The sequence below is a fragment of the Camelus ferus genome, chromosome 30, assembly GCF_009834535.1.
Source record: "Camelus ferus isolate YT-003-E chromosome 30, BCGSAC_Cfer_1.0, whole genome shotgun sequence".
Lineage (NCBI taxonomy): Eukaryota > Metazoa > Chordata > Mammalia > Artiodactyla > Camelidae > Camelus > Camelus ferus.
This window is the reverse complement of record NC_045725.1, coordinates 11,065,070-11,209,248: the sequence shown is the minus strand read 5'-3', so window position 1 is coordinate 11,209,248 and position 144,179 is coordinate 11,065,070. Positions and strand designations below refer to the sequence as shown.

Genomic DNA, 144,179 nt, shown 5'->3' with positions numbered 1-144,179 from the left:
GTACAACTGTGGGAGATACAGGGACTCTGATACTGCAGCTAGTGGGGAAAAAAATGATAAAACTGCAATGTAAGAAAACTTAGAAATATCTATCATATCTCTCTGAAATAGATAAACATTTGCCCTTTACCTCAGAAATATTAATTCTAGGAGTCTATCAGTCAATGGCAAAAATGCAAAACAATAAGTAAGCTGTTCATGAGAGTATTCATTGTAGCATGTCATTAAGTGTAAGAAACTGAAAACAAGTCTCTTGCCCATTATAAGGCATTAGGTGAATAAACTATGGGAAAACTACCTGATAAATTAATAAGAAATAAAGATTCAATATCTCCAGGATTTATTACTTAAAGGTTTAAAACAAACATTTATCCAATAAAGACATACAAATGGCCAATAGGCACACAAAAATGCTCAATATCATTAATTTTCAGATAAATGCAAATCAAAACTACAATGAGGTATCGCCTCAAACCAGTTAGAATGGGCATCATTAAAAAGTTCATGCACGATAACTGTTGGAGGAAAGGGAACCCTCCTACACCACTGGTGCAAATGTGGTTTGGTGCAGCCACTATGGAGGACAGTATGTAGATTCCTCAAAAAACTGAAAATAGATTTACCATCCAACAATGCCACTCCTGGGCATATACCTGGATGAAGCTCTAATTCAGAAAGATACATGCACTCCAGTGTTTACAGCAGCACTGTTTAACAATAGCCAACACATGGAAACAACCTAAATGTCCATCAACAGATGACTAGGTAAAGAAGTTGCGGTATGTGTATACAATGGAATAATACTCAGTCTTAAAATAATGAAATAACGCTATTTGCAGCAACATGGATGGACCTGGAGATCATCATACTTAGTGAAGTAAGCTATAAAGAGAAAGAAAAATACCATATAATATCACTTATTTGTGGAATCTATAAAAAGGACTCAGATTAACTTATTTACAAAACAAAAACAGACTCATAGACATAGAAAACAAACTTACAGTTACCAGGGGGAAAATGGGTGGGAAAGGATAAACTGAGAGTTCAAGATTTGCAGATACTGACTACTACGTATAAAACAGATAAATGGCAAGTTTCCATTGTAGAGCACAGGGAACTATATTCAATACCTTGCAATAATCTATAATGAAAAAGAATATGAAATGTATGTCATGTACATGTATGGCTGAAACATTATGCTGTACACCAGAAACTGACACCACATTGTAAATTGGTTATACGTCAAAAACAAAAAAAATAAAAAGGATAAGAAACAGGTATAGTATTTTTTAAGTAAATTTTTGAAAAGGAAGATAAAGAAATATGTTTATAGTAAGCCACTCTTTTCCTATAAAATATTGGTGTTAATAATGTGAACATACATTTTCACTTATATTTTCAAGATGTAATGTGGAACAATAAAGCAAAATAAAACACTAATCAAATGATTACTTTATACAAGGAAAGAGGGAAATAAGGGAGGAGATGGGAATAGTAATGAAATTTCAATGAATATACCTGCTTTTACGATCTTGATTTTGAAATCATAAAAATTCAATCAAAAGGAACAATACTTAGATACTGAAAATAAACTAAAACCAATAGACTTGATTATATGTCATATACCAAGGGAGTGGTATAACCCTCGAGAGAAGCTCATTACTTCAACTGACTTTAAACAGAGGATTTACACTATGTTTCCCTTAATAGGAAATTACTCTAACCCAAGTTAAAAGGAAGACATCCAAACTGTGATCAAGTCCTAAATGCAGGCACCCGTTTACAGGAACTGCAAGGGACAGAGAAACAGGGTAAGTAACATCACAAAGTAGCAGCCAGAAAATTTAGATAAAACTGAATGCTGTGTTCTGCCATTCACAGGGTAAACAATGTGGCTTTACTGATATATCAAATGACATTGGGGGGAAAAAGGAGGAAGGATTATTACTGAATTAAAGATATTTAAGGGATGTTGTTCAGATGCTGATTTGCCTAAACCAGCTCCAAAAATTTATCTTTGCAACAGCTGGAAAAATTTAAATATAGACAGGGTATTCTATGACATCAAAGAATTTTTTATTGTTTTGTCAAGTGTGATATGCCTTAGTGGTTATTTTTTTAAACATTCATGGATATGCACAATAGAATTATATAATAAACTATTTACAAGTAAAATAACATGATATGATGTCTGAGGCTTACTTTAAAGTGCTGCAGAATTATTGAAAAAAAGCTACTTAGGGAAGATAAAATAAGATTGGCAAAATATTGTTCACCATTAAAGTTGGGTGATGGGTATGTGGAGATCCATTATAATATGCTGTATGCTGAATTAGAATCCCCAAGTAATAGTAATGCCCAGTCAACTGTGTTTTTAACACTCTCTTTGAGCACTTTTGATGTTCATCTAGGGTTAGGAAATATTTTTACCTAGCCACAGAAAATATGTTTAGGGAATCTTTATGCATCCAAGTCAAATACCTACAATTCCGTTGTTTTGCTAATAGATGTCACTGTTCCTTACTACTGTCTACTTTGCTTCCAAGTGGTATATATTTTTATCTTCTTTTCTTCCCTCTCCCACTATCTTCTTTTATTTTCAATAATGTAGGATAACTTTGTAAAATTTATAATCACTCAAAATTCGGCACAAAATACTGATTTATGACGTGAAAGTTGCCACGTTTGCCCTTCCGTGGTACCCTCCTTTCTGTACACCCAAGGAGACTCTGCCAGAAATAACTATTCTTACCTCTTTAATATGTATCTTTCTGGATTGTTTGTTTACTACCGTATCTTTACAGGTTAGAATGTAGATTGAGTTCATTCTTTTTAAGGACTGTATTAACATTTTGTAACATAGATGAAATGCTTATTTATTCATTCCCTAATAATGGACATTTAGGTATTTAGGTATGTCTGTGTTTGTTTTTCTTATAATAGACAATGCTATCATTAAAATACTAGTAAACATTGATTTACATTCTCTTCCTGAAGTTTTGGTAAGACAGATTCCTCAAAAACTAGATTGCTAGGTAAAGTGTATGTATGGTTTTATATTTTATAGATACTGCCTAAATGCCCTTCCAAACTTTGTGCCTATTTATAGTCATCATATAATAATAATAATTATTATTATTACTATATAATATAATATAACATAATATGTCTCAATGTCTCAGTCTACTGTGTTTTGTGGGGAAAGGGGTCTTTTTGGTTTATTTACTGAAATTGATCATTTTTGCATGTAACTATTAGCCATTTGTTTTTTTTCATATGCGAATTGCTTTCCTCATTTTTCTACCAGGTTGATTATATTTCTTATTTGTGGGCTCTTTCTATATTTATGGTAGCCATTTGGTTCTTATGTGACCACTTCTTTATGTATCTTTTACCACAGAAATAAGTTCTTTCATTTCAATGTTATAAATTCTTTATATGTGTTTTTTTTTAATTTTTTATTGATTTATAATCATTTTACAATGTTGTGTCAAATTCCAGTGTAGAGCACAACTTTTCAGTCATACATGAACATATGTATATTTATTGTCACATTTTTTTCTCTGTGAGCTACCATAAGATCTTGTGTGTATTTTCCTGTGCTGTACAGTATAATCCTGTTTATCTTTTCTACAATTTTGAAATCCCATCTATCCCTTCCCACCCTCTGCCCCCTTGGCAACCATAAGTTTGTATTCTATGTCTATGAGTCTATTTCTGTTTTGTATTTATGCTTCGTATTTTTTGTTTTTGTTTTTTTCTTTTTTAGATTCCACATATGAGCGATCTCATATGGTATTTTTCTTTCTCTTCCTGGCTTACTTCACTTAGAATGACATGCTCCAGGAACATCCATGTTGCTGCAAATGGTGTTATGTTCTCAGTTTTTATGGCTGAGTAGTATTCCATTGTATAAATATACCACATCTTCTTTATCCAGTCATCCGTTGATGGACATTTAGGCTGCTTCCATGTCTTGGCTATTGTAAACAGCGCTGCTCTGAACATTGGGATGCAGGTATCATCCTGAAGTAGGGTTCCTTCTGGGTACAAGCCCAGGAGTGGGATTCCTGGGTTATATGTGTATTTTTAAAATAGTAAGAACAAATAATTGTTGTGCTTCAGAAACTGGCTATAACAGCAGTTTGGATGATGAAATTCCAAAATTGTTTGAAATGCTTCATTGGAAAAAGTCCAAGCCACTCCAAGTGAATGTTTTGCAAGGCAATATTCTTTTAGATATACAGATTGTGGTAAGTTTTAAAAAATATACTGTTTAATTACTTACACATTATATAATATATATTTATTATTTGTCACAATTTTTCTTGATATATAGTTGCAATACAACATTATGTTACAGGTGTGCAACATAATGACTCAACATTTGTATGTACTGGGAAATGACCACCACAATAACTCTAGTTAACATCCATCACAGCACAGTTACACATTTTTCTCTTGTGAGGAGAATTTTTGATCTACTCTTTCAACAGCATCAGTATATAGCATGGTGTTACTCACTATAGTCACCATGCTGTATATTACATCCCTATGATTTATTTATATTATAACTGGAAGTTTGTACCTTTTGACCTCCTTCACCCATTTGACTTAACCTCCACCCCCCAACCTCTGGCAATCACAAATCTGTTGTCTGTATCTGTGAGTTTGGTATTTTTTAGATCTGACTATGTAAGTGAGATCATATGGTATATTTTTAACACATTTAGTTATTGTTAAAATGTTAAAAAATTTAATTTATCAACTCCATAAGGAGGTAAGTATCTCACTTTTAGTGGGCTTCAGGAAAAAGATAAACTTAAGTCTTAGTCGACTGAAAATAAATCTCTAAGCCACAAAGCAATGGCATATTTGAACCATAAAGGATTCACATAGATTCCCTAAAAGCACTTTAAATTTATATTATTTACAACCTCATAATTTTCATTACTTGGCATAAAAATTATTCGTTGTTGAAGAAACTTCATGGAACGCTGATAATGTGAGGAATGGGAATGTGTATTACAAAGACCTCTTACACAACCACAAAAATCATAGCATCTCAGACCCAGAGTCTCTGTCCAATTATTATTTCAGTTAAAATATGAAACTATGAATAAAAATCAACTTCTCTTGTCTTAACTTTTTGATAGGAGGTCAGCACTCATGAAGTTTAAGTTTGTTTTTTTTAAAAGGCAGCATACCATTGAAAAGCCACCTGTTTAGACTGTGTCAGATAATGGGTCTAGGGACACCACCAAGACAGGCTATGTGCCATCAGAGCAATCAGATTTGACGGTAAGATAGATACGTAAGAACTTAATTAAAATTTAAAATTTAGTTTTGAGAGCCACAAAACCTTCGGAGGTAATAGAAAGGATTATTTTCTCAGTGACTTCCCAACGGGTCACTTGAGAATAAATCCAATAGATTAGGTGAAAGGAGTGAGGAAAAGGAAGAAGGATTCAGAATAGAAGAACAGTATATTCTCTGACAAAGAAATGTGAGACAACATGGTATGTCTGAAGAGCAAGTTATTTGGCCAGGGTGACATAAACTTACTTCTGGTGGAGTGATACGAGGCTGAGTGTTTTCACATACTGGGTTCTTGGGACCTTATTCTGAATCGGCGATTTGCAAAACCACCAAGGCTCATGGAAATGCCTCAGAGCTCCCTTGACAGTGTTGAGGAAGCATGAGAGGGCGATTGTTGCTAAGGCTCTGTGTCCTATTCTATACATAAAAGTCCAGCATAAGAGATCATTTGAAGCAATGAATACTAAAGAATTGAAAAAACACAAGGTTTATAAAATCAGGAGTCAAAAAAGGCACAATACTCTAGACATGGGTTCAACTTCAAGGATTAAAAGAAAAGGACTGAACAACCAGGTGTTTTGCTGATGTCCAAGATGGCGTAACAATAACAAACAATAACAGATTTATTCTCAGGCCTTAAAAAAACAGTGGACAAAACATACGAAACAATGGTTTTTAAGACACTGGGACACCAGGCAGTGAAGTAGAATGATCACTCACAGAATGGAAGCAAACCATGTGAACCTTGTAATTGCTCCAGCTCACTTTGTTAAGAGAATTTCAGGCCTTCAGCATGAGGGCAAGACCAGAGGAACACACAGGACTCTCTGAATTGCAGAGAAAAAGCCAAGAGTCCTGGGAGACAAAGATAAGCGTTTACAGGGCAGAGTATCAGAAAGTAGACCTGAAAAGAGACAGAAATCCAGGGGTATTCAGAGGGATCCATTGAGTATCTGGCACAATACTGATCGGCACACGGCTGTGAGGAAACTACCCAAGGCTGAGGGAAGAGCAACCTGAAGGAATTAGAAGGAACAGTGTCTGACATGCACAGAGTGAAGAATAGTTTCCCAGTAGCCAGAAAGGAAAACCTCATAATTCATGAGGGGTTGGCAAGAGTACCCGAAGGCCTGCCTCGTTAGAGGAGAAATAATTAGACCAAGGCTAAACACTGCTTTGGTCCTGCCTGACAAATCTCAAAAGGGACATTCAAGTAGAGACACTGAATAAAAGCAAAGACTGCTTCTTTGAAATGATAAATGAAATTAATAAATTTTTAGCCTGACCAATAAGGAAAAACAAAAAGAGAGGGAAGACACAAAACACTAAAATCAGGAATGAGAGAGGTGATACCACTATAGATTATACAGAAATTAAAAATATTTATAAAAAACACATGTAACACAAGGCAAATAAATGAGGCCATTTAGATTAAATGAAGAAATTTCTAGAAAGACACAAGCTACTAAAGCTTATTCAAAAAAAATAGCCTGAATATACTAAGGCTCTTTGTGCAATTGAATTCGTAGTTTTAAAAACTTTTCCACAAAGAAATTCCAGGCTCAGACATCTTCATTGATAAATTGCCCAAAACATTGAAGAAGGATATAATAGCATTCCCAAATTCTTCCAGAAAATTGATGGAGAGGTAATACTTCCCAATGTATTCTGAAGGCCAGAATTGCACAAAGACATTATAATAAAAATACATTACAGACAAATACCATGTATGAACTTGATGCAAAAATTCTAAGCTTAATTTTAGCAAATTGAATCCAAAAAGTACATAAGGAGGCTAGTAAGTAACAAGTGGGGTTTATGTCAGGGATGCAAGATGGTTATTTGAAAATCAATAAATGTTATTCACCATAATATCAAACTTAAAACTAGAAACTACATTATTTTCTCATTAGATATAGATAAAGAAAGCATTTGGTAAATTCAACATCTAGTCCCAATGAAAACTGTAGCAAACTAGAAGTAAAAAAAAAAAATCTCAACCTGATAAAGGGCATCAGTAAAAACATAAGGTTAACATTATAGTTAACGGTGAAAGACTAAATGCTTTACTTATCAAATAAGGAACAAGTCAAGGATGCTTTCTTTCTTCCCTTTTCTACTCAACATTTTCGTGGTGTGGGCAATAAGTAAGCCAAATGAATAAAATCATCCAAATTGAAAATAAATTTTAAAAAGACAAATGAACTTATTTATAAAACAGAAACAGACTCACAGCCATAGGCAACAAACTTATGGTTACCAGGGGGGAAGAGGGTGGAAAGGGATAAATTGGAAGTTTGAGATTTGCAGATACTGACTGGTATATATAAGTAGATACACAAGTTTATACTGTGTAGCACAAGGAACTATATTCAATATCTTGTAGTAGCTTATGGTGTAAAAGAATAAGAAAATGAATATATGTATATCTATGTATGACTGAAGCACCGTGCCGTACACCAGAAATTGACACAACACAGTGAACTTACTACACTTCAAAAAAAAAGTAAAAAAAAAAAAAATGAAGAAGTAAATTGTCTTTACTTGAAGATAACATGAACATCTATGTAAAATATTTGATGAATTCTACAAACAGGTACTACAACTGATAAATTTAGCAAGTCTGAGGTAACCAGGATAAAATACCAACATACAAAAATCAACTGTATTTCTATATAGTAATTCTACTCATGAGAAATTGAAATAAAAAATGCCATTTGCAAAGATATGTGCAAGACTGCACACTGAGTACTACCAAATATATCTGAGAAAAATTAAAGAAGATAAATGGAGAGATATGCTATGCCCATGGGTGTAAAGGCTCAATTTTGTTAGATGCTAATTTCTCCTAAATTAATCTATAGATTCAGTACAACCCCAATTAAAATATTGGCCTAACTTTTTTGAGGAGGGTATAAATTTGCAAACCAATTCTAAAATTCATATGTAAATGCAAAGACCTAGAATACCAACATAAATCTGGGGGAGGAAAGAGCAAATTTGAAAAACTAACACTCCCTAATTTTCACACTTACTCTAAAGCCACAATAATCAAGACCTATGGGTTGGGCTCAAGGTAAACAAATAAATCCAGAATACAGAATAAACTCTAGAAATAATCTCACACATACCACAAATAAGGGCAGCTAGCTTTCAACAAAAACACAAAGGCATTTCACTAAAGAAAGGATAATCTTTTCAACAAATTTGATGTCACCATTGAATAGCCATAAGCAAAAAGATAAAATTTTGATCCCACACATCACACAATATATAAAAATCAACTCAAACTGTGTTGTAAGCCTAAGTATAAAGCTATAAAACTTCTGGAAGAGAATATGGAAGACAGTCTTTGCAACCTTGGATTAGGCAAAGATTTTAAAATATACTAAAGCTATGATTTATAAAATAAACAATATATCAAACCTCATTAAAAGTAAAAGGGAAACAAACAAAACTTCTGGTCTTTCAGAAAACACTGTTAGATCACACGTAGTATTTTCAAATATATGATAAAAAATTTGTATCTAGAATATGTAAAACACTCCCTGAATGTATACAATCTGTAAACATTACTAATAAGCTGTGTTTTCTCTTTTTTTTTTTTTTTGTAGCATGGAAGGGATTTTGATGGAAGAATTATTTATATAGTATAGATCATATCTATTTCATATATATCTAAAATTTATATATGTAAAATTGAATGTCTAAGTACATAGTTTATTACATGTCAGTTATTCCTAAACAGAGTCTATAAAAAAGAGGAGACATCAGCTGTTCTTGTAATTTCTTTAATAGAAGGCTCAAAATAAATGACAAAATATGAACAATTTTAACCCTAAGAAGAATAATTATGACCATTAAACCCTTCACTCATATCAATTTGTCTCTCCCTCTCTCTTTCCCTCACTATATAGTTATGCTTCTAATATTCTAATTTATATATACATACACACTATGTATTTGTTTCTATTGCTTACTGCAAAATAAGGAAATTATCTAGAAATACAGTAATACATTATAGTAAATTGGTTAAATTTTACAAGAAACCCAATTATACCATGCTTTAAATTAAATATAATATACAATGTAATTTAAGAAAAAATTAATATTAAAGAAAATGTTAACCGAACCAAAAATGAGCACAAGTTTGATTTTTAAGTAAAAGTATTGATTAAAGATTTTAATCAGAAAAATGCATTAAGTTTAATTCAAAAATCATTGGAAGCTGCCTAGAAATAAATTAATTCACTTGAATATATCACTAAAGCTATTTTTTGATAAAATGAAGTGATAATTGAATTTTTCTTTTATAATCTGTGGCAGGGGAGATAGTAGCGCCACAATGTAATTACTTGTCTAGTTAAATACATCGTCCTTTTTTGTGGAGATAATTTGCTTTCGGATTCATGCTGAGAAGCAACCAGCTTCTCTTTATCATAGTATAATTTAACAAAATGTAGCGTTGCTTCTCCATCAAATTAAGGCAATTTGGAAAATTTAAGAGTCTCGGGGTCTTTGCTCTTCAATCATTTCCCATTGTTGCTTTCAGCTGAAATAAAAACTTTAAAAAAAAAAAAAAAACCTCTAAGGGCTTAATTTTCTTTTTATATAGCTAAGCCTAAGGAAATGCTGCCCTTAAAGATGGTAATGACTCAGAGACTCGCGCCCTGAAATCCTGAAATCGTCTTTACGTTACCTTTTCTGGGTCAATCCAGCCCCTCCCAGGCTCTCACTGGACACTTTACAGCTAGATTCGATGATCACAGCAAATAAAAAGTTAGGCTCAGCAGCACTAAGGCGTCTATGATACTGACGTCTATGGCGTCTCTTCCGTTCTCTCTCTGTCTCTGTCTCTCCCTCTCTCTCTCCTTTCTTCTTCTCTTCCTAACTTCCATGCGCATAAATGCACCAATCATGGCATCATTTGAAGGGGAGAACATATTTATTAGATATGAAGCCAATGAAGAGGTGTCCCTTCATCCAGTGATGAATAAATGTCTTTCTCACTAAGTCCCTGGTTAAGTGAGTGAAAATGCCTTTAATAAGGTGTGTATCAACATGAAGTGATGATACTTAAGTAATATTAAAAAGATTCTGTATGGCTGTTTGAAGACAATTGTAAAGATACCAGAGTAAGGAAGATAAATTGATATCGATTATAAAAATAATTTCAACATATTCTTTCTGAAGCATTTTTCAGATTATCACATTTGGATGATTATGGAAGCATGGAAAATCTCATTTATATTATTAATTTAAAGATGACAAAATTTTGAAATTTCTGTACATAAAAATGATCTCATCTGGCTAGAGTGGAACCATTACTGTAAGAAACCTGGTTTTTCTCTGTCTTTGGTATGTGCATATGTCTGTTACGTAGTGTTTTCATAGGAAATTTTTCACAACATATTATATGCAATTTATATTATATGAATTTTCATTTTTAAAAAGGTTAGGTAATCATTTTTAGAAATCCATATGTAATTGAGTTCATATTCATATGAACTAATTTAGTTCATATTTTAGTGTTCTGAATCTTTGTAGAATAAATCATTTTTCTTTATTATAAATTTTATGTAAATCTGATATATCTTATACAAATAATTCACTTTTTCTAGCTTTTTACTTATGGGAAATTTCAAAAATAAATAAAAATTGAGAAAACAATCTCCCATATAGCTAATACCCAAATATCATATTCATCACTTCGTTTCAACTCTACTTCCATCCACTTCCTATCTCCAAATGGATTATTTTGAAGTCAATTCCCAACATCAGATCATTTAATCTCTAAATATTTCACCATGATCCCTAAAAGGTAATGATTCAAACATAACACAGTTCCTGCAATATTTTACCCAGCACTTAAAAGTGTGTTACTACTGAGTCATGTAGATACAATGACTTATTTTAGCCATTTTAAAGCACTCCCAGGAAATCAACATACTACATTTACTAAATCCTCAATGATAATGTTTCCCAATCTTCATGCCAGTACAAACAAAGCTGCTGTGAAGGGTTGAAATCTTTCTATTCACCACAGATTGTCAAAGGTATCTCTGGACATCTTCCTGATTCACATGCCTACCAGTAGTGAATGAGAGAACCCATTCATCTTGACGTTTTCTGACAATGAGTGGCAGATGTTTTCACTCTGGAGGGTTGGAGGGATCTGAAATGGTATATATAGATTTCATTTGCACTTCCATTCTTCCTATTGAAATAAGCCACATTTTCCAATGGGTCGTGTTGATATTCTAATAAGTAAATTGTCTATTTATAATTCTTAATTTCCCCTTTGTGACATTTGTCTTTATCATCTTATTTATATCCTAGTTAAAAGCAGTGCAGTGATTCTCCCAGTTTGTGGCTCATCTCTTCACTCTGATGTTGTTTACTAACAACAACAACAAAAATTAACTTCAAATCTTTCAAACTTGCCCATACTTTTCCTTACAGTTGAATTTTTCCTTTACAACTTCTCTTTGATGTGTGAAATCTTTTCCTACCATAGTAACATAAAAAGATTACCTAATTAATTTTAAGTGTTTTTCTTTCAAAGTTATTAATTATATTTTCTAGAAATTTTGTCTTTATTTTTTGTATATTTTTGAAGTCAAGAGTTCAGTGTTTTTCCATACTGATAGCCCCAAATCCCTGTACCATTCTTTGCTCAGTTCCTTCTTTCTCTCTGATTTGTAATACTCTGTGTGTCATTTAACCATATTCGTGTGTGTGCATAGAACTGTCTGGAGTCTCTATTTCAGCCCATTGATATATGTATTGTGTCCCTACCTAAATTAACACAATAGTTAATTGGTGGTATTTTATAAAGTCTTGAACTTTGTAAGGCAAATCTTTCTATATCCCCCTTTCGCTTTTCCTTGAAAACTGTTTTACTCCTTAGTGCCCATCAAATTTTCATACACATTTTAGGATAAGTTTTTCAATTTCTAGGAAAAAAACTTTATTTTTATTTTGTTTACACATTTTTTAAACACTCCATAGTAACTACCATGTTGTAGGCATTGTTCTGGGTTCTAAGTGTTTTCCAATATTAACTTATATAATGTTTGAAGCAATCATAAGAAACAAAAAAAAAAAGAGAAAAAAATATTAACCCATATTCCCAAAGTCACACAGATAATAAACGTGATAATACAGAAGCTGAATCATAAACCCAGGCAGGCTAAATTTACCTTCTGTTTATAGATTAATTTGTATAATGTTGCCGTCCTTCTAACATGGAGGGGCATTTATCCAACATGGTAGCCACTAGGCATATGTGGCTGTTAAGCACTTGAAATGCAGCGAGTCTGAATTGAAATACGCTGCACATGTAAAAAAAAAACCAGTTTCAGATTTCAAAGAAATAGTTTTAAAAGTTTTCTAAAATATGTCACATACGTTTTACACTAACTACAGGTTGAAATTATAATATCATGAGTGTATTAAATTCAGTAAAATATTAAAATTTACCTGCTTCTTTTGCTTTTATAAAACGGTTATTTCCAGATTTAAAATTATATATGTGATGCTCATATTTTTATTGAATAGTACTTATATAGAGTATCCCCAATCATGAATATGGTACACATCTTCATTTATTTTGATTTCTATTACATCTTTTAATACTGCTTATAATTTTGTATACAATTTTGAACAATTATCATAAATTTATTTACAGGTATCATAGTGGATTTTGCTATTGTGAATAGTATTTTTCTTAAAATTAAACAGTTGAACTGATTTCATAGTTACTTTTAAAATATATATCCATCTAGAATTCAGTAATCTAGCTATGGACTGAAAAAAAGTGTGCAGAGAGTTATGTCTTACTTGGCAGCCTTAATGAGGACTCTTGCCCCAGATAGCAGCCTCTCAAGATAACTCTGTGAAAGATTGTTCCAAAGAGGTAAGGGAAGAGCCAACACATGAGTTTTTGCTGGGAAAAAAAAAAAATACATATATAGCTGAACATCAAAAGATTACTGCTAATTGCAAAAAATAAACATCTCAAGTTAATAATTTTAGTACTTTTCTGTGTATGGGAAGATGCAAGAGTCTGGGTTTATTGAAGTCAGTCCTTTGATATGCATCTTAGCTGTGTAGGGCCAGTATCCTGTTTTTCTCCATCCTGAATTCTCCTTAGGGTGACATTGGGGGCCACTGCAGTGGCTGATGGCTTAACAGTGGGCAACATTCATTGTTTACCAGAATGGCAAGCAAGAATTTTTTGTCTACATAGCTAAACTTTCTTAACAGTTCAGTTAGTAGTTTATTTTTGATTTCTTATTGAGAAAGATATATCATCTTTAATTAATAAAAATTACATTTGTTTGTTTATGGCAATAAGTTGTTTAGGGCCTGTGGTAAGAATAGAATGTAGACTGATTATGGCAGACATCCTACACTGCTGGTGAGAATGCAGTTTAGTGGAAATGTTTAGTAGAATGCAGCCACTGTGGAAAACAGTATGGAGATTCCTCAAAAGACTAGGAATAGACTTACCATATGACCTAGGAATCCTGCTCCTGGGCATATATCCAGAAGGAACCCTACTTCAAAAGACACCTGCACCCCAGTGTTCATAGCAGCACTATTTACAATAGCCAAGACATGGAGACAGCCTAAATGTCCATCAACAGATGACTGGATAAAGAAGATGTGGTATAATTATACAATGGAATACTATTCAGCCATAAAAACTGACAACATAACACCATTTGCAGCAACATGGATGTTCCTGGAGAATGTCATTCTAAGTGAAGTAAGCCAGAAAGAGAAAGAAAAATACCATATGTGATCACTCATATGTGGAATCTTAAAAAAAAAAAAAAAGAACATAAATACAAAACAGAAACAGACTCATAGACAGAATACAAACTTGTGGTTACTAAGGAGGGCAGGGTGAGAAGGGACAGACTGGGATTTCAAAATTTGTAGATACTGACAGGCATATGCAGGATAGATAAACAAGATTATACTGTATAGCACAGGGAAATATAATATATACAAGATCTTGTGGTAGCTCACAGCGAAAAAAATTGTGACAATGAATATATGTATAGCTGAAAAATTGTGCTCTACACTGGAATTTGACACATTGTAAAATGACTATAACTCAGTAAAAAAAGTTAAAAAATAAAAATTACACTTGTTTATTTGTTTATGACAATAAATTGTTTAGGGCCTGTAGTAAGAATAGAATGTAGACTGATTACGGCAGACATCCTTCTATTTATTTTGATGCTTCTAGTCATGTTTTATTATCCAGTATATTTGCTACAGATTTTTGGTTCATACTCATCAAAAAGTAAAGAAAGTTTCCTTACAGTATTGGTTTGGTAAAATATTTTATGTATGTTTATTATTATCAACTCATTTTTTTCATCTGTTGAACTTATACTACATTCTCTTGTTATTTGTTCATACTTTACACATTTTCTATATTTAAACTTCCTTTGCATTCTTATGATAAATATGTTCAAGGGTTTTAAAAAATATACTGCAAAATTTCTTTGTCTTTATACATATACATGCAAGCATTGTTTTTAAATTTTTGCATATATGTTTGCAAGTGAAACTTGTCTATACTTTTCTTATATTGCCATTTCCACCATGGTTCCTGCTTCTTAGAAATAAATGCTCAGGGTAAACATGCCTTGAGATTGTCAATGGACTTTTTTGAATACCACTTCAATTTATTTAAAGGTCATAATCCTCTTCTTCTTGTAAACAATTTTTTAGTTTATCATTTTCCCTAGAAAATATTATTTTATCTCAATTTTCAAATATGTTGACATAAAATTATGCATAGTATTTTCACAGTTTTCAAAAGCATTTCTTTTTGTCCTTATGTCTGCATTTCCCCCTCCTCATTTCTAATATTGTTAATTTGTGTCTTGTGTCCCTTTTTCTATGGATTGTGCTAGCATTTAGTCTATTTCAAGGCTTTTATAAGAACCATCATAAGATTCTCTCAGTCTTCTCAGTGTATATACATTTTTTTCCACAAAATATATAACAGTTACACTGTTACACACCTTACATTTTCATTTGCAATATATGTCTTGGGGATCTTTAAATGTCAATTTAACTCTATTACTATTACCCTAATTAAAGATTCACAGTGTATTATTTAATAAATGTATAGGAATAGACATTCTTGTTATTTACAAATTTTATTACATTGTATCTTCAAATATGTAGTCTATAATACTTTCTCATTCCAATTATTATACCTTCCATTTATTTTTGTTTTAGTTAAATTTTTTAACCCTTCACAAAGTGTCCCATAATCGGTAACATTGGATATCCTAGAATTGTTTCTTACTTTCACAGCCATCCTTCTAACATTTCCTCACTAAGTAATGTTTTGACATTTGGTATGTGACAAATCTAGTTTTGTAATAGAAAAGAACAAATCAGACTCCCTATTAGATCTGTTTCTTTGGCTTTAAACCTGTGCCCTGTTTTCTAGGCTTAGTCTTGCTAGCTCTGCACCTTTTGCAAAAGAATGTTGCCTTTAGACTGAAATATACAAGAGAGCCTATTCTCAAGGCTCTGACCTTTAAGGATATTAACACTTTAGCACTTATATAAAGATAACAAGTTGCAGAATGGAAAATAACATTTGTTTTGTTGGAGGTTTTACAAGGGCATCATGACCTGACCCACAGGGACAGCTGCAAGAACAAGGAATTCCTACAGCAAGAAGTTTGCAACAACCAACCACACCCCCTCCCCCTTTTTATTATGAAAGGAGCCTGAATTCTGACTTGAGTAGGATGGTTCTCCAAGACAGTCTGCCATCCTGTCTGTCTGCTGGTCTATATATATAGTATGTGTGTGTGTGTGTGAATATATATATATATTGTTGTGCAATAGATTCTAATGTAAAAGAGACTATTTGCTCTCTTGCCTCACCACAAAATGCTTTATTTTATTAACTCATCTGATTAAGCTGTACTAAGTTCATATAATGCATTAAAGTATTTCACTTTGTCTTTCTTATCTTCATCCCCTGAAGCATTAAGCATGATAACCATTAACCAAAACATGAGCCCCAAGAACGTGACCCATGATAACACCACTTGCATCATAGCTGTTTTCCAGGACTAAATGGTATCTGCAGATTAGTGTGATTTAGGAGCTTGTAACTCGGACCACCAGACTAACTGCACATGTATCACAGACCTCTTGCCTCCTGGGAAAAAGCCACAAGGAGATGGTTAACCCTGTCTCCCTTCTCCTCCGAGCATAAAAGAGACCTAAATTCTGTTCTGAACTAAGATGGCCCTTCAGAACATTAGTCCACCATCTTCTCAGTTCAGTTTGTTGGCTTTCTGAATAAAATCGCTATTCTTTGCCCCAACCCCTTATCTGTCAATTTATTGGCCCGTCATGTGGCAAGCAGTAAAGAGCTTGAATTCGGTAACACTAGAACTTTTCAATCTTACAACACTGAAACCCTATACTCTAAATATTAATTCCCATTCTCCTTTTCCTGCGGCCATTAGCAGTCACCTTTTTTACTTGCTGTTTCAACGATCTGGACTACTTAAGATGCTTTGCATTAGTGGAATCATATAGTATTTACCCTTTTGTGACTGGCTTATTTCAACCAGCATAATGTCCTCAGTGTTCATCCATGCTGTAACATGTGACAGAACTTCTTTCAAGGAAAGAAATTTCCACTGCATGTATGTACCACATTCTTAATATCAATTCATCTTTTGACAGATATTTGGGTTGCTTCCACTCTTAGATATTGTGAATAATGCTGCATCTTCAAGATGTATCTTCAAGATCCTGCCTTGAATTATTTTTAGATATGTATGCAGGTTTATTTTTAACAAACCTCTATACTGGTTTCCATAATGGCCACACCGCTCTATATTCCCACTAACAAGCATACCAGCAACTTCTAGTTAGGGCATAGCTGAAGGTTTTCCTCCAATATGCAGCTTTCCCACTCCTCTGCTTGACTTTGGCTTTGAATCTCTGCCAGATGCAAGTCATGGTAGCTGTTTACCTTGTTATAACAAGTTCTGAAGCCTTTTGTTTTCCCTCATTTGGGTGGTCTTCATTTATTTCCATGCTGAATTCAAACTCAGGTTGAACCCAAAGTCTGAGAAAAAGTTTGCTCCTTGATGAAAGACCAAATCAGTATACTTTTGTCCATAAATTCGTTGGATTTTTCTTTGCAACTTAATAAAGTTATCCTAACTTTAAACATAAACTTGAAAGAAAATGCAGAAACATTATGCAAAGAAAAAGATAATTTAAAAAGGAGGCATGCCTTACCAAATAATAAATTTAATTTTGAAAGTTACAATAATTCAAATGTCAGGGCATTGTTCTAGAATAGCTAGTTGAATCAATAGAATCAATAGAATAGAAAAGAGAGCCCTGAAATGTTATTAGTATATGTAAGACATTATTGTATGACCAAAAGATATTTCAAATAATGGCTAAAATGAGAGTTTCAGTTATTTGGGTTATATACATATATATATCCTCATATGAAAATTAATTATAGATTTGAATATGAAAGGTTATATGTAAGTAATATAAAAATAAAGCCTATAATCTAAAATAATGATACTGAGTTCTTGAACTTTTATATACCAACTTACTGAATCAAACATATAAAGCACTAACTTCTTGACAATAAAGGAAACACTGACAGTAGGGACAGACAAACATATTTCCCTCAGATTAAAAAAAGTTCAAGTAGATAAGCAAAAGTAGGAAAAGAGTACAAATAACATTAAGAATAATATTATTTAATCAGCAAAGAAAAAATTTTCCCTCTTTTCAAGTGTCCATGGCATTCTTAAAATAAACAAAAACAAAAACAGAATTAGATCACAAAAGAAAATTCAAAAAATTCCAAACAATAGAAATAACAAAGTGTAGTATGGTCTCTGGACCCCATGTATAAACTTATTAACTAAAAGCAAATAGAAACAACAACAATGACAATGACAAAAATTTCTAAAACTTTTGAGAATTTTATACCATACTTCTAAACATATCTTGGATTTAAAAAAAAAAAAAAACAGTTAACACCGCTATTAAGTGAAAGTACCATATATTATAACAAATGCATCTAGATTCAAATGATACTAGAAAGAAAATTTAATGTTAAGCATTTTTATAGTCAATGTAAGAAAATAAATGACTTAAGCATCCAGCATAATATGGTAGATAAAGAGCAATATATCCCAGTATCACAGTTAAGGACAGGAGAGATATAGAGCTCCCAACAGTGTGATCCTGCTATTCTTCTGTTGTTGTTGTTCTACTGTTCATTTTGTATTTTGCTGTAGATATACTGGCTTCTCTCCATTTTCCAGCCATGCCTCTTGGAATTACCTAAAATGTCCTCCATTCTCTTTCCATTTCTTAATATCATATCATCCTTCAACATCTAACTAAATCTGCCTTACTTTGTGAATTATTCTTTGATAATAATCAGGCTATTGTAAAAACAAATGCAGAATTTATTTACTTTTATATGTATTTTTATTGAAGTATAGTCAGTTAACAATGTGTGAATTTCTGGTGTAGAGCATAATGCTTCAGTCATACATGAACATACATATATTCATTTTCATAATTTTTTCACCATAAGTTACTACAAGATATTGAATATATTTCCCTGTGCTATACAGTATGAATTTGTTGTTTATCTATTTTATATATTAGTATCTGCAAATCTTGAACTCCCAATTTATCCCTTCCTACCTCCTTCCCCTGCCTGGAAACCGTAAGCTTGTTTTCTATGTCTGTGTGTTTATTTCTGTTTTATAAATAAGTTCATTTTTTGTTTGTTTGTTTTTTAGATTCCACATATAAGTGATATCATATGCCTTTTTTCTGGCTTGATAATTTTCTTTTGTATTAACTTGGTTTCTTTTTGGCTTTTGTGACTCTGTTGTATGCTTTTGATTTTGATTGGTAACCTCCTTTTCAAATATGTTAACCCATTACTATATCTGTTTGCTTTAGACTGGTCATGTAGGCTCAAATGCATCCTAAAAAGAATGAAGGAAAAAAGAGAAAAAAAAATCTGTATTTTCTTGTTAAAAGCTAAATGATTATTCTGAAAAGATGTGCTATACATGTGAGATATTATTAGTAACTCAAGGTTTTGAACATCAACAAAGTATATTCAGACTTCAGAGGCATCACTAACTCTTGCCTTTGGCACCATCTTACTTCATTTAAATTCTCTAAACTCTAGTGGTCTACAGGAATTTTAATGACATTTGATGTATTGTCATTTGATAAATTCTTTTGTTTCTCCACATGTATTGGAGTTGGGTGTCTGTTTGCTTTCTCAAAGAGGAAGGAGATTTTGATATTTTTGCTTTGGAAACCTAAAATTCTAGCTATAATTTTTATTAAGCAACCTGAGAGCATAATGTTCATGCTTTTAGAATCAAATTGAATCATTTTTACTGTATCAGCTGGAAAGTGTTTTCATGATCATTTTTTCTTGTTTAATTCCGGGAGAGATCTTGTGATGCTGCACAGTGACATGATAGCCACCAACTCAAGACTACAAACTAGACCTCCTGGATGCCGGTGCTTTGCCATTCCAATATAATGTGCTACTCTCTCTGTCCTTAAAACATTTTTTAACTAAATTGTGGTTGATTATAATCAGAATTGTCTGCCCCTCTTCCCTCGTCATCTAAAGCAATCTGTCCTTCAAGATTTAACTTTAGTCCCACCTACATGAAATTCCTCTCCCACTTCTGTAGAAACAGCTCAGTTTTAGCATTTGATTATGTTCTAGCTTGTTGAATGCATGTGACCACATCTCCTCCAGAAGAATTCAGATCCCTGGATAATAGAGGCAATAGATTTATGTCATACTGTATCTTTCATAATACATAGCATAATGTATAGGCCTAGAATAATTTCTATGTGAATACTTGCTAATAGTTGCTAATAGATACAAGCAAATGTGCATTAAAGAGAATCCATATTTAGAAGGAACACATGTTTCATACACATCTGGCCAAGTAGATGATGGAATTCAAAAACAAATGTGGCTCCCCTGACAGCTGTCTAATTAGCATGCTTTAAATTTAGAAAGTATGAATTCATTACTAAGACTATTCTTTGGAGAACTGGTACTTTTAAAAACTCCCCCTGATATGATAAGGTTTCAGATGAATTGTGAAGATGTTTAACCAGCCCCTTTGCTCATTGTCCTGATGGAAGGAATGTTGTGCATTATTTTGTAATTGACTTCTCTTAGTAAAGAAATTTTTTAAATAATAATGTGGAGAAATAAAAGCTGAAAATTATAGTGACTTTTATGACTTTTTTTCACTCCTCTGTCTCAGCTACCTCAGTCTGAAAATATGCCCCATGAGGGCAGGGTGGTTTTGACAATTAAGTGGCTACTCTCTGGTGTCTGGTATCTAAACGCTTCCTTACACTCCAGCAGTGTTGCCACAATCTTCTCCATGTTCTTAGCCACCATTGTAGTCTAGGAATATCTGGATTTGTGTATCAGAAACATAATATAAAGATCTTTTCACAAGTTTTCACTAATTAATGGATTCTTTCATTATTCGTCTATTTATTTATCAATTCCAAAATAATTCAGTGCCCAACTGAGGGCATTTTATGTACTGAGGATACTGTTGTAAACATAATATTCCTCATGAAATTTATCTAGGATGACAGATATTAAATTAGATAATCACACAGTGAAGTTCTGTCATCTACAATGTGGATGTGCAAAGACAGAGTAACTACTTGAGTTTGTCTATAAATATTCTGATTTTTCACCTGCATCCCCCAACCCAATGTCTTGGGAGAAAACAATGTATTTGATCCACTAACTTAAGTAGTATCTTCCATGGGATAAAATTATTCATCATCACCGTTTCCTCCTGATGCCCTCTCCAAGGTGGAATCTACAGGAATGAAGGAAAGTATGTGTGATCAGGCAGCCTCATGTCCATTAGGGTGGGGTAAAAGGAATCCCAGGGCAAGTGCTGGCTTGGACGTGCCCTGGTCTCCTGTCTGCCCGGATACTCTGTAGCCTTCTGGGTGTTGATGTTGAAATCCATGACTGGTGAACCCATGGTCCATCCTTGTGCCCAGGTCAGTCTCCAGATCAGTCTCCTTCCACCTTTCCTCAATTCTCACTATAACCCACCAGCTTTTGCTTCCTTCCTTCATTTGGTCCTCTGGCCTCTGCTGTAGATACTTTATCGTAGCATGCCAGGCCCTATGAGAAACCAGCTGTCTTTCAATCCTACGTTCATGCCACAGAGGGAATAAAAACTTCTGTGGTGATAAACCTCACGCCCTCCTTCTACTTGGCTATGACAGGCTGTCAGATTTGCCTGGATGTGGTATCTCTCCAGGCCTACACGTGACAGGCTACTCCCACAGGCACAAACAGGCAGCCATCCAGCCACTCATCAGTGACCCTTTACTGGCCTATCCCCAACCCCTAAAGCTGAGAAGAAGCAAGCTTTTCCTGTACCTTTTCTCTGAGATACCTTCCAAACGCACACAGTTGGCCCAGGGGCCAGAGCTTCCTCTGCGGGGAGGCCTTCTCTCTGTTGTAAGCTTAACTCCCAGATCTAGCCCTTTACATGATGAACCTAGCATATTAAGGGCAGAACAACTGGACAATTTCCTCTTAATAGACTCTTGTCTGCTTTGATATTTTTATATAAGAAGTTGAATATTACCTTGATACTTCCTTTACATCTCATGTGTTACATATTAAATCTCTGACAAACGGATGCCCCAGTTAGGTTCTGGCAAAGATCTAGTACTCAGATAACCAAAAGATCATATCAAAATACTAGTCCCCTTTAATAAATAACTACAAATTATAGTAGGCTATATAAATGAAAATATATAAGGTGTATTGAGAGAGTGTAACTGGGAACTCTATGTTCCTGTTTTAGGTAGAAAAGATCTAAGTAAGAGTTATGCTGACACCTGAAGAATAAGAATGAGTTAGCTAGAAAATGAAATCTTGGCTGTTTCTCTTCCTTTTTTATTGAAGTATAGTTGACTTACAATGCTGTGTTAGTTTCAGTTGTACAGAAAAGTGATTCAGATATATATATTTCACTTAGTATAATAATCTCTAGGTCTGTCCATGTTGCTGCAAATGGCATTATTTCATTATTTTTTATAGCTGAGTAATATTCCACATATATATACCACATCATTTCCACTCATTCATCTGTTGATGGACACCTAGGTTGTTTCCATGCCTTGGCTATTGTAACTAGTGATTCTATAAACATTGAGGTGCATGTATCTTTTTGAAATAGAGTGTTCATCTTTTCCAAATACATACCCATGAGTGGGATTGCTGGATCATATGATAAGTCTATTTTTAGCTTTCTAAGGAACCTCCATAATGGCTACACCAATTTACATTCCCACCAGTAGTGTAGGAGAGTTCCTTTTTCTCCACACCCTCTCCAGCATTTATTTGTAGAATTTTTAATGATGGTAATTTAATTGAATGGTGTGATATACCTCTTTGTAGTTTTGATTTGCATTTCTCTAGTAATTAGTGATGTTGATCACCTTTGCATGTGTCTGTTGGCCATCTGTATGTCTTCTTTGAAGAAATGTGTATTTAGATCCTCTGCCCATTTTTTGATTGGGTTGTTAGGTTTTTTTAATATTAAGCTGTAGGAGCTGTTTTATATATTTTGGAAATTAATCCCTTGTCTGTTAGTCACATTGTTTGCAAACATTTTCACCCATTCAGTTGTCTTTTTGCTTTGTCAATGGTTTCCTTTGCTGTGCAAAAGCCTTTAAGTTTAATTAGGTCCCATTTGTTTATTTTTGCTTTTATTTCTTTTGCCTTAGGGAGTAGATCCCCACTCCCCAAATATTGCTAGGATTCAAATCAAAGAGTATTCTGCCTGTGTGTTCTTCTATGTGTTTTATGATTTTTAGCTCTGACATTTAGGTCTTTACTCCATTTTCTTTATTTTTGTGCATGGTGCAAGGGAATGTTTGAATTTCATTCTTTTACAGGTAGCTGTCCAGTTTTCCCAGGAACCCTTATTGAAGAGACTGTCTTTTCACCATTTTATGTTCTTGCCTCCTTTGTTGTAGATTAATTGACCATATAGTGCATGGGTTTATTTCTACACTTTCTATCCTATTCCATCTATGTGTCTGTTTTCATGCCAGCACCATAATACTGTTTTGATTACTTTGTAGGAGCTTTGTAGTATAGTGTAAAGTCAGGGAACATGATTTCTCCAGCTTTGTTCTTCTTTTCCAAGATTGTTTTGGCTATTCATGATTTCTTGTGTTTCCATATAAATTTTAACATTTTTTGTTCCAGCTCTGTGAAAAAATGTTATTGGCAATTTGATAGGGATCACATTGAATCTCTGTGTGACCTGGGGTATTATGGTCACTTTAACAACATTGATTCTTCAAATCCAAGAACACGGTAATATCTTCCTATCCTTTTGTGTTGTCTTCAGTTTCCTTCATCAGCACCTTATAGTCTTCAGTGTATAGGTCTTTTGCCTTCTTAGTTAGGTTTATTACCAGGTATTTTACTTGTTGTTAATGTATATAAATGCAAGAGATTTATGTTTATCTATTCATGATAAAAACTCTTTAGAAAGTGGGCATAGAGGGAACATACCTCAACATAATATAGGCCATATTTGACAAACCCACAGCTAACATCATACACAACAGTGAAAGACTAAAATCATTTCCTCTAAGGTCAGGACTAAAACAAGGATGCTCACTCTCACCACTTCTATTTGACATAGTTTTGGAAGTTCTAGCCACAGCAATTAGAGAAGAAAAAGAAATACAAGGAGTCCAAGTTGGAACTGTCACTCTTCGCAGATTACGTGATACTACACATAGAAAATCCTTAAGGAAATCTTTTCTGAATTAACTGAAGGCAAAATATGTTAGAGAACGTTTAATAAAAGTGATACCTGCCACACAGTATATTGCAAGATACTTTCAGCCACACGTATGTACAAATCATACAAATCACTCCGATTGTTCAGCCAAGTTAGTCATCTCAAATGCTTCAGTGAAATCTTTTTAGGTAAGTGTTGATAATCTGTCTACTACTTCCTTTTGCATCCCAGCCTTAAAATATACTTGTTCTCTAGAACTGAGTAAGCATCCATTTGCTCAAAAGTGGCCAAAGGCATCCATCTGATTTGGAGAAAAAAAATCAAATCCTGAGCCCTACAATTCTCCTCCACCTCACTCTGCTCCAGTTATGATCAGATCCTGTTTCTTGATCAGGCCACTTCCCTTTTAGAAACGTGTTTGTGTTTGTGTCACTGCCTAGAACAGACATCTGGCTAGTGTCTACATGATTCACAGCCTCACATCTTTCAGGTCTCTGTTCAAATGTCACCTCAGTAGTGACACTTTTTACACTATCATACTTAAAATAGTCTTTCTACCTCAATCACACTTTTTCCCTTCTGTTTTATTCTTTTTCCTTAGTGCTGTTACCATCTGACATGCCATTTATTTTACTTATTTATTTTTTAATTTCTTTCTCTATTTTATCTTCCTCCTTCCCTCCCAAAATATTATACTTGGGCAGAGAATTTTGTGTTTTATTCACCATTGAATTTCCAGTGCCTAGGACAGTGCTTGTCAACATAGAGCTGTTAAATGAATAAACAAATAAATAAATGGTGAAGAGTAGAACTTATCCCAAGATTCCTCTCAACTTCAAACATACACATGCACACACATACACACACACACACACACACACACACACACACACACACACATAAGCATACATACAAAGCACTACATTTTTATTCCCCTAATTTGCTGCTTTAAAGAATTAGAACTTAATAATAGAACATAATTTCTTCCCACTCAAAAGGAAGAAAGTCTTTTTAAAAATAGACTCTTCTCACAGTAATTGTCTTGAGAAATTAAGTGTTCTGGTTTTCAATCTACTTTAAATGGAACACAGACACTTTAAAAAGTAAGGATCAATGTTGAACTAGATAAGTCATCTATATATAATAAAGACTATAATTTTAGTATATACTCCTGAGATCTGAAGATAGAGAAGAAATTATGTGTTAATGTATTGAGTTATAAATCTCTTTTACAAAGACAGGGTTATAGGAAAAAACACATAGAGGATACCATAATTTTATTACTTGAATAAAATTTTATAGTAAAAATGGACTTTTATAATATTAAGTACTTAAGTGGGGATATCAGGGTTCTTTTCTAAAGATGTTTTTTATTATGAGTATATTTAAGCATGCAAAAATAGATAAAATAGTATAATGAACCCTACTGTACCCAACACTTAGTTTTAACAATTGTCAACATACTGCTATACCATAAGGTGTTTTAATGTATTGGGGGGATACCAAAAAAAATCAAAGCAGTTTTATTTTCTTCCTTTTAAAGGATAGTGGAAAATATATTTAAATGTGCTTAGAATTTCTCCAAAATATGTGCTTATATTCTCAAAACATACAGCACTCTGGGTATTTAAATCTTGGGGCACAATTCAAGAAGAGACCGAGTATATTGGACAGACATTATCATTGCCCTCATTTTTGAAGAGTAAATGAGCATCTGAGATTTGGGGAAATTTGCTGAAAGTTTTATAGTTAATAAATGAAAGAGCAGAGTTTTGAATTCATGTTTTCTGACTCTGTGTCCCAAAAGTATTCTTCAGTTAAATGTAGCTAATGAGAGTTTAATCTCTACTTTGTTCATGGAGTTTTTCTTAATTAAGTCCACATTTTCTCTTTCCTGAATTATTTTTTTCATTATTTGCTAAATCTGGACATATAACATTGACTGTATTTAACTTTATGTAATTTTTTGTTTGTTCTGTAATTACTTTAACCTACTCAAGGGTAAGTCCTGTGTCTTATTTTGGGCACTAATAAATGCAGAGAGCATTAACAGATAGTAGATTTTAATAATACTTCTGCCATCCTAAACCATATTTGTTAAACAAATACTACTTCAAAAACCAACACATAAATATTTGTTTTTAATCATGGAAGATATTATTATTATTAAAAGAAAGTTAAAGTTAAAGGACATGTTTTTCTTTAAATAAATCTATTTTTTAAAGCAAGAAGAACCATAAATACACTGATGTCTCTTCACTGAGTTGTTTTCTGCTACAGGCTCATTGAAACTTGAATAACACAACTCTTGACATGCTGAAATGATAAAAACAATTAAAAAGACTGACAGGCTTAACAGAGCCCAGATTAGTGAGTCTGAAATTTCTAGCGTTATTCAATAGATTCTAGAGTTTTAACCTTAGATAATGCAAATCTTTATAAATAAAACATTGGCTTTTACTTACATAAAAGATAGGTTAAGTCAAACTAAGTAATATAAATATAAATTCATTAAAGCTGATTAGTTACATTCATAGTACAGTGGATTTGTAAGACAGAATTACAAAATACCTGAGATATTTCAAAAAATGTTTGTGAAGAATTTTAAACAAACCTCATAACTTTGTATTTGGAGCATATCATGAACCGGTAACTATGAGTCCTACTGTCACAGGTTGAATTGTGTTCCTCCAAAATCCGTACGCTGAAGTCCTAATCCTTAGTACCTCAGAAAGTGACAATGGAGAAATGACTATGAAGGAGGTTGCTATGTAATGAGGTTGTTTGAGTGGGCCCTAACACAACCTGATGGTATCCTTATAAAAGAGGAAACTCAGACACACAAAGAGACACCAGGAATTCTCATGTAAGGACATAAAAAGAAAGAGAAATTCATGTGAGGACATAGGAAGAGATCAATCTACAAGCCAAGGATAGAGGTCTCAGAAGAATCAAACCTACCTACCCTTTGATATTGAACTTCCAGCCTCTAGAACTATGAAAACATGAATTTCCACTGTTTAAGCCACTGAGTCTGTGGTGTTTTGTTATACCAGCCCTAGGAAATTAAAACACCTACTTTTTATAAAATTCAGATAACTTTGTTGAAATGTCAAATGCTGGTCAGGTATTGGTTCCATTTTTCTCTCTATTTCAAGATCATCCTTGTACTAAAGAAGCATGGGTTCTGTAAGAAGTATGTCATTAACTGCAAATTTCTGAGGATACCATTTTTTTTTTTCAGTTTAACAATACGAAATATAAGTGCAGATAGTTTTCCCCCTCTCACCCTTACCTCACTCGTCTAGATATCCAGGGCCGTATTTCCTTTTCTTGAGTTTGTAAGCATCCTAGGTAAGTATCTATAATGAAATATATGTTTGTCCGTATTGGATAACTAGCAAGGTTTAAGGAAAGTTTTATCGCATGAAATGCTCACACACACACACGCGTGCACATGCACACCCCTGATGGGCAGTCAGCAGATAAATCTCAAGGATCTTAACAAAGGGAAAGTTCCCCCGAGCATCACTGGAGAAATGACTATGTAGTTTAGGACAAAGGAATGGGATGTTCACAGAGTGGAGGGTAGAGGCAAATACCCCTTTCCCAGAATCAACCATTGGACTCTTCCCAGCCTCTCTTCCTCAGACAGAATATTTCCTTTTCCTCTTCCCAATTCTCCTACACAATTTCTTTTTCAATGCATTCCACCTGGACTGACTTTTCATTTTTCTCCTCCCTAAACTCTTTGCTTCCTTTCACCTTTTCCTGAAAAACTGCTTTCCCTGTACACTATTTCAGTAGATTTTATTAAACTCACTGAATCCGGGGCCCTAATCATTAGAAACCAAATAGCTCAAGGACAGAAAGGACCAAGTGCTCTTTGAAACTACTTCAAAGGATATAGAAGGAATTATTTGGATTCCATTTTTCTAAGAATGGAAAAAGCAGCAAAGAGAGGAAAAAACTAGGAGTTAAGTTTACATATCAAAACAATCTAAACACTGATATTCTGCGCTAGTTTTTGCTTGTGTGGTGTAATTTCAGGAAAATCAGAAATGTCACCAAAATCTCCTCATTAAGTGTCTTTTCCATGTTGGCACTAAATGTTTTAATTTAAAATCTTGCCCTTGTCAATGCTTGCTTTTAACATGGGACATAGCTGAGGAAGAAAAGAGTGAGATGAGAATAGAAGCAACTGCGTTTCTAACATCACAGTGGTAATGAGTTTCTCTGTAGTGGTGCCTGTAAAGACAAGTTATGTATCACAAAGCCTGACTTACTCTCCATCACACACACACACACACACACACACACACACACACACACACACACACACACACATTATCCCCTTCAACATATCCAAAGCATCCTGAGTGAATAAGAATAAGATTCCTGGAGTCCAAAGTGTCACTTACCTGGGAGACCTTGAACTTCAAAGTTAACAGCTCAGTTTTGCTGAAGGTTTACTCACCACACTGACTATTGTGTAAAGGAAAGTTCATATGACTTTTTAGAAGAGATCTATGTTTGTGTCCTGACTTCTTTATCCAGCAGCTATGGATACTGGGAGATAATTTATCAGAGGATTCTAGCCTAAATACTGCTAAGTCACTGCCCTCCACTTGTAATCCATTCTCAGTTGCTCCGAGAGGGTAGTAAGTGTAGTATAGTGAGGGTGGTAAGCTTTCCTTACCTAGGCCATTAAATCACTCATTTTACAAAGATTCATTGAGAACTTACTAGATGCTAGACACTATTCTTGGCAGAGAGTTTACAGTGATGAATTTAGCAACATTCCTGGAGACTTTGGAAGAGACAGACAAAAATAAATGATTTTAACAACTATACTAGCAATAAATATTCAATTTATATATAAATGTATATGCATTATACATGTATATGTGTATGCATGTATGTGTACACACACTGTATTTGACAAATCTAAGACATATCTAAGTTCTCATATGTCAGGATATCTTTACAATGATTAATCTCTCAGATACGATAAACTATAAGTGTTGGAAGAAAAATAAAATAAAGCAAGGTAAGGCACAGGGTATATGGGGTACTATTTCAGATAGGGAGTCCAGGAAAAGCCTCACCAATGAAGTAAGTATTAGAAGAGTCTAACATGTTGCATGTAAAAATGCTTGTAAAAATCCCTTGTGCCATAGAAATAGAGAGAGAGATAAAATTGAGATCAAATTCACGTATTAGGTGATCCACCCATTCAAAGTGTATACTAAATGGTTTTAGTGTATTTAGAGTTGTGCAAAACACCACCACAATCAATTTTAAAATGTTATCATACAATAAAGATTTCTCATACACACTGACAGTCATTGCCCATTTTCCCCAAAAACACCTAGTCCTAGACAACCACTAACCTATTTCTGTCTCTAGGATTTTCCTTTGTTGGATATTTTATATAAATAGGGTTACACAATACGTAGTCTTTAGTTTCTTTAACTTAGCATATGGTTTCCAAAGATTATTGATGTAACATTTATCAGTATTTTATTCCTTTTCATTGCTGCATATTATCTATTGTGTGATTATATCACATTCTATTTATCCATCCTTTAATAAGTTGATGGACATTTGAGTTCTTTCTACTTTTTGGCTATAATAAATAATTATCCTGTAAATATTCATGTACAAGTTTTTATGTATACCCATGCTTTAAATTCTCTTGTGTATCTATCTAAGAGTGAAATTACTGGGTCACATGGTAACTGTGCTTAATCTTTTAAAAAAAAGTTTTTCCAAAATGACATCATCATTTTATATTCCAATCAGCAGTGTATGAGTGTTCAAATTTTTCCACATCCTCATCAACACTTGTTTTAATCTGCCTTTTTTTTTTCATAGCCATCCTAGGTGGGTGAGAAGTAGTATTTCATTGTTGTTTTGATTCACATTTACCTCATGGCTAAAGATATTGAGCATCTTTTTATATGCTTATTGGTCATTTATCTATCTTTTTTGTAGAAATGTGTATTCAGATCCCTTATCCATTTTTAGTTGGGTTGTTTGAGTTTTTCTTACTGAGTAGTAAGAGTTCTTTATAAGATATGTGATTTGAAAATAATTTCTAAGAATTGACTTGTGATGTAACTTGTGAGGCTGCATAAAGGAAGTAAAAATCTCTTCCCATGTTCCAAATTCAAGGGTAATGTGTCAGTAACTTTTCACTAAATACATTATTTTAGGATTTTGGCAGTTTAATATCCTGTTGAAAGTAATCTAAAAGAATTGCACAAACTAACACTTTTCAGTAAAGTTAACCATGGTTTATGTTTTTCCTTTTTGAGTAAACGCTTGAACTTGTATTACATTATGGGAAGTCTCTATATATTTCCTAGGGCTGGAGATTCAAGGATCAAGGTCAGCTCAGCTCACCTCAATTCAGAATTGACCTTATGAATCTTGACTTATCCCTGAAATAAACTCAAATCCGAAGGTTTGTTATTTGGCTGGATCAGCAGCCAAGGCTTTCTTAAATATGGCCTGATGATTAGTGAAGAGGTCAGCATGTTTGCCTTGATGAAAAACATAAATCCAGTCATGAATAATTAATTCAATTATTTATAATGCATGGCAAAAGGGTGAAGCTCCAGGAAGATATGAGGCTTCCCAGCAGCAATCCCCAGCCAATGCTAAAACCAGTAAGGAGGGAGTGAAAGCCAGAGATTATTTAAATAAACCAAAATCCTTAACAAACAGCACTATCTGCTTAGCATCGGTGCACTTGTAAACCTATGATTCTGTTCTTAGAAGGTCATATTTGGAATATCATGGTTCTAAAGCATAAATTCAGCAGTAAGAAATATACGTCTTGTTGGGGGAAAAAAAAAGACTTTTTAAAAATATTATAGCTTTAGTAAAATACCAAAATATGATTGAAAAAAGAAGTGAATTCACAGAAATGAAGGAATAGAGGCCTTCTTTCTCCTCTTCAGGAAGAAAGAGAAAAGAGGAAGAGATGCCACAGCAGCAGAGCAGGGAGACTCACAGCTCACCCTCTTCCACAAATACGCCAAGAATTACACACACAGACCCATGAAATCACAAAGAACACCTACCGAACACTGACAGAGAGCCTCTCACTTCAAAATACAGGAGGACTCCTCACAAAATTAGATAAGAGAAAAGGAAAAAGGAAATCAAGATTTCCGGTCGAGATGGCGGAGTGGTAGGACCATGAGCTTGCCTTTCCTCGTGACTACAAAGAAACCATAACTGAATGCTAAACAACCATTGAAAAAAAAGACTGGAACCTAGCAAAAAAGATCTTCTGCAACTGGAAATATAAAGAGGGATCCACAGCAGGATGGATGGAGAGGTGTGCTCATGATACAATTGGGCCCCACACCCCCCAGGTGAGCGACACACAAGCTGAAGATTAGTTAAGTTGCAGAGGTCCTCCCACAGGAGTGAGAGCTCTAAGCCCCACATCAGGCTCCCCAGCCCAGGTTCTGGCACTGGGAGGAGGAGGAGACCCCAGGACATCAGGTTTTGAAGGCCAGCAGGGCCTGGCTCTGGGACCCCAACAGGACTGGGGGAAACAGAGACTTCATTTGCTTGGGAAGTGTACACAGAAACTCTTGTGTGTCAGGTCCAAGGACAGAGGCAGTGATTTCATAGGAACCTGAGCCAGAACTGCCTGCTGGATTTAGAGGGTCTCCTGGCGACATAGGGGATGGCTGTATCTCACTCAGGGGGCATTAAAGCTGGTAGTGGGCATTCTAGGAGTGTTCATCTACATGAGCTTTCCTGGAGGCTGACATCTTGATTGGATCATCAGCACCAAGAGCCAGCCCGACCCAACAGCCTGAAGGAAGCCTCAGGCCAAACATCATACAGGGTAGGAATACAGCCCCAACCGTCAGCAGACTTCCTAAGCCACAAAGGCCTCTAGGCACAGCTCTACCCACCAGAGGTCCAAGACCAAGTTTCACCCAGCAGTGGGCAGGCACCCGCTCCTCCTGCCAGGAAACCTGCATGAGCCTCTAGTCCAGCCTCATCCACCAGGGGAGAGATACCAGAAATAAGAAAACAACAATCCCAAAGCCTGTGGAAGGAATCCACAAACACATATGAAGACAGACGACATGAGGCAGCACAGGAGTATCTCCCAGGCCAAGGCACAAGATAAAATCCCAGAAGAAGAAATAAGTGTTGAGGAGACAGGCAATTTATCTGAGAGTTTAAAGTAATGATGGTGAAGATGTTCAGAGAACTCAAGAGGAGGGTAGACACACAGAGCAAAGTTTTTAAGCAAAGAGTTGGAAAATATAAAGAATACCCAGAGTTGAAGAATAAATCACTGAAATGAATAACACATTAGAAGGAACCAAGAATAGGCTAACTGAGGCAGAAGAACGGATCAGTGAGCTAAAACACAGATAAGTGGAAATCACTACTTCAGAACAGAAAAAAAAGAATGAAAAGAAATGAGGATAGTTTAAGAGAACTCTGGGAAAACATGAAGCACATTAATATTTGCATTACAGGGTCCCAGAAAGAGAAGAGAGACAGAAAGGACCTGAGAAAATTTTTGAAAAGATAATCACTGAAAACTTCTCCAACTTGGGAAGGGAAACAGTCACCCATGTTCAGGAAGCACAGAGAGTTCCACACAGGGTCAACCCAAAGAGGGACACACCAAGGCACATAGTCATCAAATTGACAAATTTGAGAATAAGGAGAAAATATTAAAATTAGCAAGAGAAAAGCAACAAATAACATACAAGAGAATTCCCAGAAGGTTATCAGCTGATTTTTCAGCAGAAACTCTACAGGCCAGAAGGGAGAGGCAAGATACATTTAAAGTGATGAAAAGGGAAAACTTACAACCAAGAATGCTCTATCCAGCGAAGCTCTCATTCAGACTTGATGCAGAAATCAAAAGCTTCACAGATGAACAAAAGCTGAAAGATTTCAGCACACCAAACCAGCTTTACAAGAAATGTTAAAGGATCTTCTCTAGTCATCAAACCACAAGAAAAGAGAACAAAAAGAAGAAAGAAAAAAAAAAAAGAGAGAGAGAGAGACTTACAAAAGATTGCTTTGCCTGTTTAGGGTTTTTTGTGGTTCCTTGTGAATTTTGGAATTGTTTGTTCTAGCTCTGTGAGGAATGTTGTGGGTATTTCGACAGGGGTTGCATTGGATCTGTGGATTGCTTGGGGTAGTGTGGCCATTTTGATAGTGTTGATTCTTCCAATTCCTGGAGCACAAGAAATCTTTCCATTTCTTTGTGTCACTTTGGTTTTTGAAGTATAGGTACCCTCCTTGGTTAGGTTTATATCTGGGTGTTTTGCTGTTTTTGATATAGTGGAACTGTTTATCCTGATTATAAAATTCTGGTTTTTAAAGTGAAAAGAAAGTGAATAACGGGCCATAAACGGCAAAATATCCTTCTTTCTTATGGGTGAGTTGTATTCATATATATATATATACTGTGTCTCCATTATCTATTCGACTATTGATGTGCACTTAGGATGCTTCCATATGTTGGCAATTACAAATAATGTTGCTATTAATAGCAGGGTTTATGTATCTTTTTGAATTAATTTTTATTTTGTGGTTGGCTGTGTTCCTTTGATAACTATGTAAGTTTAAAAAGCTAAAGCACTAAGCATTCTTAGAAACAATGAACAGTACAAATATATAAACTAAAAAATATATGTGCAGTAAATAAAAAAAGAAATGAGCTATCAAGCCATGAAAGACATGGAAGAAACTTAAAAGACATTATTACTAAATAAAAGAAGCCAGACTGAAAATGCAACAAACTGTACGATTCCAAACAAATGACCTTCTGGAAAAGGCACAGCTACAGAAACAATAAAAAGATGGTGGTTTCCAGGGGTTTGGGGAGAGGGAGGGAGGGAGGGATGAATAGATGGAGCACAGGGGATTTTTAGGGCAATGAAATTATTCCGTATGATACTACAATGGTGGCTACATGTCATTATGCGTTTGTCAAAACCCACAGTATGTACAACAGCAAGAGTGAGCCCTAATGTGAACTATGGACTTTGGCTGATAATCATGTGTCGATGTTGGTTCACTGATTGCACCAAATATGCCGCACTGATGAGGGATGTGAGGGTAGGGGAGTGTGTATGTGTGGGTGGGGAGGGCTATGTGCAAACTTTTCTGCTCAATTCTGCTGTGAACCTGAAACTGCTCTTAAAAATAGTCTATTAAAAAAAGAAAAGAAAAAGGAGATCAGTACAGAACCAGTGCTGTGGGGGAGGGAGCAGCAAAGGAAGAAAGGCCACCTATGCTGGGATGCCATCTCTCCAGCAGGGAGGTCGATGGGAGCAGGATAGCTTCCAAGGCTTGGAGGAGAAAGTGGCAGCTGCTTGGCAGGCAGAACCAGGAAAAACTGGTATAGAGAGTCCCTGCAGTCCCCAGCCCTAGACACGAGCCAGCAGGGATGAGCTGGGACTGGCTGCTGGAGACTGGGGACAAGCCAGGGGAGAGGACTGGGTCCCGCTGCACAGAGGCAGCCTCAGGAAACTGGAGGGCGGTGTGAGCTCTGACTGGAGATGTATGCAGAATAGAATAGCCTGGGAGCCCCATAAAAAAGCAGCACTGCTGGTGGGCATGGGGGGAGGGGTGCACAGCCGCCGCGCCATAGCCCGTCTCTGCTTGGCTCCCTCACTGGTGTGAGCCCAAGAGAAGAGAGGTGAGGCTCAGTCATAGCATTGCTGCTGTGCAGAGACAGGGCTGGAAGCTGACCCACGCCCAGGGGCCCTGCAGCTCCACAGGTGGGACTGAGATTTGTCTACAGCCCCAGGCAGAGGATGGATTTGCTCTGCTAGTGCTTTGTGGACCCGCGCCTCTGGGATGAACAGGCAGTAAGCGGAGCTCTGGTGCATAACGTGTTTTTGGTGTTGTTCTACTCTCTTCAATATACATTTTAAACTACACTCTGATTTCCATATTTGTCTGCCCCGTAAGTTTCTACCTGTAATTTCAAACTGATGGAACAGTTAAGTGTGACACATCAGTGTGTATGAATATATATGAATAGGCATTTATGTATACATATATTGTGCATGTGTGTGTGTATTGCTGAAAAGGGGAAATCTTAGCTCACAGCAAAAAAAATGTGACAAGTAAGTATATGTATATGTTCATGTATAACTGAAAAATTGTGTTCACTGAAATTTGACACAACATTGTAAAATGGCTATAAATCAATTAAAAAAAAGTTTTAAAAAATGTAAAAAAAGGAAAAAGAAAGACAAGGGGAAATCTGTCCAATATCAACTTTCATAGTTCTGCCAAATTTTCCAGAGGAAGCAAAGTCATTAAGAGTGTGAACTTTGGAGCATAGCTTCAGCGTGTGAACCTCTCCTCTGGTGCTTATTGAAAATGTGACCTGGGAAATTCCTTAGCTTCTCTCTGTGTTTAGTTTGCTCATCTGTTAAATGGAGGAATAGGAGTGAAGATGGAACAGTGCCTGCCATATACCAAGCACTGTGGAGTGTTTGCTCGTTCTCTTGCATGCTCAACTGCAACAGACAACCAACTCATTTATTCAACCTCACTATGGTCTTCTTCAATCACCTCTCTATACTGAAAACAAGCAAGCAAACAAACAAACAACTTCTGTTTTGGTGACAGGATAAGGTAGAAATCCCTCTCAATGTTCTGTAAAGCTCTACTTCGTTATGGTCAGGATCAATCTAAATTTTTGACTCATCTTTGTATCACCCACCCTTCATTTATTCCATCTCAGTCCCTCGGTTGTTCTTTAAGTCTTTAGTGCTGCTTTATGCGTGTTCTTTGTTCTGCCTAGAAGTGTTCTTCTCTCCCTTAATTACATGATGATCTTCTACTGAATGTTCACAACCCAGAAGCTCAAGAATCCCTCCGAAAAGCCTTCACTGAACTTTCACTAAGGGAAATTTATCCCTCCTACTTTTTGTAGAAACTTATATTTCTTCTACATGGAGCTCCCCACAGTTGCAATTTTAATTTTTTGCTCAATTATTTACATGATGGGTATATACATAACATTTACACTGTTTACTATACATGGATCAGCTACAATGATGGATCATGACACCTTTTTGACCATGCTTTGCCGAATAAAACTCAGATTTTACTTTCTTGTCAGGATCTCTGAAGCCCAGTCCAGGGCCTTCGCTGCTACACTTCCAGCAGTATCACTGACATCTTTCTACTTGACGTCACAAGTCATTCTGAGGTGGAAGCAGGTGGAAGTGTGTGGTTTTGTAACTCAACGTGATCATTTTATAGTAGGTTCTAAACACAGATTTATCTCTTTCAGGACAGAATGATCTGATCTGATTTATTCTGATTTGCCTTCAAAAACAGCTTCAAAAAGGAAAAATACTTTTCAGTCTCAGTGATCTCTAAAAGAAAAACATGCAAAGAATATTAAAATGAGACCCAAAATTACACAACCATTTTACATATGAAAGAGCTCAGCCCAGAAATATGAAACTTTGCTAAATGTTTCACAGCTGATCATAGCAAGGCTCCTAACATCCAGTCCAAAATCCTATCTCATATTTCAAAATAGCTCTTTTAGCATTTTAGGTAGAAGTGAGGAAACATTATATTGGTTCTCATTTATGCCAACCTCCTCATGCCTGAAAATGTAGGAAAAATCCTAAAAAATGACTCCTTCAAATGCATGAGTCTTGGCCATATATCTGTGTTTTAGATGGTGATTTGTAAACTTTTTATGTAAAGGGTCAGAGTATAAAAATTTTTCCTTTGTGGACCATATGGTTTTTATTGCAACTATTCAACTCTGTTGTTGTAGTGTGAAACAAACCATAAATAATATGTAAACCAATAAACTTTATTATTAAAATAATTTTTAAAAGCACAAAATAATGATTCTTATGTGGATACAAATAAACACGAGTTAAAGATTTTTTTAACTCATATGAGGAAACCAGACAGATATTCCAACTAACTCAAAGAAGAAGTCAAAGAATAGACATAATTATAAATCAAAAATATTAAAATGAATGTGCAAATGGAGGGAAAACCGGCTTCCCCACAGGAGGGAAGAAGAGTTGAGCCTTCATCTGTATCGAATGCACTTGCTTGTCTATAGACATAAATTACGTTCACTTCGCTCTCACTTGTAACCTAGAGTGGTAACACAGCTCCTGTAGAATCCACAATCAGAAAGGTGCAAGACAGTTCCTAGTTTCCACATACATCACAAAACAGATGGAGGACTGGACGTTTTGTTTGTCTACTCTGACAGATTAACTTTAGGGAGGTAAGGAAAGCCAACAGCTTTTTCCTCGCCTAAGAATTTACAAAGGGCACATGAAGAGGATTTCTACTGGTTGGTATTGCAGGAAGTAAAATGCAGTCAATACAGCTTTGGAGAGGACTTGGTGGCAGGGCTCAGCTGTGGGCAGCTGTGACTCCTGCAGCCTTCCGATACTGAGGTCTGGACTCTCGCTCTTCGTGCATAAGACAGGGAACTCACAGCTAACTGTTCCACCCCCCTTGGGTTTCCCAGGAACTCAGCAAAATAGTGGAAATTTTAAAAATCTGAGAAATAAAGCAGAAGAATAGTTATGCAAAGAACCCATACACATAAAGTTTGATTTAAATTTCTGGGCTGGTGACTGAGGGCTTCAAGCTTCCTGTTCTAGCTTCAGTTTAATTTGTTCTTCATCAGTGCTTGCACCCAGGTGACTTGGGAGCAGATGGCAAGAGAGACAGAGGACGTTCCATTCAGTTTTTGCCTACCTGCCTCTCACTCTGGGTCATCAGTGTCTCCCTGTGTGCTCTCTGTCTTCTCATCACTCCTCCAACCAAGTGATCTTCAAGGCTCATGCCTTATGACATCACTTGAGGTATTAGGATATAGTACATCAGATCTGGTTTAATTAGAACTAAATTACTATAACCTATAGTGCAAAATTTTGCTGGAGAGATTGAGGGTGGCAGAAGTCTCTGTCTTCCATTATTCCAAGAACTGCATGAGTTCAGCAGGAAAGGGGATGATTTTTCATCTGGGTTGGAGTTGCAGCATACATATTGGCAAAGGTTTTTAATCACCAGATAATGTAATCAATGTCACATGCCATTCAGTGAGTCACCCTTTGCAGCTACTGAGAACTCCAATGGAAGGAAAATGTTGACTTCTATTATTTGCAGTTACTTCTGAATGGCACAGCAAAACATCTCACTCATTGTCTCCAACTGCTTAAGTCCTGGACATAATGTCTTGCACTAAAAGGGAAGACAGAATGGATTAAATAAAAACACAACACCACTTTAAATATAAGACCAAAAAAAGATGACACGTTTCATTAATTCTTTTGCTAGTTAGTAGAATTACATGTATTTGCTTATATCTATACTCATGTATTTGACAATCGTTTGTTGTATATTTGCTATATAACCAGTTCCATTTTAAACTGTGTAGGGGACACAGAGTTGAATAAGACCCAACCCCTGTGCACCAGGAGACTATACTCAAAAAAGGAGATGGTACATGTATGCAAATATTTACAGTATGATGCTTAGAAGAACACCTGAGAAAAAGGAAATTGTCACTGAAGAGATGGAACTTCAGGTAAATGTTAAAGAATGAATAGAATTTAGACATAAAATCACTGGAAAATGTCAACACCAAAGACATGGATATTTTGGGCAAAAATATACAGATCTGACAACATCATGTATCAGAAATAATTTGGATGCAGTTTAAAATTATTGAAAGTGTGGTGAAGAAGACTGAAGGCTAGATACAGCACGATCATGCTAATGAACTTTGTTTTTTCTTTTTGGTTACCCAGTATCTCTTGACCTTTTCCAGCCACATACTGATTTCCTTCAGAGAATTACCCATTGTATATAAATTAATGGTGCTGTATGAAAACCAAGGGATATTATTCCCCTAGCCAAAGTACGGCTACTTAATCCAAGTTGGTTAAGTTTATTCCCTCAAGATCTTTGAATCTTGAGCAGAGTGACAAAGGACTTAAGTAGTGTACAAACTGATGGTTGAGTCCTGACTCTTACTTAGTTTAATACTATTTTCAAAGTTGGGTTTCCCATAGACTGTTCCTTCTGTGGCTAGCTTTTATCTTGATGAACTGAATTACCTTTTAAATAAAATTATCCATACATTGTTTATAACCAACCCACGGACTATTACAGTCCACAGAGATCCTGAAAGCTGTGCTATGAAAGATGGATATCACTCTGCTTTCACACATTCAAACAATTTTATAGTATCTGCTCTTCTCAGATGTATGCAAATATCACTTTGAAGGAGTTATAATGTTAGAGACATAGGCACTAGACTTTAGTAATTAGAATTGAATATGAAAGTAAGGACAACAGAGTTATAAAAAAAAAGTAAAAACTAAAGGTTGGGTTGCTTGGCGATTGGTGATACATGTTTTTAAAAGTAATAAACCCAAGACTTTGGAAGGGAAAATTCCATTTCCTTTTGATTTTAGTAGTTGTTGAGATGCTACAAAATGGAATGTTCTGACTCTTATTAAAGGACAATTTTCAAAACAGTAAAGTTATGACTTTCATACATATATAAAATGACACTTCAAAATTTTTATTTAACTTATTAATTAAAGGAGAGAACCAGAAAAAAAGATAGTATTACGACCAACTCAAAGGAGACTCCAAAGAACAGAGACATTTGTAGATGAGGAATATTGTGATAAATTTGCAAATGGATGCAAAAGTGGCTCCCTCCACAGTGGGTAGGGGAAACAACTGAACTGCACTGGACAAAACTGATTTGCTTGTCTCTCAGTTTTTGTACATTATTTATCTCCACGTGGCTGTGAAAGACAACGATTCTCATTTCTATAAAATTATAGTCAAGGGGCCCCATCATTCCACTGAAAGGATCTCCAGTAATCTGTTTGTTTATTACGAAGTCTTAAGTTTCTTCTTACAGTCTTAAAAATAAGAGAAGTACTGAAGTAGCTTCTATAAGGCTTCCTGCTAGAAGTGCAAGAGATACCTGCATTAGGAGAAAGGCTGGGTACTGCGAAATCTGACATCTATCGCCACTTTGATCAATTGTTTTGCCACACTATTTTCTCTTCTCAACTGTATGCAAAATGGTGGATTGAAAACATTTCAGGGCCAGAAGTGTGAAGTAAAAAGTGATCAAGCTAGCTATTACTGAATCACTTTCTTCTCCTCACACAGTAAATCAGCAATTTTGCAAAAAAGTTATTCATCTAAATATTTGGGAACCTGTCTTCTATGTCACTTTATGAAACAACTGTAGGATGACACACAGGCAGCTTGACAGATGGATGCTATATGCAGCACTGACATGTGGCTCCCTGAAGTGGTCTGGGTGTTAGTCTCCATGACATAGTGAAGTCCCCACTCTGGCATCTGGTTTTTCCATCATTGACCCCTTTCAACAAAGGCATTAAGGAGTCCCATTCCAACACAAGTTATATGAAAAGCCAGTCATATTGTGAGGCCTTAGTTTAAACGGATGTGTACAACCTATCACTTGCAGAAAGCAGGGCCACAGAAGACATCAGTGTGGATAAAATACCTGGATCAGGAAGGGCTTTGCCTGGAGCAGTGTGGTTGGGCACAGCAGTGGGAAATCAGGAAGTAAAGAGTGCATCTTCAAAGTGAATTAAGTCCCATACTAAACAACAAGAGAAGTTAATCTTAACCTGAGGCTGATTATTATAGAAAAATAATCATTGTTTCAGAGAACTCAAATTTTGGACCCAGGTGATCTTACATTAGAATCAAGCAGCAAAACCCTAACTCCAGAGGATTCTAGCTCTTCACTTTCTCTGATGTGTACCACTGCAGTTTAGTGATGCCAGAGAAAACAACCACACGATGAGACAGATGTGTACTGCCAATAAATCATGATTACCAACCTCAAGTTTGTTGTCAACAATGCTCCACAAATATTTGCCAATTCGTTGTCAGTTCACTCTCCTTTTTTATCCAGTGCCTATTTCAAACCTTACCACTCTCCTTCACAGAGAAAGCAGATACCATTAAATAAGAGCTCCAGCAATTTTCTGAAAACCGTATTTCCAAGCCCACTTTTTCCTACTCACTTGTGTCAATAAAGGTGACCATCCTCATATCAAAATTAAGTAATTTTCACCTACACTATAGAACTTATCACATCTTACCACGCACTGTTAATTATCTCCTTTATCTTTCTCCCTCTTCCTTAGTAGATCTGCCCAATAGTTATTAAGAATATACAAATATCAATTTCCAGGCAAGATGGCGGAGTGGTAGGACCTTGAGCTCACTTCCCCCTGAGACTACAATGAAACCACAACTGACTGCTCAACAACATTGGAGAAAAGACTAGAACCTAGTGAAAAAAGATCTTCAACTGGAAACATAAAGAGGGAACCACAGCAGGACAGTAGGAGGGGTGTGCTTGCAATATAGTTGGGCCCTATACCCCCCAGGTAGGTGACCCACAATCTGAAGAATAAGTAAATCACAGAGCCCCTCACACAGGAGTGAGAGTTCTAAGCACCGTGTCAGGCTCCCCAGCCTGGGATTCCAGCACTGGGAGGAGGAGACCCCAGGACACCTAGTTTTCAAGGCCAGTGGGGCTTAACTCCAGGAGCCCCACAGGACTGGGGGGAACAGACTTCATTCCCTTGGGAAGTGTACACAGAGTCTTGCATGCACCAGGTCCAAGGGCAGAGGGAGTAATTTCATAGGAACCAGGGCCAGGCCTGCCTACTGGTTTCGGAAGATCTCCTGGGAACACAGGAGATGGCTGTGGCTCACACAGGGGACGTACTGGCTGGTGGTAGACATTCCAGGAGTGTTCATCTACCTGAGCTTTCCTGGAGGCTGACATTTTGTTTGGATCTTTAGCACCAAGACCTAACCCCACCCAACCGCCTGTAGGGAAGCCTCAGTCCAAACAACATACATGGTGGGAACACAGCCCCACCCATCAGCAGACTTCCTGAGCCACAAATGCCTCTAGATATGGCCCTACCCACCAAATGTCCAGGACCTAGCTTCACCCAGCAGTGGGCAGGTACCAGCTCCTCCTGCATGAAACCTGCATGAGCCTCTAGTCCAGCCTCATCCACCAAGGGGCAGATACCAGAAATAAGAAAACAACAACCCCAAAGTCTGTGGAAGGAATCCACAAACACAGGCTAGACTTCACTGGGACTGGCTGGCCCCTGGCCCCTGGGTGACAAGAGAGGAGTGCACTGCTGGGATGCACAGGACGTCTCTCACAGAGGGCCATTTCTCCAAGGTTGAGGAATGTAACTAACCTATCTAACAATACAAATAGAAAGACAGACAATATGAGGCAGCAGAGGAGTATCTCCCATGTCAAGGTACAAGATAAAACCCCAGAAGAAGAAATAAGCAACAAAGAGATAGGTAATTTATCTGAGAAAGAGTTTAAAGTAATGATGGCCAAAGATGTTGGGAGAACTCAAGAGGAATATAGACACACAGAGCAAAGTTTTTAGCAAAGAGTTGGAAAATATAAAGAATACCCAAACAGAGCTTCTCTTAAGTTTTCAAGCCATAAGAAAAGAGAACAAAAAGAAGACAGAGGGAAAACAATACCTAGAAAAGATTGCTTTTGCAGTTCAGGGTCTTTTATGGTTCCATAAAATTTTGGAATTGTTTGCTCTAGTTCTGTGAAGAATGTCACGGGGGTTTTGACAAGGTTTGCATTAGATCTGTAGATTGCTTGGGGTTGTACAGCCATTCTGATAATGTTGATTCTTCCAATCCAAAAGCACAAGATATCTTTCCATTTCTTTGTATTATCTTCAGTTTCCTTCATCAGTATTTTAGAGTTTTCACAGCATAGGTAACCTCTTTGGTTAAGTTTATTTCTAGGTATTGTGTTGTTTTTAATGCAATGGAAATGTTTATGCCAGTTGTAAAATTCTGGTTCTTGAAGTGAAAAAAAGTGAATGAAGGGCCACAATGGCAAAATATCCTTCTTTCTTATGGGTGAGTTGTGTTCCCTTACGTATATATGCTGCATTTTCTTTATCCATTCATCTATTGGCATGCACTTAGGATGCTTCCGTATATTGGCAATTATAAATAATGTTGCTCCTAATAGCAGAGTGCATGTGTCTTTTTGAATTAATTCTTATTTTGTGGTTGGCTTTATTCCTTTGAAAACTATGTAAATTTAAAAAGCTACAGCTCTAAATATTCTTAGAAACAACAGCACATATAGGTAAAATTTTAAAATACATGCAGTATATTGTGTATATATATTTACATGCAATATTTTGTATATGTGCAGTCAAATTGTAATAATTCTACCTAATTAAAACTGAAAAATGAAAAAAAAAATACAAACATCAGTTTCATTAGAAAAAAGTCTTAAGTGGACCCCACTTTTTCCTCTAGCCATGTCATTATTTGTGAATTTCTCTTTGTAGTCAATCTTCTCTCAGGGGTTTTCACTCATGTTTCTCAATTTGCACATTCATCATGCAGTCCTTATACTTCTCCAATCTGTATTCTACCCATACTCTGAGAAAAATTGTTTTAATATCTCCAAAATCTTCTTGGTACTGGAGGCATTGCCCGTTTTTTCAACCTTTCTCTTACATTAACTATCAGTAGTGTTCAACAGTGTAAACCACTCCTTCTTTGACATGCTCTCATCCTTTGACCATGAAGATGTTACTATGCCCTCCAATTTTTCTCCTACTTCTTTGGACATTTTCTCTCAATGTTTTTCCTTAGACTGACACAAACTTTAATCAGAACATCTCATCTCTTCTCACAATATTCTCTTTCCTGACTCTCTCATATATTCTGTGATATCACATGCCTTTAATTATCCTTTTCTGTAATGTTAATTCTCAAATTTAAATCTCTAGTGCAGTAACTCTTCTTGTATTTCTAGGTGTATTTAGCAAACTGCCTTTCAACAATTTCTCCTTGGATGGTTGTCTCACCATCAACCTTTTAAAATTTGAGCTCATAATCTTTTTCACTAACAACTTGGTCTTATGTATGTTTTTTCTATCCCAGCTAGTAGTACAAGCATTCTAATCAGTTACACAAGTTTCCATCATATCTGATGAATTTTAATCACATTTATTTAAACATCTCAGTGCAACTTGAATACCTACGCTTTTCTCTATTTCACAACAATAAGACAAGTGACCAGAAATCCTCATTCAAGTCATCAAGATGGCATCTACCTTCTCCAACCCATTCTTCACATAGCTACAATGTCTCATGCTACTGAAGACTTATTTTTCCATTGAAGACTCCCAAAATTCATTGCGTCTAGATTTAAATCCAAAATCACGAATATGGATTTTAAGTTAGTGAGAAAATATAGATAATGGTTAACAGGGTAAGATCTTGACTTAACCTGCAAGAGTTCAGACTCTGAGCAAGTTTTTCCCCAATCTGTGTCCCAATTTTTAATTTCTTCCAATAAAAATTTCCTCTGGGTAAGAAATCTATGATATTGATGTAATAGATTGATAGAAAAGAAAAGGGAGAGCATTATGGAGCAAAGAATTTTTAAGAAATTTCATTCCATGTTTTAGAATCAATGAGAAAAAAGAACCTGATTTAAGTCTGCTGGGAGTGTGTTTGTGTGTGTTTGTGTGTGTGTGTTTAATGGCTGCATGACTGGCAGCTCTGAGAGATCAACAGAGGATATTCCTGTTGCATCACTTCCCTACTTTAGATCTTAGCACTGTCACATGTACACTCCATTTTCTAAAATAAGGCCAGCACTATTGACTTACTATTTCCATCAGGAATACAGTAATTTTAGTCCCCTGTTCATGATGGCTGTCACTACAATTTTCTAACTCTTTTCACCCTTTAACTTCTCCCTTCTCATTTAATGGTATTGCTTCCCTATCTTTGTCTGTTGAAATGTTTTGAACTATTCTATTAAGATATAATTTTCATATCATAAAGTCATCCATTTGAATTTTAGTAAATTTACCAAGATGTGAAGCCATCACTATAATTGATTTTAGAACATTTGCATCATGCTGATAAGATCCTTTATGCCCATATAAAGTTAATCCCCATTCCCATTCCCAGCCTGGGCAACCACTAATTTACTTTGTTTCTATAGATTTACCTTTTCTGTACATTTCAGGTAAATGAAATGGTACAGGGTATGGCTTTTGTGCCTGATTTGTTTCATTTACCATAATGTTTTTAAGGTTCACCCTTGTGGTAGCATGTATTGTTGCTAAATAGCGTCCTGTGGTGCGGAGGATGTATGACACTTTTTCTAATCATTCCCATCTTTTAGTTATTATGTTCTATGAACATTAACATGAAAGTTTTTGTTTGGATCTTTTAGTTATTATGTTCTATGAACATTAACATGAAAGTTTTTGTTTGGACATATGTTTTCATTTGGGTAAATATATAGGAATGGAATTGCTGGAGTGCATGGTAAATTTATGTTAAACTTTGTAAGAAATTGCCAACTCTTTTCCAAGGTGGCCAAATCATTTTATATCACTTGAATTTTATCTTAAAAACAAACAAAAAAGCAAACAACAACAAAAAAATCTTTCTTCCAAGGTGTTAATGTAGTAACAGTTAACATCCATATTTTTCTTTCTATTTTTTTAAAATCAGCTATAGAATAACAAAAGGTTGGGTGAGTGTCATTACTCATGTTTAGAAACTCTAACTTTTGAAAGCCTAATGTTTCCTCTAATCAAGAATGAGTTCTAAGTCTTATCACGTTGCCCCCACTCTGCCCGTGGCTCATGCTGTCTGTTTTACTGTGTTGAGAAAGATTCTGCATCTAGATCTTTGTGCAGGCCCAGTGGGAAGAAGGACACTGATTGGCTAATAAGAGCTCTTCTGATGCTATGGAAGAGGGAGTGCCTTGTCCTTTAGGCCATTTATTTGCCTTCCTATATTGGGAATTAATGTGTTTCCTCTTAGAAGAAAAAGATGCATCAAACAAAAATCAGTTCCAAAAAAATCCTTAAACAACAATCCCTTGATTCACAAGAATGTATTGTTTATGGTCTAATTTCAGGTAGAGTCATAGTAGTGTTGAGGGAAGAGCCTCCTTAAAAATATGTTTCACATTAAATCATGTAAAGTAACATCTATCTAATTTTAGGCTTAATCTAAAATTAGTCTTGACCAATTAATGCAGTCTGTTATTCTTAATCCAGAAATGGTTTTCTTCTTGCTTTCCACTTGTATCTGCAACATCTCCTGCCTGCTCATTTCTGCTTAACATTTCTATGACAATATTATCCAAATAAAAGTTTAGGGGGACACAGGGTCCGTATAAAATTATTCTTAGTGATAGAGAGTCAGCCAAAATCCCAGACTTCCAGTCTTACACAATAGGAGATTTGCAATTTGCCCCACCTTCCCCATCCACTGTAGTGAGTAAACTCTTTTACAACCATCAGCATTCTCAAAGTAGCTGAATATAAGTCTGTAATTACAGTGGCTGCAGAGCAGGAAATGTGCATGAAAGACAATACAGATGAGGGCAGCATTATACACAAAGTGCTCTAATGGGCTCAAGACATCACCAGGTGGTGAGTCATCTCCCTCAATGTTCATTTCCACTGACCATTTGCCAGGCGACCATTGCCCAGTTACTTACCTCCACAAGGTGCTGTCCAAGAAACGGATGATGTGATTGGTATTTTGCTGGCCTGCCAGTAGGATCTCCCAGCTGGATGAGGTCATGTAGGTAAAGCTTGCAGAAAGTGGCACTTCATTATACAGGCATAAACATCACTAAAGTAGGGGAAAAGGTCCCCCTCAAAGCCATGACTACATGAAGGGAGAAGTGGTAATTAGATTATTTTCCCAGAAAAGTCAGTTAAAGTTATCTAGAGTAAATAGCAGTCAGTAAGCTTGAGTTTAAATTTCCAATAAGCACAGTTGAATTAAGTCTTGGACCACCATACATGAGAACTGGAATTAGCACAGGGTACCTTTATGCAGTGTATGTTTTCATTCTACATCACTGCAGAAAGTGCATGTCATAAAATGCTAGTATCAACATGCCCTCAAGATATACCACATTTTCATACTTCTGTCCATAACTCTAGCTACGATACAGCCGGCTGAGAAAATTATTTATTCTACTAGAACATTTAGAGACATGTATTCCTTCTACTTTGTAAAGTATGCTTCCTATGCTTCAGTTATTATTTACTGAGGCCGTATATCTTTCCCTCAATAAAAAAGGAAAGTTATTGAAATCTAATCGTATCAACAGTTTCCCATTTCACTCCATTATCCTTCTATTTTTAAATCCTGGTTTGGGTAATAAGATTTGAAAGTTTTGTAATAAGAGCATTTGAAACAGAATTCATTAACAGACAGAGATTTTTCTACCATATTTAGGCAATTACATGCTATTAAAATAGGAATATGACTTGAGAAATTTATAATACAAATTGATTTTTACATTAACGATTATCCAGTTTTCAAAAGGAGAACGAATGGTTCAGTATGTAAGTGAGATATGAATGGAAATAAGCCTTTATTGAGCTCTTGTTTCATGTGCAACCCTACATTTAACATTTGGGGGTCACAATAGTATAAGATGTGATTCCTGCCTGTTCAAGATTCATGGTCTGTTCAGAGACATGACTGACATACATGAACTAGTTACAGAGCAACATGGGACAACATGAATTAAATTAGTGCTATATTGCTTTGTCTTAGACTGCAAGCGATACCATCATGTGAAGACTTGGAAGAATATTGGACCAAGAAAATTTCAATGAGAGTAAGATAGTAACATGAACCATTACTGAAATTGAGAAGCGCAGGAAAGAAGCTAGTCCAATTCATGGAAATCCAGTTTTCTCTAGTTGTATGTAGTTTTGTTTGTCTGTCTTTGATTTGTTTTTCCTTTTAAAAATAGACTGTCTATGATTGTTATCAGTGCATAGAGAAATACACCGAGGATTAGAACACATGGACTCAAGTCCAGGTTTCTGCTACGCATAAAATTTGCACTTAGCTTGCATCTGAAAGAACAATCATTCCAAGGGAAATGGGAGCGCATAATAGGGAATTTACCTCCATTGACATAAATTGTCTTCTTTTGGTTGACAAAGAGGAGAATCACTTCAAAAAAAAAAAATTATCTGTCATTCAGATTTATTTCAGTGTCCAGATTCCATCTGGATTTATTTCTGAGTACTGTGTTTAATAAGGAAGCTGTTAAGTAAAAATGAAAAAAATCCTTTTGTTTCATAAAGTCTGTAACACATGAAAATATGAGCATACTACTTTTGAACCTTTGATTGAGTGTTCCTTTTGAAACAGAAAACATCAGCTTTTCATCTCTCCCAGATTCCTAGCTACTGTGGGCACTGGCAAGATAAGGTAATTCCTAGATGACACAGAAGCATTTGGAAGATGTCCAGCAAAAGACTCCAGTCCCTGCTAGATCACCATGTGAAGTGCAGTGGACCCCTCAGTACCTAACAAAAGCAGAAGACTGAAAAAGGAAAGAAATAGCCAATGTCATGCAGTAACTAACTAAACAGCTACCTAGACCTGTGGTTAAACACAAACACATAGGAGGTACCTCTGGAGGATTCTTAGGTGAATTGAAGTGGAGGCATTTTTTAATGAGTTTGAGGAAAGAGGAGAGGTAGATGAAAGGAGAGAGTGAAACTGGGTTATTATCTGAAGCCCCAGATCCATAAATGAAGCCTAGAGCAATTCTGCATGAGTATGGCATCAACATTGATAATTATCCATTTTCTTGAACTTTTCTAAGTTTTTTTAAAGTAATTTTTTTGATCTCTTCTCCTGCCTCTGGGAGTATTTACTTCTTTCAAATATTGAGTATATTTTCTAATCTTCTTAAATACATTTAATAAAAAGCCACTACAAAGGACCATATTACATTACTTAATAAACATAGTTTCCTTTTTTTCAGTATGTATGTATGTATATTTTAATCGCCTTCCTCCTATTTTCATTAGAAGTTTTTGGTACTTTCTCTTTGTCATAACACAACAACTTTTCAGTTCAAGCTGGGAATTGTAACTTGGCTTTCAATCCAAAATCTTGCATTTTCTACCATGTAGGTTCATGTTCAAGGAAGTTGGTATTGTCTTTAGCTTGTGCTTTCCAGAATGGTTTCACCATCATTTTTATGAAGACTTACACTTGTCTAAAGAAGATAAAAATACATTATTTTTGAATAGGTAAATGACTAAACTGAGACTTTTAAAAATTCTTCCATAGACTTCTTGTAACTATACTTTGTGAGAAAAGTACATGAGTCCTCAGGTCACAAAACTACACATCTAGAATCTAGAGCTTTCTCTGGCCATTTTGCAGTCACACGAAGAAATGAAACCAAGAAGAAATCAAAGACAAAAAGAGGGACTGAGTACAAGAGAGCAAGCTGGAAACATAAAGTACAGGATTTCTGTCTTTGTGGTCCCCAATAGCCCTGATTACTTAGTTTCTTGTCATGTCTACTAGCTGCTCCAAAATTCACTGAATTTAGAAAAAAAAAAAACCCTAGTTTTAATCTTCTTTGAGCTGAGATTTTGTCACTCATTATCAAAGAATTCTGTTAATACATCACTCAGATCTGATTGATGTATTTAGTTAGTTTTAATTTTTAAATCTTTTTTTAAATTGATGTATAGTCAATTATAATGTGTCAATTTCTGGTGTACAGCACAATGTCCCAGTCATGTGTATACATACATATATTTGTCTTCATATATTTTTTCCATTAAAGGTTATTATGATATATTGAACATAGTTCCCTGGGCTATACAGAATAAACTTTTTAAAATCTATTTTTATATATAGTGACTAACATTTGCAAATCACAAACTCCCAAATTTATGCCTTCTCACCCCATTTCCCCAGTAACCATAAGAATGCTTACTATATCTGAGAGTTTCTGTTTTGCAGGTGAATTCACAGTGGCCTTTTTTTTTTTTTTTTTTTAGATTCCATATACGACTGTTATCATATGGTATTTTTTTTTTCTCTCTCTTTCAGGCTTACTTTACTTCAAATGATGATCTCCAGGTCCATCCATGTTACTGCAAATGGCATTATTTTATTCTTTTTATGGCTGAGTAGTATTCCATTGTATAAATATACCACAACTTCTTGACCCAGTCATCTGTTGATGGATATTTCGGTTACTTCCATGTCTTGGCTATTGTGTATAGTGCTGCTGTGAACTTTGGAGTTAAATTTCCCTCTGGATATATGCCCAGAAATGGGATTGCTGGATCATAAGGTAGGTCTATTTATAGTTTTTTTAGGAATCTCAATACTGTTTTCTATAATGGCTGCACCAAACTACATTCCCAGAAGCAGTGTAGGAGGGTTCCCTTTTCTTTGTAGGTTGACACACTTTGTATTATCCAATAGGCCCCTTATATTACTTTCACTGGTTTTTATTCGCTTTTCTGTCTGTTCTGTCTGGGTGACTTCTGTTGTCCTGTCTTCTAAGTCATTTATTCATTCATTTGCATTGTCTAGTCTGCTTTTTACAGCCTTTAGCTCTGTTCTTATCTCAGCCATTCAGTTTTCTGGTTTTAACTGGCTCATTTATATAGTTTCAATTTCCTTTTTAAAGTGGTCTCTGTCTCTTTTCATAATCTCTTTTAGTTCCTTCAGTGCTTTGATCACACCCTTTTTGAAGTCATGATCTATTAGACTATGGAGATCTATTTCATTAATCATTCTTTCAGGGGATGTCTCTTGTGCTTTTAATTGTGAGTGGTTCCTCTGCATCTTTATTTTACTTATATCTCTTTGGCACTATGGATTATGGAGTGTCAGTTATCTACAGTGGTCTTGAAGGGAATTTTTTAAAAGATGATGTGGAAATAAAACAAAAAACACAAACAACAAAACAAAACAGAGCAAAACAAAAATAATTTTTTTAAATTTTTTAAAAATTAAAAAGATGGAAAATTTTTTTAATAAAATAAAAACAAATAAAATTATTTTAAAATTTTAAAAAGAAAAAAAATTTAAACATAAAATATATAAAATAACATTAAAAAATAGAGAATGCGTTCCTGTGTAGACTGTGCACCTCTAATAATTTTGTCATGAGGTCTGGTTTTAGCATGGATATTTGCTAGGCCTTTTTTCCATGTTTGTTGGCTGTTATCCCAGTGTATTTATTATAATTCAGTAGTTTCCTAAGGTCATTCTCTTATCTTTCCCAGGCATGAGATATTTAGAATGTCACTAATTCAAAAGGAGTGTGTCTTACCTTTTCTATTTTTATAATAATAAATTTTAAATAACACTTGAAGCAATGAATTTCCCTCCCAGAACAGGTTTGATCTACCTCATAAAGACTGCTCACATTTTCATTATTCTCCACCCCAATGCTGGGATTTCTCTTGTTTCATTTAAATTTTAGTTTGAAGTTTTATTGCAACTTGGACAACATGACTCTAAGAAATTTTTAATGCTTTTAAATTTTCTATGGATTTTTTTAAAAGGTAAATTTTCTAGTTGTGTAAGGAAGATTTTATTATAAATCTGTAAGATATGTTGTTAACTCGCTACTATTACTCTCTATTGATTGGGACATTTTTATGAGAAGCATTGAGGGAATTAAATTTTGTTTAAGTTGCCATCACCACTCTCTTTAGAACATTTTCCTTTTATGTTATATTTTTTGGTATTTAGTTTTTGGGACTATAAAAATCCATTACCTTTTCTCCTTTCAATAATGAATATAATTACTTTTATAACCAGAAAATAAAATATTACAAAGATAAGGAATCTTCCTTTGTTATTTTTATACACTATCCATATAAATAAGCTTAATGACATTTTATTCTATTTGTCCTGCAATTTGTTTTGTCTGTCTGCCTGGCATTTAATAGCTGTGTTTGTACAAGTCACTTACCCTCCTTGGATCTCAGTGTCCTCCTCTGTAAATGAATATTAATATGAATTTCACATAAGCTGTTAGGAGTATGAAATGAGATGATTTCAGTCTGAATACAAGGTCAATTCAAAGTGTGGGGGAAACTTTAAATCCACGGAAACACAGTTTTCTGTCATTTTTGTATATTCCTTCTAAACATAATGCTTCCTCAATCACAAACACCCAAACGCCAAGACAGAGCAGAGACTATTTTATTTCTCTTGACTCAGCTTAACAGGTAATACATCTAAGCTTAAAGACAATAATATTTCCAAGCCTTCTATTCTCTGATTTTTTTCTACTTTCCAGACTTCCAGAGCCTCAACAAATCCTTATCTGTTTGATGGTTTAATTGTTGTCTTGGGTTTTGGTAAGGATGTGAGACGTTCATGTAATGTTTACATGATTTTACTTTATGTAAAATAGTCTTTGACAGAAAGAAGGTGCTCAGTTGATTGTGGAGGTGTTTATGGCTTCAGATCTAGGTACAGTTATGATGCAAGGCTGTTCCACATCTTGGAGAGAGCACTGGGCATAATATAAAGGTTCTGGTTCTCTTTGTAGGTCTGTACCTGACAAAACTGCATGATCTTGGAGCAAGTCACTTAATGTTTTTCTTGGTTTTCTTCTCCCTCTAAGAACTCTATTTAAGAATTATTTTCTGACTATCTTATATGATTTTATGGATATACTGGAATGTGACTGAGTTTTTAATTGTTTCCTTAACATCTTACAATAACTTCCTTTGTAATACTTCCAAATTCTTAAGCTTGGCATTGGAGACCTTTCATTGTTTGGCCTCTTCTTAACATTTTGACTAAATTTCTTTTATATTTCACCTTAATTCTTTGCTCCATCCACAGTAAATTACCTGGGGTTCCCTGAAGTCACCACATTATCTCTTGTCTTAGAAGTTTTTCTATATGGGGTTCCTCCTATCTCTCACCAGAGTTTTTTAGGCATTCTTTTTTTTTTTTTTTTTTTAACATTTTGGCCTCAGTCCTCATGTCACCTCATGCAGGAAACCATCTTTAATTCTCAAAAGATAGATTGACATCATGTTATTACTCCCATTTACAACATTTATTAAGTGACTCTGCCCTGATTAATCTCTGTAATTAGTTAAATCCCCCAAAAATATTGTTCCCTCAGTCTGTCTTTGAATACATTTTGAGTTTAAGAGCTACATGTTGGATAGATAGAATAACAAAGCATATATTTACCCAAATCATTACTATTTTAATACACCAGCCTAGATCAAATTATCGGTTTTGAGAGGTCAGTAGGGAGAGTAAATAAAGTCCTTGTGGAAGAGGAGGCCATACAATAATACATATTTTCAAAAAGAGTTCTTAACATTTTGACTTACTAAACAAACATCAGAATCATCAGCTAAAAGAATAATAAGATATTATTTTAACTATGTAATAAGAATTATGTCTAGAGCCAGCAAACTTTCAAGGAAGCTCTTTATATTCAAAAGTGTATCAGAGGTCAAGGGTCAAAATGCTTTCTGACAATTGCTGAGAACAGGAAAATAATTTCATCTTTCTTTTGACTTTACTGCCATCTGTTGTTCAAAGAAGTTACCATATTCCTATTATTTTTCAAAGTGTGATTTCAGGTCACCTGTTTAAGGAAAGTGCTAACTCCTGGGGTCCTCCATGTCTGTTGATTTGGAACTTGTGGTCCTGTATTTTCAACAAGCTAATGGGCAGGGAATAAAATAGTTGGCATAGAATTTAATGTACATATCCATACTCAGTGTGTTCAAAGGTCTATGCTAAGGAGAGGTGGTGTCTCCTGCTTTTTAACTGAAAGTACTGTCATAGAACTCTTCTTAACTAGGAGCTTTTATTTTCCTTTGAGCCGTCACCACTAGCAGACAACTCCCCACTCCCACGCCCCACATTGGATGGAAAAGCACAATTTTTAAACATCAGTTTGTTTTTTGTTACATTCTGTTTTTTGTTTTTGCTGGGTTCATTCACTGATACACACCTTCAATAAATATACTAATTTTACTCTTATTTATCCAAATTTAATTTTTTTAAAGTGGGGTAAGATGAAACCAGAATTCATTCCTTCAGCTTCTAGTAGTGTTAGCTTTAGTTACTTCTTTCTGCTGTTTGTTTTTTTTTTTTTTTTTAATATCACCCTCATTAAAGACTCAATCCTTTGAAGTAAAGTTTCTGCTTTACCAAAACAAGCAATTACCCTGTGGAAACATAATGAAGAGTTACATAAGTCACTAACACTTACTATGAAGGAGTTTCTAAATTAACTATTCTGTTTCTTGGAAAAGCAATATCAGGGCTCTGACTCCTGAGAATTATGGATAAAACAGTTTGGAGAAAGGAGCAGGTAAGTAATCAGAGAACATAGCCCCCAAGGGGCAGCACTTCATGGATCTCTACGGGAGATCTGGGAGTCTGGGAGGAAGGGACTCTGGTATCTGTCAAGCAGCATCAGACCACCAACCATTAGGAGCTGTAATGGAACCTGAGGGGCCAGACAAAGGCACAAGCCAAGCTGGCGCTCCTTATCATAGGAACGCATTTTATTCTGTGTCACTCTTAAATTTAGGATGTTCCACATTCTGTCTCCTGCTTGATCATCCAAATGCTGTGTTCTTATCATGTTTAAAAAAAAAAATTGCTCTCTCTGGCCATAAACCTTTAATAAAGGGCTACAATAATTTATATTTTATTAGATTTATTAATATAATTTTCTAGTCAATTATAGCTGATGTACAGGAAATTAGAGATTTTTGTATATTGATAAAGTTTCTCCACTCTTGGTTGAACTCAGTTGTAGTTATAACAGATGGGTAAGCTTATTCTCTGAATATGGGCATTCTTAACTTCTTCCTTCAAGAAAGCTTCATTATTAGCTCACAGCAAAAAAAAAAAAGTGACAATGAATATATGTATGTTCATGTAACTGAAAAATTGTGCTCTACACTGGAATTTGATACAACATTGTAAAATGACTATAACTCAATAAAAAATGTACAAAAAGAAAGCAAGCTTAATTATTTTTATGTCACTGTTTATCAAGTTAGTATGCCATGAGTTTCTGGTAGACAAGTTTATCAAGCAAAGAGAGCACTGTGAAAAAGGGTTACTTAATTTTATCAAGTGATAGTTTTCAGTATACACCGAAAGGATCACATTTCTTTTTCTTTTTTAATCCACTAATGACATAAATTTAATTTATAATATCAAACTGTTATTTCCATATCTAGAATAATATATATTTCACTATGGTGTTATTTTTTATTATTTGTCTAGAATAGATTTATAATATTTTGTTACAAATTTGTGTTTCTATGTGTACAGATGAGATTGGCCTAGTTTTTAATCTGTGTGTTTAAATGATGCTAGTGTTTATAATTGTGTGCTAAAAATGTTTGTGCCCTTAAATATGTTACTTTGTTTTGATGTCAAGACTACTACAAACTTACAGAAGCTTAAAATTTTTATTTTCTTTATGATTTGCAACAGTTTGTTTATTGTGTATATCATTTGTTCCTTAAACAATTGGTATAATTTTTTCCATCATATTCTCAGAGACATACCTTTTTTAGAGTATATCGTTCTTTACATTTTCAATTTCCTCTGTAATGATTGGCCTCTTCAGATTCCCCAGTTTATCTGGAGCTAATAATATATCTTCCAGAAAACAAATATTCTAGTTTTTTAATATTTTGGTATAAAATTATGCATAATATTATGATTTCATAATTTCAAGTGTTATTTTAATTATAGTGGAAAATCACTGGAGTGGAGATTAAGCAGGGGGTGCTGAATCTGATCTACATTTTTAGAGAAAATTTTACTGAAGTATTACATCCCTAAAGAAACGTTATAAGCCTACAGCTTAATGAGTATTCATACAGTAAACACACCTATGTAACCACCACCCTGATCAAACAGCAAAATAACCCAAATCCTTTGTGTTCTTTCACAGCCTGCCCGCTGGCTGCCTAAGCTAACCGCTAGACTGACTCTACCGTGACACATTAGTTTTGCCTGCTTTGGAAATTCACATTATTGGAATCATACGGTATGAACTCATTTCTATATTGTGTTATTTGTCTAAATCACGCTTGTGAGATTCTTCCATGTTGTTGCATGTAACTGTAGACAGCTCATTCTCATTACTGAATAGTATTCCTTTGTATGAATACACTACATTGTTTATCCCTTCTACTGCAGAGTCATATGCTATGTTTATCTACTGTATTGCTTACTTACTGTCTTCTGTTTGGGGCTCTTTAGAATGATTTTTATGGACATCTTTGTCCATATGCTTTAGTAAATATGTGTATTATACAAATCTGTTAGATACATACTTCAGAGTCAAATTTTAGGGTCTGAACCTATATATATGTATGCCCAACTTTATCAGATAGTGTCAAAAGGATTCCCAAAGTGATTGCACCAGCATTGTTTGGGAATCTGGGGAGGGAGGTATTTCATTCTATTTACATATTTGTATTTTTTATTGAATGTATTTGACATAGTGTGTAAATTTAACATGCACATTATGTTAATCTTATACATTTGTATATTGTGATATGATAGCTATTATAGCAATACTTAGCACCTGTGTCATATTACATAATTATCCTTTCTCTTTAATGGTTGGGATAATTAAGTTTTAGTTTCTTAACAAGTTTGTTGATTGGAATAGAATACAGTTGCCTATGTTCATTATACTGTGCATTAGATCTCTGTGGCTTATTTACTACTTGTTAGAAGTTTGTACACTTAAACACCATCAGTCTTATTTCCCTACCCCAACCCTATCCCCTCGTAGCTGTAATCCTACTCTCTGTATTTTATGGGTTTGACTTTTTTAGATTCTACTTGTAAATGATATCACACAGTACTTGCCCGTCTCTGACTTATCTCACTTGGCATAATGTGCTCAAGGTTTATTCATGTTTCACAAATGGCAGGATGCCCTTTTTCCTCATAGCTGGATAATATTTCACTGTGTATGTACCACATCTCCTTTTAATCCATCCTTTGATGGGTATTTAGATTGTTTATATGTCTTGGCTATTGTGAATAATGCTGCAGTAAACATAGGAGTGCATATATCTCTGAAATTCTGTTTTCATTTTCTTTGGATATATGCCCAAAAGTGGAATTACTGGTCACATGGTAGATCTATTTTCAATTTTTTGAGGAAACTGTATTTTCTTTCCCATAATGGTTAGGTCAATTTACATTTCTACCAACAATGTACAAGAGTTCTTTTGTCACTGCATCCTCGCCAGCACCTGTTGTCTCTAGTCTTCCTGATGACAGACATTGTAACAGGTGTGAAAGTGCACTACATTTTGGTTTTGATTTGCGTTTTCCTGATGATTGTTGAGCATCTTTTTATGTGCCTGTTAGCCATTTTGATGTCCTCTTCAGAAAAATGTATATTTAATTCTTCTGCCAATACAATAATTAGATTGTATTTTTTATTAAATTGTGTGAGTTCTGTATATATTTTGGATATTAATACCTTATTTGTTATATAGCTTACAAAACTTTTATTTTATTCTGTAAGTTGTCTTTTCATTATTTTGTTTCTTTTTTTTTTTTACGGATGCTTTTAAGTTTTATATAGTTCTACTTGTTGATTTTTGCTTTTGCTGTTTGTGCTATAGGCATCATATCCAAAAACATTATCGCATTGTAAGATGGATTTCAATTTTATTGTTCTGCGTGTATTTTTTCAGTTTTCCCAGAACCATTTTTTGAGGGAAATATCCTTTCAGTTTGGGATTTTTTAATTGATTTTTTTTAACTAAACTCCATTGTAGTCTGAGAAGATGCTTTTATAACAAATTATTTAAACTTACTGAGATCTGTTTTATAGCCCAGAATATGGTCTAATGTGGTAACAGTGTATTCTATTGTTGTTGGGTAGTTTGATCTATAAATGCTAATTAGGACAAATTGGTTGGCAGTATTGTTAGTGGCTTTTATGTCCTCACTGTTTTTCCATCCACTTGTTCTGTCAATTATTTAGAGAGGAGTATGCAAGCCTCCAACTTGGGTATTTTAAAATTTCTCTGCAGCTATACTGGTTTTTGCTTCATGTATTTTTAATATCTGTTTTAGGTACAAACATATTTATTTTTATTTTGTTTTCTTGGTGAATCGACCTCTTTGTATTATGAAATGACCATATATATCTCTGGCAATATTTTTAGCTCTGAATTTACTTTGACTGATGTTAGTATAGCCATTTGAGGCTTCTTTTCATAGTGTTATCATGGTGCATCATTTTCCATCCTGTTACTTCTAACTTAGTTTCATCTTTAAACTGTTTCTTACAGGCAGCATGGATTTGTGTCATGGACTTTTGTCCAATCTAACAATCTCTGCCTTTTAATTGGATGATTATACCATTCATATTCAATATGATCATTTATTTCATTTTGTTTTCTATTTGTTTCAATTTTTCTTTGCTCTCTCACCCTTCTTTTCTGCACTTTTTTGGAATAATTGTGCAATTTTTATGAGTCCCTTTTAGCATCTTGTCAGTTTATGAACCATAACTCTTCATTTTGTTATTCTAGTGGATGCTTTAGGTTTATAGTATATATCTTTAGCTTGTCACAATCTACCTTCAAGTGGCATTTCACCCCTTCCTCTATAATAAAAGCAACTTGCAACAATATTGCAACTCCAATTCCACTCCCTGCCAAACATTCTAATCCCTTATATGTTGTAGGTCCCACAATTTATTTTTACTATTTTTAAACATTCACTTGTCTTTTAAATAAATTTAAGTAACAATTTAAAGTTTTATATATTTACCTACATAGTTATTATTTCTGGTGATCATCATTCCTTTGTGTATAATCAAATTCACACGCTGTACCATTTTCCTTCTGCCTTAAGTATATCTTGTAGTGTGGGTCCACCAATGATCGTTTCTTTCAGCTTTGGTATTTTTTAAATGTTTCAAATCTTTTATTTTATTTAATTAATTTATTGGGGGGTTGTAAATAAGTTTATTTATTTATTTATGGAGGTACTGAGGATTGAACTAAGGACCCTTTTCATGCTAAGCACACGCTCTACCGCTGAGCGATCCCTTCTCCCCTCAGCTTTGGTTTTTTTTTTTAATGTCTCTATTTATTGTAATTTGTCTTAGTTTGTTTAAATTGCTATCACAGAATAACATAGACTGGTTGACTTATAAACAGGAGAAATTTATTTCTTAGCTTCAGAGGCTGGAAAAATCTAAGATCATAGTAATGGCAGATTTGTTGTCTGGTGAGCACCTAATTCCAGGTTTACAAAAAAACCATCTAGGTGCATGGCCACATAGTAGAAAGGGACAACTCTGGTGTCTCTTTTATAAGGGTACTAAATCCATCGACGGCTCCACCCTCATGATCTAATCACCTTCCCAAACCATCATATAAGGCATTAGGCTTCAATATGTGAGTTTTAGGGGGACACAAACATTCAGTCTATAGAATTCCACTCTGGTCCCTCAAAATATATGTTCTTCTCATATGGAATATATGTTCATTCCATCTCAACAGCTCAAAATGTCTTAACTTGTTTCAGCATCAACTCTAAAGTCTAAAATTCAAAATCTCATCTAAATATCACTTAGGTCATATATGGGTGAGACTCAAGGTATAACTCCTTCTGAGGCAAATGGCTCTTCAGCTATGAATTTGTGAAACAAATCAAGTTATGTCCTTCCAAAATATAGTGATCAGACAGACATAGGATCAACATTTCCATTACAAAAGGGAGAAATAGGAAAGCAGAAAGAGTAATGGGTCCTCAGTAACTCAAAACTACAAACCAAACTCTATGAATAATAAGCCTCAAGAATACTCCGCTTTGGCTCAGCCTTCTGCCCTCCAGGTCCACTGGGGCAGAAATACCAGTGGGATGGTGGTCCTGCCCCACAGCTTTACTGGGCAGGGGTTGGGTTCCCAGAGCTTTGGGAAGAAGTCACCTGGCCTGTTGAAAGTGAGGTGGGGGTTTCCTTTTTTGAAACCAAAGAGAAAGCCTTTATGATCTATAAATTACCTTTGGGGTCATCCTCCCCATGTCACATTACTCTTGGTCCATTCAGGCTGCTGTAACAGAACATTGTAGACTGGGGCAACTTATAAACAATAGAAATGTGTTTTTCACACTTCTGCAAGCTGGAAAGTCCAAGATCAAGCCTCCAACAGATTCTGTGTCTAGTAAAAGCTCACTTCCTGGTTCACAGACAGCCATCCTTTTGCTGTGTCCTCACAGTGGGAAGACTGAGAGAACTCTCTGGGGTTTCTTTTGTAAAAGCATTAATTCCATTCATAAGGGCTGCACTCTGACGACCTAATCACCTCCCAAAGTTCCCTCTCTTAATTCCACTGCACTGGGCGGGTAGGATTTCAAAATATGAATTTGAGGAGGATACATAAAAACAGTCTATAGTATAATTTATGATGAATAAAGAATTCTAAATTCTTTTCTTTTCAGTACTTTACAGACTTTGCATCATTATCTTTTTGTTTGCATTGCTTTCAATGAGAAGTCTGCTACAACCTTTATCATTGTTCTTTAGTGAAGTATGCATTTTTTTCTAATGTGTTGTCTAAATTTTTTTATTATCAGCTTTGAACAATTTTATTATGATATGCCTTTCTGTAGTTTTGCTCATGTTTTCCCTGTTTGGGCTTCATTAAGCTTTTTGGATCTGTGAATTTAAAATTTTCACCAAATATGACAATTTCTTGGCCATATTTCTTACATTTTTTTTCTTCCCTCTCCCTGGGTGCTCCAAATACACATGTATTAAAGTGTTTGGAGTTTTTCCTAAACTCACTGATGCTCTGCTCACTTTTTTCAATCTTTTTACTTTCTGTGTCTCATTTTGAGTAGTTTCTATTTCTATTCCAGTTTGGTAAGTGTCTTAGGCAGAAAGTCAGGGTGCATGTGAAACTCATCTCACGTGTTTTTCCTTTTTTCAAGGATCACAACTCTGTGATACCTAGAGTCTAATACCTAAAAATAGTTGCTTGATAGGTTTTTGTCTTGTCTGATTTGTATGGGGGAAGTGTGTGTGTGTGTGTGTGTGTGTGTGTGTGTTTGGTGTAAGTTCAATACCTGAAATTACCATGGCTGAAACAGGAATTATTCCTAACATAGATTTTTGAATAAAAACACAAGCTCCCTTAATAGATTGAAAGCTTTCTGGAATCCAGAGCCATCTATTAAACTTTTGTGTAAATTAAGTATACTATTTCAATTTAATAACATTATAAATAAATAAATCTTAATAATATGATGTTTTAAAATGTTTGTATAAATATAAAGTAAATGACCAAAGATAGGACATGACTTTCAAGATTATTCAAAGCATTCAGTTATTGGCAAATGTGCTTTTAAGACCCTACTGCCCTATTTTCAATTTCAGATACACAGACGGTCCAAAGAGTATACAAACAGACACAGATTCTTGTTTCAAGTCTTTTCAAATAAAAATGTATCGGTGTTCTAAAACATTTTTAAAATGTAGAAAATGTAAAGATAATGAGAGAGACTATGCTTGCCTAGATGAAACTGCCTGTAGCTGAGTGTCTGTATCCACTGGTAGAGCATTAACTAGAGTAACTGACATAAAAGGCAGAGCAGAGGAATGATATTAGCAAGAGGGACAATATTTGGAAAGATGAATATACATTTATGTCTTCAAGCACACTGGAGGATGTGTTCTGTTTTCACTAAGTCCAGAGAATTTTTCACTAATGTTTCTCATCAAAGAAATGTTTTAAAAATATTTTATGGTATGATGGCAAATCTTTGTGTATTGCTGTGGTAATTGTTAGCCAATGGTAATTATATTATTTCTTCAACTGTTAGAGATTTATAAGGGCATATGCAGCCCAGTAAAAATTTGATGTAATGTCCTAGGCGAGTTCCGTTTTCCAATAGCATTGCTAAACACGTTCCACTAGATGGCAACCTATATCTATTCAATGTTTTCAACCACAAAGGATTTCCAATTTAATGTTGCAGACCTGAACCCTGGACTCCTGTGAGTAGGAGGACCTCTTCACTCACTCATTTTCCCATTCAGTACTTTCAGAGCATCTACTACACTCAAGCCTGAATGTTAGGGATTCAAATATTAATTAAGATTCAGTTGTCTTAAATGTTCTCACATCCTCCTGGTGAGGACTGACAAAAATGTAAACTGCTAACTAAAACAAAATATTAAGTATTATGATGAAAAGAATCTCTGAAATCTCCTGACTTTAAGAGCATATGAAGTATTTTTCAACTGCTTTTATCTCCCCCTAGTATCATATTTAAAAAAAAAACTGGAGTCAATTTTATAATAGGAGGGTTAATGTTTAAAAATTAGTCTAATGCAATACATAGTTCTTGAGCATGTGATTGTATATGTGCAAACCAAGATATTAGGTGCTACCGTGGAAAACACATGACTCCTTTTTTCACTCCCCTTCACTGCTTAAGAAATTTGTAACATCAGATAGGGGAGCTGAAACAAATGCACCAATAGCTATAACATGGGAAATACTGTATGACGAAGACTTACTGTTTCTGAAGAGAGAAAGTTAGCTTTAGTGAGGGGAATCAAGAAGGTCTTCATTTGAGAAATTCCAAGTAAGGAATCTTTTTAGAGCAAGTAATTTTTCAGTTGGTAAAAATGACTGGGAATCTCACTCCAGCCAGAGAAACAGCTGAGGGGAAACATCATTGGTAGAAACCCCCTGACCTGTCTACAAGGCTTTATCCAATTCTAACAGCGCTGCTGACTGACCAGCCCTCAGTGCTTAGGTGGGTCAGTTCAATTTTCTTTTTAGAAAGCCCCCATTTTCTTTTCCATTAATGAGTTGACCAGACATATGTAATCCCTATCTCTAATCTCACACATAGTCAGTTCCCGATGAGGTGATGGGGAAATACGAATATGTTTTATTTAGGTAATGGGAATGCTGAGTTTTGGGCTAAAGTATAAGGTCTGGTTAGAGGCTGTTACAGGTTGAATTGTGTGCCCCCCAACATTCATATTGTAACAGAGGAGAACAAATCTGCCTCCACATTGGATCTGCTCCTTTAGTTTTGACCACTGTGCTCTGTTTTCCTTAGCCTTGCCAGCTCTGCACCTTTTAGGAAACAATGTTGCCTTTAGCCTGAAATAGACAGGAGAGCCTCTTCTAGAGGCTCTGACCTTTACCAGTGTCAGCACTTCTGCACTTAGGTGGAGATGGCAAGTTGCAAAACAGAATAACCTTTGTTTTGTTGGAGGTTTACAGGGGCACCATGACCTGACCCACAAGGACGGCTGCAGGAACAAAGAATTCCTGCAGCAAGAAGTTTGCAACAACCAACCACACCCCCTCCCCTGTTTGTTTTTGTTTTTTGTGTAAAAGGAGCTTGTATCCTGACTGGAGGAGAATGGTTCTTCAAGACATTAGTCTGCCATCCTCTCAGTCTGCCAACTTTCTGAATAAAGTCGCTATTCCTTGCCCCAACACCTCGTCTCCCAGTTTATTGGCCTGTCTTGCAGGGAGTAGAATGAGTTTGGATTTGGTTATAATGCAAGAATTGTGCCAACTTATTTGTAAAAATGACTTCCCGAAGCATCTCTGTGTGGTCTTACTCTATAAAATTATACTAGCATAATGTGTGTGTGTCTTCTAGAGATGACATTTTTCAGATTACTAGCGTGGAAGATCTCTATATATCATAGGCAATGAGAGTCCTTGTGTCCCCTGGGCCTGGGCTTGTAAAATGAGTTTGTTTTTTTTCCCAGAAGAAAGTTGCTCAAAACCAACTCCAAATACAATTTAAATGCATTCCACTGGAAGCTGGGGGAGCATTTCATGTCGCATGGATTTAAATACTGATTTAGCAGCCAATATCTAATTTTAACAGTCACTTTGCTTATTCCAAAAGAGCTGGGAATGAGGTAATAGAGGGAAGGAAAGTAACTGTCCAGTATAATCTAAGACATCTTAGTTACCAAATAAACATGGCCTCACTCGGAGTATTCATCAATTCGGGAAGCATTAGAGCGAGTCTAACTCTGGGCTTCTCCTTAGAACCATGTGATGTTCAGGTCACACTCCGGACAAATTAAATCAGACTCTCAGGAAGTGGGACCCATGCTCCACCATTTTTTAAAATGTCCTGTTACTTTATTAAACATAAGGCTGAATCCACCCTTTTCTTTTTATATTTTTGCCTTTTGGGTTTTTTTAATTTTTAATTTTAATTTTTCTTAAAAAATGTATTAGTTTCCCAAGTGATTTCAATTCACAGCCCAGTTTGAGAAGCACTGGTCTATTAGATAGGATTACCTGTTATATGGTAACAGCAAGTTCCAGTTAATCAACTCAGTTCATTTCGATCACGTGCCAGACTTGGTCCTGGGGGCTGGGACACAGGCCTTGCCTTCAAGTATGTCACAGTCTAGGCAGAACCTGGAGGTGAGGGATGGCAAAGAGCCACAGACTGCGTGTGGAACCCCAGTTCCAGTGTGCACCAGTGAAAGGAAGAGGGAGGGGAGCATCCTGGTAAATATTTGATAACTGTCCTGTTTTGTAGCTGGAGAAAACTGAAACATAAGTCTAGAAGAACTCACTAGGGGAAACATTTTATCTCAGATCAGGATGAGAAGCCAGGAAATTGGCTTCTTCCCTGCGGATGGTACACTGTTACTTTTGCCTCTCGGCTCCAGCCTCCACTAAGGATTTTAAAGCAAAACAAAATCCAAAAGAAATCAAGAAGGCTTTTTTTTTTTTTAATTGCCTAAAGACAGCAATGTATTTCTAGATAAAATTTGCATAATATAATGTGTTTAAAATATATTCTAAAAACAAGCACTAACTTGAAAAAAAAGGGTTTTTCTCTTAAATGTTGAGAACTAAAGGGCCCTGCCAGGCAGCAGGACAAGATTTTATTTTATAAGCCAAAGGCAGCATTCGCTTAAGGTTATAATCTGTAATATTACAAAGATATTAAGACTTTTTTTTTTAACCAAAATCTGATAAATGATAAACCACACTGATTCTTGTTTCTTTATTTTACTTTCTTTTTCCCCCCCCCCCACGGAGTGGCCCACTCTACGCTCTTCCCGGAGTAGGATCCGCATTTGCTCTTTCTTTCCACTTTTTTAGACGAGTGTCATGAAGGGTAGGAGTGTCGAGTCCCAGCTCTGCTCAGGGCCCTGGGACTACGTGTCCTTGTCTGTAAAATGGTGACAGTAAACACTGGGCTGAAAAGCTGGAGTATTACCTTTAACACATGGGAAAGAGCCATATGCAGGTTTTTACACTTACAAAAGCTGATAACTGTATGAGTAGCGGGGACTAGGTGTCACTCTTGATTCTCTAAAGTCCGTTTAGAACATCTGCTTGATGTTACCACGTGTTTCCCGAATCAGCTGTGCTCGGGCACCCTTCTCTACTATTTGGAGGAAGCCATGCAGTGTCCAATAACACTGAATCAGCAGATTCATCCAGAGTCCCTGCATTGTCAATTGGGGAGGGGGGAGAAACTTCTAGGTATTAGTGAGCCAAAGCTAAATCAGAAAAGAATATAAGAGCAGTTTAGCAAAAATTTTACACGTCCCACAACAATTTAAAACATAAGATAATTTATATTCTAGCTTACAATGAGCTTCTCAGATATTGTCACAACGAGCGCAAAATCAAAAGTTCATTTTTATGATCCAGTGTTCACTGACGAAGTCCACTTGTCTTGCCCATGTATAGAGTGAACTAGCATTTTGTGTGTGAGTTCTCTGTGGCTTGACTCAGATAATGACAGACCTTTGGCTTTTACGCAGGACTTGGGAGTTGCCCCGCGGCTGTGACCCTGGCTGTGATGGAGCTGTTACGTAGAGATGCTAAGATGCGCAGGAAAATTCCAGAACATATGGGAGAATGTTTGCTGGAAAATTACTTGGTTAGAACCTGACAATCTTACCAGCGTCCTGGGGTTGATGAATACCGTCACTGAAGAGCAGCTTAATTTTAAGGTAAGTGAGGGGTTGCTGTCTGTCTATTGAAAGAGGCCAGTTTGCCATGAAGTTCCCAAGGTATAAACATTTCTGACTAGTGCCACGAGATTTTCTTGTCTATCGTATGAAAAACTGATCAGGAAAAGCTCTTCATTTCATGAACATGGAAAGAAAACAAATACCAAGACGGATTATATTTTTTAATTTTGTAAATACATTTCTGAACCAGTATCAAATCTAGATTAATGCATCTGCAAGATTTAAGCCGTTTGTATTTAATTATTTCACTGCCCTAGGGTCATAACTTGTTAACCAGTATATTCCTAGCTCTGAAACTATTTTTTGATTACCCAGCCTTGAAGTTAAATAATTTAAATGAAATAACAACAGCAGACCTTTCAACTTGATGCTGGAGTTTTACGTGAAAGCATCAAGGCAGTCTAGACGCCTGGCCTTACTTGGTGGTTTTCCAACTTGCCAGTGTTATATTTTTTCCCCCACCACGAGGGAGTCCTTTGACAGAGACAGGCAGACAGGGGACACGACTAGGCCTTGCGCTCATGAGAGCAGCAGCTCCCCCTCCCCCACCTGGCACGGCCCCAGGGTGGACACAGGGGAGATGATTTAAAAAAACACAGCAGGACCAATTCTTCACTTTCCCAGAAAAGGGGAACTTGGGGGAGCAGCCCCCTGGAGAGGCTGTACGTGGAGCTGAGTCTGAGCCCCACCCCCAGCAGGCGGGGGCTTGCTTCCCCCACTGACACCCCCTCCCTGTCTGCACTTGGGTGCCGGCAGGAGGCCCAGCCAACAGAGACCCTGGCTGCACAGAGGGACCAGCCACCCTATATCTATCCGTGTTTCTACACTGTGTACACTGTTGTGCTTTACAGCCCCCACCTCCAGCCTCAGCCTGAAGGCTCAGGTGGGCAGATAGACCCCAACCCCCAGTGCACCCAATGGGCTGGGTGAGATCAGGCCCCAGGACAGAGTAAGCCTGCCTCTCACCGGCCAGGACCAAGGGGCCATTGAAATAGAAAGGCCAACACTGGACAAGATGCAGGCCGGTGGGAGCAGGCAGGGGTGGGGGAACCTGGGGTGAGGCTGAGAGGTCAGGGGTGGCAGGTGTGTCATGGACCAGGTGGGGCTGGACAGGCATGGGCCATGTGTAGATGGGGGCAGGGTCGGGCAACTCAGCACAAACAGCTCTGCTGGCTAACTGGGCCAGTGAGTACCACTGCCTGGGGTCCCCTCCCACCCTGTGCAGGGCTGCCTCCAGCCCCAGGGGGGCCAGGCATCAGGGGCCCAGGCTCCAGGTGTGCACGTCGGGAGGGCCGCTGGTGTCAGGTGGGCTGGGCTGGGGGGGGCAGGTGTGTGACATCTGTGGGCACATCCCCGCAGGTGGTGGTCAACAAGATCAGTTGTTCTCGAAAAGAAAGCAGGTCATCGTTGCTGTTTGTTGGGAGGTCAGGTGGGCCCAGGTAAGATGGCAGCTCATTGGGGTTGGTCAGTTCTGGGAGCAGATCCAGGGCTGGTTCTGGGGCCTCCCCTGCCCCAGACGGGGGTTGCCCATCATGCCTGTGGTAGCACTGAAGGCCAACTTGCCAATGAGACCCAAGTTCACTGGGCCCAGGGGCTGCCAGGACCCAGGGGGAGGTTTGGGTGGTACAGCTGGGGCCCTGGGGGGCCTCCAAGGTTGGGAGCATGCAGCCCTGGTGGCCTGAGGTTATGGTCCAGGTCGAGGTGACCTGCTGGTGCCATCTGACTTGGGAGGCAGGCAGCAGACCTCTCTGGTGTCTGGGGCTTCTAGGAATGTCGGATTGATAAGGGACAGGAGGGGGCCCTGGGGTGAACTCAGTAAGGATGGAGGTGGTGGGCAGGAAGGAGTTGGGGAAGGTCCCTGGTCCCAGGAAGCTGGAACTCTGGCTGGGGTAATCGCCAGGGGCAGGAGCTGAGGGGGGCTGCAAGAAGATGAAAAGGGTGGCACCAAGCCCAGGGCTGGTGGCGATCATCTCCATCACGCTGGGCATGAGCACAGGGCGGGGCTCACGGTGCAGCAGCGCTGCAGCACTGGCCCATCTGGCTCCTCCTTGACGTGCACGTCAGGCTTCACAGGCACCGGCTTCACAGGCGCCGGCTTCCCGCTGCACATGGGGCCGATGATGATCTCCTAGTCGGAGTTCTGAATGTAAATGAGGATGCTCGGCATGTATGGGTCCACCTCCAGCAATGCTGTCTTACTGCACACGGGGCACCTCCCGGTCCCTTGCTCACAGCTGAGCTGTAGATTTGACTCTAGGTTGAAGCAGTGTATGTGGTGACAGTCGTGACCTTGGACAGGGAGCTGGATTCTGCGGAAGGTGATGGGGCACTTGAGTGACACCTTGATGGCTGTCATTCCACCTTGTCCTCTCCACTGGGTCCAGGGGTGCCAGGGATGGTGCCGCTGCTGAAGTTCCGCTTTATCTCAGTGATGCAGCGCTCAAGGGCAGGAGGAGGCCCCGCAGCACGGAGCGGACGGGGGGGCCGGCACACCAGCTGCGGCACGAAGAGGTGGGAGCAGCAGCAGGCCGTGACGGCGATCTGGACGGTGTTGCGGCCCAGCTGGCACACATGCTTCAGGTATACGGGCTTGTGGGGTCTTGCTGTCACCACGCTCGATGGTGGGTGGGGTGGTGTTGATGCTGACCTGCGCAGAGGCCGGCCAGTTGGTGTTCATCTGCCGGTCCTCGTGGTGGCAGCACTTGATTGCAGCTCCAGGTCAGGCCTCAGCATCAGGGTCTTGTGGACAGAGTCTCGGAGCTGGAAGGCGTGGTTGCTCACGGCCAGGTTGTGCTGCGCGTGGAAGGGCTCAAGGACCACACCGTCCCGCTCGGGGAAGGTCAGCTGCAGCTCGTCACAGGGGCTGCCAGAGGGTGACAGGTGCGAGTTGCTGGGCTTGAGGTCAGGCAGGAAGGGGGATTTGACCTCCTGGCTGGTGGACGTGTAGGGGACGCTGCTGCCGGGAGTCATGGGCTGCGTGGGGCTCCCTGGCAGTGGGGAGCTGGCGTTGCTGGGGTCGGAACATGCAGGCTTGTAGTGCAGCCCTGCAGGGTGGAGGTGGGCAGGGACTGGCCCCCGCCCTGCTGCAGGGACAGCCTGTGCCCAGGGTAGGAGGAGACAGAGCTGGCCAGGGCCAGGCGCATACTGGGTGGCGCTGGGCCCATACTGGCCTCCTTGCGGGCATTGCTGCCCAGGCTACCCCTCACTGGAGTAGGCTCTCTTGACCCCTTGTCGGGGTAGTGCCTGGACCTGGCGAGGCCCAGGGTACCCAGGCTGGGGCAGGCGCTGCCCTGCATTCAGGGGCACCATGCCCGCTGCCTGGGTGGGGTTCATGCCAGAGGGGCGCATCAGGCCTCCCACGCTGGCAGGGTTCCTGCTACTGGGGAAGCTGGGTCTCGAGGGACCTCTGTGCTGCAGGAACCAACTGTTAAAAGACTGTCCAGCCCTGATTCCTCTGTACGGCCCAGCTCCTGGCTCTGCTCCTCCTGGAGAGCAGCCACAGTAGCCGTGACCTTGGCAGTGGTGGTGGTGGCAGCAGCAGCAGCCTGGGCTTGCATGACGTCGGTGGAGGGCCATGTGACATGTGAGGGCAGGCCCAGGCCCTCCGCCCTGCCCCCAGGCTGCCTGCATACCGGATGGTGAAGCATTGGGGGTGGGGGGCCGAGGGTGGGCCCCCTAGCCCTACAGCCCTTGCTGCCCGTAGCCCTTGTTGGCGCCACCCTCCCCAAAGACCTGCTGCCTGAGGCACTGCGGGGAGTTCAGGGCGGAGCTGCCTCCTGTCACGCTGGGCAGCTCCATGATGTGGGAGGCTTCCGTGCAGGGCCCAGGGGGTCCCCAAAACCTGGTTCTGCGCCGCACTGCGACTCCCTTCACGGTTGTGACCACAGACAGAGATCTTGATGGCTGAGTGGCAATTTGTAGCCAAGGCACCGCCTTATAAGGAAAGGGACCCATAACCGTGTGGCACAGGGGCAGGGCAGGTTTCATGGGGTTCCTGGGGCTCATCGCCTTGGGAGCAGCCTGAAGGCCAGGTCTGCGGGCTGAAGGAAGCATCCCTCACCGGTGCTTACATGAGACTCAGTTTCACTGGCTCCGCAAGGCCTGGCCAGGCCCTCGCCTCGCCCCCCGGGGCAGGGGGCGGGGGGGGGTTAGCATCGCTCCAGGCGCTCAGCCCGCCCTCACCTGCCACCCCGCCAGCAGGCTCCCAGGGCACAACTGCCTATGTTGAATCTTAAATGAACTTCTACTAATCATAGTTCAGATTAGCCACTTCATTAAATCATCATTTTTTTGAAAACATATGTTCTTAGAAATATGCCTGCTTCAGGTTTTGTTGTCAGATCCAGGGCTGAGGAGGGGCTGGGGAGGGAAAGGATGTCAGACGTGCGTTCAGGCCCCTGGCAAACTCCCAGAGATGTTTCCCGTGTCTCCATTCCACTGCCAAGGGGAAGATGGGGGCTCTGGCGCCCACACCACTGTCCACACCGTGGTCCTCTCCTGCCAGCTGCAAACTGCGTGGCAGTTCCTGTGGAGTCCATCTGCCAGGGAAGACTTCTTTAACAATCTCCTACTCCACTCTCAAACAACAATTACTATTAGCAAATGGTTCAAGCCACTGCCCAGATTACATACAATTTCTATTAAAAAAAAAAAAGGCACAATTTTACTCAAACCCTCAAACCAGACCCACATGCTGAACACTTGAGCTCTCCTCTTAGATATAATGAAGTTGAGATAGTTTCTCTCTTGTCATTTAAATTTAAAAAAAATCACTCTCACATTTGAAATCAAGTGAGCTGTCTTCCTCACTGGGTTAGCCGTCTGGTAAGGGGGACTTCTGGAGGACTTCTGTTCAGCCCGGGAATTTAGGGGGAAACAATCATTATCCTTCTGTCCTTTTGTGTCTCACTCTTAATGTGATCAAACTTTTTTTTAAAACGTTTCCCAGCAGGTTTTTTTATCTCCCCCTGTCTTTCAGATAAGACATATGGCAAATAAGTTAAATTCTTAATACATTTGACGGTCAAAATTTGCTTTTTTAGAGTTGTGGATCAGAAAAGCACATAGCTGACTGAGACCTCTACAGCTCATTGTGGAACGATAGGTTCAGAGAGTTCACTCTCTCGATCTGCTGCGTAGTTGTGCTTCTTTCAACGCTGCTGTGCTCTTTATCAGGGTAAGGCCATGTCAGTTTCCTCTCCACATGTTTCAAAAGCTTGTGGTCGCCCCCAAAGAGAGGGGCTACAACTTTTGCATGTCCAGGGATTTTACTGTTCTATTCAGTTACGTTTTTCAAAAAACAGGTCTCAAAGGCTGCTATTGATCTAGTCACTTTCTGGCTGTTTCCGTGATGGGTGCAGGCTGGTTAGGTCAAGCAGTAAGAAACCTGTTCAGAATGACCACTTCCTAGTAACAATTCTTTACATCACATACCGTTCAACTTCAGAAAATCATAAATAATTCCAAGTTATAAGTTTCCTGGAATTGAAGGTAGCTGAGATCATTCTTGTTTTGCAGATGAGGCAATTAAATTTCAGAGAAATAGGCTGGTTTGTTTGTTTTCAACAAGCCTGCCCGGCTCAGAAACAGAGGGGGAGCTAGAAACTGAATATTCATTCTGCCTTTTGTAACTTTATTCATCTTTCCATGTTCTATGCATTGCATCTTTGAATAAATTTTTTTTATGTTCATGACAATTTTCAGGAAACCATGCATGTTTGTAAAATACTCATTTTGAAACAGCCTAGATCTCAGTTAGGAACCTGTTGTTAGTTTAGGCAAATCTCGCCTTTTGTAATTTGTAAGCCCTTAAGTAAGTAAATTTGTATGTAAAACATGTGATACTGTGAATGCATAGTGCTCTAGGCTTGGGGGAGTAGTGTCTATTTCTAAATAGAACCCTCATGGGGAAGGTAGAGCTCAGTGGTAGCACAGTGCTTAGCACGTGCAGGTCCTGGGTTCAATTACCAGCACCTCCACTTTTTAAAAAAGTTATAAATGAATGAATAAGTAAGTAAATAAAACACCTTGCATGCATTTAAACATTTTAAGATAAAAATTTCAAAATCAATCAATTTGATATTAATTTTCTCAAAGGGAAGGAAGGAAGGAAAATCAGAGAGGTCGATGGCATGAGAAACCTAGGAAATGGCTTTGTGATGTGTTGTTTTGGCTAGGTTGAGCTAAATTCCCCAGAATCCTCTTTCTAATGACCTGGGCCATAAGGGAGAGTCTTGGGAGATTTGGAAGCGCAGGGCCGGAGCAGCTCTTTTGTAGCGTGCACACACACACACTCACACACACACACACACACACACACACTCACACACACTAGACTGCTGACCTACTGACTCCTCCTACATGAAGCAGCAGCTGGGGCCACACTGCCTTCCTTCCCCCTGGGACTTCCCTAGTTTCTCTGACTCTTGGCCCTGGAGTCTCTGTTTAGCTCTGTGACAAGGGCCCAGGTTTCTGCAAGTGTTACTGTTCATTGTTGCTGGAACAAATTACCCCAAACACAGTAACTTAAAGCAGTTTCTTCTCTTCCAGCTTCTCAAGTTAGACACCAGACATGCATCTCACAGGAATAAAATCAAGGTCTTTTATTCAATCCCATGTTTGTTCTGATGGGGAAAAAGAACTTTATATCAGTGAATCTCGTGAGCAGTGTTATTTCTGTCAAAATGGGAAAAACGTGAATGGTGGGGAAATTTTTATTATAAACACTTTTTCATGATTTTCTTCTTTAAAATCCAGGCATCAATTTGAAAAGTATGAGAAAACTATCCCTTAGATTAAATACTTTGAATGTAAAAGTATTTATATTAGTCTATTAGTCAGAGGCAAATAATATATCCCCTTGAGTATTAAGTAAACATATAACCACGGGAAATGAATTTGAACAGCTTAGGATCTGGGTGCATTCACCAACTTTTTTTTTTATTAAGAAATGGAATTCTTCAAGAAGTTGAGGTTCTTTTGTAAAAATTAAGAAAAAAATTGGTTTTGGCAGGAGGCTCTTTTTTCTATGTATTGCAAATCCACTTAGAAGCACTACATTGATCCCTGTCCCAACTTTCCACCCTCCCATCTGCATCTAAATGGAATGTAGTTGTAGTTACACAGCGCAATCAAATCTCACAAGTAGTGTCAAAAATACAGGCGTGTAGGTCTCCTCACAGAGTCCCACCTGTTACTGGCACACACAAGTCTTCCTCATGTGACTCTCACAGGGGAACACTGATCACTTACACAGAATTGCCTGCAAGTTTGACAGTCTGGGAGAATTTTGGAATTTGGTGAATGCCCACCCTGTACACATTGGAAAAAGCACGTCCATTTTATCTGCTCGTCTCTCTTCATTCTGCATTCGTTGCCTAGCTGGTGTGCTTATGCGGTTCCCAGAAGCACACTGTTCCCTCCGAGAGGGGGCAGCTCCACCACCCGCGTCCTGGCGGGCCCCCGGCACAGTGGCTCCCCTTTGTGGGTCAGGAGTAGGGTGTGGAGTCAGTCGGCTACACACACAAGGGCACATTCCTGGAGGGTGGCTGTCTAGACCGTTCCCTTCACACAGTGGCTCAGGGCCTTTTTATGGAGCGACACTGGAGTGCTAAATTTCGGGTAGTGGCTTCTTTAACAGAGTCCTTGCCCAATTCCCGACAGTGGCATTTTGAGTGGCCTTCTCCCACAGATTACTGTGGTGGTTAAGGTGCCTATTCACGTGAGCTTTAAAGTGAGTTTTCTGGCAGCTGAAGCCTTTGACCTCTTCCCTGTTCTCTCTCCAGAAATGAAAAACTTAGTCTTTATTCCTTTCTTCAGTGTGTGTGGGGTGAGTTGCTATTCTGGACGGGGATAAAAGGGTTTCGGGGGCGAGTAGAAAATTCAAAACAAGTCCAAGAGAAATGACTGAGATGGATGTCTTTACTAAAATAACCAATAAATTTGTCAAACTCAAAAAATAAATAAATAAAAGGGTGCAGAATCTGAAAACAAACTAGCCACAATGTAGATTTAATTGCACTTAACTGTAAACTTTATTTAAATCTCCCTTCTCAAGGGTTTAATAATTTAGAATCAATAGTTCCCTTTGAAACATAATAAATATTTACAGTTAATAAAATGCTAACTGTATTTTATAATTAGTTGGCATAATTTTATAAGGAGATGCTCACTGTCACCTCCTAATTGGTTACCCAATGGTAGAGTTCAGATAGGCGTGGCAGTATAAGGATTTGATTCTTTGTTTATTTACCCAATTTTCCAGATAAGGAAGTGGTTCTCTATTATTCCAAGGAGGTGACCAATTAGTTCATCTTAAATATCATTGCAGAATATAAATACATTTGATGGGTTTCTGTTGATTGTTACTTTTAACCTTCTCACTGCTCCTTGTCCATCTTTGGCTAATGGGGGCTTCTTTCAATTTGGCTCCAAAGTCTCCTGATATCAGAATGATCTTTCCTTGCTCTTTGGTGTGTCAGGATGTTTCAGGTTATCTGGATATTGCTTGCTCCTGACCTGAAATCAGCCATTTCTACAAGAAGCCCCAGTGTCTTTTACTAGGAAATGACACATCAGGACCACAATTGAGGCTTTAGAATCACTCATTGGAACTGGGCTTGTCATTGTTCGGAGGTTTTCTCAGAGAATTCATTCTAATATTTCCAATTTAAATAGAGGACTACAGGCTTTGTCCTTTACTTTGTCTTTGTTACATCTGGATTTCTCCTGTCCATCCTGAAAATCTTGGTTCTCAAGGCCTTAGGGGCTGATAGACTTGGAATGTCCCCACACCACTCATTTCCTTTACCCCATGTTACATGGACAGTCTCAGAGTGACAGAGCTTCTGCTGAGATTTACCATCATGATTACTGAAAGCAGTTAGGTTTGTTTCCATCTACCCTCACTATTTCCCCCCTTTTTCAAGACTGTATTATATCTATATCTTCAGATCACATACTCTTTACCGTCTCGAACACCTTTTCTCATTAAATCTTAGTTCCGTAAGTAACAACATATTTAGGGCTCAACGCCAGTCTTTATGACCATGTCTTTCTAGTCATTTTAGCTGCCTGAAGATCATTCTCTAATCAATTCCAAAGGAAAGACCTATGGAATAATATTCCCTGAGTTCCTACATGTTGGCACCCGTTTGTGAAAGGCCCTTATACATTTTACATTCTTTCCCTTGAGTGTCTTCAATGTGTTACTTCATTTATTTTTTTTCTGTTATTATGTGCTGCAGTCAAAAAGTCTACGATCACCCCTTTTTTCCCCTTGTAAACCATGTGCTATTTTAACATAGATGTGAAAAAGATATTTTGTGTGTGTGTTTTCAAAAGTTCGTTGGTTTTGCTAAATTATGTGTGGATAATGGCCGTTCTGAGTCAGCATTCTCAGGTGCATGTGTTCTTCTAATATGTTGTTTCAATTTTTTTTTTAATTTCAGGAATGTTTTCTTGAATCATAGTGTTTATGTTTATTCATTTTCTTGTCTTTTTTTTCTTTTTCAGGAACTTTTTGACTATCAATAATATTTGTCACTTTTTCCATTTTGCTTTTTAATCTCTTTCAGAATGTAAAATGTACCATTCAGCCATTTTTAAGTGGACAACCCAGTGGCATAAGCACATCCATATTGTTGTGCAGCCATCACCACATCACGGGCCACTGTTTCATCTCCCCAGACTGAGACTCTCTGCCCCTTCGGCAATAACTCTCCATTCCTTCTTCCCTCTTCATTTACTTTTTAAAAAAATGTATATTTGGGGGCGGGTAATTAGGTTTGATCATTTCTTTGTTTATAATTATTTTTAATGGAGGTGATGGAGATTGAACCCAGGACCTCGTGCCTGCTAAGCACCCACTTTACCACTGAGCTGTATCCCCCCCTTCACTGACTTTTTTTTTACTTTTGATTTTCAAATCTTCCATCCTTTTCATCCAGTTCTTTTGAGACTTATTTTTTTTTTTTGCTGTATCTATTTACTTTTGTGATCCTTCTGTTTTGTGAGTCTTCATTTCTAAAGTGATCATTTTCTTTTATTTTCATCTTTCCTTTAAATCGGTCACCTCATTTCTGAATTTCTCTGAATTTCCCTAATTCTGACTTCAGTCAGTCTTTCGTGTCTAGTGCCATCATTTTCTTAATGCCTTTTCATTCATTTTGAAACACTGTATTACAGTTTTGATCTGTGTCTCCGAGCATGTCTCTGGGCTGCTGTAACTATTTACGGGGCTGTGATTCTGTTTCTTCTCTTTTTTTCTTACAGTAATTTACTGTGGGATTTGACCTTCATAGTTCTCCATTGCTTGTTTTTGTGTGAATTTAGTTTTCCAGAACTTCAGAAGGAGGCTTGGCCCAGGTGCATTTTCTAACTTTACAGAACTCCCCGTTCTGTTGTCTTCACATGGTATTAAAAAATATGGTGGCTTGATTTTTGAGCTTTCTTGGCTCCTTTCCTCTCCCGCACTTTATCTGAATTTTTCCTTTCCTTTGTCTCCATTGTCCCATTCTGCTTGGTTTTTGTTCCACTCCCAGAAGTGTCCGCTCACTGTGAAGCCCTGTCCTGAGAATGATCTGCCTGGTCACACTGGAGAGTCCACGAGTGCAGGGGGGGACTGCACTCAGTACCGCTGGGATGGGCAAGGTTGCGCCTGATTGCAGCTGCTCGTCTCAACTTGCCCTGATGTTCTTTCCAGGAGATGCCGGCTGCTTATTTTCTCAGGGTTGTCAGGTGCTTTGCTGCATCCCTCTGGCTTCTCTCACAAAGACGATGATAACAGGATTTTATGCCTATTAGTGGCTTGTCTCCACCTGCATGATCTTGGGGTTTGTGGAGACATCTTGCTTAGTTTTGTTGGGAAATGTTGTTCATGAGACTTTTGACTTATTACATAATTGCTTTCTCTGTTTTTATCCGGAGGTTAGGGGAGGTCCACAAACTTTGTTGCCAACCCTGGCACCAACTTCCCAGTATCCTCACATATTTCACTAGTCTGTTATTACCATATCTTCATTTGAGATAAAATTAAAAATATAAAAAATAAAAAGAAATACATCCCAATTAATAAAAATAGAGTTCTGAAGGCAGAACCTTAAGCACGCAGGTAGTCGGTCTGAAAGTGATCCCAGAGAGCAAGGGTGCGGGGCAGGGGCCGTGCAGAGGAAGAGAGGAAACCGACCTGTGCGTGTGTTACCTTGCAGACAACTGCTTGAGGCTGGGACCTCTCACAGAGCTTCATGGAATGTGTCTCAGAACTCAGAAACACCTGGACAGTATAAGAACAAAGTGTTTATACACCTGTCCTATCCTCCATTGAGCAGGGCTGGCCCACAGTGTAGGTCCCCACCCTTCTGTGTTGTGCACGGGCACAGGCAGAGTGGGTTCCCTTGGGCATCACAAGCCAGGCTCAGAGAAACGTCAGGTAGGAAGAGGTGGATCCTGTTGACAATGCAGGATGCCATTTGATTACAGCATCTCATGAAGCTGGTCAAAACCTGTGTGGAACCAGCTGGTGTAGCAGTGCATGGAGTAAACAGTGGGAGCATGAGGGGATTGAAAGTGTCTCGGGAGGTGTTAATAAAGGTTGGGTGAAAGCTTAGTAAAGCATCTAAAAATGTTTTCTAAATTAATAGTCTAAGCAAATTTCAGAGGAGATGTTTAAGGCACCTGGGAGTAGATTTCAGGTAATGAAACAAATTTTAAATAAACCTAATGCAATCAGCCCTGCTCATCTAATGATATTTTGAAGTATTCCCATGTCTTTGTTGACTTAAGTCCCTAGAGCTATCTTTGAGGAAAACACATGGAAAGTTAGTGTGACTCTCTGCTATGGTGAGCCACAGGAGCTAGTGCAATGTATAATCAAAGAAAACACGCGTGTATGTACGTGTAGAGTGTGTGTGTGTGTGTGTGTGTGTGTGTCTACGTTCATATACAGATATTCTGTTCAAACATGTCATTTTATTCAGACTTTAGAAAGGGCAGGGGTACCAGGGCTGTGGCTGGAGATGCTTTCCTGAGCTCTCACAGCCAATCAGCTCAGGATAATCGCATCTTCACCTCTCCACACACTGCAGCCAGGCTTCTGCCCCGATTCCATGAAACTACTTTTCCCTAGGTCACTGTTAACCCTCATGTTCCAGGATACAGTTAGTAAAAACTAAGGGACGTCATTTAAAATTTAAACATCTTGGAAGCCGACCGATATTTATATGGTCTACATGTATGACAGACAAAAAATACTGTATGACTACAACTATAGAGCAGACAGAACCGTAACCCTAGGTAAATTAGACATATTTTATTTCATTTTATCTGACAGCACCTAGGTACTTTTTGTGTTTTAAGACACTCATTAAAATTCTAAAAGTGTTCAATATTACTACAAATGGTTATGTTTTCATTTGTCAGTGTCCTGTTTAATTTGTTCTTTATCACTAACCAAATCATTTTATAATAGGTGTATAATGGGCCTAATTTTATTCAACCTATGTAACTACACCTGATTTGAAAAGATATTTTGTACTCAAATAACTTCCTGTGCTAGAGAAAAGGTCCACTATTATAAATTTCAAAAAATGAAATAATATACTTGACATACTCTACTTCACAAGCTTAGCTTACAAAATAAGATCACATTTATTTTTAGGTTAAATTATAATGACTGTTGAACCCCCATGTACCCAGACTAGAAGGAAACTCAATTTTTTCCCTGGGCTTTTCCAACTCAGACAGTCCCTAGGAACCCTTGACTGGTTACACTGGCCCATGTGGTGCTCTTCTGCCCTGGTGGCTTCCTCTAGAGAGAGTAGGCTCAGCCTTCAAAGCCAGGGCCTCCGATCTCCCACCTCATGGCAGCCCTGCTGTTGGCTTAGTTTGTCCTTAGTACTGGTTTTGCGTTTTCTCCAATGGAGCACTGATGTGGACGGGGACATCAATGTCGCTAGGAAGCCATTTGCAAGGCCACGTTTGCTAGAGCTATTCACCCTGCGATGGATTCTTTGGGATTCACACAAGGAGGATGCTCCTTGTGCCCGCTTAAGCTTGGGTATAGGAGTCCCATGCCAAAAGGGCTCAGGCTCCCAATGTCACACTTTCCAGGTAACATATGCAGAACTAGTCCCCCAGATATATCCTCACTGTGCCCAGAAACCGTCCTCTCCAGAACTCTCGGTTGTGGGTTTATGTGGAGATCACCAGGACTGGCTTCTCTTGCCCGTGTCGTGGCGAGGGATAATGGATACACTGCATCCTAGATCATGGGACGTGATGCCTGTAGGGAGCTTAAAGGCCATTGGTCCTTACCCTGTCATTCTACTGATGATGAAACCCAAGCCCAGAGTGAAGCACCTCCAGCGCTTGCACAGAGATGTGGGACCGGACGCCTTACTCTTTCTTCTGTACCGCACCTTGTCTCTGGCCCCTGAATAGGAGGTAGGACTTAGAGAAGTATCTTCAGACAAGTATTTCTCACTCATGCAGAGTCCAGTGCAGGTATTTCCAGCAAATCTCAACACTGATGCTGTCATCTTCGTACGTGACATCCAAGGTTGCAGCAGAACGGGGATGAGAACAGAGGAGACAGGCTGTGGATGTGAGTGTCTTGCCTTCTGATCACATTCCATCGGCTAGAACCAATCACATAAGTCTATGTATGAAATAAGATTGGAAATATGTATCTGGATGGGCAGCTGTTTCCTAGAAACCTGCTATGAAAGGCGAAAATTAAACTTTGGGCGTCAGCTAGCCATCTAGCTACAGAAAACCTTCCCAGAGAGATGCCTGTGGACTTCCTGCCACAGAGCCATGGCCACACTAATCACTGGTGAGGAGAATGGGGAAACCACGATTGGCCTAAATGCAGATCTCTCTCTCAGCTGCTTATGGGATTGCCCTGCCTGAGTAATGAGTATCTGAATGAAACTGGGTTTCTGCAAAAGGGGGAGGCCAGTTGATAGGATCTTCTAGTCACCATAGCGAACGTCTTTTTCAAACTAGTTACGCTCAGCTGAACATGAGCAGAGAATGGACTTCAGCTACTGCTGCATGGCAGGCTGATACGGAGATAATAAGAGACAGAGAGAAAAAGAAATTGAATGATCCTTGAATGATTGTGGAATAATTTTGCCTCTCAGCAAGGTCCGTGTTCTACCTACAGACTGGTTTTCAGTAGGATATTCAGGCTGAGTAGCTTTTCTAGCAAAATTAATGGATTTTGTTTGATTTAGATGTGATGTCTTGCCTAGATTACCTCCCCTGTATTTATGAGATATCTACTCAGATTTAAGGCTGTGACACATAACCAGATTAGCTTTTCCAGGGAAGAATCAACACACAGCCTTGATTTAATTAGCACTATTCCAAAGTGGATGTTCAGCCAGAGATTCTACTTCAAGGAAACAGCAAACAAACCTATTCTGAGTCAAAGAATGGCACAGACAGTCATGAGGCAATAAAATGATAAATGGTCGCTACGTGAATGAATGCACTAGAACTGACCTACACGTCAAAAGAGCATAAATTATACATCATTTTTTTCTAACTTTTAAACACACCAAATGGCACTTAATTTGGCACATTTTTTGACTGCTCTGGAGATTAAAATGAGAGGTTTGAATGAGATGATCTCTGAGGTCTCCTTCAGCTCCATAATTGGTCAGGATTTAAGTTTTAATTTAAAATAAATGATAACCTATAGCTAAACTATGCCATCTTATGTCTCTTCATTCCTCAGTGGCCAGTGTCTACTGGATCCTCAGCACCTGTTTGATGAGTGAGTGAACCTACCTTTTCATTAACTCCCATGAGAGAAAGGAGGTTAATTAAGAGTCTTTGTCCACAGACATGCTTGAACCTGCAGATTCCATTTTGATGAGTGCTGTTAGGCTTTTAAAGTATCTCAGTGTGATCAGAGAATCATTATACTTGCATGTTTGAGTGACAATGAGTAGTCAGAGACCACAGTTGTTCTGATGGTTATTTTCAAGGTCAATCCAGTTCACAAGATGTGAAATAGGTCAAGTGGCGAGAGGCTGTGGCCATTTCCTCTGTATAATTTGTATTAGTCATACTGATGCTTCACTAATTTGATTTTCATTTATTTGATGTTTTTGATGGTTTGATAGCCTTGGCCAGGCTGAATTATTTTTTACTTCTTCAGTGATTTTAATGTCATAATCCAGATTTCTGAGAAATGTTTACACTACTAAAGAATACTTTACATTATTAATTATTCACTTTGCATTATACATGTTATTCCAGAAATTCTTATTTATATATGAATAATCATAAACACAGACAAACCAATTACTGAAGTATAGGTAACTGTATTAGATTATTCTGAGTCATTTAAAAAATTTTTAAAGTAATTCAAATGCATATTCTTGAAAATAATCCACAGTATAGTCTTTTCACTAATTTTGACTGGTCTTCCTGTCTAAAGATGAAATTTTGGACATTTTGACATATTTTACTATGGCAAAAGTTATAGATAACAAAAAATTGAGATAGGTTATCTTTTTTGACCATTAAGAGGTCAAAATGAAAATACAGTGCAATGATCATCATACAATTTTACTTTCAGAGTGGTTATTTGTATTTTGTAACTGAAACCCTTTCCATGACTGCTCAAGGCCTTTCCAGTCTGTAGTGAGCCAAGGTAAACTGCCTGTAGATAGTCTGATTATGAATTCACCAAAAAGATTCTAAGGCAAACGGGACAGTGGGCAGAGAACTGGAGGAGATTATAATAGGTCCTCTGTGATTCCTTCCATGATAGTTTCTACAAAACTAGTGAAATGCAAACTAGTGTCTCCATTCATCAAACTTTTATTAGTTCTAAAAACGAGACAATGTATGTGCATATCAGGTTAACATTCTGTGTTGAAGATAGTTCTTTCTGCGGCAAACTTTCTATTCAAAGAGAATCTGACAGTCCTGAAAGGAAGCGGCCACCCACATTGCTTTTAAATGGGGAAACATACTTTGAAGGCTAGTATCTTTTTAGTTAAGTCATTAAGAAAAAAAAAATTAATCTATTTCAAAATAGAGAAATATGTTTTAAGTTACTTTCACCAACCTCCAATCTCAACTTAAGATATATTCAGAAACACCAGCTTCTTTTCTGTTTTATCCTAGTATCAAGATTTCAAGGAGACTTACTAACTGATGCATTCAGTGTTATGATACTGGATCTAGGTTACTAGAGGATAAACTCCAAAAATAGCAGGAAAAAATAATAGATCATCATATCTGCCTGTGTTACTAAAAAATTGCTTCTTTAGATGTGAGCAAGTCATTAACATTCATTTTTTATTATCTGTTTTCTAGGATATTAGTTTTTCAGGCTGCTTTTCTTTGCTCCTCTATGAAAGCATGTAAAGAGATTCAGTGTAGAGAATGATTTATTTCAGAAGAAATCTAAAAATGAAAACTTTTTATTTTTCTCAAATTAGAGCTACGAACACCTCATAGGCTTAATACGTGAGGAAAAGAACACCCAGATGAAGCAATCACATGTTTTCCAATCCTGGTAACATACAGACAGAGCGGTATCAAGACCCTTAAAGTGAGGGGGGAGGGTATGGCTCAGTGGTAGAGCATTTGCTTAGCATGCATGAGATCCTGGGTTCAATCCCTAGTACCACCATTAAAAAAAAATCAAATTACCCCCCCACCTTAAAAAAAAAACTCTCAAAGTGAACATCATTTTAGAAAAACTTATTTTCATGCAGAAAATATTTTTTAGAGTATTATTTGATCCTGAATAATACTTTCCAATGCCCAAGTTACCTCTTACTCCTGCTTATGCTGCAAATAGAAGAATTTTTGATGTTTGTCTACACCTTAGTTTTAGTATATGCAGCACGTATTACTGCATTCATATGCCATGATTCTAGATCTTCAATAAAACATTAAACTCAAATGTAAATGATAACCTACTTGTGCCTTCTAATTTATAAATTGCTTATGTACTGCCTCTGAAGTGCAGTGTACTTCCTTATAAATCAGGGAAGTTTACCTTTTAAGATGGAGCAAAAGATGACAAGCTGTGGACCAGTCTGAAGCTTGGGTCCAGAGGAGCGGGGATTTTAACTGTGGGTAGGGGGGATCTCATTCTCTTGTGGGTCTACAGAGTGTCTTGAAGTTTTTTTCAGTGTTTCGGTTTTGGCAAACCCAAAGTGTGTTTTGCTAAGCACTTTCTGTTTTAAGCCCATGTGTTATAAAGGAAATTTCATCTGTATGTTTTTGATTCCTTTACACTTAACTTATCAAAATGTTGTTTTGTAAGAGCTATTTGATGTCCAAGAGGACATCAAGTATTTGAGTCTTTTTATAACTTTTATAAGTTTTTCTCCCTCCTTAGAAATAGGAAGTAGTGTTTTTCTGAGTAAACAAACTCAAAAATCCTAGAGGCTAGAGTTAGTTAAAAGACTTCAAACCTAGGCTAAATGTTAAAATTAATAATAAAACAAAAGATGGGGGAGTGGGAAGGGAAGGGACAGACTGGGAGTTCGAGATTTGTAGATACTGACAGGTATATATAGAATAAACAAGATTATAGCACAGGGAAATGTATACAAGATCTTGTGGTAGCTCACAGTGGAAAAAAAGAATGTGACAGTGAATATATGTGTGTTCATGTGTAACTGAAAAATTGTGCTCTACACCAGAAATTGACACATTGTAAACTGACTGTAACTCAATTAAAAAAATAATAAAAAAACAAGTCGTATCAGACTTACTATGTGCTTGGTTTGTTCAAAACATTTTTGTGTTTCAGCTTCTTTAATTCTTGCACCACCGTGGACGGTAGCTGCTGTTACTATTTCTATTTTAAAAGAGAAGTTACGTTGCCTGCCCAAGAGTTATGCAGGTCGTGACCGTGGAGCTGATCTGAAACCAGCTGTGTCCCTGGGTCTAGACTTTTAACCAATATACTGTATTGCCTATTTCCACAGTGTTATCCTGTAATTTAAGAACTTTGGACACTCCTTCAAATTAGTTATGTACGAATACCGAACTAGATACGGAGACGGTCATGTTCTTGCCCCTAGAGTTTCCTCTGTGATGTACACAAATAGACAAAGACCAAAACAAAGACCAAAACAAATGAACAAGACAAAAATCGAAAACACTGAATGAAACACTGCATGCTCCTTCAATGTCCTTTATTCGTTCAACACACGTTTATAAAGCTTTCACTGATGCCAGGCTCTATTCTGGTCATCAGAGACAGCAGTCCGCAAGCTCATCTCCTCATGGGTGATGGGTGCTGTAACCCTCCTGCCAGACCACTGGGGAAGATGGAGGGAACGCCTGGGCTCCTTCTGGTATTGCCCACAGTGATAGGAGGTTAGAAGGCAGACAGGATGACCTACAGCCCCCTCCCCCGCCGTGTCCAGCCTGTGTTCTTGGGATACTGTTTCCACGGAAACGGGAGCATTTCCGGAGTCCAGCTCTGTGCTTCAGATACCATTTTCTTCCAAGCATAGCTCTTCCTTTCCTCAGTGATTTCAAGAAGCTAGCATTCCTGTATATGCAAAATAAAGTTTTCATCTTTAAAAATCTTAGCTAAATTGAATAATAAAATACCCTCCCTCCAAAAAAATCCTTTAGAGAAGGGTTTTTCATATTTGTTTGTATAACCTGGGTGTGTTTTACTGCATCTTAATTATGAACAAAAGATTATAGCAAAAACTTAAGGAAGTTTAATGGTTCACTCATTAGGTTAATGTTTATTTGAAAGCTTTATGCGTGTTTTTCATCATGAAAGTAATACAAGCATAGTAAAAACAATGTGGAAATCAGAATTAAGTTAAAAAATGAAAATCTACTCACAAACACAAGCGGAGCTGACATTCTGTTGGCTATAGACGTGCGGTTTACTATCTTAAATGACTGACTGTCTTACCTTTAGTTACATGCTTACTTTTTCAGTATCTTTTTTTCTTCTCATTCAAAGCAAAGAAATACAGTGTTTTACATTTTAAAAGGAGCATCAGAATAGAATTTGGACCCTTGAATTTGGTCTTCCTTTACATTTGAAGAAGTTTACATTTTCTTAAAGAGAAGTCCATTTAAAGGTGCTGTTTGAATAATCCGAATTACCTGGCATGGGCCCCAACAGAGAGAAGCCACCCCGGGGTGTGTAGGAGAAACCCACGGAGGGGACGTGCTGTGTGATGAGGAAAAGCCGCTCAAAATGACACCCTTTCCTCAGGATTCCAAATCAAACCTGTTTTCAAATGAAATGGAATAGTTTAGAAAGAATGGATACTACTATACTGTAAGACCTGAAAAGTGGCTAGAAATAATAAAATTGTCAAGCCTGTTACAAAGTTATGCTTTTTCCAAGCCCTCAAAAAAATCTTAGATTAACTGTATTTTGTGAATATTATTTTTCTCATCAATACTACTTGCAATAATGAACACCTTTAAAAGGTTTAACTTTTAAAAGTCTCTAGGAACTTTAATTTGAAAAGATACATGCACCCCAATGTTCACAGCAGCACTGTATACAATAGCCAAGACATGGAAACAACCGAAATGTCCATCAACAGATGACTGGATAAAGTTGCAGTGTATTTATACAATGGAATACTACTCAGCCATAAAAAAGAACAAAATAACTGCCATTTGCAGCAACATGGATGAACCTGGAGACTGTCATTCTAAGTAAGCCAGAAAGAGAAAGAAAAATGCCATATCACATCACTCATATGTAGAACCTAAAAAGAAGACAAATGAACTTATTTACAAAACAGAAAGACTCACAGACATAGAAAACAAACTTATGATTACTAGGAGGGAAGGGGGTGGGAAGCGATAAGTTGGGAGTTCAAGATTTGCAGATACTAATATATATCAAGTAGATAGACAACAAGTTCATACCATATAGCACAGGGAACTATATGCAATATCTTGTAATAACTTATAATAAAAAAGAATATTAAAAGGAATATATGTATGTATATGTTATGACTGAACTATTATGCTGTACACTAGAAATTGACACAGCATTGTAAACTTACTATACTTCAATTTAAAAAGCATCTGAAATGTTTGTATAAAGTAAGCTTTAAAATACAAAATGCAAGCTGAAAGTGTTGTCAATTACCTCAAAGAAAAGAGAAAGCATGATAGTACTTTCATTTGTGCTGAAAAATAATATAGAAACACACTAAATAAAAATCAATGTTGAAAAAAGTCTTGTTTTAAAATTTTCCATGAAATCACTCCAAGCAGCCAGAATACACGTTTCACACCATTTTCCAGGTTCTGCTGATAAGCCGTTCTTAGGTTTGAGAATTTTATTCAAATGTCAAAGGAATAAAAAACAGCGAAATTTCTTCAAGGAAAACAGGGAAATCCCTGAGCCATGCATGTTTCAACCTGTGAATTATCTTACGAGATAACTACATAATTATCTTATGAGAGACAGGGTCATGGAGGTCACCAGGCTTTGGGCAAGTGGGTGATGGGTTCAGGGACACTTGCTGAGCTGTGGGGAGCAGACGTGTGCACGTGCGTGTGTAAGCACGTATGTGTAGACGCACGTGTCTGTGTGCACATGTGCTGTGTCTGCACACATGCACGTGTGGCACACCTGTACAAGGCTCATGGCAAGAGGAGAGCTGGGCTCAGCGTGTGCTCACTGGGACGTACGGGGCAGTGGGACAGGGACCAGGACCGGGAGAGGAGGGCTTGCCTGCAGAGGACCATTTAGGGAGAGCCCAGGGGTGAGGACGGAGCCCCAAGGAGCCCAAGGCAGGGCCTCAGAGAAGGAGGGCCAGGCCAGTGGATGGCTGGCTCCACACCTGGAGTAGGGGACCTCCGGCAGCTCCCGCAGCACCTGCACTGTGGCTCTCTCCGTGCTGGGCTCCCCCAAGCTGGTTCGCCCTCTTCCCTCAGCCACACCAAGCACCCAGGCCTCTGCTGGGGTCAAAACTCTGCCAGCCTGCTGACCCAGGGCCAGGGCGCAGCGTGGTCACTGGGCACTCCTCTCCAGAGGTGTTCACTGGGTGACTGTCTCTCCCAAGCTTCAGGCCCCCTATCTGGCCCTTGGTTTCCAATATGCCAACCTGGGTCACTGAAGTGCCCATCACCCACTGCCCCTCTTGTGTTCCAAAGGACAGTGACCAATGAGCACCCAAGTTCCCCTGCCCAGGTCCTTGCCTCTCCCATCACATCCTCAGGACCAAAATGCCCTGCTGGCAGGAGGCTCTCCAGATGTCCAGCCCCCATCTCTTTGGTCAGCCTCTGCCCGGAACCTGCCACATGGCCTCCTAGAGTTTGCAGGGTACCCTTGGGGTGAGGAGTGGGGGACCTCAGAGAGATGGCCACGCCCGGTAAGGACAAGGAGCCACAGCGACAAGGGAGGGAGATGATGAGTGGTTTACTGAGTGCTGACCACACACCAGAACCGGTCTCATGGGACTCCCATGGGGTAGGAGCCATATGGGCCCCATGCTGTAGCTGGCAAGGTCCCCATCTGTGGAGGGATGCCACACCCGCCTCCCACCACCATCCCAGATACATCCGCAAACTGTGTGAACCACCCGTGCTCCCTGCTCACAATCAGCAGCCCCAATGCCTCAGTTTCTCCACTGGATAACAAGGGCATGGGCTGGACACTGGCCTCTCAGGCTCCAGGATCTTCCAGCCTCACCTCAGTCTGTTAGAACATCCCCCAGCCTGGCCCAGCACACAGACGGGACCCAGGGCCTGTCTCCATCCCCTCCCCACCCACTCCAGGATGCCAGTGGCATCCCCAGACACCAGTCACAAAAGGCACTCTGTTGTCCTTCCCGGCCCTCTGAACAGTGCCCACCTGTGTGTCTGGGGAAGGCTGCACTGGGGAGGGAGGGGTGGCCAGGCACCCGCGGCACTGAGGGCGGCCTGGGGGGCTGGCGCGTGCGCAGGGCTGGGAGAGCCAGCAGGAGAGGCTGCCCAGGGGTCCCTGCTCACTCTGCCCACTGCAGCCTGCCCTCCCTGCTTGGGGTGTCCCATGGGCCCCCACAGATCCCCCTGGTCCATAGCAGATGAGGCGGCTCGTGATCTGGAGGCAGAGGCAGCTTTGGCAGGAGACCCCCATCACAGGCCCAGGACAGCCTGTCTGATTTAAGGAGCTCAAGGCAGCAAGGAGGGGCTGGGGAGCCCAGGCAGGCCTCCCTTCATGAGCACAGAGCCGGGTGGGGTGCTAGACCAGCCTTCCCCCCAGCCCCACAGCCGCCATCTGCCCCCAATCCCAGCCCATGCCAGCCAACCAGGCCCCCAACCCCCGGCTGACTGTGGGGCGTCCCAGGCCTGCCCTAAGGCCCCTGCCCCTATTCCACTCACAGCAGAGAGGTGGGGGCAGACCAGCGAGGCATCCCCACTGGGCAGGGAGAGGGTACCTGGTGGGGCTGGGGTGCCGGCGGGGCTGGGGTGCCAGCATGGCCGCCCCCCCCCCAGGAAGCCCACCACACCCACCATGCCTGCCAGGCCCAGCCCCCAGGGAGGTCTTCCCCTGCCTGCATGCCTGGGCACAGGGACCCCAAGGGGAATGCGGCGGGAAGTCACCTGAACTGCCCAGGAAGAGAGAGAAAGGACCCCAGAAGGTCAACTGCTGGAGGGGTGGAGGGAGGGGCCTCGTCTGTACTGGTTCTGTGCCAGACTGCCCCATTCAGACCCTCACTCTCATTACACCTCTGTTTGCTGAGGGTCCTGTAACCCCAAACACCTGCAGGCCTTGAAGATACTTGTGTGCTCAGGTTTTTGCTCAGGCCGCGCCCTGTCCTGGGCTGCCCCAACCTCTGCCTTGCAAACACCCACCTATCCTTCAGGACACGGGGCTGCCCTAGAAAGTTCTATCTGAGCCTGCTGGGGCCTTCCAAGAGCAGACGTGCCCTCCTCCAAGCTCCCACGGCGTCCTATGCCCCCAAGCATGCACATACATCCTTGCACACATGCACCTGTGTACACACAAACACACTCTCTGGAAAGAGTCCCAGGTGAGGACAGTGAGAGTATCTGTCCCATCAGCTGGGGAATCCCGTGGGTGCAGGGAGCTCTCATGAGGACGGGAGGCTTCTGAAATTCTGGGTGTGACATAGGTCACCGCCCTCTCCTCTGCATGTTCTCCTGCTCCCAGGTCAAGACCTTGAGCCCTGAGAAAGATGCAGCTTCCATGCCTGCCCAGCTCCTGGCCTGAGTGATGCCACACCTCACAACTGGGTCTGTTCCTGAGGTCCCCAAGAAGAGGGGCTCATCCAAGGTCACCTGTCTAAAGTCAGGGAAGGCCCCAGTCCCTGGTACCCAGAGGCAACAAGGCTCCCCAATCTGGGACTCTCCAAAACCTGTGGGGTGCCCTCTCCCCTCTCCCCGGGACAGCTAGGGTGAGGAAGGTTGACAGAGAGTGTGGGCTGGGCAGGGTTCAGGGCCACCACCAGCTAGTTGCATCTCAAGTGCCGGGCCTGGTGGGCTGGAGACAGGGCTGAGCTCTGGGGAGACGGCCAGCCCTGCAGCCAGGATCAGGGCTGCGGGGCACTTGGCTGGGACAGGCCAGGAACGGGGCACAGGCGTAAGCCAATTGGTGCCCACCTGCATGTGCGCGTGTAGGTATGGGAGGGTGTGCACAGGCAGCAGAGTGAGTCGCAGGGTGTATTTGAGTGTGTGTGAGAGTGTGTGTGCGTGTGCATCTGCTGCTGCTGAGAGAAAACCTTTCTAAAGGTGACCCCAGTGAGGGGGGACCAGGACAGTCAGGGCTTGGGCCGGGAGCAGGGACAGCAGACGGTGGAGGGCGCTCTCTCATGTCCTGAAATCACTGGCATTTCTCTGGGACAACTGGGCCTCACAAACACCTGCCCTGGGGGGCCCCTGACAGCTCCCCAGCCCTGCAAGCAAGTGGTCTGCACTGGGAGTGCCAGAATCCCGCCAACCCCAGGCCACCTGCCGACTCCGCCTAGCTCAGAGGCCTGCACCCCTGCCTGAGCCCTTTGCCCCTCACTCAGACCTTCACCTGGTGCAGCTCTGACCCACCTCTGTCCGGCCTGCCACCTACTCATGCCAGCCGTGGGGCCTAGACACCCACACCCCATCATGCACCAACCACTGGCACAGCTGGACCTCAAGCCGACAGGTCACTCACTCAGCAAGTGCGTTCCTGGCCGGCCTGGTCAGGCTGCGTGCTGGGTGCTGGGCACCTGCACGGGCGCCAGTAGATCCCAAACCTCCTCACACCCACCAGCCCAGCTCTGTCTCCTCCAAGACACCTTCCCGGACTGTGTGCGTGGCCCCATGAGCTCTCCCCTCTCACCCAGCCCCCTCACCTACTTGGCCTCATTAACTGCCCCGGGTGTGTCCTGGTTCCCATGAGGAGGGGGCTTCATATCCCCTGAATTGCTGAGGCCACCCTCAATACCACCTTCACTGTCTCTTCCTTCTGCCAAAATGCTTGTCCCCAGACAGCCACGTGCACAGTGCTGTCAGGCCTCTGCTCAAGCACCACCCCAGAGAGGCTTCCGTGTACCTGCCCTGAAGGCACCTCACACCACCGGCCACTCGGTACACTGGCTCCACTTCCTGGCCTGCGCCATGACCTGACAGTTTCACAGGGATCCATACGTTCCCACTTCCCTGTCCCTCCCCAGCGGGGATCAGAGGAGGCTGAGGTCTTGAGTGATTACTGACCATCGACAAGGCAATCCTATTAGAGAACTGCCTTGTCAATAGACAGTAATCACTGAAGGCCGGATGGGTGGGTGGATGGGTGGATAAGTGGATGGACTAGGGGGCAGGATGGGTGGATGAGTGAGTGAATGGGGGGACAGGTAGGTGGGTGGATAGCCAAGTGAGTGGATGGATAGAAGGTGGGTGGGTGGGTACCTGAGCAGGTGGACAGGTGGATGGAGGATGGATGGATGATAGTCCCATTCCTCCCTGACAACTTCCACAGTTGCTGACACACAGCACTACAGACTGGCCCCACGCCCCTTGCAGCTTCCCCCCAGCACCCATCCACCCACCTCTCTGGTCGCCTACTCATCCTGGCCTCACATTCCTCCTGCACCCTCTAACTTCCACACCTTTGCTCAAAGTGTGTTTCTGCCTAGAGAGCTTCCTCCTGTTCTCTGCCAGAAAAACACATCCTTCTCTAGGGTCAGCCACTGCGGGAGCTTCCCTGACATCCCTGACACACCTCCGTCACTGCACCGCGCCCAGCAGTAGGGACTTGCCACACGTACCCCCCGGCCCACAGGCTGGCCTGGGACTGGTGGAACCAGGGATGAGAGAGGCGGGTGGTGACAATGACATGCCGCTCCTACCACACCCACCCCAATGGACACCAAACCTCTAGGGGGGAGGCCCAGCCACCACCAGGCCCATCTGGCCCATCGGGACCCCAGTCACTAAGTTCTCTCCCACCCTGTCACCACAACTTCTGACCCTGCTAGCCTCTGGATGCCGCCCCCGTTATGGGGCTTTTGTACAAACTCTTCCCTGTTACTACATAGCCCCCCACCTCTCTTTTGCTTCCCTGTATCTGGGAGGACACCTGGCTCTAGGCACCCACGCAGGGCTGTGTGACTCTAAATTGCAGCCTGGTCAGTCCAGCCTGGTGCCCTGTGCCCCTGGTTCCTGCTGCTGCAGCACCTGGCCTGGGCTGGTGCTACCGCCTGACAAGGACCTAGCCCAGGGCCCCAGGAGCTCCCTCATCTGCTTCCCATCTGATCACTCGGGGCCTCACCCTGCTGTGCCAGTCCTTGCCGGTGCTCTTGCAAAGCTACACTATCTGCCTGTAACCTGGTCACTGTGGGGGGTCCGCCACACCCCTCTGGGCCCCCAACCTTGGACTTCCCTGGGAGGGGTGGGAAGCCAGCTGGGTGGGACCCTGTTGCCTCAGAGCCTGACCTGGGCAGGGAGACTGTGTAGAAAAGACGGAGTTGGGGAGTCAGTGGCCCCTGAACCTGAAGGCTGTGCCCCTCCCCTGCTGGGTCGGCCTCCCCCCAGGCCCAAGCCCCAAGGACACAAAGCGCAGATGAACTTACAGGTCAGTCTCAGCCCACAGACTACAAGTCTGGTTGGTGGTGCCCTGGGAGGGAGGGGAAGCTGTCAGGCCACATGCCTGCCCCACAAGCCCCACCCAACTGTCCCTGCAGGGCCCACCCTGTGCTGGTTACTCTGCCTACCCTGTTCCCGCAGAGACAGAGTTGGAGGAGGAGGAACTGAGACCCAGTGCAGGGAGGAGGCTGGCTCAGGCCCCCAAGCCCCGCTGTGTGGCCTTGGGCAGCTCCTGTCCCGTCTGTGAGCCGGGATGGGGAGCAGGGGCTGAAGCCCAGTTCTAGATGCCCTGGTGGCCAGTCCAGCTTAATGCAAATTGGGGTCACAGGGAGACCCTGGGGCAGGGGTCACACGTAGGGCCTCAGCAAATGCCCCTGTCCCCCAGGCTGCGGTGTGACAACAGCAGGGGTTCCCACTTTGTAAGGGAGGGAGCCAGGGCACAGGGAGGCTGAGCAAGGCCCAAGGCCACACGGCGGGTAAGGGCAGGCCTGGCTCTTCCCACGACCCTGTCCTGGGGCTCGAGGCCTGGTGCTGCCCTGTTCCGGCTGGGTAAGTGGGCAGCTCCTGGCTCTCAGCTGTTCCAAAGGGTACCATGGCTTCTGCTGCTCTGAGGAGCAGGGCATGGAGGGCCCAGGAGCTGGCGGCAGACTTGTTTCTCAGCAGAGGATAGTTCTCTCCTCCCCAAGGGAACCACCAGGCTGACAGGGCCAGGGGTGCAGTGGCGTCGGATGTGGGTTGAGTGTTGGCCCCTACATGGCCCTGCTGTGTGACCCTGGGCAAGTCCTCTGCCAGCCTCAGTGTCCCCCTACCCATCACCTGGGGGGAGAAGCAGCTCTCTCAAAAGGCTGACCTAAGGCCGAGACAGTGAGCACACTCACCACACATGGGGTCAGGCAGAGGAGACACGCACCCAGACGTGCACATGGAGAGCACTCACACTGTTCATTTGTCTCCTCATCCCGCTCCTGCCCCAGGCATGACCTGTGTGCTTGTTCTCCCACGCCCCCCAGGGACAGCACGAGTGATCAAGCTCTCACAGCTGCTGGCTGAGCACCAGGCTGAGCCTCCCCGACACCCAGCAGAGACTGGCTGCTGAGGGCCTCCAGGCCCCTCCAGCCACCCTCCTTCAGCCCTCTCCTGGGTTTTCTCCATCCTGGTCCTCTCCCCTCAGCAGTCATGACTTCATGCCCCCGAAGACCTGAGCCCCTCAGTAGCCCCAGTGCCATGGGGGACACGATGAGGGACAGCCTCTAAACACTGGGGAGCCACTGAGGAGTTAGGGATGGAGAGGCCTCACATCTGGGGCCTGCACTCCAGGCCATGCTGACGGTCTCGGGAAGAGGCTGCTTCACCCAGGCTTTTTGTCCAAAGGCCACACTTAAGGTTCCCAGATCACTCCCTCTGCAAGGGACCCTGGTGCCACCATCCTATTTATTCTCAGGGTCGCCCTGAGGCCCCTGCCCTCCCAGCAAAGCAGGGTCAGGGAGAACTGAACAAGGGCACGCAGCCTCACCAAGCACCTACTGTGGGCCAGGTTCAGGCCGGGCCAGGCACCCTGCATGTGCTGACACGGCACCCATGTACCAGGAACCAAGGAGATGGCACTGCCAAGGCCCAGCTCTGGGACCCACGCTAGACCTGGGCCACAGCCCCATGCCACCTACTCCCCAGGGGCTGGAGCAGGGGAGCTACGCTGTCTGAGGGCAGGTCACACCTGGCCGGGCAACAGGGTCCCCTATGCCTCTTGGAGCCCAGCTTCTCTGTGGCCCCAGGGAGCAGACCCACCTCCTGGGGTGAGAATGAGGACTGCGCAGATCCCAGAGGGTGGGCTCTGGAACAGAAGGGCCCGGTTCACATGGTGGCCCTGCCACCCACCGCCGTGGGCCCGTCAAGTACATCCCACCCCGGCCTCACACCCATCATCTGAGGATGGACTGATGCCTGAAATGGTGGGAGATGACAGGTGTGGGCACATTGCTGGGATCAGAGTTGATCCCAGGGAACCCACTTTGATGGCCAGCAGGTGCAGTGTCCAGGTGCTCTGTTCTGGGGAGGGTGGCTGGAGAGGTGCAGAATCCCCTCCCAGCGGTCCCCGTGCCTGTGATGGCCTGATGAATGAACTGGAGGCTAGGAAGGGACACCCCTAACTCCCTCAATTTGGAAGGCGGGGCTCCTTCTCCCTGTGGAGTTATGTAGAAACCGAGAACTCTACACCCCCCACACCCTTGTAGAAACTTCTCCTCTCCTCTCACAGAGCCCGCCTTCCCACGGTCCCACTTTCCCCTGAACCCAGAGGCAGAGTCACTCTGCCAGACAAGGGACGGGTAGGAAGGGTGGCTCCAACCTTACTGCGGTGGGCGTGCACTGTGCTTGACCCCCTGAGCTCCGAGCTGTGCAGCAGAGGCCCAGGGAGGACTTGCCTGGGAAGGCCACAGGGCAGGGACAGGGCTGAGCTCTGCATGGACCCTGACTCTGGGGGGCCGAGGGGCTAGTTCTGAGCCCCGTCCTGGGTCTGGGCATGATGCCTTGTGATCCCACAAGGGAGGCCTCTCTGCTCTCATTGTTCAGATGGGAAGACGCGAGCCTGCCCACGGGAAGTGATGCCCTGCTTCCCCCATTGAGGAGGGGGCCAAGTGGGACTGGGCCCCACACTCTTCAAAGAAGATTGCTCCCCTCAAGGGTGGCTCTGTGCTGGTCACCTCAGTACACAGAAGCCTTGAGTCTCAGTCCACCCAGGAACCAAATGCTCACCACAGGTACAGCAGAGACAACTGAGGCTCAAAGAGGGGTGGTCCAGACAGCCAGGAGGGTCTGCCCTGGAGACGGCGTGGAGGCCCAAGTCTCAGAAGACAGGTGAAGCCAGGGTCTCAAGGATACTGCACAAATAGGACTTCACTTTGAACTGGGAATGTCATGGAAGAACCCTGGGGGCTGGGGTGCAGGAGTAGGGGAGCAGACCAGGGCTCGGGGGAAGGCGGGGAGCCCCAGGACTGCCTCCATGCCCTCAGGACAGGGCAGGTGAGCGGCTCTGAAGGTATGAAAGCCGAGGCTGCCCAGACAAGGGGCCTTCATCACTGCCACTTCGCTCGGGTGACCTCAACAGCCCCATGACCATGCCCATTTGGCAGATGCAGCCAGAGAGGCCAAGTTATCCCCCAGGCTGACAAGGAGAGGAGCTGGGATCAAACTGGCAGTGGGTGGGAGGGAGGATGCCACTTGGTTCCATGGCAACTGCTGCAGAGCTCAGTCTTTCAGGACAGACTCAGGTAAGGCCTCAGCTGCTAAAACACCCATTATTTCAACGCTGGTTACCTTGGTGAGCCAGGTGGTTAGGATGTGGTGGGAGGAGGGGGCGGAGAGGTGTCAGATCAGGAGAGGCCAGGCAGGGGGCCACCGGCTCAGAGGACAGACTGCCCCCCAGGCCTAGACATGACCCCTAGTCACACACTGAGCCTTGATCTCATCACAGACTGATCTCTGATTGTGGAAACAGGGTGCTGGGCCCCCATCACAGACGAGCCCTGATCCTGGTCACACACCACCCCCAGACCTTGGGCACGCTCCCACCATGGAGGGACACTCAGCTACTGGTGGCTGCTCTGCATCACGTACTGAGGCCTGATCCCAGACACACACTGCCCCCAGACCTTGGCCGTGCTCCCACCATGGAGGGACACTCAGTAAGTGGTGGCTGCTATTTCTGCTATCGTTGTTGTATCTTTAACGTGTGTCCCACTCACAGGTCACACCTGACAAATGGTATTCAGACTACTGCATTCACAATGGAGGACTGTCCGCAAGAACTCCTGGGCCCCACGGTGCTGGGCAGAGGCTCTCAGGACCCCCTTTGCTGGGTGGCCACAGGGCTCCTGGGCTGGATGGGGTTTGAGGGAGCAGCAGAGGAATGGGCAAGGCTGGGGTGTGGGCTGCCTCTCTAGGCCCAGATGGAAGCAGCCATTCTTCCCTGGCTCAATGCCCTCACTGTCTGGAAGCCTCATTTCCACCTCACTGGATGAATGGAGCCAAATAATGGTGGCCAGGCAGCCTTGTCTACCAAGGAGAGAGGGCACATGGTGAGGGGGCTCCCAGCCTCCTTCCCACCCTGGCGCCCCAGGTAGCCGGGATGAGGGTGCTGGGAGAGGCCCGCATCCTGCTAGGCCTTCCTGCTCCCTGGGCAGAACTCTCCCCAGCCCAGCAGGTGGGGCGGCAGAGGCAGTGGGTCAGCCCCTGTCCATTCCTGCCCTGCCCTCGCCCACCAGGCCTGTTGCCCAGGCATCCAGGGTGTGCTCCAGAGCCTCTGAAGTTAGGGCTTGTCCTGGGGTACAGGGACTCCTCCTCAGATCCCTGCATGGATGTGCAAATGAGGACCACAGGGGACAGGACAGCTCTCTGAATTCCCCCCCACAGTTCCCAGAACCCCCTACCCCCAGCACCCATGGGTCCTGACCTGGCCCATCTGGCCAGGGGTAGGAAAACACAGAGAGACTACCAGGAGAGGGAGAGGGAGATGAAGCTGAGAGGCTGGGGGAGCGGGAGGGTAGTTGCAGAGGGGCCATCAGCCAGTGGCGGAGGTGGAGGAGAGGGTACAGTTGTTCTGGCCCATGAAACACTTCCCAACCAGATGCGTGACGGGGCCATGTGGCGTTTGGACAGGCCAGGAGGGGGCAGGGCTGAAAATGGGCCATGGGTTGGCCTTGGCCTCCCGCTGGCTCCCAGCTGGGCTACGGATGGAGGGACACGTAACAAAGCCTCTCCTAACCAGGGTGAGGGGCGAAGATCCCTGGCACATGCTCAGCGGGAAGAACTGGGGCCGGGCACCTGCCTAGCTCAGCTGTGTGTCTTCTGAATGACTGCTGGACCTCTCTGGTCTGCATGCCACCCCACCCTGACACACAACCATACACACACACCCCCTCCCAGTAGAGTGCAGTGCAGGAGACACCCCAGGCAGGACCACCAGGTGACAAGAGCAGGCTCTGCCCTCTGTCTCCCCTTTACAAGCTGTGTGATCCTGGCTGCTGCCTTAACCTCTTTGTGCCTTGTTCCGCTACATAAATATTAATCCAGGGCCTCCTGTGTGCCAGGTTTCATCAGCCAGCAGGGCAAACTCCTCTGCCTGTTGGCGGGTACACCGTGACAGGACAGAGAATAAAGACACAGGAATTATCCAGTGTTAACAGGCGATGCCATGTGGGAAGAGAAAAAGAGACAGGGTGTGGTGAGAGTGAGGCTGGGGCTGCTGCCACTTGAAGCAGCATGGTCGGGGGTCAGGATGGCCAGGGCACGAGCAAGCTGAGGGAGGGAGCCCTCTGGGCATGTGGGGAAGGGTGTTCCAGCCCAAGGAATAGCCTGTGCAAAGGCCCTGCGCAGGTGGCTGCCTCGCTGAGGAGCCAACCTTGGGCTGCTGGGAGAAGTAAACTGGTTGACAGCTGGTGCTTCCTGCAAAAAGGAGACACTCAGACGTGGCTGCTGTCGCCACCCTCACGATGATTTTCACTCCCAGAGCATCAAGGCCTTTGGAGTCCCAGGCACGCACATGGGGGTCTGAGCTACCCCTGGGCCTGGGGGACCGTGTCCTGTCTTGTAGCTCAGCTTCCAGCTTCACATCATGGCAGCCCCAGCCCTCCGTCCCTGCAAGCCATCTTCCCCCAAGGCCCACAGCCCTGCCACACAGCCTCGACATGTGCTTTGTCACAACTGCTGAAATCGGCCTACACACGCACTCACACACAGTGGATGTGAGTACGTCCCACCCTCACACACAAGCACAGAAGAACGCAATGCACACACGCACATACTGACATGCTAGAAGGGGGCAGGCGTGACCATGTGCACACACGTGCCCCATGCACTGAACACATGCACACACACCCCTTGTGCACACTCCACCCTGAAGAAAGAAGGAAAGCTGACCTCCACCTTGCCCAGCCCGAAGATCTGCCCTCAGGCCTCCCACCCCAGTGTTGGGGGCCGTGATACACAGATGCACAATCGAGATTTTCTGATGTTTCCTGGATGCCACACCTACAACTTCCTCCCAGGGTTCTGGCCACCTCTTTCCTCCTTTTCTGATTCTCTCTGGCACCTCGCTGCTTCAACCCATTTCTCATCTGGGTACTCGGACGGGGGCCATGAATAGAAACAGGTCCAGGATAACCAGCCTCCTTTGTAACTTCCCTTAGCTTATTCTGTGCCTCTACAGATGCTATTCTGTGGGATCCATGAGTGCCACTGGCTCAGGAGAGGCCAAGGGCCCTGGATCACATCACCTGGTCCCATGATGACCTGCTGGCAGGAAAGCCCAGCCCAGACTGGCCCCTGCTGCCCTCCCTGCCCTGGCTAAGGCGCCAGCCTCCCGCAACATCCTGGGCTTCCTGCAAAGGGGGGCTCCCCTCCAAGTGTCTGCAGGGCTCCCTACCTGCCCTGCTGCCATGGAGGCCCACCGGGGGTCCCAGTCCACAGATCATGCCCTCCTGGACAGGTACCCCGCTCACCAAGGAAACCAAACGGCTAAGAAAAGTGGACTGTGCCCCAGCCCCTCCTTGCTGGGACCCGCCCAGCACACTGGGACACCCGCCTTTCCCTCTGACGGCCACAAGGCTTCCCCGCACATCTTCCAGAATCTTAAACACCTGAGCAAGTCAGCCCGACTCCAGATGACACGCAGCCCCGACACCAGGGACCCCCTCACCCCACACCTGACACCTACTTCTTGTGTTTGGGTGTTAGCACCTCCTCCCTCCCCCAACCTGGAAAGCAGCTCCAGGACACAAAGGACCTTCCTTGTGCCTCTTCACTGCACCTCGTCCCTGGAGCAGAACACCTCCCAGGAGCTGGGGAACTAGCTGTAGGATGAGAATTTGTGCGGCCACAACACATGCAACCCCCAAACTGCATCTCCTGACCACACATCCCGAAGGCCGACTCTCCTCATTTTGCCCCCATGTCCCAGGAGGCCCCTGCAGACCCTGGCCACAGGCCGCGGCAGCCTGCTGGTCTGGCAGAATCGTCCTACCTGCAGAAGTGAAAGGACCTTCCCCAGCCGGAAATGCAAAACTCCCTCATCCTGGGAGAAACCAGACCCATGCTGCCCTGCACACTCAGCAAGCACCTCCCAGTGTGCAGCACCATGGCCGGCCCTGGGGACCACAGGCAGGCACCCCAGGTCCCTATTCTCATAGTGCAATTGGCTTCTCCGAGGGAGCCCTCAGGGACGGGTGGCCAGGGCAGGCCTGAAGAGAAGACCCTCTCCCCCGTGCCCTCTCCCCAACAGTCACTTACCTGAGCGCATCCCCGCCCCATCCTGGGTCAGGCTGGTGAGGCAGTTCTCAGGGCCACCAGTCACGTCACGGGGGTTGTGGTTGCCCATGACCAGCTGTTCCACGGAGAAGTTGTCGCTGGGGTGGGAGGGCCTGGTGTCATCATCCAGTGGCAGCTGATGTCTCTTGATCTGCAGGAACTGCTTGCCTGGCCTGCAGGAAGGCCAGCGGCCCCGAGGAATCGCAGAGCCTCAGCACCTCATCACAGCCCTCCAGGCCCAGGTAGCTGGGTGTGGACTCCAGGAAGGATTCCAACTGGTAGATTCCAACACAGGCGGGGCTGCTGCAGGCGGGCACCGTGGCCACTTTCATGCAGAGCTTGTAGCGGGGCAGGTTCGGGTTGCACAGGGTCCAGGAGCAGCGTGAAGCACTGGCAGAGAACTCAGTGGCCACCCAAGAAGTACCTGAAGAACTTGCCCTGCACCAGCATGGGGTACGGCCCACCCCAGGACGCACATCTGTCTCTGAGGCCACACTTGGCTAGCGCCCAAGCAGCAGCAGCAGCGGATGGAAAACCCACAGGGCGCCCGGGGCAGTGGCCTGGCCCCTCATCCTAGCTGGTGGGGCCGCCAGGGTTCCACGGGCTGAGCAGGCAGGCGTGGGCCAGGCCTTGACATGCCAGGGTCTGGCAGCGAGTAGGGCCAGGCTGGGCTCGGGCCAGGTTGCAGAGCTCTGAGCGGAGGCAGGAAGAAAGAGGGCTTCAGGCGACCAAGGGGCAGCAGTGGCTCCTAACATCCGGGGCCTGGACGCCAGCCTGGGGCTGCCAGCAGCGGCTGGAAGAGAAAGCAGAAGAGAGCACTATCAGCCCCGTGGGGAGGCTGGGACTCGAGCATGCTGGGGGCAGTGACAACCCCGAGCTTGGGGCCCTCACACTAGGACACGGGCCTGCTCTCGAACACCTGCTCTATGCACCTGTCACCTGCCAGTATGTTCACCTGCAAGGGCTGGAGGGGCAGGAAGCCAGGGGCCCAGGCACAACCTCTCCCACATAGGCCTGGGTGGGAGAAGTGGGCAGCCCCGGCCAGGGCCGCGGGCCACATAGGCCTCGGCTGTGCCCATCTGGACAGACTGGCATGGCCCCTCTGCTCTGGGCCTGCCTGCAAGCCCCATGGTAACCATGGGGGTCATTCCCATTCTGGGCCTCTGTGGCCTCTCTGACCTCACCCCTCCCCAACCCCATCTTTCAGGGAAGGATCTGTAAACCCAGCCAGAGAGGATGCAGGACAGAGGAGCAGAGGAGAAATGTCATTCCAGCCATCCCACAGCCTTCCTGCAGCTCCACTCTCTGAACCTCAGCTCATGTGGGTGCAAACTCCCCTCCCATCTCTGCCTCCTCACATAAAAAAATGACCTATTCATTGGGGGATGAAGGTAGGGTCATACCCAGGTCTCTGGCTGTGACTTTGACATCCAACTGCCTCCTCTCAGTGCCCCCCAACCCTGCCCCCTGTCACAGGGCCACACAGGTGCCCACATCAGCCTCCCATCTGCAATCCTGCCAGAAAGCTCCCTTCCTCCTTTATCCCCCACCCAGATTCTCCAGCAGCCACTGGGTCCAGGCTTCTGCCTGGACTGACCCCTGCATACTCCCTTGGCAAGGTCAGCAAGGCTGCACTCCCCCATTTCATGGTGAGGAAACCGAGGCTGACAAAGTCACAGTAAGGAGGCTTGAGTACCCACACCTGAACCCCACAGACTGACCCCCATCTCGTGCCCCTGGGGTCACCTGCCCTGCTCGAGGAGAGGGTGCCGGCTGTGTGACACCCACTCACACCCAGGGGAGGGGGCAGCTCTCGGCCCAAGTGAGCGGGGACGCAGTAGAGCTGTCCTGGCCTCAGGAAGCCAGCACCGCCCTTCCTCGATTCGCCCCCACGTGAACCCTGGGAAGTTCCTTCTGCCTACGAGCCTCAGTTTTCCTACCCTTCCCAAAGCCCCTGGCTGGCCACCACCCCACACAGCAGCAAGGCCAGTGGGCAGAGGAGGGAGACTGCAGTCTGTGCCCCAGAGCTGGCCCAGCCTCGTGGTGTTGGCACCTCTGCTCTGCAGACCATGCACGCACTGGCCGCCTGCCCACAGGGACTCCTTGCTTCTTGCTGCCTGGGCCCAGCTGGCCAGCGACGTAAGCTTGGTCACTGCTCTGCAGTCCCCTCCTAGCGTCCTGTCCTGACAGGTCTGTAGGCACGGCAAGAGCTGGAAGTGGGCGGCCTCCGGCTCTGGGCCAGCCGGGCCAGGACGGCTGGACTTGAGCTGCCCCTCTCACGGCTGTGTGGGCTCAGGCCCGTCCCTCACCTCTCAGCCTCGGTGTCCCCATATGTAAGGTGGGAGTGAGGCTTCACGCACTCAGCATAAGCGTTAAGAGCTGGACCTGCTGGTCCAGAGATGGAGCAGGAGGGGACCTCAGGGGGAGAAAGGCTGGTTGGGGATGCTGGCTCACCAGGGGCGGCCCTGTGGGGGCTCCTCAGTGGCAAATGTTCATGTCCTCTGAGGAGGCAACTTGCCAACTCCTCATGCTGCCCCTCCTAAGCAGTACTGGGCACACCTGCACTTGGCCCCTATCACTGGGAAGCCCGTTCTCCTGCCCTGCCTCTGGACCACTCTGGGGACAGTCTTGGTGGTGGGCAGAGCCACCTGCCCTGGCCTCCTAATCAACATCTGGGGACACAGACCGGGGCCAAGGTCCCACGGCCAATCCCACACCTGGGAAGGTGCCCACCCGGCCTGATGGCAGGGTGGCAGTGGGACCTGAAATCTCTCCTGAGCCTCAGCCCCAGCTGCAGCACGCCCTCCCCTGCACCCAACTTGGGACCTAATGCAGCCACCAGCCACCAGCCCCCAACCCAGGGCCCCAGCCCCGGAACGGACCCTCTCTGATGTCCTGGAGAACCCCAGCAGAAAGTCTGACCACAGTCCAGTGCCTCCCCCAACACCACCCTATGTGACAGCCGCTTCACTCTGTCCTGTCCCCACTGACTAGGGGTCAAGGCTATTTCAAAACAAAGCACCTTCCCCCTCAGTGTACAGACTGAGATGGTCCAGGCTGGGCCCATACCCTCCCCTCCTCATTCCAGCCCCTGGCAGCCCACACCACAGCCCTCATATCTGGAAAGCAAGTATGGCCCAGAGTGGACGCTCAGATTGTGTGCTGGGGGTGACAAGGTGGTGGAGGCAGATGATGGCAGGGCTGCCTCCACCACACTGTGCACTCGTGGGCCTGGAGGGAAGAGCAGGGCTCACAGTGGGAGGGGACCACCACTGGGCTCCATCCTGTGCTGGGCGCTGGGTCCCTGCAGCAGCAGTCCTGGGGGCACCTGCTGCAGCTCCACTTTGCAGACAGGCACTTGGGGCCACAGAAGAGCAACCCTGGGGGGAACTCCCAGGTCCTGGGCGCCCAAGACTGGATCCAAGCCCAGGTCTGTCGGACAAAGTCCCTGCCCTCTGCACGGCCTGGCACTGCCCCAGGACAGGCAGAACCGATCTAAATCCTGCCCCTGTCCCAGGGCCCACGGGAGCCGGACTGAGTTAAGGCCCTCCCAGCATCCCTGTGGGCCGGCCTCGTCTGCACCAGCTCATGCCTCTCTTCAGCGCATGTTGGGGGAGCCAGGCCCACCCCATGTCCTACACAGAGGGCAAGAGGGGGCAGTGAGCATTAGAAGCAGGACAGCACCCCAATCAGAACTGCCCCTCGGAGAGCCCACCCTGGCTGCACAGGGGGGCAGGCCTTCAGGGAGGAAGGAAGCAGGGGAAAGATGCTCGGGATACAGGAGAGAGAACCTCAGCCCCAGCTGGGCTGTGGGGCCTGGGGAGGGCGATTCTGGCCTGGACCCTGAGGAGGGGAGGTACCAGCGTGGAGGGAGTTTAGGGGCAGGTCAGGGCAAAGCCCCATCAGGCAGCCACACCCTGAGGCTCTGGAGTGAGACTTCAGCTGCTCTTGGGGCCAGAAGACAGCCCAGAAGAGCCCACCCATGAAGCTCTCAAAAGGGTTCCTTGGAGCCCTGGGACTCCACAGCGGGGACCGTCCTCTAGAACTTGAACCGCTCCACACCCTGGGCTTTGGGGGTAGGCTCTGCTGGCCAGAAGGCAGTCCCGCTATGAGTCTGAGCACCACGGAACTGGCCCGCTCTGTCTTCTGGCTGGATCTCGGGGCAGAGCTGGGCAGGGGCCTAGGCTGCCAGCATGGACAGCTCCTGCACCCTCCCACCTCCCAGACCTGCCAATGCCCTGCATCTCTGCTCCTCAGAAGAACCCTCTATACGCTGCTCCATTCACCTCCTCCTCACCTGCCAAGGACAAGTACTACCAGCACGCTGCCCGGGGAGGTGGGGGGAGCTGACCTTCACCTTGCCCAGCCCGAAGATCTGCCCTCCTGGTCTCCCACTCCAGCACTGGGGGCCCTGAAAAATGGTTTTATTTTGTTGGTTTCCTGGACACCACACCTGCCCCCCCTTCCCAGGGCTCTGGCCACTTATTCCCTCCTCTCCTGAGCCTCGGCTTTGGGGCTATGAACAAAATCAGGTCCAGGATAACCGGCTTCCTTTGTAACCCCACGTAGCTTGCTTGGTGCCTCTCCAGAGGCTATTTTGTGGAATCCATGAGCCCCACTAGCTCAGGAGAGGCCAAGAGCCCTGGACCTCGTCACCTGGCCCTGCGATGACCCACTGGCATGAAAGCCCAGCCCAGCCTGGCCCCTGCCACCCTCCCTGCCCTGGCTGCAGCCCCAGCCTCCCGTGACTCCCTGGGCTTCCTGCAAGGAGGGCTCCCCTCCAAGGGTCTGCAAGGCCCCTTGCCTGCCCTGCTGCCATGGAGCCCGGCCCAGTGTCCCAGCACACTAGTCGTGCCCTCCTGTGCGGGTGGCCTGCTCACCAAGGAAACCAAACTGGTAAGAAGGTGAACCATGCCCCAACCCCTCCCACCGGGTTCCCACCCAGCACAGATGCATCCCCCGCCTTTGTCACCGAAGCTCACAAGGCTTGCCTGCATATCTCCTGGAATCTTGAACATGGCCCCCTGACCAAATGAGCCCCCAACTCCGGGTGACACACAGCCCGACACCAGGCAACCCCCTCACCCCACACCTAACACTTGCTTCTTGTGTTTGGGTGTTATTGCCTCCTCCCTCCCCTGACCCGAAAAGCAGCTCAGGACACAAAGGATTTTCCTTGTGCCTCTTACTGCACCTCGACCCTGGCACCAGAACACCTCCCAGGAGCTGGGTAACTAACAAGCCGCGGGGTAAGGATTTGTGCGGCCACAACAAGCGCAACCCCCAAACTGCACCTCCTGACCACACTTCCCGACAGCCCACTCTCATTTTCCTCCCATGTCCAGGAGGCCCCTGCAGACCCTGCCACAGGCCGCGGCAGCCTGCTGGCCCATTAGAACCATCCTACCTGCAGAAGAGGAGGGGCCTTCCTCCAGCCAGAAATGAAACACTCCCTCATCGTGGGAGAAACCAGACCCATCCTGCCCTGCACACTCAGCAAGCACCTCCTAGTGTGCCGGCACCACGCCTGGCCCTGGGGGCCACAGGCAGGCACTCCAGGTCCCTATCCTCTCAGTGAGCCTGCAGAGAACATTTCTCAGTGCAACTGGCTTCCCAAGGGAGCCCTCAGGGATGGGTGGCTGGGGCAGCCCTGCAGAGGAGACCCTCTCCTCATTCCCTCTGCCCAGAATGCTGCTCTCTGGGCCTCTCCCCAATGGTCACTCACCTGAGCGCATCCCTGCCCCATCCTGGGTCAGGCTGGTGAGGCAGTTCTCAGGACCACCAGCCACGTCACGGGGGTTGTGGTTGCCCATGACCAGCTGTTCCACGGAGAAGCTGTTGCTGGGGTGGGAGGGCCCCGCCCTGGAGCCCAGGATCATCGTTCTGTGGCAGCAGCTGTCCCTTCATCTGCAGGAACTGCTTGCCGGCCTGCAGGAAGGCCAGCGGCCCCGAGGAATCGCAGAGCCTCAGCACCTCATCACAGCCCTCCAGGCCCAGGTAGCTGGGTGTGGACTCCAGGAAGGATTCCAACTGGTAGATTCCAACACAGGCGGGGCTGCTGCAGGCGGGCACCGTGGCCACTTTCATGCAGAGCTTGTAGCGGGGCAGGTTCGGGTTGCACAGGGTCCAGGAGCAGCGTGAAGCACTGGCAGAGAACTCAGTGGCCACCCAAGAAGTACCTGAAGAACTTGCCCTGCACCAGCATGGGGCACGGAACACCCCAGGACGCACATCCGTCCTGAGGCCACACTTGGCTGGTGCCCAAGCAGCAGCAGCAGTAGCGGATGGAAAACCCATAGGGCGCCCAGGGCAGCGGCCTGGCCCCTCATCCTAGCTGGTGGGGCCGCCAGGGTTCCACGGGCTGAATAGGCATGCGCGGGCCAGGCCCTGACATGCCAGGGTCCGGCGGTGAGCGGGGCCAGGCCGGGCTGGGGTCAGGGCGCAGGGGCTCTGAGCGGAGGCAGGAGGAGGAGACGGCTTCAGGAGACTGAAGGGGCAGCAGTGGCTTCTAACATCCGGGGCCCTGACCCCGGCCTGGGGCTGCCAGCAGCAGCTGGAAGAGAAAGCAGAAAAGCGGACTGTGGTGGGGAGTCTCGGACTCGGGCTGCTGGGGGCAGTGACAACCCCGGGCTTTGGGCCCTGAAACAGGCCTCGGCCTTGCTCTCAGGCAACTGCTCTCTGTACCTGTCTGTCTGCCACCTGCCAGTGTGTCCAAGGGAGCAGGGAGCCAGGGGTCTGGGCACATTCTTCCCAATCTATGCGTGGGTGGGAGCAGTGGGCAGCCCCGTCCAGGATCGTAGGCCACAGGGTTCTCGGTTGTGCCCAGCTCGACAGACCGCCATGGGCCCCCGGGCTCTGGGCCCGCCTGCACGCCCCATGGTGGCCATAGAGATCATTCCCACTCTGGGCCTCTCTGACCTCACCCCTCCCCAACCCCATCTTTCAGGGAAGGATCTGCAAACCCAGCCAGAGGGGATGCAGGACAGGGAAGCAGAGGAGAAAGGTCATTCCAGCCATCCCCCAGCCTCCCTGCAGCCCCACCCTCTCAACTAAGCCCATGCAGGTGCAGAGACCCCTCCCATCTCTACCTTCCTCACAGCAGGAGTGACTGGTTCTTTGGGGGATGAGGGTGGGGTCAGACCTCAGTCTCTGTCTGTGACTTTTGACATCCAACTGCCTCCTCTCTGTCCCCACCCACCCTGCTGCCAGTCACAGGGCCCCTCAAGTGCTCCCTTCAGCTGCCCACCTGAGCTCCTGCCAGGAAGCTTCCCTCCCTTCTACCTGTTCCCAGATTCATTTACACACACATTCACTTTCATTTGGAAACAGGAGAAAAAGAGGAAAGAGTATCCAGGCAATGCCTGTGCTAAGGCTCCTGAGCTGCCATTCAGCCTGTAAGTCCTGGCACAACAGGACTAACATCAGCACCTACAAGTAACAGCTTGTTTTCTCCTTTAATATTTTTATGCTATTCCTTTTTCTACATTTATCAAGTTGACTTGAATAGCTGTGAACCTTGATTAATAACAACGATGGGCATGTGCTGCTTCTGATTTTACTGGAATAAATGGAGATGAAATTTATCACAGCAATGGAGCCCATGCACCACGGAGTATCTGGGTTTAATCTCAGCTGCTAGCACTTACCAGGTACGAACGCAGGCAGGTAATTTAATACGAGTCTCCCTTTGCTCATTTATACAACAGTGGATGATTAAAGAAAGCCGACTCTTGCCTCCTCTACACCATTGGTCTTACCGGAATGCTTTCTTCCAGGCGGCAGCACCCCAGGCCTGGCAGCATCTCTACAACTTGGCTGGTGCTGAATGGACACAGCAGCTCAGAGAACGGCTCTGTGACACGGGGAGACATTTGCAGCAATTGTTGATTTACATGGAGATCTTCTCTGAAAACAAAAAAGGCAAGAGAGCAGCATTATGTAATCACATCTATAATTAAGGCTACAGGTAAAAAGTGTTACTTTGAAACCAAGACCACTTATTGGCCAGGTAACAGTGCGAATTACATCAGAGACCTTCTAAATCATGGTATTTCTCACTTTAAATGGAAAAACAATGTTCAGTAACAATATTCAGTGGTGGTGCCTCTAAGTCATACTCACACTACACGGTTAATCTTCTATAAAATGAATCTAACGGTATAGTTCCCTTGCCTAAAAGCCTTTAGTCATTCTCCAGTACACAGAAGACTCAGTATATTATTTCTTAGCTTTACATATTAAGTTGTTCACTGTAAGCCCCGAAACCCTATTTTCCAGTCTCTATACTTCTAATTCTTCCCCTCGACACACCATTTATAGCTTAAACTTCTGCTATCGCCCCCACCACGTCACCCTCTGAATATGCGTGCTGCTTTGTCCCTTTAACTCTCTACACACCCAGGACCCTTTATCTACAACTCCCTCTTAATTCTCTGCCTAGAAAACTGACACCAACTATTTAAGCCCAGTTCACGCGTATCTGGGAACTCCTGTCTGGCTCTCTCACAGTCTATCCCTCTCTCCTCTTGTTCCTGCAACACTTTTTCCCATATGTCTGGTGGAGAGCTTTTAACACTATACTATGTTTATACAAGTGCTTCTCTGCTTCATATGAAAAAATTAAAGAAAACACTGTACACTTACCTGTGCCCCCAGAGCCTACCGTACTGTGGTGCATGGGGGGCCACAGTCGTGCAAAATGAAATGTGTGAATGAATGAACTCCGTATCTCTGTCTCTTATGCCAGCTGCCTCCCACTCACGCTCTGGTTTCCATCCTGTGTACGTGTCTCCTACAACTATTATTGCTACATGGGGACCCTGGGTTGTGCTACGTGTCCCTGTCACTGTCCTGTTCCCCATCTCTGTCACTCGTGGCCATAATGGTAGTGAGCAAAGCACCTGCCCAGCAGTGCCGTGGTGGTGACGAGGGGAACGCTAGCTCCATGACACAGTACTTCCAACTGGGCATCTCACTACTCAACATTAATACAGCTGTATTCTAGGGAAGATTTCCCAAGAAAAATTCTACTCATCATTAACCCTTTCTGAGGATGACAGAAGTCTGAACAAATAACATGAAACCCAAAGAGAACACCATTACAGCTACTACAGAAAGGGGGGGGCGGCCCTCTGTGGTGACGATGTCCAGGGTGAGTGCAGGTTACAGCTCCATAAATGTCTCTGTGATGTTAGTGTTTCTTATGCACAAAGATGAACACCCTCATGTCCAGACTCAGAGATCCACAACTGCTCCCAAATACACACACACACACAATGTGTAGAAACTGCTATTAAAAGGAACTATCAACTGAAGAAATAATCACAATCAAAAGTTCTTAAGTGCAGGTTCAATAACTGTCTCTCCATTAGATGTTTCTTCCCAATATATTCTGCAAAACTTACCTGAAGTTTTTTACTGACTGTTTCAATCTGTTCAGAAAAGTGAGTGGAAACCAGCTCTGCAGCTTTACCAGGCTTCAGGGACACAAGTTCCTGGAATGAAAGACAAAGATAAAATGATCTTTAATGCTAAATTTAAATACAATTTCCACAGATGTGAAGCATGAGCACCTACTTCAAAATTTTCATGAGCTTCTACACTGCCTTTCAGGAGACCTCAATACAGGGCCTCAATTTTACTTAATGGCATATGGCAAATCAGCAAAATTTTAAAAGTACCATTCAAAATATCAGATTTTGATATAAAACCCATCTCAGAATTCTTAGAAAATGAAAGCACTAAACATTTAGGATTTAGGCGATGACACCTACAGGATGAAAAGGAAAACACACCTCCCCGAACTCCCCTCAGTGAATTTCACCCTTGATATCAAAGTAGTAACTTCAAAGAAATGAAAACAAGAATAGAGTTGTGATTTTTCTGACTAAATTCTGAAATTTTACTTCTGATGCCTGGTGGACTTTGAAATCAGAAGTGTCTTAAGAAACTAACATGTTCTATTCAGTAAAAAATTCACAGGAGAGTCAACCACAACTTGTCTTCACCTTTGAGGGTCAATAGCACACCCTTTTCTGACTACTTAAATAACTGTGAAATTGCACATGGGATTTGCTGATGAGACTTAAGACACCTGTCCCACACACCCACCAAAACATTGGTGTTGGCATTCTACTGATGACACCCTTCTCACTGGACCTGACCAATACTCTGTCTCCCAGACCATCACAGCTGTGAATAAACACCTCACTGAGAGGGAATGGACACCTGCATAAGGTATACGTCCTTCCCAGTCTGTTAAATGCAGGGGATACATCTGGAATTCAGAAAGGCAAACTATCCCCAATCAAGTAAAAGACAAAATCCTAACTGATGAGCCTCTCACAACATTTGGCAGGAATATTTGGATTCCACTACCAACCCACCCTTCACCTCTAAAACTTGACAGCCCTCATCGAGCAAGTCACCCACAAGTCTTCCACTTCTCAGTGGAACCTGAACGACAACATACCCTAGATAAACTGAAGGAGGCTGTTTCTTCACCCTCCAGCTTGTACCTTGAGAACAGGATTTACAATCAGAGGTTATGAATACCCCAAAATTTGCTTGCAAGAGTCAGAAAGACAGGAAAATGCCTACTTATGGGCTTTTCATGACGGTGGCTCCCAAACTCAGCCCAAAGGTATTTTTACCACTAGAGAAGCAACACGTGGTGGTGTACTGGGCACTCTCAAAGACGAAGCCCTTACTGGACAGAGCCAATTATGCGATGGACTGAGATTCCCATTATGTACTAGATAATGGGAAAAGGTACCTGTACAACTGGATCAGCAACAGAAGCCTCTTTATTAAAATGGAAATGATATCACAGGTTTTAGCTAAACCGGGCTCTCCTGGAGTTTCACAACTTCTTGAGGAAGTAGCCACATGCCCTGCCATTGAGGTTAACTTGACAAATGCCTCCGACTCTTGTTCAGTGGGGACTGGAGGGAGGATACTCGGCACTCTCAAAATAAATAAAGCAATGGTCTTTCTTCAACAAGGGAGAGAATATGGGGTACAAGGGAGCCAGACCGTGGACAACCCGTAGCCCATCACCCCTTTTCAAACCCTCCAATTTCCATTTCAGGGACTGGGTTGAAGTGCCCGTGGACTGTACAGTCTTCCTAGAAATAAGAAAACGTTTGTCAGGGGTACTCTAAGACCCGTATCTTTACGGACATCTGGTTAGTGCCTAACGAGCTAACTACTCGGTTGAGATTTTGGCAAAATCAGGGCTGGAAAATACAAGGGGCAGACATTTGGGTCAATTGATGTGAGAAAGAATTGCTGTATTGGCTTTCACTCTGCCTATATCATGGCTCACACCACACAAGACACACAGGAGGCATGACACAAAGCCAAAGCTGACAAAGTAACCAAACCACCAAAGCAGGTAAGCCTCTTGAAGGAGGGAGACTTTTTTCAAACTTTGAGATGGATCATCATACCCTTTCTATTGGTGGGTACATGAGAGGTCAAGGCTTTAGGACATCATTAGGTTATGAAGATGGGTTGTCACTGGAAGAGCCAACATAGCAGAGAGAGATTTATACATCATTAGAACCCACATGCCAGAAATACAGAATAAAATTACTTCATGGGAGGAGAAACTGACAAAGGAAAAGGACCACATCAGTCCTGGCAAACTGATTTCACTGGGCATCTCCCAGGAAGGAGCCATTAAATGTATTTCAACAATGGTGGATACCTACAAAGCTCTTCTATGAGTTTATATGTGTAAGGTGCAAACCTCTGCTAATATTACTGAGGGGTTACCAACACAGCTTTACAGACTTTGGGCATGCCACAAGGCATACAGTCAGATCAAGGCTTCCATTTCACCACTGAATAAATACAATAAGGGACATTATAAAATACAAAGCTTTAAAAAAAACCTATCCTATCATGTTACAGTAGTAAGTATGAAAGAAAGATATAAGGAGCTTTTAAAACAAGGGCTACTGAGAGACAGCCTCCCCAAAATGGTAAAAAATACTACTCATAATTCTGATTCCATTAAATTCTCTCTCTCTCTCTCTCTCACACACACACACACACTGATAGCCAGCTACACCATATTTAAATGGACAATAAATGAGAGTATAAAGGGTGGTATTTATATACACACCAGATACATCCACTGACCAATTTTCACAGACATGGGAAACTTGACATTGCTGATTGCTGCTCACAGCAAAGAAACAATCATCTGGTACTTTCACCTTTCCCTTTTTTCTCACAGAAAATCCAAAGCCTAGCCACTTATCCCTTGATCCTGAACCATCTGAGACCACCCTTAGCTGCATCCTCCCATCATCCAGCATAAGCTGAAAAAACCACCCCTAATCATCTGGAGAGAGGCATTCTCACCTGCTGCCCACATACTCTGCTCAACTAAAAGCAGTATGGGACAAACTGGGACCCACTCCCAACACCTAGGAAGTGGAACTCATCACCCCTGGACTGTGTAACAGCATTCTGGCAACACCCAGAGGACAACGAGACCTTCCACCACTGGCCACGGATGATCTCCGCTGTTAACTCCCACTCTGTCACTGTGCCCCCTCCTTCCCTGTGAAGCTCTCACTCTCACCAGTGTCTTCCATACATTCATTGCTGTAATGCCCTGGTAACTTACATCTTACTGCTGACTAGGTACGCCTAGAAACAACATACTATGTGCTGTTGTCCCTGGGGACAATGGGAGCCATGCTGTTGGCTAACTGGGTTGGTCAATCCCACTAGCATGACCACCTACATCAACACCGAGGCTAACACACTCCCCTCTATGTTTACTAGTACTAGCAACACCTATTCCCACAAAGCCAGACTGAGACACAGTATGTGTTTCTTAAATGCCTTCTAAACCCAAAAGGTCAACTTTTCCTTCATATCAGATATACCCACTATTATTAACTAGTGCCATCAAAGGAACAGAACAATGGCCACTACATACCAAGTCGCTGTTAAGGAATGCCCTGAGATAGTATGCAACCAATATTATATGTGAGCAGATACTCACAAATGGTGCAATCAAATTAAAAACTCTGTAAGCCAGAGTCTGTACCAACAAACAACACAAGGTTATAGAGATAAAAACTGTAGCTCCTTCTGATCCCTGGGATGGTGATAAATATAAACCCCACCAACAATGTTACAAATATTAACCTCTTTTTCTATTAATTATAATAATCTCTCTCCCCCGCCAGTATAAGCCTCATTTACTGAGGTGGAAAGATAGTGCACTAACCAAGCGGCCACAGGCATCCTACCGTGGCCCTCCTCCCTGGCCACTAATCAGTAAATACAAGGAAGGCAATGTCTACAACATAGTATTACCTGGGCCAGGGCATGTCTAAACATCAGGGACTACAGCCATCTTGGGAATTCTTCCCTTATCTAACCTTCTCACAATACTAACTGAAATCTTTACTTAACCCCGAAAGCAAGCAGGCCCTACAACAGCAACACTGTCTGCCTACAGTAAACCACCACAGCTCTTGGGTGTTATAGCAAAGACAATTCTTAGGAAAAACTACTTTGATCGCGCCGGGAAATCTAACTGCTGTCTTCATGGGAGTTTCTCTACTCAAACTGACAGCTACTTGCTTACAGCTGTTAGAAAATTTGCTGGGCTTACCAGGACCACCATTAAGAAGAATTTAGGAAATAAATGAGAGAAATTGCCATCCAATATTCCTCTTCTGGGGGATCCTAAACAAATGTACACATACCCACCGTACAGGAGACAGAACAATAATAAAAAGCACAGAGGCAAAGCTGACCTGGGAGGAAACGTACTGGTGAAGACACAGGGCCATCCTCCCAGGGGCCACCCTGAGGCTTTTACAGCTCTACAGTTGCCTGCTCAAAAACGCTTCCCCCGGTACAGAAATAAAGAAGCAAGTCGACCCACACTGGGAAAATAGCAATACTCTGATAAACAGGTGCAGATATGGGCCAAATGTACAATCAAGTTGATACCTTTTTTGGAGTAAGTTGGCCAACTTTGAGGATCCCATATGTGAATGCCCCATAGTTCAGGATCTAACTTGGTGTGTAGCTAAATTAATTAATAAAAACAGAAATGCAAATACTAAAGACTTATTTTTCTGAATATAATAATTTTCTTTGGCCATAATTTTCCACTGGTGGGAGAGAGATGCTTTAGCCTAGAACAGGTTTCTCAACCTTGGCACTATGATATTTTGGGCCAAATAATTCTTTGTTTATTATCCAGGGGCTGCTCTGTGCCTTATAGGATGTTAACAGTTTCTCAGGTCTCTCCCTACTAGAAGCAACTAGTGCCCCTCTCTTAGTTGTGACAATCAAAAACATCTCTGGAGTTGACACATTTCTCCAAATTTGCTATGAAAGAAATCCCACTCCTCCACCGGCATGAGAAACATGCTGTATCTTTTTATTCTGGTTTTCCTGTCATTAGCGCTTTTCTTTCTAATTACTGGAATCTTGTCCATATATCAGATTATTTTTTTGAGTAGTAAATACTGTGCCTTTCATTAACTGCCAATCTTTCTGTTTCCATACTAAACTTTTAATATTAAAACTATATTTGAATATATATAAATAAAGAAACTTTGTTGCCTGTGTTACACTGATACCTTCTTTAAAACAATGAGATAAAAGAAACTGAAGCATTTAGAACATATGTCTCGTAGACTATCATCGTTTCTTACTTAAGGAACAAGGTTATGAATGATTGTCTAGAATATGCAATTTTTCAGAGGAGAATAATGAATATGGCATTTGGTGCCTAGTTCTTATTTTAGACTGTATTTCTTTATACTAAAAATCAAAAGAACATTAAACACTTGTTATATTTCCAACTGGGCTCTCCTACTATGTATAGCAATGTATCAAAAATGTACTATCTTAATGACTTCATTTCCTATCTGCAGAAGACAGATTAAAGTGCTTTTTGCTTTGATCATGGTGACACAAACGTTAAATATATGTACATAAATTACTAACTTGATTAAATTAATAGTAACACTACATGATTTGTAATTTATATAGAACACAAATACAAGAAAAAAAGAAACCAAATAGATCCTTTTCTTTTTAAATCCCAATATAGTATTCTCAAATATAATTTCTCCAAAAATAATGAAGACAGCTGTACATGCACATGTGATACACTACTGAACATAAATGCAATTTTCTAGAATGTGCTATATATAGTCATGACGTGGGCATGGCGCAGCTTCTATGCTCTGTTTCTATCAGTCAGCATGGATGCTGGAATGCTCACTGCCAGGCCCTCAGGTTACAAGGCTCCTGACTGATGGAGGGACCGCTGAGCCACATGCCCATGGCTTTCCTTCTATTCCACTGTTCCATGGAGCAGTGAGCAAGCTGGAGTAACTGCACTCTGGCCTAACTGGTGACAACCCTAGATTTTCAGATTTTGGACATAAAGAGAATGAATGAAGAGAATACTAGAAATCTTACCAGTATTTTCTTTCCACTAGACCAAAGCTTTCTTCAGTAAAACAAATAAATAACCAACCAAACTCATAAATAACAGAAAAATAAGCTTAACACACACTTGATAAAATATTTCCTATTTATGAATGAGAACTTTAAACTCAGTCCTTAGAAGTCATGGAGAAAGAACAGTCTTTCTCAGATTCCAGCTCTGGTCACCAAATAAAATGTACATCTATGTGCCTACAGCACATATATATGTACACGTGATCTTTTTAGTATTCTTAGCAGTATCTTTGCTGTGAGTGCTCTTAAATACAACTCTAAATTCATTGAAGAGTTTGTATTACTTACATTCACCTATTTAATAGTGTTCTCAAGGTAGTAAGCAACAAATTTTTGTAAAGAAAACTATGAACTCTCACTGCTAGGGAAACTGCTGATACATGTGCTGAAAAGGTGAGCTTGAACATTCCAAGCGTCTAACATGTAGTCATGCTGGCTTGGTAAAAGGAAAATCTCCTCTTTAAAGAAATTTTATGAACCTAAAACTGCAGAATAAATAATACAAAGATTTTTATTCTTGAACTCTTATGTTACATCAAATAACAAGCATATTTTGAATTATGAGACTACAGTATTATATACAAGGGTTCTGTTGTCCACATGAGCCACTTGCTTTTTTTTTTTTATAACAACCTTTTGTGGAATTATAGTTCCATAATTTTCAACAGTTTGTTAAGTATTCAATATGATTTAGCATTCATAACCATTTCAATGTGACCATTGTCTAAAAGGGGGAGAAGAGATGAGATTTAGAAATAAAATTTAAAATCTATTAAATACTTTGTATCATGTAAGTGTTTCCAGAAAAGCAAGAGAGGAGTATAGACATTTTTAAAATGGCATATCTGAATATGAAATTCCTACAATGTATTCTTTGTTTGTGGGTTGTATCCTGTACAAATAGGAGTCACCTCAGATGCAGGCATATCTCTGTCAGACTCACTTTTCTCCCTGTAAAATGAGAAGGTTAACTTCATGATACCTAAGATCTATTCTAGCTCTGACATTCTGGTCTAGAATCCAGAGACACCATCCAAAAAGCACATAGGCTTTCTCATGCTACTGAAAATATGACCTGTATGTGTATGTATGTGAAAATGCCTGTTATGTCAACAACAACAACAACAACAAAAGAACCTGAGGTTCTTTAATAGTTAATTTTTATAAATGTGAAGAACAGTTTCACATTTGCTTGGGCATTTTCATTTGGAAAAATGGTATGATATTATCATCTCCTGCATTTAGTCAGATTTGATTCATTCATATCTAAAAGTATCACTTTCACTATGGTGCAAATCTGAACAGTTTGGAATAGTAGAAGAGTAGGAAGATGTTTTACTAGCAGCTGAAAGGCTTCAATTCAGGATGTTCTGCTCTGTGAGGTCAGTTTTGCTTTAAAGAAAATCCAAGACTAGTACCAACTGAAAGCAATTTTTTCAACATTTTATATATAACATGTTTTATTTGAACACTGTTCTATCAGATTGGCATTTTATTAAGTTACATAAGTGGAGAATGCATAGAAACTTTTATCATGATTATAGGACAAATAAGATTCAATAAACAGATATTTAAGAAATATATATCAAACTCTATGGAATAGATAAATCTGTTATGTAAAATAAAACAGGCTTTCTCTTTATTGAAGCATTTCCTTTTATAGCAGGCATACTGACTAATTCATTTCTATTTCCTTTTGGATCCTCAAAGCGCTTTATGCTCATCCCAAAATTGTTAAGTGCATGTTGGCAGACATCCAACAGCTCATCGTGGCTTCCCTGAAATGGCCCTAGAAGCCAACATCTAGACTATGAGGAAATCAATTTTACTTTTGAAGGAAGGGTGATATGATAACCACAGAACATCACTTTGGATATCTTGATAGGATAGCAGTCATTTTCGATCAAAACAAATGTGACTATTTTCAATATACTCACCCAACCTGGGCAATTTCTATTTAGTTTCTCCTTCACCTTCTGCTATCAAGGACATTTACAAATGGTATCAGAAGATGACCAAATCATTTTTAAAGAAATATTATAGTGTCATTTATTTTTTAATTTATCAGTGGAAGAAAGGAACCCTTGCTAAAAATTCGTGAATTAATTGGTTTGCCTTCTTCCTGGTACCATGGAATTCCTTCTCCACCAATTCCTAGATACTGAAACTTTCCATAGAACTCTGGTCTCCTCTGGCAACTTTCACCATTGAAAATATATGATGCTAATGAGCCAAAAGAGTTGATGTACTACCAAGGAGGGATATCAATGTATTACTATTGGTTTTGATAATGCCTTGCTCTCAATTTCTGAAGGAACAGAAAACAATAAGCTATAGCTCTACAAGGGCAGCCTTTGGGTATGTGCTCAAATATGAGCCAACAGTGGGGAGGGTATAGCTCAAACTGGTAGAGCGCATGCTTTGCATGCACGAGGTCATGGGTTCATTCCCCAGTAACTCCTCTAAAAAAAGCAGTAAATAAAAAAACTTAATTACCCCCCCAAAATATAAATCAATCAATCAATCAATCAATCAATCAATCTTTAAAAAAAGATAATATGTCAAATATGAGCCAACAAAATTGACATTCTTATGAAAACAAAACAAAGCAACAAAGGGTAGAAGAAAAAGGCAATCACGTCCCAAAATGGAATATAAAGAGTTTTTTTTTAAGACTCAAAATTTAGTATTGTAAAGAGGTTGTTAACTATTAGATCCACTTCATAAAAAAAAAACCTGTTTCAATATTGTCTTTTCAATTCTATCCAGATGAATATAAACAAATGAAAACTCCTATTTGTTAAAAGTGTCCATCACATCAATACGTGTGAAAATTGGGTGTTGGCAAAGAGCCTGCAACAGAATTTCAAGAATCGAGTAATTTGCTTTCTTATATTTCAGGGAAAGTTGGTTTAAGCAAAATATTACTTCGACAAGTAACTATGAGCTTCAAAGTAGAGGAGCATATTAATGCACTGATCTGATTTCATTGAAGGAATACGACACTTCTGGACAGCTCAAGAGACTGGATGTAACATATGGAAAGAAAGGCGATCACTGGAGCCACCCTGTGCTGTTCTGTGATGCTCAAGTCATAGCAGACATTAATAACTCACTGGCTATTTTCACATGCTTCTCATAACCTTTGCATCACAATTTCAGGGCAGAGAGAATATAAGACAAAGAACTTCAGGGAGAGAAAGTTAAAGCAAGTCTGTCAAAGATTGGCAGGCCCAAACTTGATCTGCCTTCTGTTTTTCTCACTGTTCCCTGAAAAGCTTGTTTCAATTTCACCTGGCCAAGTTTTCAAACACAGCAACTAATTTGGGAAACATTTGAACACAATTAAGCCATCATCAGCCCATCTTGTGGGCATTCAGGCTTCCTGGTTAATGATACTAATTTGGAAAGCCAAATTTAGATCACTGCACTCACACTGGCCTATATAAAATCAGAATTTAAATTCTGCCTTTTAAAGTTGTAAAGATAAGGCATCTCAGAAAGAGTGCTGAGTTAGCAAGCCACTAAACGTAACATTTAGTTTTTGTATATGACATTGTGATGCTCTGGGAATAACTAATGAGTGGCTCACCCACAGACTCTTAAGTTACATATTAATAATCAATAGCAGGATTAAAAGGGAGGAAGCCCAACATACTATATGACATTTTGGGATAAAGACAGTTTAACTGAGTAACTATTACTATGAACGTCACTGATGTTAGTTCTATGCAAAAGTTTACATACACCAACTACAAAAAGTTTTTTCAAAAATATAAAGAAAAGGAAACTTAAACAAGTCATTATGATGGTTAATATTTCCTACTCATGCTTATTTGGAGATCTAAAGTTAGAGCTAAAACTCAAGTTAATGTTGTTAAGCCATTCTTAGACATGTATATCATCTTCATGCTTTTAAATGAAATTCTATTCAGAATCTAGAAGGCAATTAACCGTAACTTCATCAAGCCTAGGCATTTAGAGAAAGGCATCATTTTTCTATCTGAGGGCTGCATAACACTACGCAAAAAGAGAACAGTCAACAAACTTCTAGAGTTAGTCATTTTTAATCTATTTATGTTTCCTACAGCAGAGTGGTCTATATTCAAGCACTTTCCATTAAAAAAGGAAATAACTAGTCTGAAAAAGAATCAAGTCTACCCTCTTTGATAATCCCTTGTTTAATTGTACCACTTTTTTTTATAAATACAAGGATTTCTTCTACACTTAATTTAACACAAAACCCATTATCTAAGCTATGAGCCAGCATATTTTAAAAATGTATTGTATATATACACAGGTATGCATATGTACATATCCTTATGCATTTATATTTTATTATTTAGTAAATCAAAAATGATTATGAAAAAGATACAAAATATAGGTTTCCCTTCAAATTGTATTTCTCTGCATGTTTCAGTCCCAATTTAGGTGGGTCATCTTCTCCATAGATGTTCTAAGGACCCAGGTTTCTTCTGACATTTTACTTTGCCATCCTATTGTCCCATCTACAAGTTTGAAGCTAACTCACTCTATCAACCCCAAGAAAGAAATGAAGAAACAGAGAGGAAGTGGTGTTGCTTTAAGAAACTGGCATGAGACGTGACTTTATGACTACTGCTTATTTTGCATTAGTGAGAACTCAGTCATGTGGAAACAGACAAGAAAGCTGAGAAGGGTACCCTCCACCTGGACTTCCACGGACCCTACAAAACAAATGTGGAAGGAGAGTGGTGTGAGAACAGATACTGGGGAGTTAGTAAGCTCTGTCATATTGATTCATTTCTATTTTGAAAATTTAATAATTTAAAAATATTCAGCATCTAAGAAAACCCATTAGTATTTTGAAACTGAGAGTTCCCTAGTCACTGTTGCTCTTTTAAAAATTCCATGTTTACTCATGGAATAAACATGAATTTGGTGAAGAATTTCCCTCTCCCAAGGCCACCAGCTTTGTCAGTCAGAGTGGTTGTGAGTTACAGCTCACTGTGTGTGCTCTGCAGTTTATGATGCAATGGCACACTCATTTTTGAAAGGAAATGGTCAATGGCACACTCCTTTCTGAACATTATGTGGCAACGAAAGAACTCAAGATGATTTATAACTAGTAGATTCATAAAATGTAACTTTATGACAGAATGAAGATTAGAATTCAGGGTATACTTGATAGAATCACAGAAAGTAACATACCATAGTTTCATAATATGAAACTGTACATCTTTATTTAATTCACACAAGATGAAAATCTCCCAAGGAATGTAATTAAATCTTTCAAATGTAGTAATTTCTGACTTGTTCTGGATTTAAAACTCTTATATATCTACTGTCATTTATTAAAGAAATAAAAACACTAAGTGGAATCAGTGTAGGCTATGTAGATGTGACCTCAACTTATGAGGTTTAAAAATTCTGATTTGATTTCTGAAATCTTTAGGTTTTAGATATATATTTTCTGTCCAATTTAATTTCATGAATTTTAATATTTGGCAAACAATTTTTAAAGTCTAAGCTTACTACTGAGGAAATAAAATTCACTTTTTAGAAAAGTCCCAATTCTTGAAAGTCAAATTTATCACTAACTGAATGGCAGGATCAAAAGAAGGCTCCTAACTGACCCAAGGTAAAGGAAAGTTTTTGGCCTTGGCTAGATTCTGTATTTCACTAGGACCTGAATATAAATGGGTAAAAAATATATTTGTCTACAAAGTAGATGGCATGATGGTTTCAGAAATGGACAGCACTGTGGGCAAATACTCAAGAATCAAAATGATATTCATTTCCTCAATAAATACTCATATGCTCATTGCATTCAGTCTTTGTCAGTCATTGTCCTATGACAGATATAAGGAATTCAACAGAGGGAATAAAATGGTCTATGCCCTAATGAAACTTAAATTCTAAAGGGAAAGATAGGCAATAAACGTATAATTACAATTTTTATGAGTGTCATAAAAGGAGATACAGAGAGATCATTTACCTGAGGCACCTAATGAGCTCTGATGAGATTAGCAAAGGAAGTGACATCTTAGTTAATACATAAAGGATGATATCAACTTAGTTAATACATAAAGGAAGATGTAGTGGTGAAGAAGAGGAGCTTCTCTTCTAGAAGAAGCAATTTCCTGTTATAACGTCTGGATGTGAAAAAAGCAAGCATGTGTAGAACCAACTGATGAAGCATTCACAGATGTAGACGCAGAGGGGGATGGGAGATGAACTTCAAGAGGTAGGCAGAGACAATACCTTAACAATACTTGTTATCTGTATGAAGCATTTGGAACATATTGTAAATGGCAACAGGAATAAGGAAGGATAGCCAATGCTCTATCTCTAGTCTCAGGAATAAAGGGCAGTGGTTCTCTGGTCTACAGCAACAGCAGTGGTGGTAAAAGTGTGACAGATTGAAGAAGGGGTTAGATCAATAATATTTGGTGATAGAGCCAAAAGAGGAGTGAGAAAGAGAGAAAAGTGAAGGATGATTCTGAAACTATTGCCTTCAGAAACTGGATACATTGCTTTATCACTGAGTGACAGAAAACACTGAAGGAGGGGCTCGTTCGAGAGTGTAGAGAGGGGTAATGAGTCTATTAGTCTAAGCTGTCTTTCAGACATCTAAGTAGGGAGATCTAGTGGGGAACTGGCTACATAATCTGCAGATCAGTTTCTAGGTTGGAGATGGAAATTCAACAGTTCTCAGCCTGTTTCTGGTAGAGGAATCCTTGAGAGTGGATGAGATTATTTACAGAGGATATTAAAAGACAACAAATACATGTTAAGACAGGTTAAATCAAGACACAGGATTGAAATGAATTATATTCTTTCACTTTACTAATTGATCTAAATGAAGTGGTTCACAAAACTATCAAATACCTAGGAACAAAAAGAGCAACATTCTTTTCCAAAAAAACACAATAATTTTTAATAATAGGTGCTGATTTGAAGAACAGAAATGGTCAATTTAAAACAGTCTAAAGAATTATAGAATATAAAAATTAAATAATTTTAAATTACTAAGTAATATAAGCAACTAACTCCAACAGAAATGACCTAAATAAGACATTGACTATAACAGCCTAGGACTAGGACAGTGACATTATGTGTCCCAGTAACAGACGGTCAATGAATGAAACTTTGTGTCTCTTAGAGTCTCTTATCAGATTACAAATAAAAGGCTCTTTCTCTAAATTTTCTTCAATATAAGAAACATTTCCTTCAATTTTCTAGTTGTGCTCAAGAAAAGGTAAAGTGAAAAGTTAAGATAAAGTTTCAGGTTCTACCATAATGTTTTATTGGGAACAATGGCTCTTATAACAAGAAAAAATAACAATGCACATGTGCACATTTTTGTAGGAATTTATAACTTTCTCTCTTGAGGACTCATCCTTATTACTCTCATTAATACTTAGAGATACTTTAGTTAGTAAGTTCATGATCCTAAGAAAAGTTGCCGACTTTCTCTTTAAAGTAATTTGAGCTAACTTTGTGAGGTGGAAAAGCCCACTAGAGTTACAAGACCTATATTAATATCCTGATTTTACCATTTACTTAAATTTTCTGAACCTCAGGATTCTCACCCAGAAAACAGATTAAAAACACTTTGATCACCTTACAAACCAATTTGTGAAGAACAAAATGAGACAAGGTAAGTGATGGATTTTATTACAAGGTCTTAGGCAGCTTAAGTGCCATTTGGAATTTGGTCATATAAAAAAAGAACCTTATTATCACATAAATCAAGGAGAAAGCAAAAAGAAAGACATCTGTATCATAACATTTTTTCCAGAGCACATAAGAGCAAAGGAAAAAGATCACGTCTATGAATCCACTGATGATACTTCATGCAGAAAGCCACAATGACATCAAAGAATACTATTCACCGCCATCTATGACACCTCCATGAAGGAGGAACACATGAAGACAGGAGTAACAATGTGAACATAATGGAGCTGCATAATCCAAAACTAAAGATTAAAAAGCTGCATGAATGTCCTTGAAAAGCTGAAATTCTTTGAAAACCTGGGAAGTTTATAGGGAAATAAGAGCTTTGGAAATCTCACATCCTATATAAAAATGGAAGAACAAAGTGAGTTTCCTTAAGTAAAAGTTGTACATTGAATTAGCCTTTTCTTTTCATTAAATTTATAAATGTAGTAAATAAAACTGACTTGCTTTCCTAGGAAGATGACTTAACATAATCTGTACTTTTAAAGTGACTTTCCCCCCATTTGACTTATGCTCACACTGGTCTTTATTTTACATTTATATCTTAGGCTTTCTCACACTGGCAGGCACAGAAGTGGAAAGTTTAAGTGACCAGCTTTCCTGAAACTTCTGGTATAGTTTCACATCAGTATCTACTCTACATTACAGACAAGTAGCCTTACAAGAGCTATGAGCAATGTGTGACAAGTGTCTGCAGTACATGCAAACACAGGTGAAATTAACTCTCATTTCTCCCAAGTCAGTAAACAGTAGATGTGAACAATGTGAATTACTTCTTGTCCTATTTTTCCAATTGATCAGTTGAAGGATCCCTTTATAAAATGTGGGGAAGAGGAAAAGCACTGGCAACGTGACACCCTTTATGTTCAGTTTGAAAGTTTGTTCAATTTTTATATTCACACTACTCTACTCTACTCTACTCTCTGATGGTCTCTTTGAAAATGGGATTCCTTTGATAGTCAGGCATCTTATTCCTCCAGGCTAAGATCTCTATTTTTGCTGCTTCCTTGGAAAATCAGAATGTCTGTCTTCCACAATATTAAGTAGAGGTTTTTTAAAAGTGCTTATGACTTGACAAAAAAATGCATTAGCTGTGAACAGTGACCAGAATTTGTGCTTGTGGAGACTGCAAGGGGGAGCAAGGTCTCTTACTAACATATTTATTTTTATTATGACACCCATTAGTTTTGGGCTACAGCCAAGTCTCTTCTCATGGTTTAAAAAGGAGTTACCTTGACAAGATTTGACTTAAATCACATCCTGATCTATATTATGAACACAAAAGAACCCTTTCTGCCTTAAAGTGACAATAAGAGTCTGATTTATAATCCTAAAGCAAAGAAATTCAGAGTTAAATAAATCAAATGACTTAGCACTTGTCCCTAGATTTTTTGGCAAGGGTGTGAAATCTATGAGAAAAAATGAATAAATGCTGTAGCAAGTATTTCATCCGTAAACTCAAAGTATTATATGGGTGTATTAAGCATGCATTTTCACTTTGCTGAATTTCAAAACAATAATTAGAAATAAGACATCTGTCTCCTCAGAACTGCAATGTAATTTGTGGTGTTTCTGGACCCATAATAATTGTGAGGTTTTTTTTTTTTTCTTTTCTTGCTCTCTTTTTTTAATAGGAGCATGATACAGGTTTACAACTAGTTCACATATTTCATAATCTTAAACACCCCCAGGAAAATTTATTTCTGGGGTTAAACTACCTAGTATTTGTCTAAAACCTCCAAGCCTAACAACTCTATAGGATATAAAAGAAAATATCTCCACAGAGAATACAGCACAGCCTCAAGGAAAAGAGACAAACACTACTTAAAAAATTCAATCAGTATCAAGCACTATTCTGAATGATGGCAAAGTTAACAAAATCCATACCCTCATGGAGCTTAACTTTAAGGATGACTCCAACACAAATATGACAATTATCTAATAGTTATCTCTTGGGATGGAGGGTAGGCTAGAAAATGGAAGGGACAGGTGGGGTCAGGATATTGCAGGAAAACTTTCAAAAGAAAGTAACATTAAATTGTTTTACATGTGACTAGAGGGGAGAAATATGCTCTGAGCAGAAGGCAAGCCATGAAAGAAAAGCATGTGCTTGAAGAAGCGTGCGGTTGAGGGATCCTGAAAAGAGCAGCTGAAGGGAGATGAAGAAGAGCCGTCAGAGTCCTGAGTCGTGCATTCGGGATCTCTGGGGTAAGAGTCTCCCACACACGACTTTGAAAATAAATTCAAGATTTAGGATGAGATTTCTCCATAAAGAAAACCAACCAAATAAGAAATGCTGAGCACAGACAGCTAGGACAGCTCCATTCCCCTTCAGAGAGGATGTTCCACTGGCTGAAGGAGAAATAGAACTCCATTCACTTTCCTTTTTGATTTGAAATGCTTCCCAATCTCTATCATAGCTACATGGATAATAGCTCTCTGAAGAGTGACCCCGTTAGAAATAATTACAAATAATCCTGCAAACTAAATTAAACACTTTTGATATTTACATGCAACTAAACTTTACCTATTAACAAAATCAGTAAATATTTTTGGAAAATGTTTTAACACTAAGATGTATTAGAAACTAAGAAGAAGTGTTAAGAGGATGCCTTCTTGGGCAGTGCTCTACTCGAAATCCAGTTCAGTTTAAAAGTGCTTAGTTTCATGAGCAATATACTTTTTAAATTATTAGTGCTGCTTCTATGCCTTACTAAAACTAACACAGTATATAAGTTAGTACTTGAATTAACCTTTCAACATTACTTTGCTTTTTGATTAATTGAAACCTAATATAATACATTTATTCTAAATTATCAAGATATATCAAAAGTTGCATATACTTATTTACACACCCAAGTTGAAATATTAGGCCATTACTTTGCCACTGTATAGTTACTCTTGCAAGGAAATACGTTAAAGTTGGTGAAACAAAGAGAAAAGAAACCAAATTAGCAGTCCTTTATACTACTGCTACCAATGAAAGTGTACATCTGAATTAACACAAAACAAAGGAACTAATTACTATCGGACCCAAATTCACATTGCGGGGATTGGAACTAATGTTTGTTTTACTTCTTTTTAAACAACATACAGGAAGCACTTGCCATGTTTACACTAATTCAGTATTTTGTACTTAAGTAAACAATTCTAAAATGAAAGAACAGTTGAGGCAAAAAATGTTCTTTAGACCACAAAACTCCACTCCATATTTTTCAAAAACTGTGCTTTACAGATTGAGAAGCTAACACTCTCTCACAACTTGCTAGTATCAGAGTTCAGACTGGATCCAGCTCTTACTTGTAACCAAGGAATCTGTCCACCAGGTCACACTGAGTCATTATACTGTGGGACTGCAGAACACTTGTGATGATGCCTATAAATTGTAGCCTTAACCAAGGACAGCCCAAAATGGTACACCAGCTCTCTGCCATCAAACTTTTAATGCAGCCCAGTCAAGGATTCCACCTTACTTCACACAGATCACTTAGGTATTATGGAGAACTGAATAAACAAATATATAATTAAATAATTCCCTCAAAATGTAATCCTAACTGTAACTTAATGACTAAGTTAGGCTATATTTCAGAAATAAATTCTCTAGTATTATACAAGAAGATGAAGGAGATTCTTTTGGATTCCAGACTGCTTTTGTCTTTTAGTTTAACACTATTAAAACTGAGTCTATAAGCCATAAGCTTAACTGATTAATAGCCAACTATGTTCAAATAGTTAAACCAAAATGGTTACTTGACTTCATGTACCCCTCAGCTGACTGACTGAGGGCACATGCTTAAGGCTGTTAAAAAAAAAATCATTTACTGCTTTATGGGAAGAAAATAAATACTCTCAAATATTTTTAATAATTGGAACCTAATAAAAATAATACACTAGGCTTAAAAGTAGAAGGTCACTTTGAATCCAAGTCTAACACTTCCTACCTATATGTTTTTTGCTAGTCCATTTAATCATTTGTAACATGAGATCAGCATTACCTTCTTTCTATTCCACAGGAAGTTTAAGGAATTAACATAATAATATATTCTAAGTTGTCTTGTAAATCAAGACATGTTATATTTGCATTGCAGACTATGAGAGTTGCTTTAAAAATATAAAAAGAATTTTAACCAGTCCATCAAAAATGACTGTGTACAGACTTTGTTCAATGTTTCCCCATGCCTCTCTGCTTTCCTAACCTTCCAAGCCCTGCTTGTTTAACAGACTCCTTGTTGTCTGGCTACCAGTTGGACCCAGCCAAGAAGATCACCAGCAGAAGCTTAGAGAGAGGAAGGAAGTTGTGGAGCCCATCCCCACAGCTCTTTCACCACCCGACTACGTGCTTCAGTTGAAGATGATCACAGAGCTTGTCAAGGTGCTCTCTCTCCTGATTCCTGTAACTTCATCTTTCCCTTACTTTTCTAGTTTAAGGGTAGTAACTGTGTCCCACATTACTATGTCATCCCCTTAAATTTTGCTATAACTTGCTACCCCCTTTGTAGTTACTTTTATTAAACTCTCTTCAAATCCCCAACTTGCCAATGCAATCTATTCCCTACTGGGAACCCGACTAATAGAAAACTTTAGCATTTGATAATAATCCAGAACTGCAGGGTACGACATCCTGGTGGTCGTGTTTGTTTGCTTTTTTCCCCCTTAGTAATACCTACTGATTTGCTCAATTCTATCTCTGCTTTCTTACACAAGCCACTTTAAAATTAGTAATACATGTTTTCAAGTAAGGGCTCTCTCTTAGGCTCTGCTGTGGACCAAAAATGTTAAATGTCATATACCTTAATATCAATCCCCATGACTCACAAATTTTAAGATGATGAATGATTGTGTTCAGTCAAGCAATCCACAATACCTCTTGACAAACCGTCACCACCAAATTTTTACCAGTCTTTGATGCAGATTTTGTAAGTGATCAAGAAACCAACATACAGGAAAATGGAACAATTATCATAAAAGCCTTGCTTCTAGCATGTAGAATACAGTGAAGCCAAATGGCAGCTAGGAGCAATATCCTGGGGAAACTAAGCTGCCTGAAGTTTCTGTTTCTCCATTGAATTAGGAGTTTGACTGCACAGGTCAGTATTTTGAAAAAATAAATAGCAACATGAATTCTAGTGCTGATTCCATGGCCACCTGCACTTCTATGAAAAATACTGTAATACATTTTTTTAGTTAGGCTTGATTTTTATTTTATATTTATTTACTCATTTCATACAGAAAACAGATGATTATATCAAGTAATGACTCTGAGAAAGTAATGTTATCAGCGCCTAAACTACTCCCCGATCTTAGAAAATTGTGCAGCATTTCCATACCAGTAGAATACAGAGAGTCAAAATACTTAGAAACAGAATATAGGTTCTGGAGTGTTCTGTATATACACGTTGGCATCTGTGTGGCTAGTTCCACGTCACAGTTCAGTGTTTGAAGTTATTCTCTACTTAAAATTATTCTCAATCTCAAATGAAAATCCAACATATGCCTTTCTTAGGAAAGAACCAGAATTGAGTCCTGATCTCTATTTACCAAAAATTTACACCTTTGCTGGGGGGAAGTAATCTTGTATTTTAATACGGCTCTGAAAACAAGGAGTTAAAATAAATTCTCAAAGCATGTAACTGAATTCTGAGGAATAGTTTCTAAACTAAGCCAATCTAAATCATTAAAAATAATAGGTTTCATCTGTTGTTCTATTAAAATGATAGTATGGTGTTACAGAGAGAAGAAATCTAAAATCAAGCATAGAAGGTAAGTATAGAAGGGAACAGAAGAGTTACACCTATAGAAAATCTTTTCATCTGAATTACATTAGGGATTCTTAAAGTTTTTCAAAAGAGTAAGTTATACTTACTACTTTTAAGTTAATGGTTTATAATTATGGCTTTTATAATATAATGACTCACCAACTTTCTTTCCATGTAAATATATCACCTCAGAATTCATAAAGTGACAAGTACTGAAATAGGCACTAGGCAAATTTTAAACTCCTTAAATTACATACATAAATTAGAAAAATGTCTCAAGGTTGGATTACTGGGCCACAAATATAACTGACGAAATAAATGATGGAGGAAAGTGTTGCTATTTTGATATAAATATTTCATTCCATGGTATTTTTCAGATGAGAGCCAAGAAAATGCATTATAATTTCAAAATTATAGCTAATTTCATTTTTCTTTGTATATATGTACATTTTTACCACTTTATATTAAACTTTAAAATAAGAAAATATCCTAAAGTTTAAGTGTTTTAAACCACAGGAATTTAACTAATTTGTATCTGTGAACAGTGATAAACATTTGGTAGGAAAAAATACATATAATTCTTTTAGTTCAATGTGCAAGGGGCATAACTTTAGTAACAAAAATAATTTTAATGGTGTGTAATTTTTAATGTAATTCTTATGATATGTTTACATAAGTATAAATTGGTTCATCTTATTTACATTTCTTGGCCATGATACTGCTTTTAATATGTTTACGAGATCATTAAAAAGAATGTCAAACCACGTGGTTTCTGCATGATTGGTATTAAAGCTTTTCCTGCTGGTATTTAATGAGAGCTTTGGATCAAATATGTCAGAAGTACCTTCTAGTTAAACAGCAAAAAATTAGAGTTTGTAGCAAAATGAACTTTGTTAAGATTTAAGATTTTGCTTTCCAAAGCGTTATCTGAGAACGTATATAACTAAGTGACGGTAGTTCTAGTAAAGTAGAAAGGAACCCAGAGCAGAAAAGCAGCTTCTTACCTCCGCAGGCTCAGCGCGTCCTCCCCGACGGGCCGTCTGAGTTTCTTCTCCTTTGAAACGTCGGCGCCTTCCCCTCCGCGCTCCTCCTGCGTGCTGTTTCCTCACGGAAAGAAAGTACATTTTCTCCCCAGTCCTTCACATTTCATTAAAGCCATACTGGGGTCACAGGTCTCTGCTGAGACATTTTTAAAAGGGAAGCGGTACCCTGTCCGCTCCGGCCCTCCGCACTGCGGCGGCGGGTTCTCCTCAATTCCGCCCGGAGTCGCTCCCTCGGCAGGTGAGAGGAAACTTGCCAGAAGCTGTGGCGGCGCGACTGCGCAGGCGCGATGGTGGGGGGAGGGAGTCTGCGCGCATGCGCTGAGGCCGCCGCCGCCATTTCCCCCGCCGCGGCCGCCGCCGCCGCCGCTTTCTCCGCCGCTCCCCCCGCTGCCGCTGCTTCCCCCGCTGCTTCCCCCCCACACTGCTTCCCCCGCCGCTGCTTCCCCCCCCCCCGCGGCCGCCGCCGCCGCTGCTTCCCCCCCCGCGGCCGCCGCCGCCGCTGCCGCTTCCCCCGCCGCTCCCCCCGCTGCCGCTGCTTCCCCCGCCGCGGCCGCCGCTGCTTCCTCCCCCCGCGGCCGCGGCCGCCGCCGCCGCTGCTTCCCCCGCCGCGGCTGCCACCCGGAGCTTTCGGCGCCAAATTCAGCGGGAAAACGGAGCTCGAATGCAGCACAGACAAGGTAAGCCGTTGGTTTACATACATTACCTGATTTAATTACTCAACTGAGGAAGAAAGAATTTTCTTGTGGGTCTATGTATTCTCAAATTCTTAGGGCAATTTAAAAAAAATGACAGACTACTTCTCTAGAGTCTTTCTCTAGTTCGAATAGTAGAGTTAGATGGCCTTCTATTTATTTATTCATTCATTTAACAAGTGTGATTTAGTGAGGACCTATTTCAAAGTGTGCATTTTAGAAGATACTTATGATATGGGAAATGGAAGTGCTTCCTTATTTCTGGTCTGGCTCACAAATAGATGTGGTAACATTAACCAAAAAGGGGAATATAAGAAGGAGATTAAGATTATAAAGGAATATATTATTAGTTTTTCTTTGATTTAATATCAGATTTATAACAACTTGCTCAATATCTGAGGAAGTATAATGAATTAAACTTATTCAGTTGGTTTAAAAGGCCTAATTATGTATTTTTCTTGACTTTGTTTCATAAATTTTTAATTATCCAAGGAATTATGTATTTTCCTCCTTCTCTTACTTGTAAATTACTGTGGTTTTGAATGAATCTGAAACCTCAAAATTAAAACCCACATACTACAGGTTAATATTTTGCCTGACCCTTGTCCAAATAAATTGAAGAATCTATCAAGAAAGATATTTTTCCCAAAGGTACTTTTGATTTGCTCGCTCATCTTACTTTATTTTAATTGGCATTATCAGATTTTAGACCTCAGAAAAAGTTTTATTTATTCTATTCAGACTTGAAATTTCTTTCAAATTTAACAAGATAATACTTGGTGAAATCATTTAAATGTTCTATGTAATGTCTATAATATACAGTAGATTCACGTTAAACTAAATTTATTTTTTTACTTCATTGAGCTGTTAAAATCATTAACGAAGACAATTTAGATGATATAAACAAATTTTATTTCACATTTCATGAAGTGGACTGTCTTATTGCAGAGAACTGCAAAATGGGCAGAAGGCAAGAAACTTTTATAGGATAAAGAATAAAGAGCAAGGAAGAGGAAAATAGAAAATATTTGATTGGCTGAGGCCACACAGTCAACTTAGGGTGAGAATACCCAGATGTCTAACCATATAAGGAAGTACTAACCAAATAAGGAAGACAAAGGATAACTTGGACTTAAAAAAACCCACCAAATTTCTTTTTATAAAATGACACAATAGAGGTAATTGTAAAATACAGAATAAAAAAAAAAGTCTACAAATGTTTCACAAATATATCTAGAGTATACAGATACATTCAGCAATAATATCCAGACCTCAAAGTCATTGTGTTGAGTCGAGAATAGGAAACAGAATAAGGCATCATTTAGCTAACTTAAAGTATGTATTATTACAAAAGATGTTTAAGAGAAAATTGTAAGGATTTCAGACACCTCAGTAAAAGTGAGTGGGATGAGAATGGAGATCAAGAAAGGAAAGAAAGTCAAATGAAACAAGGGACTGGATTTCCACAAACAGAAAAACAATGAGCTGTGAACCCCAAATGTGCTTAGCCCTGCCCTGCAAATTGAAGGAGGCCAAATGAAACAGTCAATCAAGACAATAAGACACCTTGGTGGGAGTTAATTAGAAAATAAATACGTTAAATATTTTTTTCAGAATTTTACTATGACTTCAGCACTTTCTTTTTGCTTGAATTCTTTTTGCTGCCTGTTCCTCTTCCACAGTTTTAATGCACCCTGAAGGCTAAGAGGGTTAATTCCATAAGTAGAAATAATTTAGAGACAAAGAATCATTGAAATATAAAAAGGAAAAATCCTGCATCACTCTGAGCATTTTTTATGGCAGTGTAAATTCTCTTCATTCAAAAAGCATCTTTTAATATTTTAATTAGGATAGTGTGTTCTATGAAAGGAACATCTGATTTTAGGAATACAAATGAGAGTGCTATGAAACAAAGATACAGAATTTAAAAGGTAATATGCCGTTCAGCAAGCAGCAATAAAGAGAAAGGATGTGCGGAAGGATCAAGGAAATAATGTGATTTTTGAAGTGAAAATTGTATTAGCATTTTTCAAATTTAGCAGTTTGACAAGGCTAATGACAGTTGTAATACACTTTTAGTTTAAAATGCAATAATTATCTTTGGCTAATAAACAAGAAATCAATCCAACAAGATGTGCTTATTAGCATTAACTAGAACTTACTGACCCTGTATAGGTTCCTGATAGCACCTCCTGCTCGCCTAGTAGGTGCGCAGGTTTCCATTCAGTTGCTGTCTGGGCTCCCTTCTCCCCTTTCCCTTTGTTTTGCTCATTGCTACAAAACAAAGAAGACATTAATTGCAGATTCAGCTATAAAATATAGCTGAATTTTAGTTTTCCCATTTTAAACACGAGGGAATTGAGCCTCTGAAAGGTTAACCAGTTGGCCAAGTGACAAAGCTGGGACTAAAATCCAGGTCTGCAGTGAAAGCTCCCATTCTCAAGAATTGGACTGCACGGCCGTGGGACTGTAACATAGGACTTCCTCATTCCTAAAGGAGAATTTTGGACACATCTTCTTTAATACTAAATTTCTAACAGGAAAGGAAACCTGCCTAGAAGAAAAACTTCAAAAGAGCCATGATCTTCTCCCTCAATTAGGATGGGATGCATTGCTAGGAAGGTATTGTGTGATCTATTTTCTCAAGTTTAAAAAAAGGAAAAATAAGGTCAATGCTTGTCCATAGCCCAGGCTACTTGCCAAGGCTGAGAATTTGGAATTAAACAAGCTACTTGCGCCTAGACTCCACAGTCAGGCACTCCTTCCTACTGAGAACCTGTGGATGTCGTAGACGTGATTGGGGATCGAGTTTGGCTAGCCCTGTCTCTTCCATATGCATGAAAACCAACCATAAACTCAACCAGTATTGTCAGGTATCCCCTTAAGCTATCAGGAATTATGTGTTAAGATACTCTAGTGCACATTTAAGCTACATTGAGTCATGATGCTGCCACCTGGACGTATAAGACTCAAAAAGAACTCCCGATTCTAATGTTGTATCGAAAGCCCTTGGAAAAGACAACAATATGAACTGAAAAAACTCTTAATTACGATCTCATCTTTGCAACTGATTTTCAGGTTAGTTGTCCTAATCAATTTGAGGACAAGTTAGATTCATTCTGAAATAAGAGTAATAATATCTGCATTAAAGACATTGTAGAGTTGATGTGAGGATTTAAACCAAAATGATATAAAGTATAAGAATGTTCTTTGATTTAGTGACTAGCTATTTAACCGCTCTGTTTCTAAGTTTTTTTATCTAGGAACTAGGAGTAATAAAAATGCTAACCTACAGGGTTAAGTGAGATTGAAATGAGTCAAAAAATACATATATACATATATATAATGCTTCATAAATATTAGCATTCATTATATTAATATCTTACTGAAAAGGCTCATGGTTTCTCAGGATAATATAAAAAACAAAAAAACAAACCCAAAATCATGAGGAGCCATTCTTGGTTCTTCTCTTTCCTTCCTAGCTGATAACTTGAGGCGCTTCCTTCAAGGCAAACCTTCAGTCTCACCACTCCTGTGTCTAAAGCCCCCGTGATTATCACCAGCTGCCCCTGCCTGCTCTCTCTGACCAAACTAGAGTTTACTCTCCCTACTGCTGTCAGAATGACCACTCGCTACTAAAAATTACTCAGTAGCTTATTTCTTCCCCAGGAGTAAATCCCAATTCTGTATTATGTCCTAACAATAGAAATTATACAAGTGTCTACCCGAGCATATTTTGAGTATTTTTCCAGCTTTTTTTGACATCTAATTGACATATAACATTACATATATTAAGGTATGCAATATAGTGATTTTATATATGTATGTATTTCAAAATGATTACCATAATAAGATTAGTTAAAAATCTGTCACCTCACATAGTTACAATTTGTGTGTATGGGTGTGGTGAGAACTTTTAAAATCTATTCTCTTAGCAGCCTTCAAATATACAATACAGGATTGTTAGTTATATTCACCTTGCTGTAGATTACCTCTCCAGAACTTACTTATCTTATAAGTGGAACTTTGCACCTATTGCCTACCTTCATCCATTGTGCCACCCTCCACCTCCAACCCCTGGAAAGTACCAATCGATGTTCTGTTTCTTACATAGCCTGTGGTTCCTGTATTCCACAAATCAACTGAGAGGGAAGGGGGAGAGGCTTCTTTGCATACAACTTCAACATATATCAGAAGACAATGTGAATCCAGATCAAATGGTCAGATAGGCCAAAACAAACCTATGTCAGTCCAGTTATTCAAAATTTGGATTAGGCTTTTTAAAAAAAATAAACCCAATCTTTGCCTCTGTGAATTAATATGCACTAATCAGACTCAGGATGAGCAGTAAGTCAAGACTGGCCAAAAGCCCTGGAGTGTGTTAGTTCTGTATCACTTAGGAATGCTTTTTCTTTCAAAGGACAAAGAGCCAATCATGGTAATTGAACATGTTTTTTCTTCATAGTGAGAAGCTCAGAGTTGGGGGTTACTGGTGCCAGCTGAGCGGTGCCACACAGCCAGGCACCGTGTTTGCAAAGTGCTTGCGTTCCCCTCAGGGTACTAAGGCCATTGCAGCTACAGCACTTGTATTCCTTTCCCAGCAGGGTGGGAAAGGAAAGAAAAGGCAGATCCCATCACCAGGAAGCAAAAGCTCTCCCAGGAGACACTTACATCTGTGTCTCTTGGACCAGAACTGTACAACAGGGGCACCCCTGTGTAAAACGTGGCTAGAGAACAAAGGTGTTGGAATGGAGGTGGGCGAGAGCCAGCTAGTTCACAAGATCTGACTGGTAAACTTTCAGGAATTTTACGAACCAGTTGTTAAAGAGAGCCATTATTTAAAATGTTCTCCATGGTGGCTGCATCAATTTATAATCTCACCAACAGTGTAGAAGGGTGTGTGGGTTGGTCTGTGGCCTTCCTACCCTGTCCCATTGATCTATGTGTCTGTTTTGTGTCAATACCATATTTTTTTGACTACTGCCACACTGCAGTATAGTCTGAAGTCAGGAAGCTTGATTCCTCCAGCTCTGTTCTTTGTCAAGAGTGCTTTGGCTATTGTAGGTCTTTTGTGTTTCCATTAAAATATTAAAATTATTTGTCCAGTTCTGTGAAAAATGCCATTGGTAATTTGATAGGAGTTGCATTGAATCTGTATATTGCCGTAGGTGGTGTGGCCATTTTAACAATATTGATTCTTCCAATTCATGAATGTGGTAAATCTTTCCATCTGTTTGTGTTGGCTTCAGTTTCTGTATCAGTGTCTTATCACAGTTTTCAGAGTACAGATATTTTGCCTCCTTAGGCAGGTTTATTCCTAGGTGTTTTATCCTTTTTATGCAATAGTAAATGGGATTGTTTCCTTCATTTCTTTTTTGATATTTCATTGTTAGTGTATAGAAATGCAACAGATTTCTGTGCATTAATTTTGTATCCTGCAACTTTACTGAATTCAGTGATTTGCTCTGTTAGCTTTCTGGTAGTGTCTTCAGGATTTTCTATGTATAGTATTATGTCATTTGCAAACAATGACTGCTTTACTTCTTTTCCCACTTGGATTCCTTTTATTTCTTTTCTTTTCTGATTGCTTTGGCTAGTACTTCCAAAACTATGTTGAATGAAAGAGGTGAGAGTGGGCATCCTTGTCTTATTCCTGATCTTAGAGGTAATGCTTTTTACATTTGCCATTGAGTATGATGTTAGCTGTAGGTTTGTCATATATGGCCTTTATTATGTTGAGGTACATTCCCTCTGTGCCCATTTTCTGGGATTTTTTTTATCATAAATGGATATTGAATTTTATGAAAAGCTTTTTCTGTATCTATTGAGATGATCATATGGTTTTTATTCTTCAATTTGTTAATGTAATGTTTCACATTGATTGATTTCCAGATATTGAGAAATCCTTGCATCCCTGGGGTAAATCCCACTTGATCATGGTATGTGATCCTTTTAAGGTACCATTAGAGCTAGTATATTTGTTGAGGATTTTTTCATCTATATGCATCAGTGATAGTGGCCTTTAATTTTACTTTTTTGTCATGTTTTCTGGTTTGGGTTATATCTTTGTCTGGTTCTGGGTGATGGTTGTCCCATAGAATGACTTTGGAGGTGTTCCTACCTCTGCTGTGTTTTGAAATAGTTTCAGAAGGATAGGTGTTTACTCTTCTCTAAATGGTTGGTAGAATTTGCCCGTGAAGCCACTTGGTCCTGGACTTTTGTTTGTTGGGAGTTTTTTAATGACATTTTAAATGTCAGTACTGGTGTTGGTCTCTTCTAATTTTCTATTCCTTCCTGGTCCAGTCTCGGGAGATTGTGCCTTGTTAAGAAGTTGTCCATCTCTTCTAGGTTGTCCATTTTATTGGTGTATGATTTCTACTCTTATCTTTAAGATTTCTTTCCTCCTAACTTTTGGTTTTGTTCATTCTACTTTCTCCGGTTGTTTGTTTGAGACTTTCTCTTATTTCCTGACATAAGCTTGTATTGCTGTAAATTTTACTGTTAGAACTGCCTTTGCTGCATCCTACATGTTTTGGATTGTCATGTTTTCATTTTGATTTATCTTTAGGTATTTTTTGATTTATTCTTTGAACTATTTTGTGATCCATTGGTTGCTTAGTAGCATATTGTTTAGCCTCCAGGTGTTTGTTTTTTTCAGTTTTTTTCTCATAGTTGATTTCTGATCTCAGTGTCGTGGTCATACAAGATGCTTGATATGATTTCAAATTTCTTAAATTTACCAAGGCTTGCTTTGTGGCCTACCATGTAATTTATCCTGGAGAATATTCCATGTGCAACAGTTGAAAAGAATGTGTGTTCTATTGCTTTCAGATGGAGTGCCCTATAAATACCAATTAAGTTCATCTGGTCTAATGTGTCATTTAAGGCCAGTGTTTTCTTACTGATTTTCTGTCTGGATGATCTCTCCATTGATGTCAGTGGGTATTAAAGTCCCCACTATTATTGTGTTACTGTTAATTTCCTCCTTTACGTCTGTTAACATTTCCCTTGTAAACTGAGATGCTCCTGTGTTGGATGCATATATGTTTACAATTTCTTTATCTTCTTGGATTGATCTCAAGTGAAAAAATGCTTGACAGTGTTACATGCTTATATTTTGTTTTATTTGCTAGGGTACTTCAGATAATTGAGGTGACAATAATATTCATAGATTAAAAACTTCAAGAATTGGTGTGATCTTAGATTAGAAATCTCATGGTATGTCTCAGTTCATTAACTTGAAAATAATTTTGTAACAAACATCTTGTGCATCTATGAGATACAAAAGTGCGGTAATGCTGTTGAGCAAGTAACCAGCTGACATTAATATAGGTATTATAGCTCAAGTGGTAGAATGTGTGTTTATTAGCATGCATGAGGTCCTGGGTTCAATCCCCAGTACCTCTTCTAAAGTAAATACATACATACACCTAATTACCCTCCCTCCAAAAACAAAACAAACAAAAATAAAGGCAATTACTTAAAAAAAAAAAGGTACCCTAAGCTACTTTAAAATAAAAGAAATGTAGTTCCATTTCCTTTTTCTTACTTAAACACATTAATGATCTGTGGGTGCAGAGACATTGATTCACCTTCGTATGAATAATTGGTTTAAATGTACTTATGTATTTAATTTTTAACAAATTTTACCACTGTATTAAGATCATTCCTATAAGTCCTACCATTTCTTCAAGTGTTGTGAAGGAAGAACATTTAAACCTCATTTTATCAATTGAAAAGCTAAGAAACTGGCTTGTGTGCCCTACAGAGCAACCAGTGGTAGTGTCCTTGAAAAGCTTCAATTCTTCATGCTACTGCAGCTGACTTAGTAGCTTAATTTAAAATTCAAGGAGCATTAATGGAACAGCTCTGCATTCAAACCATGTGGTTCTAATGTGGGACTGATTGTAAAGGGGCCAGCAAGTAGATCAGTGACTCCCAGAAAATGATTTGATGAAGCAGCTGAGCTAGTAAACTACCAGTCATAAAACCCTGGCTTGTGAAGTCCTCTGAACAGAGTAAAAGTTTCATTATTGCCACTCTGTATTTTTTTTCAAATGTAGTCGTTTTAAATAGTGATACTTATCATAAGTAAATAATCTGTGACATTCTATGAATGCTAATATTTTCTAGTATGTCATTTTTGACAATAATTTTGGATAAATACATTTGATGTTTCTGTGATGATGCATCACCGTGAGATGAAATAACAGTGATTCTTGGTCCAGTCCTTCACTAGGAACTTAAATTTGTCTAAGGCATTATAACTCATTTAGGAGGAGCACATGTAAACCTTTTATATTTTTTCTGATTTAATTTCCTCACTTACTCTAATTAATCTTTCCATAACAATAGCCCTCTGTTTGCTTGCAATTCATCTTCAATGTCCTAAACATGTATTAATAGGGAATCATTATCTTTCCATATTCCATTACCTACCACTTCTTTGAAACTTTTTAAAAATGCTAATAAACGGAATTTCATAATGTACACTTTACTTACCTATATACTATTTATTCTTTCATCTACTAAAATTTAAGTAATGATTTTTCTCACATGTAGCTTGTGGGGTTTTGTGCCTCTCTTCCCTTCGATCTATTATTTTTTCCCTCATGAAAGAATGATTTAATTAGTTTATATTCAAAACCTGAAGTGGTAATCCAAATATTACTTCTGTATGTTTTAATTTATTTATGATACAATAGAAATTCTATTAATTAATTTTGGAAGAAACTGTCATTGAACATTTTTTATGTGCTAAACACTTTGCCAGATGATGTGACTTAACAAAAAACTCCAATTTTTATAAAACAATATTTTAGTTTTTCTTAATTTTTAAAATATTCTTCCACTCACTGTGAATGATTTTGGATTCTCTCAGATCTGTATTTCAAGAAAAAAATCTTTTCTTATTTTTAATAAGATTTTAAAGAAAATGATATAAACATTTCACACTGGCTCTTTACTAGAAGGTATTTGCAGGATAGGTTTTGAGAAGTGCTACTCTAGCCAGTTTCATATTCAGTTTCAGAGTTTGCCCTGCACTCTTCTGTTACAATGTATTTGCTTAGAAAGCTTTGACTCCCAGAAAGCTGCTTCTGTGTTTATTTTCACCTGTTGGTTTTCTATTCAAGCCCAATTTAAATGCTGTTGTCCAAAAGATTCTCTTACACATCTACACTTATTTACTCCTTCTGTCCTGTGTGTTGTGTTTGCCGGTTAGGAATATTTATTAGCATATCTAACATAGTGTGTGTTATACTGAAATTATTTGTTTCTGGTTTATCTTTCACATTAAATTGTAAAACTCCTTGAGCTTAAGTACTGTATTTTGTCTTACTGTTCATCACAGTGAAGATTATAGTGCCTTTAATGTAGTAGCTTCCTGCTGTGTTATTTCAAATAGTCTTCTATGATAATGAGATAACCCTGTTGTCTTTCTAATGGACACTCAGCCCTCCATCAGTGTGTGTTACGTATCTCACTTCTACCCTTTACTTGAAATTGTTAAATTATTTTGGATAATGTTAGAGCTTTTCTATCTCTAGGGAAACTTCAGCCACTTAGTCATTAATTCAGCCATCATTTGCTTTCTCTCTCTTTTTGTTTTTTTACCATTTATAGATATCTGAGATTTTATATTCATGTATCTATAATCTTCTTGTCATACAGCTTAATCAATATTTCTGCTTTATTCCATGTTCAAATTCTGATGACTTTCACTAACTTAATGTAAGAATCATCAAATTCAAATAATACATTTAATGTGTAAATTTTTATTGTTGATCACCTTACTATTTAATTTATTTACCTCCTTTAGGATGTTATCAATCAAATTTGGGATATAAGTTAATTTCTAATTTTAGTATAAGGTAATATTAGAATCAGAGATGTAGGGACCTTTAGAGTCAACATTTTATTTTACAAATAGGAGACTGAGCTTTAATATTTGATTATGTTCCATTTAGAATTAAGTAGCAATTTCTCCCTTATTTTATTCCACTGTAAGATTACCAAGGGTGGTATTCAAAATGTTTCTCACCTATCAAAATAAATGAGAACTACTACTTAGCCATAAAAATGTATGAAATAATGCCATTTGCAGCAACAAGGATGGATCTAGAGATGATCATACTAAGTGAAGTAAGCCAGAAAAAGACAAATACTGTATGATATCACTTCTATGTGGAATCTTAAAAAAAAAAAAAAAGACAGAAATGAACTTACTTACAAAATGGAAACAGAATCACAGACATAAAAAACAAACTTAGTGTTACCAGAGGGAAAGGGGAGTTTGAAATTTGCAGATACTAACTACTGTGTATAAATTAAATAATCGACAAGGTCCTACTGTCTAGTCTAGGGAACTATATTCAGTATCTTGTAGGAGCCTACTATGAAAAAGAATATATATACGTGTGTGTGTATAACTGAGTCACCACGCTGTACACCAGACACTAAAACAGCATCGTAAATAGACTGTACTTCAATTTAAAACAAACGCAAAAGATAAAATAAATGAGAGCTGTGCAATGAAAATAGGATCCTGGAAGTTTTTGTCTTCACCAGGGTCAGCCTTTTAACTGCTGGATTGTGGGGTGGCCTAGATTGTTTAGGGGAAGTTTTTCAGAAACTGCGGATGGTAGGAAGGGACACAAGAGACTCTGCACAGTGGCTAATTAGACAAATGCTTTTGTGTTCTAGTATTTACTTTGACTCCACTGATTTCACTCCCTTGAGTATCATCTCCAGGCATTATCACAATCCCAGGCTTCCACACTTATCAGGGTCAGAGATCATATCATACTGACCCCTCCCTTGCTGTCATCCAGTTAATTGCCAACTCCTGTATCCATAAGAAATAAACGATGAAAATGTGCCATTATTGTCAGTAGACTGAATTTTCTAAGGTTAATTCTGTACTTACTTGCAGTGTCCACTAGGTTAAAGATGGAATAAATATGGTACTTATGAAAAAAAGTTTATGTATTTGTTACTGGGCTGAAAGTGGTATTTGTTTTGCAACAGTATCATAATTTATATGGCAGTATAATAGGTATATGTTTTTAGAAAGTAAACATACTGAAAGAATAGAAAAAAGATAACAGCAGTAGAAAATATTTCATATAATGTAGCTTAGGGAAAGAAATCAGTTTGAATCATAGAAATAGAAGAAAGAGGATTTATAGTCATAGATTTGTGTATGCATAGAGACAGAGGGAAAGGAACTTACAGGGAAAAACTTGAGAATAGGACAAAAAATTCTGGCAAGCTCAGGAATCAGGGCAAAGGAACAGGAGTGGGATTGTATAAATGTGTGTCAAAAAAGATGGGGGTTGTAAGTCCACTTTCCAAAATAAATCATCTTGTACCTCTAATGTCACCATTGCTGAGTAGGATTAACTTCTTGGCATAGAAAATAACACAAGTTATCTAAGTATGTTATTTTTAATTTGGTCTGTAGACATGATTTAGTAATGAATCCTCTCAGAATTCAACATTATATACTAACTCATATTGGCACCCATGAAAGAGGTAGACTGTACAAGTAAAAACCGTAATTTCTACTTTTGAATAAGAATAGGAAGAATAAGATGAGAAATAATCAAAAGATACTTTCATGTGACTTGAAATAATTTATGTGTAAGATTCAAACTAACTTAAGAATTAATCAAAATTTATAGTAGGGACCAAATTAATTTCCACATAAGGGGAAAGATAAAAACATTAAGAAAATAGGTAACTATGAAATGATCCCTGAATTTGGAAGGACTTTCTAAGCATAGTAAGAGATGGAACTAAAGGGTCTGTTTTTACAGTAAGCTTTGTAAGTCAGTGTACAGGCATAAATAGGCAGTAAATACAGCGGGTGCAGTTTAGTGTACTGTGTAAACAGCATCTCCATCAAGAAGCAGCGTTACCAGCACTGGAGAAGCCACTCTCTTCCCTTTCTTGTTTACTATTCCCCTCCTGCAAAGTAACCACTTTTCTGACATCTGTTACTATAAAACTAGTTTAGTGTTGGAAAGAACCCGAAACTCGCTGCCGTCCGCTGGTCCGCTGGCTGCCACCAACACGGTGCGGCCCCTTGCTGCCCGTTGCTGCTGTCGCTGCTGTCACCGGGCGCGGGCGGTGGCGGCCATGGGTGGCGCGCGGAGGTGCTGTCCCGCCGCCCGCCCTGCAGGCCTGAGAGCCTGGCCGCCTGCGAGCCCCCGCCGCCGCGCCTCCCGCCGCCGGGGCCGGGCCGCCGGCTGCGCCCGCGCGCCCCGCGAGCTGGTCCGGGCACCGGGCTGCGGCTGCGGCGCCGTGGGCGCCCGGCTGGAGACGCGCGGTGCGGCGTGTACACCCCACGCTGCGCCCGGGGGCTGCGCTGCTGTTCCCATCCGGGCTCCGGGCGGCCCCTGCAGGCGCTGGTCCTGGGCGAGGGCACTTGCAGAAAGCCCCGCAATGCCGAGTACCGTGCCAGCCCCGAGCAGGTCGCAGCCAAAGGCGATGACCACCCTGAGGGAAGCCTGACTGAGAACCACGTGGACGGGAACATGAATTTGGGAGGCGGAGGCGGTGCCGGCCGGAAGCCCCTGAAGTCAGGCATGAAGGAGCCAGCCATGTTCCGGGAGGTCACCGAGCAGCACCAGCAGATGGGCAAGGGTGGCAAACGTCACCTCGGCCTGGAGGAGCCCACGAAGCTGCAGCCACCACCTGCCAGGACCCCCTGCCAGCAGGATTTGGACCAGGTCCTGGAGCGGATCTCCTCCACGCGTCTTCCTGATGAGTGGGGCCCCCTGGAGCACCTCTGCTCCTTGCACATCCCCAAGTGTGACAAGCACGGCCTGCACAACCCCAGACAGCGCAAGACGTCTCTGAACGGGCAGCGTGGGGAGTGCTGGTGTGTGAACCCCAGCACCGGGAAGCTGATCCAGGGAGCCCCACCATCCGCGGGGACCCGAGTGTCATCTCTTCCACAATGAGCAGCAGGGTCTCCTAGGGTCCACACCCAGCGGATGCAGTAAATCACAGCCAGCAGGTGCCTGGCACTCCCCACCCCCATCCCTCCTCTCCAGAGCATGGTGGGTGGGGAAGGATTTTCCAGGAGTTCTGAGATGTGTATTTATATTTGGAAAGAGACCAGCACCGAGCTCAGCACAACCCCCCCCCCCGCCTTCCCCCTCCCCAGCTGGGGATGCCTGCATCCTCCCTCCTCCCATCCCTGCTGGGGAGGAAGGGGGTGGTTACAGTGGCGGAGCTGGGGCAAAGGTTTGGGAGAGGGGGAAAAATAAATTTTTACTTTTGAACCCCTGTGTCTCTTTTGCTTAAGATTAAAGGAAGGAAGGGGAAAAAAAACTAGTGTTGAGTGTTTTTGAATTTTTTATAGATGAAATTGCGTAGTAATTTTGTTTCTGGCTGTCTTCAACATTGTGAGATTTGTTCGCACATGCCTCCAGCTGAGACCACTGCTGTATTTGTCCAAAATGTTTCTAGCTTGTTTTCTAGATGCCGCATGTTGTGTTTTTCCCGTCTTCCTTTCCTTTCTCTTTTTTCTTTCTTCCTTTCCTTCCTTTCTTCCTCCCTCTGTTCTTTTCCTCTCTTCCTTCTTTCTCATACAGTTGTAGTTGGAAAAGATGCTGTATACAATTTCTGTTGTCTTAAATTTATTGAGACTTGTTTTGTGGCCTAGCATATCAGTCCTGAAGTACATCCCATGAGCACTTGAAAAGAATGTGTATTCTACTGCTTTTAGATAGAATGTCCTACATACAGCTATTAATCCATCTGCTCTAATGTGTCCTAAGGCCAGGGTTTCCTCATTGATATTCTGCCTGGATAATCTGTCCATTGATGTAAATGTGGTA

The 144,179-nt window shown here is 40.9% G+C and overlaps 1 protein-coding gene and 2 pseudogenes across 2 annotated transcripts; 1 reads left to right on the top strand and 2 right to left on the bottom strand.

The window, feature by feature from the left end:
- Positions 1-67,553: 67,553 nt before the first annotated feature.
- On the bottom strand, positions 67,554-70,267 carry LOC102517317 (annotated as a pseudogene).
- A 14,132-nt stretch (positions 70,268-84,399) lies between these two features.
- On the bottom strand, positions 84,400-130,339 carry LOC106729641 (annotated as a pseudogene).
- On the top strand, positions 129,362-143,673 carry LOC116660661 (insulin-like growth factor-binding protein 2). Of its 2 annotated transcripts, XM_032470588.1 has the most exons (5): positions 129,362-129,366; positions 133,186-133,193; positions 133,827-133,836; positions 135,960-135,970; positions 142,791-143,673. In XM_032470588.1, the coding sequence occupies exon 5, from the start codon at positions 142,869-142,871 to the stop codon at positions 143,295-143,297; it is 429 nt and encodes a 142-aa protein (XP_032326479.1). In that variant the 5' UTR covers positions 129,362-129,366; positions 133,186-133,193; positions 133,827-133,836; positions 135,960-135,970; positions 142,791-142,868; the 3' UTR covers positions 143,298-143,673. The 2 variants fall into 2 exon arrangements, with proteins under 2 accessions (XP_032326479.1, XP_032326480.1); XM_032470589.1 differs by lacking the exons at positions 129,362-129,366; positions 133,186-133,193; positions 133,827-133,836; positions 135,960-135,970 and having other exon boundaries at positions 142,360-143,673.
- The last annotated feature ends 506 nt before the right edge of the window (positions 143,674-144,179 follow it).

Excerpts from the sequence above, each read along its gene's own strand:
- LOC116660661 (XM_032470588.1), top strand. The coding sequence starts at position 142,869 with ATGAATTTGGGAGGCGGAGGCGGTGCCGGCCGGAAGCCCCTGAAGTCA.